The sequence below is a fragment of the Pantherophis guttatus genome, chromosome 12 (assembly GCF_059756535.1).
Source record: "Pantherophis guttatus breed Tessera chromosome 12, ASM5975653v1, whole genome shotgun sequence".
NCBI lineage: Eukaryota > Metazoa > Chordata > Lepidosauria > Squamata > Colubridae > Pantherophis > Pantherophis guttatus.
Genome location: NC_142074.1, coordinates 14,749,311 through 14,886,221, shown reverse-complemented (window position 1 = coordinate 14,886,221; position 136,911 = coordinate 14,749,311). Strand labels below are relative to the sequence as shown.

Sequence of the window (136,911 nt, the reverse complement as noted above, 5' to 3'; positions counted from 1 at the left end):
AAGTTACGCCACGCAAGAAAACTATAAACTCTATTACCAGCCAACAGCCACGCCTAACCTTAAAATGGGCCATTGAGCTGTTTTCTGGTTCTAAAAACCATTGCCTTGGTCAAAGTTACGCCAGGCAAGAAAACTATAAACTCTATTACCAGCCAACAGCCACGCCTAGCCTTAAAATGGGCCATTGAGCTGTTTTCCCGTTCTAAAAACCATTGCCTTGGCCAAAGTTACGCCACGCAAGAAAACTATAAATTCTATTACCAGCCAACAGCCACGCCTAACCTTAAAATGGGCCATTGAGCTGTTTACGGTTCTGAAAACCATCGCCTTGGCCAAAGTTAGGCCAGGCAAGAAAACTATAAACTCTATTACCAGCCAATAGCCACGCCGAACTTTAAAATGGGTCATTGAGCTGTTTTCCGGTTCTAAAAACCATCGCCTTGGCCAAAGTTACGCCAGGCAAGAAAACTATAAACTCTATTACCAGCCAATAGCCACGCCTAACCTTAAAATGGGCCATTGAGCTGTTTTCCGGTTCTAAAAACCATCGCCTTGGCCAAAGTTACGCCAGGCAAGAAAACTATAAACTCTATTACCAGCCAATAGCCACGCCTAACCTTAAAATGGGCCATTGAGCTGTTTTCCGGTTCTAAAAACCATCGCCTTGGCCAAAGTTACGCCAGGCAAGAAAACTATAAACTCTATTACCAGCCAATAGCCACGCCTAACCTTAAAATGGGCCATTGAGCTGTTTTCCGGTTCTAAAAACCATCGCCTTGGCCAAAGTTACGCCAGGCAAGAAAACTATAAACTCTGTTACCAGCCAATAGCAACGCCTAGCCTTAAAATGGGCCATTGAGCTGTTTTCCGGTTCTAAAAACCATCGCCTTGGCCAAAGTTATGCCAGGCAAGAAAACTATAAACTCTATTATCAGCCAATAGCCACGCCTAACCTTAACATGGGCCATTGAGCTGTTTTCTGGTTCTAAAAACCATCGCCTTGGCCAAAGTTACGCCAGGCAAGAAAACTATAAACTCTATTACCAGCCAATAGCCACGCCTAACCTTAAAATGGGCCATTGAGCTGTTTTCCGGTTCTAAAAACCATCGCCTTGGCCAAAGTTACGCCAGGCAAGAAAACTATAAACTCTATTACCAGCCAATAGCCACGCCTAACCTTAAAATGGGCCATTGAGCTGTTTTCCGGTTCTAAAAACCATCGCCTTGGCCAAAGTTACGCCAGGCAAGAAAACTATAAACTCTATTATCAGCCAATAGCCACGCCTAACCTTAAAATGGGCCATTGAGCTGTTTTCCGGTTCTAAAAACCATCGCCTTGGCCAAAGTTACGCCAGGCAAGAAAACTATAAACTCTATTACCAGCCAATAGCAACGCCTAGCCTAAAAATGGGCCATTGAGCTGTTTTCCGGTTCTAAAAACCATCGCCTTGGCCAAAGTTATGCCAGGCAAGAAAACTATAAACTCTATTATCAGCCAATAGCCACGCCTAACCTTAACATGGGCCATTGAGCTGTTTTCCGGTTCTAAAAACCATCGCCTTGGCCAAAGTTAGGCCAGGCAAGAAAACTATAAACTCTATTACCAGCCAATAGCCACGCCTAGCCTTAAAATGGGCCATTGAGCTGTTTTCCGGTTCTAAAAACCATTGCATTGGCCAAAGTTACGCCAGGCAAGAAAACTATAAACTCTGTTACCAGCCAATAGCCACGCCTAGCCTTAAAATGGGCCATTGAGCTGTTTTCTGGTTCTAAAAACCATTGCCTTGGCCAAAGTTACGCCAGGCAAGAAAAATATAAACTCTATTACCAGCCAATAGCCACGCCTAACCTTAAAATGGGCCATTGAGCTGTTTTCTAGTTCTAAAAACCATTGCCTTGGCCAAAGTTACGCCAGGCAAGAAAACTATAAACTCTATTACCAGCCAATAGCCACGCCGAACCTTACAACGGGCCATTGAGCTGTTTTCTAGTTCTAAAAACCATCGCCTTGGCCAAAGTTACGCCAGGCAAGAAAACTATAAACTCTATTACCAGTCAATAGCCACGCCTAGCCTTAAAATGGGCCATTGAGCTGTTTTCTAGTTCTAAAAACCATCGCCTTGGCCAAAGTTAGGCCAGGCAAGAAAACTATAAACTCTATTACCAGCCAATAGCCACGCCTAACCTTAAAATGGGCCATTGAGCTGTTTTCCGGTTCTAAAAACCATCGCCTTGGCCAAAGTTAGGCCAGGCAAGAAAACTATAAACTCTGTTACCAGCCAATAGCCACGCCGAACCTTAAAACGGGCCATTGAGCTGTTTTCTAGTTCTAAAAACCATTGCCTTGGCCAAAGTTACGCCAGGCAAGAAAATTATAAACTCTATTACCAGCCAATAGCCACGCCGAACCTTAAAACGGGCCATTGAGCTGTTTTCTAGTTCTAAAAACCATTGCCTTGGCCAAAGTTACGGCAGGCAAGAAAATTATAAACTCTATTACCAGCCAATAGCCACGCCTAACCTTAAAATGGGCCATTGAGCTGTTTTCCGGTTCTAAAAACCATCGCCTTGGCCAAAGTTAGGCCAGGCAAGAAAACTATAAACTCTATTATCAGCCAATAGCCACGCCTAACCTTAACATGGGCCATTGAGCTGTTTTCTGGTTCTAAAAACCATCGCCTTGGCCAAAGTTACGCCAGGCAGGAAAACTATAAACTCTATTACCAGCCAATAGCAACGCCTAGCCTTAAAACGGGCCATTGAGCTGTTTTCTAGTTCTAAAAACCATTGCCTTGGCCAAAGTTACGCCAGGCAAGAAAACTATAAACTCTATTACCAGCCAATAGCCACGCCTAGCCTTAAAATGGGCCATTGAGCTGTTTTCTAGTTCTAAAAACCATCGCCTTGGCCAAAGTTACGCCAGGCAAGAAAACTATAAACTCTATTACCAGCCAACAGCCACGCCTAACCTTAAAACGGGCCATTGACCTGTTTTCCGGTTCTAAAAACCATTGCCTTGGCCAAAGTTATGCCAGGCAAGAAAACTATAAACTCTATTACCAGCCAACAGCCACGCTAACCTTAAAACGGGCCATTGACCTGTTTTCCGGTTCTAAAAACCATTGCCTTGGCCAAAGTTATGCCAGGCAAGAAAACTATAAACTCTGTTACCAGCCAACAGCCACGCCTAACCTTAAAATGGGCCATTGAGCTGTTTTCCGGTTCTAAAAACCATCGCCTTGGCCAAAGTTACGCCAGGCAAGAAAACTATAAACTCTATTACCAGCCAACAGCCACGCCTAGCCTTAAAACGGGCCATTGAGCTGTTTTCTGGTTCTAAAAACCATCGCCTTGGCCAAAGTTACGCCAGGCAAGAAAACTATAAACTCTGTTACCAGCCAACAGCCACGCCTAACCTTAAAACGGGCCATTGAGCTGTTTTCCGGTTCTAAAAACCATCGCCTTGGCCAAAGTTACGCCAGGCAAGAAAACTATAAACTCTATTACCAGCCAACAGCCACGCCTAACCTTAAAACGGGCCATTGACCTGTTTTCCGGTTCTAAAAACCATTGCCTTGGCCAAAGTTATGCCAGGCAAGAAAACTATAAACTCTATTACCAGCCAACAGCCACGCTAACCTTAAAACGGGCCATTGACCTGTTTTCCGGTTCTAAAAACCATTGCCTTGGCCAAAGTTATGCCAGGCAAGAAAACTATAAACTCTGTTACCAGCCAACAGCCACGCCTAACCTTAAAATGGGCCATTGAGCTGTTTTCCGGTTCTAAAAACCATCGCCTTGGCCAAAGTTACGCCAGGCAAGAAAACTATAAACTCTATTACCAGCCAACAGCCACGCCTAACCTTAAAACGGGCCATTGAGCTGTTTTCTGGTTCTAAAAACCATCGCCTTGGCCAAAGTTACGCCAGGCAAGAAAACTATAAACTCTGTTACCAGCCAACAGCCACGCCTAACCTTAAAACGGGCCATTGAGCTGTTTTCCGGTTCTAAAAACCATTGCCTTGGCCAAAGTTACGCTAGGCAAGAAAACTACAAACTCTATTACCAGCCAATAGCCACGCCTAGCCTTAAAATGGGCCATTGAGCTGTTTTCCGGTTCTAAAAACCATTGCATTGGCCAAAGTTACGCCAGGCAAGAAAACTATAAACTCTGTTACCAGCCAATAGCCACGCCTAGCCTTAAAATGGGCCATTGAGCTGTTTTCTGGTTCTAAAAACCATTGCCTTGGCCAAAGTTACGCCAGGCAAGAAAAATATAAACTCTATTACCAGCCAATAGCCACGCCTAACCTTAAAATGGGCCATTGAGCTGTTTTCCGGTTCTAAAAACCATCGCCTTGGCCAAAGTTACGCCAGGCAAGAAAACTATAAACTCTATTACCAGCCAATAGCCACGCCTAACCTTAAAATGGGCCATTGAGCTGTTTTCCGGTTCTAAAAACCATTGCCTTGGCCAAAGTTAGGCCAGGCAAGAAAACTATAAACTCTATTACCAGCCAACAGCCACGCCTAGCCTTAAAATGGGCCATTGAGCTGTTTTCCGGATCTAAAAACCATCGCCTTGGCCAAAGTTAGGCCAGGCAAGAAAACTATAAACTCTATTACCAGCCAAAAGCCACGCCTAACCTTAAAATGGGCCATTGAGCTGTTTTCCGGTTCTAAAAACCATTGCCTTGGCCAAAGTTAGGCCAGGCAAGAAAACTATAAACTCTATTACCAGCCAATAGCCACGCCTAACCTTAAAATGGGCCATTGAGCTGTTTTCCGGTTCTAAAAACCATCGCCTTGGCCAAAGTTACGCCAGGCAAGAAAACTATAAACTCTATTACCAGCCAACAGCCACGCCTAGCCTTAAAATGGGCCATTGAGCTGTTTTCCGGTTCTAAAAACCATTGCCTTGGCCAAAGTTACGCCACGCAAGAAAACTATAAACTCTATTACCAGCCAACAGCCACGCCTAACCTTAAAATGGGCCATTGAGCTGTTTTCTGGTTCTAAAAACCATTGCCTTGGCCAAAGTTACGCCAGGCAAGAAAACTATAAACTCTATTACCAGCCAACAGCCACGCCTAGCCTTAAAATGGGCCATTGAGCTGTTTTCCCGTTCTAAAAACCATTGCCTTGGCCAAAGTTACGCCACGCAAGAAAACTATAAATTCTATTACCAGCCAACAGCCACGCCTAACCTTAAAATGGGCCATTGAGCTGTTTACGGTTCTGAAAACCATCGCCTTGGCCAAAGTTAGGCCAGGCAAGAAAACTATAAACTCTATTACCAGCCAATAGCCACGCCGAACTTTAAAATGGGTCATTGAGCTGTTTTCCGGTTCTAAAAACCATCGCCTTGGCCAAAGTTACGCCAGGCAAGAAAACTATAAACTCTATTACCAGCCAATAGCCACGCCTAACCTTAAAATGGGCCATTGAGCTGTTTTCCGGTTCTAAAAACCATCGCCTTGGCCAAAGTTACGCCAGGCAAGAAAACTATAAACTCTATTACCAGCCAATAGCCACGCCTAACCTTAAAATGGGCCATTGAGCTGTTTTCCGGTTCTAAAAACCATCGCCTTGGCCAAAGTTACGCCAGGCAAGAAAACTATAAACTCTATTATCAGCCAATAGCCACGCCTAACCTTAAAATGGGCCATTGAGCTGTTTTCCGGTTCTAAAAACCATCGCCTTGGCCAAAGTTACGCCAGGCAAGAAAACTATAAACTCTATTACCAGCCAATAGCAACGCCTAGCCTTAAAATGGGCCATTGAGCTGTTTTCCGGTTCTAAAAACCATCGCCTTGGCCAAAGTTATGCCAGGCAAGAAAACTATAAACTCTATTATCAGCCAATAGCCACGCCTAACCTTAACATGGGCCATTGAGCTGTTTTCCGGTTCTAAAAACCATCGCCTTGGCCAAAGTTAGGCCAGGCAAGAAAACTATAAACTCTATTACCAGCCAATAGCCACGCCTAACCTTAAAATGGGCCATTGAGCTGTTTTCCAGTTCTAAAAACCATCGCCTTGGCCAAAGTTAGGCCAGGCAAGAAAACTATAAACTCTGTTACCAGCCAATAGCCACGCCGAACCTTAAAACGGGCCATTGAGCTGTTTTCTAGTTCTAAAAACCATTGCCTTGGCCAAAGTTACGCCAGGCAAGAAAATTATAAACTCTATTACCAGCCAATAGCCACGCCGAACCTTAAAACGGGCCATTGAGCTGTTTTCTAGTTCTAAAAACCATTGCCTTGGCCAAAGTTACGCCAGGCAAGAAAATTATAAACTCTATTACCAGCCAATAGCCACGCCTAACCTTAAAATGGGCCATTGAGCTGTTTTCCGGTTCTAAAAACCATCGCCTTGGCCAAAGTTAGGCCAGGCAAGAAAACTATAAACTCTATTATCAGCCAATAGCCACGCCTAACCTTAACATGGGCCATTGAGCTGTTTTCTGGTTCTAAAAACCATTGCCTTGGCCAAAGTTACGCCAGGCAGGAAAACTATAAACTCTATTACCAGCCAATAGCAACGCCTAGCCTTAAAACGGGCCATTGAGCTGTTTTCTAGTTCTAAAAACCATTGCCTTGGCCAAAGTTACGCCAGGCAAGAAAACTATAAACTCTATTACCAGCCAATAGCCACGCCTAGCCTTAAAATGGGCCATTGAGCTGTTTAATAGTTCTAAAAACCATCGCCTTGGCCAAAGTTACGCCAGGCAAGAAAACTATAAACTCTGTTACCAGCCAACAGCCACGCTAACCTTAAAACGGGCCATTGACCTGTTTTCCGGTTCTAAAAACCATTGCCTTGGCCAAAGTTATGCCAGGCAAGAAAACTATAAACTCTGTTACCAGCCAATAGCAACGCCTAGCCTTAAAACGGGCCATTGAGCTGTTTTCTAGTTCTAAAAACCATTGCCTTGGCCAAAGTTACGCCAGGCAAGAAAACTATAAACTCTATTACCAGCCAATAGCCACGCCTAGCCTTAAAATGGGCCATTGAGCTGTTTTCTAGTTCTAAAAACCATCGCCTTGGCCAAAGTTACGCCAGGCAAGAAAACTATAAACTCTATTACCAGCCAACAGCCACGCCTAACCTTAAAACGGGCCATTGACCTGTTTTCCGGTTCTAAAAACCATTCCCTTGGCCAAAGTTATGCCAGGCAAGAAAACTATAAACTCTATTACCAGCCAACAGCCACGCTAACCTTAAAACGGGCCATTGACCTGTTTTCCGGTTCTAAAAACCATTGCCTTGGCCAAAGTTATGCCAGGCAAGAAAACTATAAACTCTGTTACCAGCCAACAGCCACGCCTAACCTTAAAATGGGCCATTGAGCTGTTTTCCGGTTCTAAAAACCATCGCCTTGGCCAAAGTTACGCCAGGCAAGAAAACTATAAACTCTATTACCAGCCAACAGCCACGCCTAACCTTAAAACGGGCCATTGAGCTGTTTTCTGGTTCTAAAAACCATCGCCTTGGCCAAAGTTACGCCAGGCAAGAAAACTATAAACTCTGTTACCAGCCAACAGCCACGCCTAACCTTAAAACGGGCCATTGAGCTGTTTTCCGGTTCTAAAAACCATTGCCTTGGCCAAAGTTACGCTAGGCAAGAAAACTACAAACTCTATTACCAGCCAACAGCCACGCCTAACCTTAAAATGGGCCATTGAGCTGTTTTCCGGTTCTAAAAACCATTGCATTGGCCAAAGTTACGCCAGGCAAGAAAACTATAAACTCTGTTACCAGCCAATAGCCACGCCTAGCCTTAAAATGGGCCATTGAGCTGTTTTCTGGTTCTAAAAACCATTGCCTTGGCCAAAGTTACGCCAGGCAAGAAAAATATAAACTCTATTACCAGCCAATAGCCACGCCTAACCTTAAAATGGGCCATTGAGCTGTTTTCTAGTTCTAAAAACCATTGCCTTGGCCAAAGTTACGCCAGGCAAGAAAACTATAAACTCTATTACCAGCCAATAGCCACGCCGAACCTTACAACGGGCCATTGAGCTTTTTTCTAGTTCTAAAAACCATCGCCTTGGCCAAAGTTACGCCAGGCAAGAAAACTATAAACTCTATTACCAGTCAATAGCCACGCCTAGCCTTAAAATGGGCCATTGAGCTGTTTTCTAGTTCTAAAAACCATCGCCTTGGCCAAAGTTACGCCAGGCAAGAAAACTATAAACTCTGTTACCAGCCAACAGCCACGCCTAACCTTAAAACGGGCCATTGAGCTGTTTTCCGGTTCTAAAAACCATTGCCTTGGCCAAAGTTACGCCAGGCAAGAAAACTATAAACTCTATTACCAGCCAATAGCCACGCCGAACTTTAAAATGGGCCATTGAGCTGTTTTCTGCTTCTAAAAACCATTGCCTTGGCCAAAGTTATGCCAGGCAAGAAAACTATAAACTCTGTTACCAGCCAACAGCCACGCCTAACCTTAAAATGGGCCATTGAGCTGTTTTCCGGTTCTAAAAACCATCGCCTTGGCCAAAGTTACGCCAGGCAGGAAAACTATAAACTCTGTTACCAGCCAATAGCCACGCCTAACCTTAAAATGGGCCATTGAGCTGTTTTCCGGTTCTAAAAACCATCGCCTTGGCCAAAGTTACGCCAGGCAGGAAAACTATAAACTCTATTACCAGCCAATAGCCACGCCTAACCTTGAAATGGGCCATTGAGCTGTTTTCCGGTTCTAAAAACCATTGCCTTGGCCAAAATTACGCCAGGCAAGAAAACTATAAACTCTATTACCAGCCAATAGCCACGCCTAACCTTAAAATGGGCCATTGAGCTGTTTTCCGGTTCTAAAAACCATTGCCTTGGCCAAAGTTACGCCAGGCAAGAAAACTATAAACTCTGTTACCAGCCAATAGCCACGCCTAGCCTTAAAATGGGCCATTGAGCTGTTTTCCGGTTCTAAAAACCATTGCCTTGGCCAAAGTTACGCCACGCAAGAAAACTATAAACTCTCTTACCAGCCAATAGCCACGCCTAACCTTAAAATGGGCCATTGAGCTGTTTTCCGGTTCTAAAAACCATTGCCTTGGCCAAAGTTACGCCACGCAAGAAAACTATAAACTCTCTTACCAGCCAATAGCCACGCCTAACCTTAAAATGGGCCATTGAGCTGTTTTCCGGTTCTAAAAACCTTTGCCTTGGCCAAAGTTACGCCAGGCAAGAAAACTATAAACTCTGTTACCAGCCAATAGCAACGCCTAGCCTTAAAATGGGCCATTGAGATGTTTTCCGGTTCTAAAAACCATCGCCTTGGCCAAAGTTACGCCAGGCAAGAAAACTATAAACTCTATTACCAGCCAATAGCCACGCCTAACCTTAAAATGGGCCATTGAGATGTTTTCCGGTTCTAAAAACCATTGCCTTGGCCAAAGTTACGCCAGGCAAGAAAACTATAAACTCTATTACCAGCCAATAGCAACGCCTAGCCTTAAAATGGGCCATTGAGATGTTTTCCGGTTCTAAAAACCATTGCCTTGGCCAAAGTTACGCCAGGCAAGAAAACTATAAACTCTATTACCAGCCAATAGCCACGCCTAACCTTAAAATGGGCCATTGAGCTGTTTTCCGGTTCTAAAAACCATCGCCTTGGCCAAAGTTACGCCAGGCAAGAAAACTATAAACTCTATTACCAGCCAATAGCTACGCCTAACCTTAAAATGGGCCATTGAGCTGTTTTCCGGTTCTAAAAACCATCGCCTTGGCCAAAGTTACGCCAGGCAAGAAAACTATGAACTCTATTATCAGCCAATAGCCACGCCTAACCTTAAAATGGGCCATTGAGCTGTTTTCCGGTTCTAAAAACCATCGCCTTGGCCAAAGTTACGCCAGGCAAGAAAACTATAAACTCTATTACCAGCCAATAGCAACGCCTAGCCTTAAAATGGGCCATTGAGCTGTTTTCCGGTTCTAAAAACCATCGCCTTGGCCAAAGTTATGCCAGGCAAGAAAACTATAAACTCTATTATCAGCCAATAGCCACGCCTAACCTTAACATGGGCCATTGAGCTGTTTTCCGGTTCTAAAAACCATCGCCTTGGCCAAAGTTAGGCCAGGCAAGAAAACTATAAACTCTATTACCAGCCAATAGCCACGCCTAACCTTAACATGGGCCATTGAGCTGTTCTCTGGTTCTAAAAACCATTGCCTTGGCCAAAGTTACGCCAGGCAGGAAAACTATAAACTCTGTTACCAGCCAATAGCCACGCCTAGCCTTAAAATGGGCCATTGAGCTGTTTTCCGGTTCTAAAAACCATTGCCTTGGCCAAAGTTATGCCAGGCAAGAAAACTATAAACTCTGTTACCAGCCAATAGCCACACCGAACTTTAAAATGGGCCATTGAGCTGTTTTCTGGTTCTAAAAACCATTGCCTTGGCCAAAGTTACGCCAGGCAAGAAAACTATAAACTCTGTTACCAGCCAATAGCCACGCCTAGCCTTAAAATGGGCCATTGAGCTGTTTTCCGGTTCTGAAAACCATTGCATTGGCCAAAGTTACGCCAGGCAAGAAAACTATAAACTCTATTACCAGCCAATAGCAACGCCTAGCCTTAAAATGGGCCATTGAGCTGTTTTCCGGTTCTAAAAACCATTGCCTTGGCCAAAGTTACGCCAGGCAAGAAAACTATAAACTCTATTACCAGCCAATAGCCACGCCTAACCTTAAAATGGGCCATTGAGCTGTTTTCTGGTCCTAAAAACCATTGCCTTGGCCAAAGTTACGCCAGGCAAGAAAACTATAAACTCTCTTACCAGCCAATAGCCACGCCTAACCTTAAAATGGGCCATTGAGCTGTTTTCCGGTTCTAAAAACCTTTGCCTTGGCCAAAGTTACGCCAGGCAAGAAAACTATAAACTCTGTTACCAGCCAATAGCAACGCCTAGCCTTAAAATGGGCCATTGAGATGTTTTCCGGTTCTAAAAACCATCGCCTTGGCCAAAGTTACGCCAGGCAAGAAAACTATAAACTCTGATACCAGCCAAAAGCAACGCCTAACCTTAAAATGGGCCATTGAGCTGTTTTCCGGTTCTAAAAACCATCGCCTTGGCCAAAGTTACGCCAGGCAAGAAAACTATAAACTCTATTACCAGCCAATAGCAACGCCTAGCCTTAAAATGGGCCATTGAGCTGTTTTCCGGTTCTAAAAACCATCGCCTTGGCCAAAGTTACGCCAGGCAGGAAAACTATAAACTCTATTACCAGCCAATAGCCACGCCTAGCCTTAAAATGGGCCATTGAGCTGTTTTCTGGTTCTAAAAACCATTGCCTTGGCCAAAGTTACGCCAGGCAAGAAAACTATAAACTCTGTTACCAGCCAATAGCCACGCCTAGCCTTAAAATGGGCCATTGAGCTGTTTTCTGGTTCTAAAAACCATTGCCTTGGCCAAAGTTACGCCAGGCAGGAAAACTATAAACTCTATTATCAGCCAATAGCCACGCCTAGCCTTAAAATGGGTCATTGAGCTGTTTTCCGGTTCTAAGAACCATTGCCTTGGCCAAAGTTACGCCAGGCAGGAAAACTATAAACTCTAGTATCAGCCAATAGCCACGCCTAGCCTTAAAATGGGCCATTGAGCTGTTTTCTGGTTCTAAAAACCATCGCCTTGGCCAAAGTTACGCCGGGCAGGAAAACTATAAACTCTATTACCAGCCAATAGCCACGCCTAACCTTAAAATGGGCCATTGAGCTGTTTTCCGGTTCTAAAAACCATTGCCTTGGCCAAAGTTACGCCGGGCAGGAAAACTATAAACTCTATTACCAGCCAATAGCCACGCCTAGCCTTAAAATGGGCCATTGAGCTGTTTTCCGGTTCTAAAAACCATCGCCTTGGCCAAAGTTACGCCAGGCAAGAAAACTATAAACTCTATTACCAGCCAATAGCCACGCCTAGCCTTAAAATGGGCCATTGAGCTGTTTTCCGGTTCTAAAAACCATCGCCTTGGCCAAAGTTACGCCAGGCAAGAAAACTATAAACTCTATTACCAGCCAATAGCCACGCCTAACCTTAAAATGGGCCATTGAGCTGTTTTCTAGTTCTAAAAACCATCGCCTTGGCCAAAGTTACGCCAGGCAGGAAAACTATAAACTCTATTACCAGCCAACAGCCACGCCTAGCCTTAAAATGGGCCATTGAGCTGTTTTCTGGTTCTAAAAACCATCGCCTTGGCCAAAGTTACGCCAGGCAGGAAAACTATAAACTCTATTACCAGCCAATAGCCACGCCTAACCTTAAAATGGGCCATTGAGCTGTTTTCTGGTTCTAAAAACCATCGCCTTGGCCAAAGTTACGCCAGGCAGGAAAACTATAAACTCTATTACCAGCCAACAGCCACGCCTAGCCTTAAAATGGGCCATTGAGCTGTTTTCCGGTTCTAAAAACCATCGCCTTGGCCAAAGTTACGCCAGGCAAGAAAACTATAAACTCTATTACCAGCCAATAGCCACGCCTAGCCTTAAAATGGGTCATTGAGCTGTTTTCCGGTTCTAAAAACCATTGCCTTGGCCAAAGTTACGCCAGGCAAGAAAACTATAAACTCTATTATCAGCCAATAGCCACGCCTAACCTTAACATGGGCCATTGAGCTGTTTTCCGGTTCTAAGAACCATTGCCTTGGCCAAAGTTACGCCAGGCAAGAAAACTATAAACTCTATTACCAGCCAATAGCCACGCCTAGCCTTAAAACGGCCATTGAGCTGTTTTCCGGTTATAAAAACCATCGCCTTGGCCAAAGTTACGCCAGGCAAGAAAACTATAAACTCTGATACCAGCCAAAAGCAACGCCTAGCCTTAAAATGGGCCATTGAGATGTTTTCCGGTTCTAAAAACCATCGCCTTGGCCAAAGTTACGCCAGGCAAGAAAACTATAAACTCTGATACCAGCCAAAAGCCACGCCTAACCTTAAAATGGGCCATTGAGCTGTTTTCCGGTTCTAAAAACCATCGCCTTGGCCAAAGTTACGCCAGGCAAGAAAACTATAAACTCTATTATCAGCCAATAGCCACGCCTAACCTTAACATGCGCCATTGAGCTGTTTTCTGGTTCTAAAAACCATTGCCTTGCCCAAAGTTACGCCAGGCAGGAAAACTATAAACTCTATTACCAGCCAATAGCCACGCCTAGCCTTAAAATGGGCAATTGAGCTGTTTTCTGGTTCTAAAAACCATTGCCTTGGCCAAAGTTACGCCAGGCAAGAAAACTATAAACTCTGTTACCAGCCAATAGCCACGCCTAGCCTTAAAATGGGCCATTGAGCTGTTTTCTGGTTCTAAAAACCATCGCCTTGGCCAAAGTTACGCCAGGCAGGAAAACTATAAACTCTATTATCAGCCAATAGCCACGCCTAGCCTTAAAATGGGTCATTGAGCTGTTTTCCGGTTCTAAGAACCATTGCCTTGGCCAAAGTTACGCCAGGCAGGAAAACTATAAACTCTAGTATCAGCCAATAGCCACGCCTAGCCTTAAAATGGGCCATTGAGCTGTTTTCTGGTTCTAAAAACCATCGCCTTGGCCAAAGTTACGCCGGGCAGGAAAACTATAAACTCTATTACCAGCCAATAGCCACGCCTAACCTTAAAATGGGCCATTGAGCTGTTTTCCGGTTCTAAAAACCATTGCCTTGGCCAAAGTTACGCCGGGCAGGAAAACCATAAACTCTATTACCAGCCAATAGCCACGCCTAGCCTTAAAATGGGTCATTGAGCTGTTTTCCGGTTCTAAAAACCATCGCCTTGGCCAAAGTTACGCCAGGCAAGAAAACTATAAACTCTATTACCAGCCAATAGCCACGCCTAGCCTTAAAATGGGCCATTGAGCTGTTTTCCGGTTCTAAAAACCATCGCCTTGGCCAAAGTTACGCCAGGCAGGAAAACTATAAACTCTATTACCAGCCAATAGCCACGCCTAGCCTTAAAATGGGCCATTGAGCTGTTTTCCTGTTCTAAAAACCATCGCCTTGGCCAAAGTTACGCCAGGCAAGAAAACTATAAACTCTATTACCAGCCAACAGCCACGCCTAGCCTTAAAATGGGCCATTGAGCTGTTTTCCGGTTCTAAAAACCATCGCCTTGGCCAAAGTTACGCCAGGCAAGAAAACTATAAACTCTATTACCAGCCAATAGCCACGCCTAGCCTTAAAATGGGTCATAGAGCTGTTTTCCGGTTCTAAAAACCATTGCCTTGGCCAAAGTTACGCCAGGCAAGAAAACTATAAACTCTATTATCAGCCAATAGCCACGCCTAACCTTAACATGGGCCATTGAGCTGTTTTCCGGTTCTAAAAACCATTGCCTTGGCCAAAGTTACGCCAGGCAAGAAAACTATAAATTCTATTACCAGCCAATAGCAACGCCTAGCCTTAAAATGGGCCATTGAGCTGTTTTCCAGTTCTAAAAACCATCGCCTTGGCCAAAGTTAGGCCAGGCAAGAAAACTATAAACTCTATTACCAGCCAACAGCCACGCCTAACCTTAAAACGGGCCATTGAGCTGTTTTCCGGTTCTAAAAACCATCGCCTTGGCCAAAGTTACGCCAGGCAGGAAAACTATAAACTCTATTACCAGCCAATAGCCACGCCTAGCCTTAAAATGGGTCATTGAGCTGTTTTCCGGTTCTAAAAACCATTGCCTTGGCCAAAGTTACGCCAGGCAAGAAAACTATAAACTCTATTACCAGCCAACAGCCACGCCTAACCTTAAAACGGGCCATTGAGCTGTTTTCCGGTTCTAAAAACCATCGCCTTGGCCAAAGTTACGCCAGGCAGGAAAACTATAAACTCTATTACCAGCCAACAGCCACGCCTAACCTTAAAACGGGCCATTGAGCTGTTTTCCGGTTCTAAAAACCATCGCCTTGGCCAAAGTTATGCCAGGCAAGAAAACTATAAACTCTATTACCAGCCAACAGCCACGCCTAACCTTAAAACGGGCCATTGAGCTGTTTTCCGGTTCTAAAAACCATCGCCTTGGCCAAAGTTATGCCAGGCAAGAAAACTATAAACTCTATTACCAGCCAATAGCCACGCCTAGCCTTAAAATGGGCCATTGACCTGTTTTCCGGTTCTAAAAACCATCGCCTTGGCCAAAGTTACGCCGGGCAGGAAAACCATAAAATCTATTACCAGCCAATAGCCACGCCTAGCCTTAAAATGGGCCATTGAGCTGTTTTCCGGTTCTAAAAACCATCGCCTTGGCCAAAGTTACGCCAGGCAAGAAAACTATAAACTCTATTACCAGCCAATAGCCACGCCTAGCCTTAAAATGGGCCATTGAGCTGTTTTCCGGTTCTAAAAACCATCGCCTTGGCCAAAGTTACGCCAGGCAGGAAAACTATAAACTCTATTACCAGCCAATAGCCACGCCTAGCCTTAAAATTGGCCATTGAGCTGTTTTCCGGTTCTAAAAACCATCGCCTTGGCCAAAGTTACGCCAGGCAAGAAAACTATAAACTCTATTACCAGCCAACAGCCACGCCTAGCCTTAAAATGGGCCATTGAGCTGTTTTCCGGTTCTAAAAACCATCGCCTTGGCCAAAGTTACGCCAGGCAAGAAAACTATAAACTCTATTACCAGCCAATAGCCACGCCTAGCCTTAAAATGGGTCATTGAGCTGTTTTCCGGTTCTAAAAACCATTGCCTTGGCCAAAGTTACGCCAGGCAAGAAAACTATAAACTCTATTATCAGCCAATAGCCACGCCTAACCTTAACATGGGCCATTGAGCTGTTTTCCGGTTCTAAAAACCATTGCCTTGGCCAAAGTTACGCCAGGCAAGAAAACTATAAACTCTATTACCAGCCAATATCAACGCCTAGCCTTAAAATGGGCCATTGAGCTGTTTTCCAGTTCTAAAAACCATCGCCTTGGCCAAAGTTAGGCCAGGCAAGAAAACTATAAACTCTATTACCAGCCAATAGCCACGCCTAACCTTAAAATGGGCCATTGAGCTCTTTTCCGGTTCTAAAAACCATTGCCTTGGCCAAAGTTACGCCAGGCAAGAAAACTATAAACTCTATTATCAGCCAATAGCCACGCCTAACCTTAACATGGGCCATTGAGCTGTTTTCCGGTTCTAAAAACCATCGCCTTGGCCAAAGTTATCCCAGGCAAGAAAACTATAAACTCTATTACCAGCCAACAGCCACGCCTAACCTTAAAACGGGCCATTGAGCTGTTTTCCGGTTCTAAAAACCATCGCCTTGGCCAAAGTTACGCCAGGCAGGAAAACTATAAACTCTATTACCAGCCAATAGCCACGCCTAGCCTTAAAATGGGTCATTGAGCTGTTTTCCGGTTCTAAAAACCATTGCCTTGGCCAAAGTTACGCCAGGCAAGAAAACTATAAACTCTATTACCAGCCAACAGCCACGCCTAACCTTAAAACGGGCCATTGAGCTGTTTTCCGGTTCTAAAAACCATCGCCTTGGCCAAAGTTACGCCAGGCAGGAAAACTATAAACTCTATTACCAGCCAACAGCCACGCCTAACCTTAAAACGGGCCATTGAGCTGTTTTCCGGTTCTAAAAACCATCGCCTTGGCCAAAGTTATGCCAGGCAAGAAAACTATAAACTCTATTACCAGCCAACAGCCACGCCTAACCTTAAAACGGGCCATTGAGCTGTTTTCCGGTTCTAAAAACCATCGCCTTGGCCAAAGTTACGCCAGGCAAGAAAACTATAAACTCTATTACCAGCCAATAGCAACGCCTAGCCTTAAAATGGGCCATTGAGCTGTTTTCCAGTTCTAAAAACCATCGCCTTGGCCAAAGTTAGGCCAGGCAAGAAAACTATAAACTCTGTTACCAGCCAATAGCCACGCCTAACCTTAAAATGGGCCATTGAGCTGTTTTCCGGTTCGAAAAACCATTGCCTTGGCCAAAGTTACGCCAGGCAAGAAAACTATAAACTCTATTATCAGCCAACAGCCACGCCTAACCTTAACATGGGCCATTGAGCTGTTTTCCGGTTCTAAAAACCATCGCCTTGGCCAAAGTTACGCCAGGCAAGAAAACTATAAACTCTATTACCAGCCAATATCAACGCCTAGCCTTAAAATGGGCCATTGAGCTGTTTTCCAGTTCTAAAAACCATCGCCTTGGCCAAAGTTAGGCCAGGCAAGAAAACTATAAACTCTATTACCAGCCAATAGCCACGCCTAACCTTAAAATGGGCCATTGAGCTGTTTTCCGGTTCTAAAAACCATTGCCTTGGCCAAAGTTACGCCAGGCAAGAAAACTATAAACTCTATTATCAGCCAATAGCCACGCCTAACCTTAACATGGGCCATTGAGCTGTTTTCCGGTTCTAAAAACCATCGCCTTGGCCAAAGTTATCCCAGGCAAGAAAACTATAAACTCTATTACCAGCCAACAGCCACGCCTAACCTTAAAACGGGCCATTGAGCTGTTTTCCGGTTCTAAAAACCATCGCCTTGGCCAAAGTTACGCCAGGCAGGAAAACTATAAACTCTATTACCAGCCAATAGCCACGCCTAGCCTTAAAATGGGTCATTGAGCTGTTTTCCGGTTCTAAAAACCATTGCCTTGGCCAAAGTTACGCCAGGCAAGAAAACTATAAACTCTATTACCAGCCAACAGCCACGCCTAACCTTAAAACGGGCCATTGAGCTGTTTTCCGGTTCTAAAAACCATCGCCTTGGCCAAAGTTACGCCAGGCAGGAAAACTATAAACTCTATTACCAGCCAACAGCCACGCCTAACCTTAAAACGGGCCATTGAGCTGTTTTCCGGTTCTAAAAACCATCGCCTTGGCCAAAGTTATGCCAGGCAAGAAAACTATAAACTCTATTACCAGCCAACAGCCACGCCTAACCTTAAAACGGGCCATTGAGCTGTTTTCCGGTTCTAAAAACCATCGCCTTGGCCAAAGTTACGCCAGGCAAGAAAACTATAAACTCTATTACCAGCCAATAGCAACGCCTAGCCTTAAAATGGGCCATTGAGCTGTTTTCCAGTTCTAAAAACCATCGCCTTGGCCAAAGTTAGGCCAGGCAAGAAAACTATAAACTCTGTTACCAGCCAATAGCCACGCCTAACCTTAAAATGGGCCATTGACCTGTTTTCCGGTTCGAAAAACCATTGCCTTGGCCAAAGTTACGCCAGGCAAGAAAACTATAAACTCTATTATCAGCCAACAGCCACGCCTAACCTTAACATGGGCCATTGAGCTGTTTTCCGGTTCTAAAAACCATCGCCTTGGCCAAAGTTATGCCAGGCAAGAAAACTATAAACTCTATTACCAGCCAACAGCCACGCCTAACCTTAAAACGGGCCATTGAGCTGTTTTCCGGTTCTAAAAACCATCGCCTTGGCCAAAGTTACGCCAGGCAGGAAAACTATAAACTCTATTACCAGCCAATAGCCACGCCTAGCCTTAAAATGGGCCATTGAGCTGTTTTCCGGTTCTAAAAACCATTGCCTTGGCCAAAGTTACGCCAGGCAAGAAAACTATAAACTCTGTTACCAGCCAATAGCCACGCCTAGCCTTAAAATGGGCCATTGAGCTGTTTTCCGGTTCTAAAAACCATCGCCTTGGCCAAAGTTACGCCAGGCAGGAAAACTATAAACTCTATTATCAGCCAATAGCCACGCCTAGCCTTAAAATGGGCCATTGAGCTGTTTTCCGGTTCTAAAAACCATCGCCTTGGCCAAAGTTACGCCAGGCAAGAAAACTATAAACTCTATTACCAGCCAATAGCCACGCCTAACCTTAACATGGGCCATTGAGCTGTTTTCCGGTTCTAAAAACCATCGCCTTGGCCAAAGTTACGCCAGGCAAGAAAACTACAAACTCTATTACCAGCCAATAGCCACGCCTAGCCTTAAAATGGGCCATTGAGCTGTTTTCCGGTTCTAAAAACCATCGCCTTGGCCAAAGTTACGCCAGGCAAGAAAACTATAAACTCTCTTACCAGCCAATAGCCACGCCTAACCTTAAAATGGGCCATTGAGCTGTTTTCCTGTTCTAAAAACCTTTGCCTTGGCCAAAGTTACGCCAGGCAAGAAAACTATAAACTCTATTAACAGCCAATAGCCACGCCTAGCCTTAAAATGGGCCATTGAGCTGTTTTCCGGTTCTAAAAACCATCGCCTTGGCCAAAGTTACGCCAGGCAAGAAAACTATAAACTCTATTACCAGCCAATAGCCACGCCTAGCCTTAAAATGGGCCATTGAGCTGTTTTCCGGTTCTAAAAACCATCGCCTTGGCCAAAGTTACGCCAGGCAAGAAAACTACAAACTCTATTACCAGCCAATAGCCACGCCTAGCCTTAAAATGGGCCATTGAGCTGTTTTCCGGTTCTAAAAACCATCGCCTTGGCCAAAGTTACGCCAGGCAAGAAAACTATAAACTCTCTTACCAGCCAATAGCCACGCCTAACCTTAAAATGGGCCATTGAGCTGTTTTCCTGTTCTAAAAACCTTTGCCTTGGCCAAAGTTACGCCAGGCAAGAAAACTATAAACTCTATTACCAGCCAATAGCCACGCCTAACCTTAAAATGGGCCATTGAGCTGTTTTCCTGTTCTAAAAACCTTTGCCTTGGCCAAAGTTACGCCAGGCAAGAAAACTATAAACTCTATTAACAGCAAATAGCCACGCCTAGCCTTAAAATGGGCCATTGAGCTGTTTTCCTGTTCTAAAAACCTTTGCCTTGGCCAAAGTTACGCCAGGCAAGAAAACTATAAACTCTATTAACAGCCAATAGCCACGCCTAGCCTTAAAATGGGCCATTGAGCTGTTTTCCGGTTCTAAAAACCATCGCCTTGGCCAAAGTTACGCCAGGCAAGAAAACTACAAACTCTATTACCAGCCAATAGCCACGCCTAGCCTTAAAATGGGCCATTGAGCTGTTTTCCGGTTCTAAAAACCATCGCCTTGGCCAAAGTTACGCCAGGCAAGAAAACTATAAACTCTCTTACCAGCCAATAGCCACGCCTAACCTTAAAATGGGCCATTGAGCTGTTTTCCTGTTCTAAAAACCTTTGCCTTGGCCAAAGTTACGCCAGGCAAGAAAACTATAAACTCTATTAACAGCCAATAGCCACGCCTAACCTTAACATGGGCCATTGAGCTGTTTTCCAGTTCTAAAAACCATCGCCTTGGCCAAAGTTACGCCAGGCAAGAAAACTATAAACTCTATTAACAGCAAATAGCCACGCCTAGCCTTAAAATGGGCCATTGAGCTGTTTTCCTGTTCTAAAAACCTTTGCCTTGGCCAAAGTTACGCCAGGCAAGAAAACTATAAACTCTATTAACAGCCAATAGCCACGCCTAGCCTTAAAATGGGCCATTGAGCTGTTTTCCGGTTCTAAAAACCATCGCCTTGGCCAAAGTTACGCCAGGCAAGAAAACTACAAACTCTATTACCAGCCAATAGCCACGCCTAGCCTTAAAATGGGCCATTGAGCTGTTTTCCGGTTCTAAAAACCATCGCCTTGGCCAAAGTTACGCCAGGCAAGAAAACTATAAACTCTCTTACCAGCCAATAGCCACGCCTAACCTTAAAATGGGCCATTGAGCTGTTTTCCTGTTCTAAAAACCTTTGCCTTGGCCAAAGTTACGCCAGGCAAGAAAACTATAAACTCTATTAACAGCCAATAGCCACGCCTAGCCTTAAAATGGGCCATTGAACTGTTTTCCAGTTCTAAAAACCATCGCCTTGGCCAAAGTTACGCCAGGCAAGAAAACTATAAACTCTATTACCAGCCAATAGCCACGCCTAACCTTAACATGGGCCATTGAGCTGTTTTCCGGTTCTAAAAACCATCGCCTTGGCCAAAGTTACGCCAGGCAAGAAAACTACAAACTCTATTACCAGCCAATAGCCACGCCTAGCCTTAAAATGGGCCATTGAGCTGTTTTCCGGTTCTAAAAACCATCGCCTTGGCCAAAGTTACGCCAGGCAAGAAAACTATAAACTCTCTTACCAGCCAATAGCCACGCCTAACCTTAAAATGGGCCATTGAGCTGTTTTCCTGTTCTAAAAACCTTTGCCTTGGCCAAAGTTACGCCAGGCAAGAAAACTATAAACTCTATTAACAGCCAATAGCCACGCCTAGCCTTAAAATGGGCCATTGAGCTGTTTTCCGGTTCTAAAAACCATTGCCTTGGCCAAAGTTACGCCAGGCAAGAAAACTATAAACTCTATTATCAGCCAATAGCCACGCCTAACCTTAAAATGGGCCATTGAGCTGTTTTCTGGTTCTAAAAACCATCGCCTTGGCCAAAGTTACGCCAGGCAGGAAAACTATAAACTCTATTATCAGCCAATAGCCACGCCTAGCCTTAAAATGGGCCATTGAGCTGTTTTCCGGTTCTAAAAACCATCGCCTTGGCCAAAGTTACGCCAGGCAAGAAAACTATAAACTCTATTACCAGCCAACAGCCACGCCTAGCCTTAAAATGGGCCATTGAGCTGTTTTCCGGTTCTAAAAACCATTGCCTTGGCCAAAGTTAGGCCAGGCAAGAAAACTATAAACTCTATTACCAGCCAATAGCAACGCCTAGCCTTAAAATGGGCCATTGAGCTGTTTTCCAGTTCTAAAAACCATCGCCTTGGCCAAAGTTACGCCAGGCAAGAAAACTATAAACTCTGATACCAGCCAATAGCCACGCCTAGCCTTAAAATGGGCCATTGAGCTGTTTTCCGGTTCTAAAAACCATCGCCTTGGCCAAAGTTACGCCAGGCAGGAAAACTATAAACTCTATTATCAGCCAATAGCCACGCCTAGCCTTAAAATGGGCCATTGAGCTGTTTTCCGGTTCTAAAAACCATCCCCTTGGCCAAAGTTACGCCAGGCAGGAAAACTATAAACTCTATTACCAGCCAATAGCCACGCCTAACCTTAAAATGGGCCATTGAGCTGTTTTCTGGTTCTAAAAACCATCGCCTTGGCCAAAGTTACGCCAGGCAGGAAAACTATAAACTCTATTATCAGCCAATAGCCACGCCTAACCTTAAAATGGGCCATTGAGCTGTTTTCTGGTTCTAAAAACCATCGCCTTGGCCAAAGTTACGCCAGGCAAGAAAACTATAAACTCTATTACCAGCCAATAGCCACGCCTAACCTTAAAATGGGCCATTGAGCTTTTTTCTGGTTCTAAAAACCATCGCCTTGGCCAAAGTTACGCCAGGCAGGAAAACTATAAACTCTATTACCAGCCAATAGCCACGCCTAACCTTAAAATGGGCCATTGAGCTGTTTTCTGGTTCTAAAAACCATCGCCTTGGCCAAAGTTACGCCAGGCAAGAAAACTATAAACTCTATTACCAGCCAATAGCCACGCCTAACCTTAAAATGGGCCATTGAGCTGTTTTCTGGTTCTAAAAACCATCGCCTTGGCCAAAGTTACGCCAGGCAGGAAAACTATAAACTCTATTATCAGCCAATAGCCACGCCTAGCCTTAAAATGGGCCATTGAGCTGTTTTCCGGTTCTAAAAACCATCGCCTTGGCCAAAGTTACGCCAGGGAAGAAAACTATAAACTCTATTACCAGCCAACAGCCACGCCTAGCCTTAAAATGGGCCATTGAGCTGTTTTCCGGTTCTAAAAACCATTGCCTTGGCCAAAGTTACGCCAGGCAAGAAAACTATAAACTCTATTACCAGCCAATAGCAACGCCTAGCCTTAAAATGGGCCATTGAGCTGTTTTCCAGTTCTAAAAACCATCGCCTTGGCCAAAGTTACGCCAGGCAAGAAAACTATAAACTCTATTATCAGCCAATAGCCACGCCTAACCTTAACATGGGCCATTGAGCTGTTTTCCGGTTCTAAAAACCATCGCCTTGGCCAAAGTTATGCCAGGCAAGAAAACTATAAACTCTATTACCACCCAACAGCCACGCCTAACCTTAAAACGGGCCATTGAGCTGTTTTCCGGTTCTAAAAACCATCGCCTTGGCCAAAGTTACGCCAGGCAGGAAAACTATCAACTCTATTACCAGCCAATAGCCACGCCTAGCCTTAAAATGGGCCATTGAGCTGTTTTCCGGTTCTAAAAACCATTGCCTTGGCCAAAGTTACGCCAGGCAAGAAAACTATAAACTCTATTATCAGCCAATAGCCACGCCTAACTTTAACATGGGCCATTGAGCTGTTTTCCGGTTCTAAAAACCATTGCCTTGGCCAAAGTTACGCCAGGCAAGAAAACTATAAACTCTATTATCAGCCAATAGCCACGCCTAACCTTATCATGGGCCATTGAGCTGTTTTCCGGTTCTAAAAACCATTGCCTTGGCCAAAGTTACGCCAGGAAAGAAAACTATAAACTCTATTATCAGCCAATAGCCACGCCTAACCTTAACATGGGCCATTGAGCTGTTTTCCGGTTCTAAAAACCATTGCCTTGGCCAAAGTTACGCCAGGAAAGAAAACTATAAACTCTATTATCAGCCAATAGCCACGCCTAACCTTAAAATGGGCCATTGAGCTGTTTTCCGGTTCTAAAAACCATTGCCTTGGCCAAAGTTACGCCAGGCAAGAAAACTATAAACTCTATTATCAGCCAATAGCCACGCCTAACCTTAACATGGGCCATTGAGCTGTTTTCCGGTTCTAAAAACCATCGCCTTGGCCAAAGTTACGCCAGGCAGGAAAACTATAAACTCTATTACCAGCCAATAGCCACGCCTAGCCTTAAAATGGGCCATTGAGCTGTTTTCCGGTTCTAAAAACCATTGCCTTGGCCAAAGTTACGCCAGGCAAGAAAACTATAAACTCTATTATCAGCCAATTGCCACGCCTAACCTTAACATGGGCCATTGAGCTGTTTTCCGGTTCTAAAAACCATTGCCTTGGCCAAAGTTACGCCAGGCAAGAAAACTATAAACTCTATTATCAGCCAATAGCCACGCCTAACCTTATCATGGGCCATTGAGCTGTTTTCCGGTTCTAAAAACCATCGCCTTGGCCAAAGTTATGCCAGGCAAGAAAACTATAAACTCTATTACCAGCCAATAGCCACGCCTAACCTTAAAATGGGCCATTGAGCTGTTTTCCGGTTCTAAAAACCATTGCCTTGGCCAAAGTTACGCCAGGCAAGAAAACTATAAACTCTATTATCAGCCAATAGCCACGCCTAACCTTAAAATGGGCCATTGAGCTGTTTTCCGGTTCTAAAAACCATTGCCTTGGCCAAAGTTACGCCAGGCAAGAAAACTATAAACTCTATTATCAGCCAACAGCCATTCCTAGCCTTAAAATGGGCCATTGAGCTGTTTTCTGGTTCTAAAAACCATTGCCTTGGCCAAAGTTACGCCAGGCAAGAAAACTATAAACTCTGTTACCAGCCAATAGCCACGACTAGCCTTAAAATGGGCCATTGAGCTGTTTTCCGGTTCTAAAAACCATTGCCTTGGCCAAAGTTACGCCAGGCAAGAAAACTATAAACTCTATTACCAGCCAATAGCAACGCCTAGCCTTAAAATGGGCCATTGAGCTGTTTTCCAGTTCTAAAAACCATCGCCTTGGCCAAAGTTACGCCAGGCAAGAAAACTATAAACTCTATTACCAGCCAATAGCCACGCCTAACCTTAAAATGGGCCATTGAGCTGTTTTCCGGTTCTAAAAACCATTGCCTTGGCCAAAGTTACGCCAGGCAAGAAAACTATAAACTCTATTATCAGCCAATAGCCACGCCTAACCTTAACATGGGCCATTGAGCTGTTTTCCGGTTCTAAAAACCATCGCCTTGGCCAAAGTTATGCCAGGCAAGAAAACTATAAACTCTATTACCAGCCAACAGCCACGCCTAACCTTAAAACGGGCCATTGAGCTGTTTTCCGGTTCTAAAAACCATCGCCTTGGCCAAAGTTACGCCAGGCAGGAAAACTATAAACTCTATTACCAGCCAATAGCCACGCCTAGCCTTAAAATGGGCCATTGAGCTGTTTTCCGGTTCTAAAAACCATTGCCTTGGCCAAAGTTACGCCAGGCAAGAAAACTATAAACTCTATTACCAGCCAATAGCCACGCCTAACCTTAACATGGGCCATTGAGCTGTTTTCCGGTTCTAAAAACCATTGCCTTGGCCAAAGTTAGGCCAGGCAAGAAAACTATAAACTCTATTACCAGCCAATAGCCACGCCTAGCCTTAAAATGGGCCATTGAGCTGTTTTCCGGTTCTAAAAACCATTGCATTGGCCAAAGTTACGCTAGGCAAGAAAACTATAAACTCTATTATCAGCCAATAGCCACGCCTAGCCTTAAAATGGGCCATTGAGCTGTTTTCCGGTTCTAAAAACCATCGCCTTGGCCAAAGTTACGCCAGGCAAGAAAACTATAAACTCTATTACCAGCCAATAACCACGCCTAGCCTTAAAACGGGCCATTGAACTGTTTTCTGGTTCTAAAAACCATCGCCTTGGCCAAAGTTACGCCAGGCAAGAAAACTATAAACTCTATTATCAGCCAATAGCCACGCCTAGCCTTAAAACGGGGCATTGAGCTGTTTTCCGGTTCTAAAAACCATTGCCTTAGCCAAAGTTACGCCAGGCAAGAAAACTATAAACTCTATTATCAGCCAATAGCCACGCCTAGCCTTAAAATGGGCCATTGAGCTGTTTTCTGGTTCTAAAAACCATCGCCTTGGCCAAAGTTACGCCTGGCAAGAAAACTATAAACTCTATTATCTGCCAATAGCCACGCCTAGCCTTAAATGGGCCATTGAGCTGTTTTCCGGTTCTAAAAACCATCGCCTTGGCCAAAGTTACGCCAGGCAAGAAAACTATAAACTCTATTATCAGCCAATAGCCAGGCCTAGCCTTAAAATGGGCCATTGAGCTGTTTTCCGGTTCTAAAAACCATTGCCTTGGCCAAAGTTACGCCAGGCAAGAAAACTATAAACTCTATTAGCAGCCAATAGCCACGCCTAGCCTTAAAACGGGCTATTGAGCTGTTTTCCGGTTCTAAAAACCATTGCCTTCGCCAAAGTTACGCCAGGCAATTAAACTATAAACTCTATTACCAGCCAATAGCCACGCCTAGCCTTAAAATGGGCCTTTGAGCTGTTTTCCGGTTCTAAAAACCATCGCCTTGGCCAAAGTTACGCCAGGCAAGAAAACTATAAACTCTATTACCAGCCAATAGCCACGCCTAACCTTAAAATGGGCCATTGAGCTGTTTTCCGGTTCTAAAAACCATTGCCTTGGCCAAAGTTACGCCAGGCAATTAAACTATAAACTCTATTACCAGCCAATAGCCACGCCTAGCCTTAAAATGGGCCTTTGAGCTGTTTTCCGGTTCTAAAAACCATCGCCTTGGCCAAAGTTACGCCAGGCAAGAAAACTATAAACTCTATTACCAGCCGATAGCCACGCCTAGCCTTAAAATGGGCCATTGAGCTGTTTTCCGGTTATAAAAACCATTGCCTTGGCCAAAGTTACGTCAGGCAAGAAAACTATAAACTCTATTACCAGCCAATAGCCACGCCGAACCTTAAAACGGGCCATTGAGCTGTTTTCTAGTTCTAAAAACCATCGCCTTGGCCAAAGTTACGCCGGGCAAGAAAACTATAAACTCTGTTACCAGCCAACAGCCACGCCTAACCTTAAAATGGGCCATTGAGCTGTTTTCCAGTTCTAAAAACCATCGCCTTGGCCAATGTTACGCCAGGCAAGAAAACTATAAACTCTATTACCAGCCAACAGCCACGCCTAGCCTTAAAATGGGCCATTGAGCTGTTTTCTGGTTCTAAAAACCATCGCCTTGGCCAAAGTTACGCCTGGCAAGAAAACTATAAACTCTATTACCAGCCAACAGCCACGCCTAGCCTTAAAATGGGCCATTGAGCTGTTTTCCAGTTCTAAAAACCATCGCCTTGGCCAATGTTACGCCAGGCAAGAAAACTATAAACTCTATTACCAGCCAACAGCCACGCCTACCCTTAAATGGGCCATTGAGCTGTTTTCCGGTTCTAAAAACCATCGCCTTGGCCAAAGTTACGCCAGGCAAGAAAACTATAAACTCTATTAGCAGCCAATAGCCACGCCTAGCCTTAAAACGGGCTATTGAGCTGTTTTCCGGTTCTAAAAACCATCGCCTTGGCCAAAGTTACGCCAGGCAAGAAAACTATAAACTCTATTATCAGCCAATAGCCACGCCTAACTTTAAAACGGGCCATTGAGCTGTTTTCCGGTTCTAAAAACCATCGCCTTGGCCAAAGTTACGCCAGGCAAGAAAACTATAAACTCTATTATCAGCCAATAGCCACGCAGCACATAGACATAAACCGCTTCTCCACAAGAGACAATCAACAAGCCCAAGGCAAGCAAATTGATCCTAAATTAACATGAGACCAACACACAGTAAATAATGCCCAAAGAAATAGCCAGAATGTTCAAGAATAAATCGGAGAAATGTTGGAAGTATCACCAGATGCCGGGATCATATTACCATGTGGTGGACATGCGGCGAAGCCAAAAGATATTGGACTAAGATACACAAGTGGTTGGAAAAAATGATAGACACATTGACTTTAAACCAGAAATATTTTTATTAGGGATCTTACCAGAGACATATAATAGAGATTTGCAATATTTAATTGTGAATGTTTTATCAGCGGCTAGAATTGTATTTGCAAAAACTGGAAAGGAGAGAAAATACCTACCGATGATGAAATTATTAAGAAAATAATAGAATGTGCTGAAATGAGTAAATTGACATTTGAAATAAGAGAACAGGAAGATAATCAATATTATTTATTTATTTATGCCGCCCTTCTCCGGAGACTCAGGGCGGCTTACAATGCGTTAAGCAATAGCCTTCATACTTTTGTATATACCTGCTTAGTAGGGCTTTCGCCCCCCCCCCAAGCGGTGTTCTTTTTTATACAAAGTCAGCTTATTGCCCCCACAATCCGGGTCCTCATTTTACCTACCTCGAAAGGATGGAAGGCTGAGTCAACCTTGAGCCTGGTGAGATTTGCAGGCAGCTGGCAGTTAAGTGCTACTTTTAACAGCACTTTAGTCTGCTGCGCTACCAAGGCTCCTTGGTATTTGATATGGGGTATGTTTTATTGTTGGATAGATAACAAAATATGGAGATGAAACATGATATATGAAGTGAAATTAAGATACGCTGTGTAAAAATTTGTTTTTTGATAACAGTGTTACAGATTGATGTTTTGAAGATAATGTGAGCACAAAAGGATACTAACTGACCGATACACTGTAATTGTTTGAAAGGATATTTTTATGTTATTTTTGTTTGAAAATAAAAAATAATTTGAAAAAAAAATAATGCCCAAAGTGCCAAACATGTTAACAACAAATAGCTCAACCAAAGAACCTCCAATACTACTTCCACCAACACTAAAACAAGCCGCCACTAAAACATAAGTTGAGAGCAAAATCTTTCCCTCCTAGCACTTCACTTGTTGGTAATGAAACATCTGCAAGAAAACCACCAAGCTCAGAGAGCACCAAGAACCCCTCATTTAAAAACTGAGCCACAAATCTTGTCCTGTATTGTATACAGCATCGTATTAAAATGCATTACCAGGTTTACTTCCAGTGGTAAGAAGTCTGACTGGTACTGGCATTCTTTCTAAGGGAATGAAGGTGAGATGGAGGTGATCCAAAAGGATTCCCTTCCAGTCCGAGTACTGAGGGGGTCCTCAGGGACTGGAGGCTTGCAGCTGAGCACTTTTGACTCCTCTAGGCTGATTTGCCCTCACTGCTCGCTCAGTGACTTGGAAGGGTCACCCAGTGGAACCCCAAAAAGACCATCCAGCATGAGTCTTCCAGTGTGTGTGTGATCAGGGATTGAATGAGATAGGCAGCGGCCGATTACCAGGCTCATTCAGTCTGAGTATCAGAGACTGGAAGCTCAGGGACTGACTCCCCACAAGTAGGGGAGATCAGTTAGAAATGTATATGTTTTAGATACATTTATCACATTCATGCCTACTGTTTTATACAGCAAAACTTCACTAAAGCAAGCCTTAGGGTAAGCTTTAGCAAGGCCCAAAGGTTTTTGCCATAATTAATCTCATGTTGCCAACACTACCTGTCAGGCTTCTTGGCTAAATGCAGTGCTGGATAGTTAATGAAACCAATGACTTACCTTTGATGTCTTCAGTTTTGACTGATTTTACTCAGTGAGTGCCTCTGAAATTAAAAAAAATTAAAAAAATCAACATCACCAAATGTCCACCTAATGTTCAAAGACTAGAAAACCAATTCAACAATTTCACAAATAGGCTTTTATGTGCTTTATCCTACCAGTGAAAAAAGATACAATGAATTGGAATGTTGTGCCCTTGAAAATACCTCAAACCCACAGGTTTCTACTGTTCCCAAAGATATGGCCTCCAACCCTGAAGCAATTTTAGTTAACTTTTGCCTTTAGTTCATTGAAGAAGTTAGTCTCCTGAATGTTTTGCTTTTTTTAAGGGCTTGAGCCTTAGTTAGAATTACCTCAGGTCCCAAGAATTGACTTTATTTTAGAGAGCAAGGTCAGCTCCTGGACTTGGAGTAATTTTTGGTTAACTTTTGCCTTAGCCAACGTAGCTAATCCTCTTCACATTTTGCTTTTTTTTTTTTAGTTTAGATTAGAAAATGGAAGCCATAGGTCTTATTGGCCAAGTGTGATCAGACACACACAGAATTTGTTTTAAGAACTTGAGCCTTGCCTAAAATTACCTCAGGTCCCAAGAATTCACTTTATTCCAGAGAGCAAGGTCAGCTCCTGAGGTAATCTTACCTTTAAAACTATTTTTAAATCCACCTCACCATGGTGGTTTGGTCCTTTTTAACATGGTCAAGATTTACCTCAGCCAATATTTTACTTTTAAGAACTTGACTTAAACTTGACTTATTTTACTTTAAAAACTCTAGCCTTGGCTAGAGGGTCTTATTTTCAGGAAAACATGGAGGGTCTTATTTACAGGGTCTTATTTTTGGGAAAACATGGAAGTTAACTTCTTTAGAATAGAGTACTTTATTTGGCCAAGGAATTTTAGGAACTTGAGCCTTGACTAAAAGTACCTCAGATCCCAAGCATTCATTAATTCCTGAGAGCAAGGTCAGCTCCTGAGGTAACTTTATCTTTAAAGTTACTTTTAATTCTGACTTGCCTGTGGTGGTTTGGCCCTTTCAACAGGACATGGCTGAGATTACCTCAGGTTCCAGCAGTACTCTAAAAATTTAAGTTTTGGCTAAAATTACCCTCAGTTGACTATTTCAAGAAAGTAAGGTCAATTCATGGACATGAAGTAATTTTGCCTTTAGTTACTTGAAGTAGCTAGTCCTCTCCATGCTTTGCTTCTTTTAAGAACTTGAACTTTGGCTAAAATTACCTCAGGTGCCAAGAATTAAACTTTATTCAAGAGAGGAAGGTCAATTCGAGAGATTGAAGCACAATTTTGCCTTTAAGGTGATTTTAACACTTCTTCCACCTGTGGTAGTTTAGCCCTTTTAACTGCACCTGCCTAAAATTTAGCTCAGCTTTATTCCTCCTAAGCTAATTTTAACTCTTGCTCATCTGTGGTGGTTTGGTCTTTTTTTTTTTTAACAAGGCATGGCCGAAATTACCTCAGACTCCACCAATATTTCACTCCCTAAAAACTCGAGCCTTGGCTAAAACTATTCAGGACCCAGAAGTTTGCCTCATTTCCCTGAGGGAAACCACTTCGTGGGACTGACTGAGGTAACTGACCCTAGGTGAGCTGTGGTAATTTGGAGTCCTTTAAATAAGATGCAGAGATATTACCTCAGCCATCCCTGGCACTTTACTCCTAAGAGTATTTTTACTCCTAGAGTATTTTTTTTACTCCTAGGAGTATGTTTTACTCCTAAGCATTAAAATTACCCTAGGTGCTATACCTTACTCCCAGAGAATTGACTATTCACTAGCGCCCCTCTGTATCCCACACCACCTCCAAGAGTCTCCGCTCTAGAATTACCTCAGGACGGAAGAGGCTACCGCACGGTCCATGGCACGAAGTCTTCGGCTGCGGAAGCGCAGATGGGAGAGAGGGGTTTTGTTCTCACCCCCTCTCCCGCGCCCTTGCAGCGGCGTCTCTTTCGAAGGAACAAGAGACGCAGCGTCTCTGGAGAGTCTCGGTCACCCAGGTCAGGGTTGTCCATGACCTGAAGTTTTGTTTTGTTTCCCTCTCAAAGAGGCAACCGGGACTTTCTCTGGTTTTTCTTTCGAAGACCTTTCGCTTCTCCGAGAGACGCAGCGGCGCTTGCTGCTGCTTCTGCAGCGCGCTCGCTTTATTTACCTCAGCTTGAGGAGCCCGCCGGCTTTTTAAACTGTCCCCACCCCTCGGAAGGGAGGTGGGGAAAGAGAGAGAGGGAAGCCAATCAGCCAATCCGAGGGAACGGGTTTCCAAAGCAGCCAATCAAACAGCCGAGGTGGGCGGTCCGAGAGCGCCGGGCGGGAAAAGCAAGCGCGTGAGGTACACAGGTGGGACCGCTTTCGGCTGAGCCAAAGTTGCCATGGAAACGGCGCGCGAGGCGGTTCCTCCTGGCCAGGTGGGCCTCGGCCGCCCAGGTGAGGGCGATTGGAGGCAGGCAGGCAGTTTATGTGCACGTGTATGTGAGTGTGCAAGTGCCTTCTCCTCCAGGCATCGCCCCACCTGGGGAACCCTTCGCCGACAGCCACACTTGTCTTCAATTGTATAGGTTCTTCATTTCATTTCATTTCATTTATTGGATTTATATACCGCCCTACTCCCGAAGGACTCAGGGCGATGAACAGCCACAGTATAAAACACATAAATACAAAATTTAAAATTTAAATTTAAATTTAAATTTAAAAACAGAATAAAACCGAATTAAACAATTTGGCTGATTTGCTTGAGCAGAGGGTTGGACTAGAAGACCTCCGGGGTCCCTTCCATCTCTATTCTGATTGCTTTTAACCCATTTCAGATTGATGACCTGGGCCAAAGCTGGCTGAGGAATTCTGGGAATTGAAGTCCACAAGTTTTAAGTTGCCAAGGTTGGAGACCTCTGACTTGGGCAAATGTGAAGCACTCTAGGCCACATTTCAACGAGTTGTAAGGAGGCAGATGCAGGGGTGAAATCCAGCAGGTTCTGACAGGTTCTGGAGAACCAGTAGCAGAAATTTTGAGCAGTTCAGAGAACCTGCAAATACCACCTCTGGCTGGCCCCAGAGTGGGGTGGGAATGGAGATTTTGCAATATCTTTCCCCTGCTATGCCCACCAAGCCACGCCCATAGAACCGGTAGTAAAAAAATTTGGATTTCACCACTGGGCAGATGCATGCCTTCTCCTATGAGTAAGAACATGTTTTTATTACCATGTGTCTGCTATGAGCACAGAGCACATAAGAGCCAGACACATGGACAAACATTTCAGTCCTATTTATATAGTTCTTCTACATGCCGGTCATAACATGATGCAGTTGCATAGAAACTAGAAATGTGAGTTTCTGTTGGCTGGGACTGTCACTGTTCAGCAACGGTGGTGGACCCACTCGTAATGTTGGCCATGGAGACCTACTGGAAATGACACCTCCTTAGTTATTTGAAGCTGCCTCATCCCAGTTCAAATGATTATCTGGCCAGATAGCAAATAATTCCCTAGCTAACTGTCCAGGTTTCCAGGGAGATGTTGGTCATATCACCTGCTTTTGACTCTCAAAGCAGGGGAAAAACAAAAGTCTTCCATACATAAACCCAAAGCTCCAGCATTCAGGCGTTTTGAAACTCAGTTAAGGAGCAATTATTTCTGTTTGCAAGTTTTCATACTATTTATTAAAAAGTTTAATCCCACCTTTATTACTTTATAAGTCAAGGTGGCAATCATGCATAATATTTTTTCCTGTGTTCACCACAAAACAACCCTGTGAGGGAGGCTGGGCTAACAGAGAGTGACTGATCCAAAGTCACCTAGTCTGCTTGCATGCTCAAGGTGGCACTAGAACTCACTGTCTCCTGGTGATTGGCCCAAAGTCACCCAGTTGACTTTCACACCTAATGCTGGACTAGAACTCTGTCCCTGGTTTCTAGACTAATACCCCTAATTACTACACCAAACTGACTCCTTTATTGCAGAATTTGTCGTAAATTTTCCTCTTTTCATTCCATGAATCTGATTAGCCCTTTCACTAAATCAATAATTTAGAAACTGACCACACACACACACACACACACACCTTCTGTTAGTTTAGAGATTGATGGGCTGCTTTAACACAGTCACAAGGAAAGCGGCTAATAAACAGGCTCTAAGCCAATATAATAAATATCTCCTGGACTACGAAAACAGTCAAAGCCACTAACTCAATTCTTAAAGTGAAGATGCTCCACTTAAGTTATATTCTATCGAAGGCATTCATTTTCTTAACTTCCTGTTGTCAGGAATCTATTTGCTTGGATTTATTCCACCAATAACGGAACGTTTCCCAATTCTAATCTTCAAACTACTATAAAGCTGTCAGAATCAATGTAATTTAGCTCACATAACAATTACATATTCCAAAAGGATTTATTTATTTATTTATTTATTTATTTATTTATTTATTTATTTATTTATTAGTTCGATTTATATGCTGCCCTTCTCTGTAGACTCAGGGCAGCTTACAATGCATTATAGCAATAGCCGTCATACTTTTGTATATACCTGCTTATTTAGGACTTTCGGCCCCCCCTAAGCGGTGTTGTTTTTATACAAAGTCAGCTTATTGCCCCCACAATCCGGGTCCTCAATTTACCTACCTCGGAAGGATGGAAGGCTGAGTCAACCTTGAGCCTGGTGAGATTTGAACTCACACTAATTGCAGGCAGCTGGCAGCTAAGTGCTAACATAACAGCACTTTAGTCCACTGTACCACCAAGGCTCTTTATACTTTTTATGACTATATTATGTAATTCTGTCAAGCTGCAAAAACCAAGAAAGATACTCTGAGGCTCTTCTGGACAGTATTCTTTATTATTCCTCACCCAAAGAGAGAAATCTTGCCAAAATAAAGCAAACTACACACATGGTTAAAGAGATATTCTGAGAAATCCTAAAGAGGAGCCATCTTAACTCTCTTCCACTCAACCAAACCCTCTAAACTTCGCTGTCTCTTGGTCCTCTGGAATGCAGCCCCTCCCTTCTGGGAATCTGGACTACAGGTCATCCTCAACTTACGATCACAATAGAACCCAAAATAAAGGAGAATATTTGTAGCTCAGGATTGAAATGAGTTGTCTTTGGTGCTCTCTGAGCTTGCTTGTTTTCTTGCAGACGTTTCATGACCAAACTAGGGAACATCATCAGTGCTAGCATTGATGATATTACCTAATTAGGGTAATGAAACGTTTGCAAGAAAGCAAGCAAGCTCAGAGAGCACCAAGGACCCCTCAGAACCCAAAAATTGTGTTGCTGTGAGACAGTTTTTAAGTGAGTTTTGTCCTCTTTTACCACCTTTCTTGCCACGGTTGTTAAGTGAATCGCAGTTGGTTAAGTTAGTCACACGGTTGTTCAATGAATCTGGCTTCCCTGTTGACTTTGCTTGTTAGAAGACGATCACATGACTCTGGGACGCCGCAACCATCATAAATACGAACCAGCCGCCAAATGTCCGAATTTTAATCACGTGACCATGGGAGAGGCTACAACGGTCGTCCCTTGTCCCTTGTCCCAGTGCCGTAACTTCAAACGGTCACTAAGTGAAGCGTTGTAAGTCAAGGACTACCTGTACATTCCACTCCAAAATCAAACCAAAGGACAGCAAATGTTTGAATCTTGTTAGTAGGAATTGCTTTCTAACGGCGTCCATTTACGGGTGGGCAGCCAAAACACATTATGCCAGTGTTACAATACAAAGTTGTGTACTTTTGTACACCTACAAAAGACGTACAATTTCTGTTTCAACCTCGCCTTCGCCCTCTGGCCATTTTCTGACCTCCCTGCGGGGCCTCCTGACTGCTTGAAATGAGGTTTCCTGATTTTATTAAAACATAATAAAACTTGACAAAGAACAAAAAAAATCACAGCTATGAAAGAAGCCATTATCTCAGTATGACTAGATAACAGCAGACAGCTCCTATGAAAGTTGGGGAAGGTAAAAAAGAGAACGTTTTCGCAACAAATGTCGGCTCCCGAAACAATATCGGAGATGGATTTTTCTAAAGCTGATTTCCAACAGGAGAAAGGTAGCATAAATGCCAAGCTTATACTTTCCGATAGAAATGCATTTTCTGGAGGTTCGTGGCAGTTACAAATCCCCTAACACAATTAGCCAATTGTTTTGCAAGGCAAATCTTTAATTCCCCAATAAGCATTTTTTAATTGGTGGTAATTGGCAATACTTTTTCCCATATACCCACCCATCTGCATTTAAGTAAATGATCAAGGTGTCTACAAAATTTTCTCATTTTAACCTGTTCCCACATCCCATGTGTTCCCACATTTATTTTTATTTATTTGTTTCTTTGTCAAACGTATACAAGATAACAAGTATAGGTATGAACATAAACTTAAACAATGGAGACAGTAAGACAGTGAAGGGAAACAATAATAAGGATATAATAAATAATACTAGAATATGATATACTGGTATACTAGATTCTGTAACCATTAGGTTCCTGTAATACATATATGCCTTTGTATTTGTATCACATATATTATGCCTTTATATTTGTATCTCCTGTAACAAACATACTCTGTTATTAGGCCTCTGTAATGTATCTGGTATTTGTCAAACATATGTCCCTGCCATTTGACCTGAACCCATATCAATCTTCTTCCTGTTTTTCTTGTGCCATCTAAAAGCATGGTACGTATCTCAGTTGAAACTACAGCCATCAACAAAGGGATAATTTACACCTCAGCCTAATTTATGTTTGATCTGGATAAACTCCTGTCTTCCAGAGCCAAGGGGCTAAGTGGCCAATTGAATAAAAAAAGAAATGCTTAAGATAAAACTTAATTGGGAAGTTTCTATTCCCCCTTGCAGGGCAACAAGGAATACACAAACCTAAATTAGGAGGCCAGATTTGGGTACTAAGCTGACGTCTCTGAAGGTATAAAAGGATGCCATACCTTCCCCAAGGTGTGGCTATCTCCTCGCATGCATTGTATCTGTATGTTCTGGATATAGTTCCACCCGGTATTTTGTTTTTGGCCATAAATAAAATCTGTTTTTTTTGCAAGCCTCGTCTTGAGTCTCTCTCTTTGGCATTCTGGTGACTCAAGTGTATTTTGGGACCTTACAACAGGAACGGTAGCAGAGGTGGTTTTCAGCAGTTTCTGACCAGTTCTGGAGAACCGGTAGCGGAAATTTTGAGCTGTTCGGAGAACCGGTAGCGGAAATTTTGAATAGTTCAAAGACTGGCAAATACCACCTCCGGCTGACCCCAGAGTGGGGTGGGAATGGAGATTTTGCAATATCCTTCTCCCAGGAGTGGGGAGGGAATGGGGATTTTGCAGTACTCTTCCCCGGAGTGGGGTGGGAATGGAGATTTTGCAACATTCTTCCCTGGAGTGGGGTGGGAATGGAGATTTTGAAGTATCCTTCCCCTGCCATGCCCACCAAGCCACACCACGCCCACCAAGCCACGCCCACAGAACCATTAGTAAAAAAAATTGGATTTCACCCAATGGTGGGTTGCTGCTGGTTCAGACCGGTTCTATTGAACCGGTAGTAAAACCGGCGGGAGGCTCCGCCCACCGACCCCGACGTCATCAGGAAGCTTCTGCTCGCACGCATGCGCAGCCCCATTGCAAACCAGTAGTAAAGGTAAGTAGAACCCACCCCTGATGTCACCACTGAAGGACATAAACCCTCTATTTAACCGTGTTAAGAGCAACATTACAGAGTTACTCAAGTCACTCAATTCCTCCCTTTGCAGGAATAAATAGACTGCATTGTAAAGCTATTTTAAGAACACAGCCTTGACTTTGCATGTTGTGTACATATTCTCGACCCATATGGTGCCTCTGTGTGTCGTTCAGTTTTATAGCTCACCTACCAGCTCTAAATAAACAGGATTTCCATTCAGGTGAGAGAGAACAAATTGATAGAAGAGGGAGGTGGGGAAAAAAAACCTTATAAGTACCAATAATAACTGGAAGCCTAAATTTTGTGAGCTTGTTTTCAAAATCTGCGTAGTATCTCTTGCACACACACACAAAAAAAGCAGTTCAGTCTACAACACATCCTGTGGCAAATTCTTTTTTTTCCCCCTTCCTGTTTACTACTTCTCTGTTCTATTTTCTCCCTGCTTTAGAGCGAAACAGACTGCAGGTATCGCTAGTTGGATGTGAAGTCTCGCGCATTGCACTGCTCTATCCTTTCTCCTGTATCGCTCTTTTATCCATTTTGTTCTTTCTTTAAAAAAAGTTTCCCCACCCCCCCAAAGATTATCTGAAGAGTTCTACAGTAAGACTCCCAAGCTTCGGTTTGTGCGAGCAGACGAATTTTTTCAGGACTTCGAATGTGATTTATTGGGGAAGAAGATATTTGGGACTGTATTACAGTAAACAAAAATTAAAAGCAGATCTTCACGTTGAACGAAGCACCGGGGAACAAGTCAACAAGGATCCAAGAAAGGTGATGAAGGAAACGAATTTATTTTCTCTCTATGAAATGCAATTCATTTTTCCTATCGCTTCTTTCCATTTTTATCCATCACTGCACAAGACGTTCTGGAACATTGGCTGCATCCTCCAACGTTTATTAAATCCCATGAACTTGTTTCAAGCAATCTTGGAAGACCTAGGCATTCTTATACCAAAAGCCTCTGTCATTTGCCTTGTAATCATAATCCATTCTGGTCAGAGGTGAAATCCAGCAGGTTCGAACAGGTTCTGGAGAACTGGTAGCGGAAATTTTGAGCAGTTTGGAGAACCGGCAGCGGAAATTTTAAGCAGTTCAGAGAACCAGTAGCGGAAATTTTGAGCAGTTTGGAGAACTGGCAAATACCACCTCTGGCTGGCCCCAGAGTGGGATGGGAATGGGGATTTTGCAATATCCTTCCCCTGCCATGCCCACCAAGCCACACCCACACACGCTCACAGAACCAGTAGTAAAAAGATTTGGATTTCACCACTGATTCTGCTCCATTCCAACAAAAAGAATGACTCGGGAGTAAGGCCAAGAGATGATTGGCCCCTCCCATAAGGCTTAAAAGACCAGCAACGGCTCTTGGGCTCTTTGTTGGAAAACAACGTTGATAGATTTGTTTCTTGTCTTGCTGCATTTATTTCTTGTCGGCGTCTTCTGCTTCTGAACTGTTGCCAAGAAAAGCCTTTGGCAGGTTGCCTAATTAAACCAAGGTTGGTGATGAGGCTGAAGAATTGTGTTATGAAGAATTTGTTTTGAATTAGTTTGGACTACGCTGAGAATGAGTTAATTCTCAGCTGTTCTAATACAGTCTGTTTGTTTTCGAACTGATTGCGTCTGATAATACCTACTTGGGCCTGGGTCATAACAATCCTATTGAATAAGCAGGATTTTTTTCCCCTGTAATCCAAGGTTAATCTCCAGGTGGACAAAATCGCACTCATGATCGTGAAGGGAAGGCAGAGACAGAGGTAGGTCAGGGATCAGAAATGAGGACAGACCATTTCATGCTGGTTTTCTTTTCGGCTGATTTGGGCCTGGGATGATCACACTTCAGTGGGGACAAGCTGCATCTTATCCTGCTGGATAGGGAAACAACCTACCGTATACGGCACTTGCTGTCTTGGTAGTTTTGGCTGGCATTGAAGACAAACGCAAAGCTGAGTAAAAAGCGACTTGGAGACAGTTCTCAATCGATCGAACTATTTCGGTTGTGAGTGCCTTCTTTGCTGATTTTGTATTTCACCATGTCCATTCAGCAATTCCTCAGAAAAGTGTAGAAGGTGGCAAACAATTCACAGGGGAAAATGTCACATTGGGTGACCGACAGGGATCAGACATCTTCATTCGCTAAATCCATAATTTGGCCAAGGAGGACTTGGAAACTTGGACGCTCTTCTGCTTTCTGGAAGAAAGAAGAGAAAGAGAGAGGAAATTGTTTCAGAAAGAGATAGACAAGGTGGGGGTGTTGTAGCCTAAATAAAATTCTTTCCCCTGGGAATCAAGGACATTGGTGCAGGTGTTCGAAAGATGGAGACTGAGGTCACCTAGCAACTGGACTGTATGCTGATTGGTCCATGTGACTGAAGACTCGGGGGCGGGGAGAGTGACAAAGTTTTATTTTCATTGGGTGTAAAACCAGCGGGAATTTAGAGCTGGTTTTTTCCACCAGGAACATGCCAATTTGATATGTCCCAATAAAATGTTCTTTGAGGAATTTGCCTGCCTCAGAATTCTTACTGAATGGGATGTATTCAGAAGTGGGCTTCAGCCGGTTCGCACCGGTTTGAGCAAATCGATTGTTAACTTTCAGTTAACAGTTTGGAGAACCGGCTAATTCCACCTCTGGCTGGCTTTGCCCACCCTGCCCCTCCCAGGAGTCCCCCCCCCCGCGGACCGTTTTGACTTCCAGGTTGGTGTAGGAGGCCGTCCAGGCCCAAAACAGGGCGCATGGGGGGGCCTTGTGCACCCCCCACCACACCCCGTTTTGATTGGCAGAGTGCTGCAAGAGGCTGAGTGCTGTCCCGCCCCTGGCCACGCCCACCCAGCCGGTCATTAGGGCAGAGAACCAATTGTTAAATTATTCGAATCCCACAACTGGATGTATTACTTGGAACCTTGACATTGTCTTTATCTCCTCTCCCTACAGTTCATGGCAGTCTGTCGCTGGATACCAGCGACGCCCCGCAAGCATAAAGTAACAGGCTGACAGGATTTCCTTTTGAAGCATCAGAAATCATTAATTTCCAACATTGGAGCCTTTGAAAATTGCTTCTCCCCCCCTTCAGCAAAGAGATATTTCCTCACACCTCCTCCTCATCACTGGGACGAATGAGACGGAAACTTACCTCATGCCAACAACTGTACATGATGGCGTAGACCCTGTCAGAGGCCAGCTGGGGACGGTAGAGGCGCAGCCCTTTGATGACGTGGTCGGTGGTCTCGCTGTTGGTGAACCTCTCGTAGGGCATCTTCCCCAAAGCATGGACCTCCCACATCAGAACACCTGTCCATGGTGAAAACATCACAGAACATCTGAAATGCCACTCAATTCTGCGTATAAGATTCCTAGCCTCTGGACCACAAAGTAGAATAGAATAGAATAGAATAGAATAGAATAGAATAGAATAGAATAGAATAGAATAGAATAGAATAGAATAGAATAGAATAGAAAATATGGAATGGAATGGAGTGGAGTGGAGTGGAGTGGAGTGGAGTGGAGTAGAATGGAATAGAATGGAATAGAGTAGAATGGAATAGAATAGAATAGAATAGAATAGAATAGAATAGAATAGAATAGAATAGAATAGAATAGAATAGAATAGAATAGAATAGGAAAATATGGAATGGAATGGAATAGAACAGAATAGAATAGAATATCTTCTTTATACTGTAACTGCTATTATAATAGCAAATCCTTAATAAAAGTTATTTCATTACATTCTTGATTAAATTATCTTTCCATTGATATATAATTTTATGGTACTACTCCCCCAAAAAACTGGTGTTATTAGCTAGTTTTAGAAAATACACTTTTCCCAAAAGATTTCCCAAAAGACACTTTTGGCCACTACTGTAGACATGGGTGCCAAACAATTGAATTGGAACCACCTTTTCCCCACGTCTGTTCTGGGACCTGGGAGCCGTATCAGTGGTACACTCTGTGGCCAAGAATATTTTGTCATTACATTCATCAGCCATGATGGTTTCTTCCTCTGGTACATCATCTTCTATGCCCATACTTTATAAAGTACCACTTTATACAGCCATAGTAAGACCACACCTGGAATCCTGCATCCAGTTTTGGTCACCACATTACAAAAAAAGATGTTGAGACTTTGGAAAAAGTGCAAAGAAGGGGCAACTAAGATGATTAAAGGCCTGGAGGTTAAAACACATGAAAAAATGGTTGGAGGACTTGGGTTTGGCAAGTCTAGAGAAAAGAAGGACTAAGGGGACATGATAGCAGTATTCCAGTATTTGAGAGGCTGCCACAAAGAAGAAGGGGTACAATTTATTTTCCAAAGCACCAGAGGGCAGGACAAGAAACAATGGATGGAAACTAACCAAGGAGAGAAGCAACCTGGAATTAAGGAGAAACTTCCTAACAGTGAGGACAATTAACCAGTGGAACAGCTGGCCTTCAGAAGTTGTGGGTGCTTCATCACTGGAGATTTTTAAGAGGAGACTAGATAGTCACTTGTCTGAAATAGTATAGGGTCTCTTGTTTGAGCAGGGGTCTGGATTAGAAGACCTCCAAGCTCTATTCTGATTCTGCTCACCAAAAGCCCAGACGTCTGATTTGCTGCTGAACTTCCTATAGAGAAGAACCTCTGGAGGAGACCACCGGACTGGAAATTTGGTTCCCATGGAGCTGACATAGTCATCATCCAAGACGTACCTGCAAGGAGAAGGTTGGGTTGGGTAACTTGACGCTATAATCCTCAAGCCAATAACTCAAGTGGCTCCCAGTCCATTGGGAGTCCAGTTCTCGACGTTGGCAACTTACTATCCCAAACCTGCAGACCCATTTGGTACCGAAACTCACCTGGAAAGGCCAAAATCGGAGACTTTGACCACTCCTTGTTCGTTGACCAAGCAGTTGCGAGCAGCCTGTGGCAGACAGAGGAAGCTTCATATAAATAGTGTGATATCAATATTTGTTACAGTCATGAACCAGCATAAACTTAAAATTAACGTATTCTGAGAGTCAGGATGCCCAAGCTTGTTACAAAGATTCTCTGGATAGAGAATTGACTGTAAATATTTTAAAGAAAGAAACTTCCTTTGGACAGAAGGAAGAAATTCATACAGTGCCAGAGAGAGACAAACTTCCTGAAACCATCAACTATCCTGTCCCTGCATGGTGTCAATTTTGGGGCACCCTGGTGGCACTTTCACCCCTGGTCATTATCTCAGTTTGATCAATCCTGATGGCACTTTCACCCCTGTTCTAGAACCTCCATCATTATGCCAGTTTGAACAATCCTGATGGCACTTTCACCCCTGTTCTAGAATCTGTTCTAGAACCTCCATCATCATCCCAGTTTGAGCAATCCTGATGGCACTTTCACCCACGTTGTAGAACCTCCATCATCATCTATTTGAACAATCCTGATGGCAACTTCACCCCATTCTAGAACCTCCATCATTATCCCAGTTTGACCAATCCTGATGGCAATTTCACCCCCATTCTAGAACCTCCATCATTATCAGTTTGAGCAATCCCGATGGTACTTTCACCCCATTCTAGAACCTCCATCATTATCCCAGTTTGACCAATCCTGGTGGCACTTTCACCAGTTGTAGAACCTCCAACCTCCATCATTATCCCAGTCTGAAAATCTGATAGCACTTTCACCCGAGTTCTAATATCTCCATCATTAGACCGAGGGTTCCTGATAGCATTTTCACCCGCATTGGAGGAAGAAGTTGTGGTCTTCCAGTATTGCCAGACAACTCCAGAATCCTGTACTAGTAGATACGTTGGCTAAAGTCACAGAGATGTGTCCTGCAGCAAGTCACAAGTCATCCATGCCTCATCCATGACAAGGTCACTGGTGGTAGCACAACCCAAAGACATTGACTTGAGTTTTCTCCCTTGGTGAGTTAAGCAATGCGTCACCTACCAGGTCCCTATGTAGAAACTGTTTGGATTCCAGATACTCCATGGCTTCACAGACATCCTTGCACATATCTAAAAGCTCAGAGGCCTGGAAGGACCGCCGAGTATCCCGCAGGTAGGTCAAGAGGCAGCCTTTGGACAGGTACTCTGTGATAATCAAGATTGGTCTTTCCTTCGTGCAAACCCCAAACAGCTGCACCAGGTTGGCATGGGAAAGATTCCTGAAAAGGAAAGCAAGGGCCTCATTGGTTTAGAAATTCACCTTTGTCCTTCATCCCTGTTTTTCCCCATCCAATGGCGAAAATAAGGAGCACATCAAAGCTATCATATAAATTGTTCAGCTTGGCCTTACCATGTTTCAGGAACTCAGCTGTGGCCGTTCAGATAATCAATATGTTCTGTTAAGCACCGACTGTGGTTTATTTAAGGAATAAATCCTGATTAAACCAACTTTAGTTGGCCTGGTGTGCAAACACTCTATATAAGTGGCAGGAAGGAAAAATGTCCAAGAGTAACATTCAAATCCATTGCAAAGATAAGTCTTACTTCTAGCTACAGACAGAAGAGCATTGACTTCAAGTTAATAATTGAGAAGTATCTACCCAAGTACACTTCCTTTCACGACAGGGCTCCAACAAGAGCTGAGTTGAAATACGTTTGAGTCTCCAACATGTGTGATGGACCACACTGGGCAATCTGAAAATCCAGAGATGCCTTCAGAATTGGAACAGAATCCCAGCAAGTATACCAAGAGGGGAAGGATGTGTTGTGGCCCGATGGCCACTGGCCCCTCCAGCACCCTAATCAGAGGAGGAGGAGGAGGAGGCGTGGCAGTCAGGGTCAGCATCAGGGCAACCTGAGAGCTCCGAGGGGGAAGAGGGAATGGAGCTGACAGAGAGAGAGAGAGACGGAGAAGGAGCCTGGGCCGTCCGTCAGCCCTCAGATGGAGAGTCAACTGTCTGGTTTGGTTCTACAACCCAACAGGACAGACACAGACTTCGGAGGATAATTAGAACTGCAGAAAAAACAATGGCTACCAACCTGCCTTCCATTGAGGACCTGTATACTGCACGAGTCAAAAAGAGAGCTGTGAAAATCTTTACAGACCCCTCGCATCCTGGACATAAACTGTTTCAACTCCTACCCTCAAAACGACGCTATAGAGCACTGCACACCAGGACAACTAGACACAGGAACATTTTTTTTCCAAACGCCATCGCTCTGCTAAACAAATAATTCCCTCAATACTGTTCAAACTATTCACTAAGGCTGCATTACTATTAATCTTCTCATCGTTCCTAACACCCATCTCCTGCCACTTATGACTGTATGACTGTAACTTTGTTGCTTGCATCCTTACGATTTATATTGATATTGTTTCCTGATTACTTATTAGTACCCTATGATTATCATTAAGTGTTGTACCTTATGATTCTTGATGAACGTATCTTTTCCTTTATGTACCCTGAGAGCCTATGCACCAAGACAAATTTCGTGTGTGTCCAATCACACTTGGCCAAAAAAAAAAAAAAAAAAATCTATTCTATTCTATTCTATTCAACAGCCCCCAGGGCTGGAGGTGGCTGATGAGGAAGAGGAGGAATAGCTGGGTCCAGTGTCTGACATGCAGATGCATAGAAGGCAGACGAGAGGAGAGGAGAGCAGTGGAAATCCATGGGTTTGACCCTTGGGAAGGAAGAGCCACCACTGCTAGCAACAACCCACCCTAGCTCTGAGGATAAAAGGCAGGGGGTGGAGATGAATAGATGTGGCAGACAACTACCGTATTTTTCGAAGTATAAGATGCACCGGAGTATAAGTATACCTTTTTTAGTGAGGAAAAGAAGAAAAAGAAATCTCCCTCTGCCTCTGAGCAATTTTGCCTCGTTGCAGCAAACAGACTGCTTTACTTTCACTTTCGTTTTCAGCATAGTTTGATTAGCACAAGGGGGGAAAAAATCTGCTGCAGCAATTTTCCTCCTTGCAGCAAGCAGCAGAGCCCTGCGCAAAACAGCTGAGAGCAAATCAGCTGAGAGTCGGGAGGCCGATCCAATCAACTTGTGCTAATTAGGTTGTGCTGAAGCTGAAAGGAGCTGTTTTTTCTTGCTGTTTGCTTGCAAGGAGGTAAACTGCTGGGAGGCAGAGGCCAAAAGGTGGGAGCCAGTGGGTGCGCGGGGCTACATTTGGTGTATAAGACGCACCTTTTAGGGGGGGAAAAGGTGCATCTTATACTCCGAAAAATATGGTATTCATCTTCCAGCCAGACGGACTTGTTAGCCTGCGAGAGAAACTTTTTGCCAGGGCTGCCAGCATTCCTAATAAAGGAATCCTTTGCGTTCACGTCAGAGGGTTTGTCATATTTGGGGAGCTGGCTCAGAACAGGATGTTGGGAGTAGAAGTTGAACAACATCTGGAAGGTTACAAGTTCTTTACCCTGATCTAAAGGAAAGTCTTGATAGAGAGAAGAAGAAAAGGAGAGGTTGGCTCACATCATGACTTTGGCTTCATCGATAAAGGCATCTTCTGACATGCAGCCTTCTTTGATCATCTTGATGGCCACGTTGTATTGACCTCGCCACTTGCCATGCTTCACCACTCCAAACTGGCCTGTCCCCAACTCTTTCAGAAATGTCAGTTCTTTCAGGTCAATCTCCCAGGCCCCTAAGGATGACACAAAACCCGGGGGTGGGTGAAAAATCCAGTTGGACGAGAAGAAGTCCACCACAGACCATTTCCGGCAATGTCCCAAAACATCTAATATAGCGTCACTGAAGGCCTTATAGGAAGCCTTTGAGTCAGAACCACACATCAAATATAATATATAAGCTGTGTTCACTCAACGTGCTATTGAATTAACTACTTTAATACTGGCTACTGAATTAACTGGGTTCACACAATATACCCAACATGAACTATAGAGTAGAGCAGAGTAGAGTAGAGTAGAGTAGAGTAGAATAGAAAGGAAGAAGAAGAAGGAGAAGGAGAAGGAGAAGGAGAAGGAGAAGGAGAAGGAGGAGGAGAAGAAGAAGAAGAAGAAGAAGAAGAAGAAGAAGAAGAAGAAGAAGAAGAAGAAGAAGAAGAAGAAGAAGAAGAAGAAGAAGAAGAAGAAGAAGAAGAAGAAGAAGAAGAAAAAACAGAGAGTTGGAAGGGACTTTGAAGGGCTTAGAAGTCTTCTAGTCCAACCCCCTGCTCAGGGAGGAAATCCTATACACTTCAGACAAATGGTTATCCAACCTCTTCTTAAAAACTTCCAGTGTTGGAGAATTCACAACTTCTGGAGGCAAGTTGTTCCACTGATTAATTGTTCTAACTATCAGGAAATTTCTCCTTAGTTCTAAGTTGCTTCTCTCCTTGATTAGTTTCCACCCTTTGCTTCTGAGAGTGCATAGCGCACAAAATGCCAACGAAAGGAAGGAAAGCTTAACAACTGCTAAGTTGTTTATGGATCTAGTTCAGTGAACCCAACCAAAGGCATCACACAGTTAAGGACAGCCAGGTATTACCATATCCAAGTCCTGCAGTGGAAGGAGCAGATTTTTGTTGTGTTGACACAGGATACTTCAATCGGGAGATAAGTCCTAGTGGATAAAAATAACGAGGTTATTAGAAGGTTATTCAACATAAGAAGAGCCCGTTTGGTATAGTAACTGAAGGCGCTGGGCTAGAAACCAGGAGATTGGGAGTTCTAGTTCTGCCTTGGGCAAGGAGTCAACTGGGTGACTTCGGGCCAGTCCCTCTCTCCCAGCCCTAGGAGGAAAGAGGCAAGAGGAAACTATTTCTGAAAACACTGCCAAATAATAATTAATAAAATCATAAAATCATATTAAAATAAAATAAAATAATAATAAATAATAAAAATAAAATAATAAAAATAATAAAAAATAAAGAATAGAATAAAATATAAAAAAATAAAAAAATAAAATAAAATAAAAAGAGAAGAGAAGAGTAGAGTAGAGTAGAATAGAATAGAATTATGGAATAGACTGGAGTAGAGTAGAGTGTAGTGTAGTGTAGTGTAGTGTAGTGTAGAGTAGAGTAGAGTAGAGTAGAATAGAATTATGGAATAGAGTAGAGTAGAGTAGAGTAGAGTAGAGTAGAGTAGAGTAGAATAGAATAGAATAGAATTATGGAGTAGAGTAGAGTAGAGTAGAATAGAATTATGGACACCTTTACAAAACAGCTGCTCATCCTCACCTGCGGAGTTGTGTTGGTGATAGTTGATGAGCTCCGGGATAGTGCTGAAGTGGTGCTTCTCAGCCAGGAAATATTTGTTCTGGGGTGTCGAGCACACCACATAATGGCGGATGGTGCCCTGAGGTTCCCTAAGGAAGGAATCGGGTGTTTAAAAAGGGATTCCAAGAGAAACAAAGACCGTGACGTGAGAAATTGGGACATCCGGAGGAAGGAACCACTGCAAAGTGATGCCTTGTAGTGTGCTTAATTATTCTACATGAAACAACACTCACCCAGAGGACTTAGCAAACACAGAGACGGTGTATTTGCCTGTCTTGCTGACAGAATCTCGAACGATGAAACCGCCATCTTTGCCCTGAAATATAGAAATGCCTAAATTTTTCAGTGGTGAAGATTGGAGAATGATTAATTTCTCAGTGTAAGACAAAGACTCGGGTCTCTCGATGGAAGCCTCTCTTGTGAGGTTGCTTCTAAGCCCTTGGATAAAGCCACGCTACATCCGGCTAAAATGCTGGATTACTAGCCCTAGTATAAGGTGACCAACTTTTTTACAATGAGAAGGAGGACACGTGCATGTGTGCCGTGTCGTGTTTCGGTAAGAAGTAAACAAAACGGGGCGCACTCTCTCAAAACAATTCTCCTGTACGGAGCACATGCGTCTCATCATCACATCTCGCCACACTGTACCGAGCCTTGACAAATTGTCATGTCAAATACAAATACGTCACATCACATGTAACGGATCGGATCAGCATTGACTGAATACGGAGATTTACAGATTAGTCTACAAATATCGAAAAGGAGGACATGTAGGACGACACTTTTCGAGAGAGGACAGAACTTACAAAAGAAGGACGGTCCTCCCTAAAAGAGGACAATTGGCCACCTTACCTAGTAGCAAGTAGTAGTTAGTAGTAGTAAAACTTAAGTAGGTTTGCCTGAACTCTACGCCTAAATCTACTGCACCCTTCACAAGGATTATAAGCAAAAAGAAATTCTTGGCATACAATTTAGGATCTTAGAATGAAATGATATGCTATACAAACTAGTACTCGGTCACTGATTGGATCCAGAAGCTAAGCAAAAATAAAAGGGGTACAAAACATACACGGTGTACACCAGAGGTCTTCAAACTTGGCAGCTTTAAGACTTGTGGACTTCAACTCCCTGCTGGCTGGAGAATTTTGGGAGTTGAAGTCCACAAGTCTTAAAGCTGCCAAGTTTGAGGACCCCTGTACACAGTCAAAGAGGTTTCCCCCAAATCCTTACTTCAAATTCCTTGCAGTTTCTTAAACTTGGTCAGTTGAAGATGTGTGGACTTCAACTCCCAGAATTCCTCAGCCAACAAATCTCCCCAAATAAAAAGCTGGCTGGGGAATTCTGGGAGTTGAAGAAGTCCACACAACTTTAATTTGCAAGGATTGAGAAACATAAATTCCTTGCAATGAAAGGAAGAGGAGGAAGGGCGGGCAAGACAGACACGAGACAATACCTCTTTCTTCAGCAATTCTTCTGCTTGCCTTCTGGTTATGTTTTTCAGATACCACCTAAAACACGATAAGATAGTTGTCAAGAAAGAACACCGAGGATGAAGGTCAAACATAGAGCCTCGTGGGAGGGATTTATTTGGAGTAAAGAATGAAAATGAAATTCTCCAAAATTGTTCTGACCTAGGCTTCCTTAAAAAGCACGAAGAAGAGTCTTGCTCCCGACAAAAGCCCTTTTATTTACACAACTGTGAATCCCTTTCATTCACAGTTGGCAAACAGTCTTTCAGAGGAATATTTATCAACACAGACCTTATCTCGCTTGGAAAGCTGCCAGATAACTAGTTTTCAAACACAGGGTAAGGCAAAACTTGGCACAGTCTCTTAGAGTCGCGAACAGAATTTTCCACTCTTGAAAGGACCGAATGAACAAATTGTTTCCTGCAAAAGCCCACTCCCCATTCGCTCCTCTTTTGTTTCCTATGGGAGGGGCCAATCACCTCCAAGGTGGGGCTTTACTCCCAAGTCGACCCTGCTTTCTTAGTTGTTCTTATCTTCTGGCAGCTCTGAGCATGTGCACACTGGGAACAGGCTCCAGCTGTTCCTCTGCCTCGCTGCTGTCTAGCTCCCTCTCTGCCTCCAATGCAGAGCCCTCATCTGAGCTTTCCCCAGCCTGCAGGACTGGCCCATGTTCCTCCCCAACCTCCTCACTGTCTGAATCTGCTGCCAGCTCCTCTGGCCACCAGCGGCCACAACAAAAATATTTGATTAGTGGTTTACAGTCACAGACCTTATCTGGTTTGGAGAGCGGCCAGGCCGATATCTTGGCAAGGAGCCTCTGAGAGTCACGAACCAATTAAGCAAACTAATTGTCTCCTGCAAACTCCACTCCCCTTTCGCTCCTCTTTTATTCCCTCTGGGAGGGGCCATTCATCGTCCACCTGTGGCCTTACTCCCAAGTCGACCATTATTCTTTAGCTGTTCCCTTTGTCTGACAACTCTGCACATGTGCACACTGGGAACAGGCTTTAGCTGTTCTTCTGCCCCACTGATGTCTGACTCCGAAGGCAGCTGACAACTGGCATACGGCCCTGGCCCCCTCTCTGCCTCCGACACAGAGCCCTCATCTGAGCTTTCCCCAGCCCCCAGGACTGGCCCATGTTCCTCCCCAACTCTTTCGCTGTCCGACTCTGCTGCCAGCTCCTCTGGCCACCAGCGGGCCACAACAAAAATATTTTATTAGTGGTTCATTCCCAAACCTGCCCTCCCGTTTGATGCCAATATGGGACAAGACAATGTTGAGCATCTGGTCCCACCCATCTTATTACTAGCTGATCTTCCTCGTCTGAAGTCCAGGTTGACAAGCTATAATCTCAAATGGTGGAGGAGGCATGAAACATCTGGAGGAAGAAATGACTGAACTGACAATGAGGCAGAAGATCCCAGACTTGGACTGAATAATAATACAGTCCATCACTCTTCTGCCATCTGGACTCCATTCGATGTGTTAAGAGTATATCTGTCATCTCCATGAATGGATCAAGCCCATGGCTCAGAGGACACTCACTCAAATATCTCCAGAGAATCTCTTGCTTCGGTGATGTAATTGGAGGGGATGTAACCTTGTTTCCTGGATGGAAGGAAGTAGAAGGGGCAGAGGAAGAGGAGGAAGGATGATCATAAGACCATTAGAGTTCTTGTGCAGAACATTTCAGGCTTCTTTTATTGTCTAAGATAATGGCAAATCCAAAAACTAGAATCTTGATGCTTACATATCATTACAAGTTGAATATAGGCATTGCCTTACTGAACACTGCTCAAAACTGACATTGTTTAGAATAGAATAGAATAGAATAGAATAGAATAGAATAGAATAGAATAGAATAGAATAGAATAGAATAGAATAGAATAGAATAGAATAGAATTCTTTATTGGCCAAGTGCGATTGGACACACAAGGAATTTGTTTTTGGTGCATATGCTCTCAATGTACATAAAAAGACAAGATATATTTGTCAAGAATCATAAGATACAACACTTAATGATAGTCATAGAATAGAATATAGAATAGAATAGAGTAGGAATAGAATGGAATGGAATGGAATGGAATGGAATGGAATGGAATGGAATTATTTATTGGCCAAGGGTGATTGGACACACAAGGAATTTGTCTTTGGTGCATATGCTCTCAGTGTACATAAAAAGAAAAGATACATTCGTCAAGAATCATAAGGTACAACACTTAATGATAGTCATAGGGTACAAATAAGCAATCGAATCATATTAGGAAACAGACAATATAAATCATAAGGATACCTTTTTTGCCTGTCCAGTGGGAAATTCCCATGATTAAAGGACTCAAGTCAGAAGGGATGGAACAGATATTTTAGCTGTGCATCTAAACTAAAGGCATTTGCATACACCCCCACACCCTTCAAAATAAACTCTTGGGAACTCTAGCAATAGCATTTAGACTTATATACCGCTTCACAGTGCTTTACAGCCCTCTCTAAGCAGTTTACAGAGTCAGCCTATGGCCCCCAACAATTTGGGTCCTCATTTTACCCACCTCGGAAGGATGGAAAGATGAGTCAACCTTGAGCCTGGTGAGATTCGAACTGCCAAATTGCAGGCAGCCAGCAGTCTGCAGAAACAGCCTGCAGTGCTGCACTCTTAACCACTGCGCCACCACGACTCTATCTCCTGAAATGCTAAGCCAACATCAATCTAGACCAGTATGGTTGGCTGGGGAATTCTGGGAGTTGAAGTCCACGGATCTTAAAGTGGCTAAGGTTGAGAAACACTGATCTAGACCATAAACCAAACTACAATGAAGTCCAACCCAAGACAATCCAGCCATTGCCCTTCTCCCATCTCATACCCATTCTGGTCTTGTGCTCTCCACCATGATTCACTGCTCTCCTCCAGGATGAGATATTCTTCTCCTTTCTGTAGCTGCAAATCCTGGTCATTCACGGCGGTGTAATCGTAGAGAGCGATCACCTTCCTCGTCTTAGAAGGAACGCTGGGTATTGGTTTGGGTGGCAAAGGCTTCTTCATGAACTTTGGAAGGATGGGAAAAGCAAGGAGGAAAATAGTAAGGCCTTCCAGGGATCTGGCTACAAGATTGCCCAGGCATCAGTGGTGTCGAATGTACCCGCACCAGGGGGACTGCGTTGGATCACATAGTTAAGACACTGAGTCAAAAGACCACTGAGAGATCGACAGCTCAGCACATTGAAAGTGAAGAATGAGCCAAGTCATGGAATGAGCTCCCATCAGTTTGCTCCAGCTCCTGCCCGCCTAGCAGTTCGAAAGCGTGCAAATGCAAGTAGATAAATAGGTACCACTTCGTCGGGAAAATAACAGGGGTGTGAAAAGACCCCCCTCGGGCGACCCCTGGGCAACTGTGATGTCACCAGCTAATTCTTTCAATCCGGAAGCACCTTAGAAAAGTTGCTTCCGACATGAATGTAGTAGCAGTAGTTGGGGTTAGGGTTGTAGTAGTAATAGTAGCCACACCAGCCCATAAAGTTACCTGATTCTCCTCTGGCGTCGGGGGCAATGGCTTTTCGGGCTTCTGAAGCGAACGGCCAGTTTTGAAACCTTCAAGGAAAGGACAAGTGTAATTGATTAACTGACTGACTGACTAATAGACAGACAGACAGACAGACAGACAGACATGATATTCTGCTTAGACTGGCTGACTGACTGACTGACAGACAGACAGATAGACAGACAGACGTGATTCCCTGCTTAGACTGGCTGGGTGGCTGATCAACTGTGATCTAGTTGGGATCAGAATTTCCACTGCTAATCAGTGGATAGTTGTTCAGTGAGTCCCACCCAATGTTATAACCGTTTTTGTCATTAAGTGAAACATGGGGCGTTAAGTGAATCCAGCTTCCTTGACTTTGCTTGTCAAAGCCAACTGGGATGGCGCAAATCACACGACTCCAGGATGCCGCAACCATTATAAAACCATGCCAGCGCCATGACCAAGTGCCTCATTTTTGATCACATGACTGTGGGGAAATGTCCTAAGTGCCAGGAGGACCAGTTTTTTCCAGTAACTCTGAACAGCCACTAAACAAATGGTTGTAATTCGAGAACCAACCTGCACAAATAAAGGACGAAGGAAGAAAGGATGGAGGTTGAGATCAGAGTGAAGGCACAAGGAGAAGGTGGGAGATGATTTCTTACTTTGACTCCTGCCGGCCAGAACCTTGCAACCCATGGCCATTTTTGCAGTCTGGAGGCAACAAAGATATTGTCCATCCGTCCAGAAACAAGGATGATACTTCTGCACCAGGTTGCTGTTATAGTAGGTCACTGCAGCAAAGATGGAATAAGAGAGGAGCTTTCTGAAGAGCATGCCAAGAACTAACTCGGACATTGCGGTATGATTTGTTAAAATATTCACTTAGCCATTGGTCAGTGTAATGCAGATTTAAAGCTGACCAGCTGTGGTGAAATGAGAATGAAAAAAGCAGGGTTATTGCCCCTTTAAGAAGCTGTTGTTGTGACCTAGGCTTCCTGAGTCATTAAAACACACGAGTAGTCCCAAAAACCTCTTTTATTGCAACAGCTGTGAATTACGTTCATTCACAGCTGAGTCCCAATTAGTTGCAAAAAGTCCTTCGGGAGAAGTCCTTCGGGATAATCACCAACCTTTACCTCCCTTGACAACTCTGCCAAAGACCTACTTGGCAAAGCCACACGGAGTCCAGAATCAAACAGAGATGCCGACTGGGAACAGAATTAACAACGTTGCTTTCCTGCAAAGGGCCCACGTGCCTTTGCTCCTCTTTTAAGCCTTATGGGAGGGGCCAATCATCTCCAGGCCTTACTCCCGAGTTGTCCCTTTTGTTTTAACTGTTCGTGCCTTCTGGCAGCTCTGCGCATGCGCACACTAGAACAGGCTCTTCCTTTTCCTCTGCCTCTCTGCTGTCTGACTCTGGAGGCTCCGGAGTCTGCGCATCACTCCCAAGTGGCCCTGGCCCCATCTCTGCCTCTGATGCAGAGCCCTCGTCTGGGCTTTCCCCAGACTCCAGGACTGGCCCATGGTCCTCCCCAGCCTCCTCACTGTCCAACTCCGCTACTAGCTCTGCAGGCTGCTGGCGGACCACAACAGCTGTCTATATAAGGGAGGCCATGAGAAGGCATATCTTGCTCCTCGTGTATCTCTCTCCTCGTCATGTTCTATCTGCATTGTAGTTCTCCGTGTAGAGTTGAAGATTGATTGATTGCCTGGTATGTGCCTACCACGTATATGTCTGTATATGTCTTGTACATAAACCACTGTTTGTAATTACAAAACCTCTATGTCCTGTATTTTGCTCCTGCATTGTCTCAAAATAGTAGTCACACTGTAAACACTCTGACACAATTCAACATTATGTCTATGTTCACTCCCCTTTACTTTAACCCTGTCTCAACAAAATACAAGGATTGTTTGCTGATCATGCAATGAGCCCAAACCAATCAATCTATCATATTATTACAGCTTAATCTGATGGCCTGATTCACATCTATTACCTACAAATTGTCTTTTTAGTTGAATCTTGTACAAACCCAGCCATTATACCAGTGTTATGACTAGGAAAATTGCTTGGTTGCAACCATCACTCTCATAATAAACCTCTCGTTCATTTGTCCCAAGGGTGCTTTTTCAAGAGGCAATTGGACTTTTCTGGTTTTTCTTTGAAGACGTTTCGCTTCTCATCCAAGAAGCTTCTTCAGCTCTGACTGGATGGTGGGGAATGAAAGGGTTTATATTCCTTGCAGACAGCTGGTCCTTTGCATCTTTTTAGAGAGTCGTCGAAGCACTTGGAGGTTTATCTGTGTCCTCAACGACCCTCTAAAAGGATGGAAATGACCAGCTCTCTTCACACCCACCACACCACACCACACCACGCCCCCAGAACCGGTAGTAAAAAAATTTGAATTTCACCACTGGTGACAAGACAGCCTTTCTCTGATGCCACAACAGTTACACCTGTTTTAATCACATGGATACTGACTGTTCTTCAGTTGGTGAACCCAACGGGTCCGTAGTTCCTCCATGGGAGAGAAGACATAGAGGGGTCCTTCATCATATACCACCTTGGGGACACACAAAGCAGAGATGACGAATAGTGGTTAAAATATGGATAGCCCACAACTTACAACCGCTGGTTTTACTACAAAGCTACGAGGGCACTGAAAAAAGGAGGAGTTATGCTTGCTCCTCATGCTTCCGACTGTCGCAACATGGGTTACGTGATCTCCATTTTGCAACCTTCTGACGAGCATAGTTAATTGGAGAAGCCGGCCGGGGAATTCTGGGAGTTGAAGTCCGCCAGGCTTAAAGTTGCCAAGGTTGGAGACCCCTGCTCTAGAATAGTATTTCTCAACTGTGCCAACTTTAAGATACTAATGATAATGATAATGATAATGATGATAATAATAATAATCATAATCATAATCATAATCATAATCATAATCATAATCATATTATTTTATTTCTATACCGCCCTTCTCCCGAAGGACTCAGGGCAGTGTACAGCCTATTAAAAGCATAAAGACAGACATCAATTAAAGATGCCTGGACTTCAACATTTTAGCTGGGAAATTCTGGGTATGGAAGTCCACACTTCTTAAAGGTTAAGTCTAGGGGCGAAATGCTCCCGGTTCGGACCGGATCACCCAATCCGATAGCAATGGAGGTGGGTGGTTTGGAGAACCAGTAGCAAAAATCCCTGCCCCCCCCCCATGCCCAGCTGAGCTGCACAATCATCAGAGGCTTTTTTTTTTTACTTCTAAAAGCATTTTTTCTACAACATCTTCGGCCGAAAAAAATGCTTTTAAAAGTAGCCTCTGATGATTGTGCGGTTCAGCTTGAATTGTCAGAGGCTTTTAAAAGATAAAAAGCCTCTGCAGATCAGGCAACTCAGCTGGGATCGTCAGAGCCTTTTGAAAGCATTTTTTTACAACCTCTTCGCTGAAGAGGTTGTAAAAAAAATGCTTTTAAAAGTAAAAAAAAAAAAAAATTGGCCACGCCCACCCAGTCACATTACCCACCCACCCACCCACCAAGTCACGCCCACAGAACCGGGAAGCCGATAGGAAAAAGAAACTTACTTGGAAGGGATAAGGAAACCTTTCTATAATGGAAATCTGCTCGTGGTCATTTGCATCTTCTTTTCGCTGCATGCAAAAGAGTTTGAAAATGAAATACATCCATCCATCCATACATGCATGCATGCATGCAGGGGTGGGCTTCAAAAATTTTAGCAAGGGGTTCTCTGCCTGGTTGTTTGGTGGCTGTGGCCATGTTGGGCGTGGCCTAGTCGGCCTCCTGCACCACGGCAGGGGGCCATTTTTGCCCTCCCTGGACTCCGGAGGCTTTTCTCGAGCCTCCAGGAGGGCAAAAACAGCCTCCCCAGGCTCCGGAGGCCTTCTCGAGGCTGGAAACAGGTGGTAGGTCCATTTTTTGCCCTCCTCGAGCCTCAGCGCATGCCCTGCACTTACCTGCATCCAAAACGGGCCGTGTGGGGACTCCTGGAAGGGGAGGGGAAGAGTGGGCGGGGCCAGTGGGGAGTGGGATTTCAGGGCTCTCTGAACTGCACAGAATCTTAGCTAGAGTTTCTTCTGAACCCCTGAGAACCCCCAACAGCTCACCCCTGCGTCAGAGGTGGGTTTCAGCAGGTTCTGACCAGTTCTGGAGAACCGGTAGTGGAAATTTTGAGTAGTTCGGAGAACCGGTAGTAAAAATTCTGACTGGCCACGTCCCCATCTATTCTCTGCCTCCCAAGTCCCAGCTGATTGGGAGGGAATGGGGATTTTGCAGTATCCTTCCCCTGGAGTGGGGTGGGAATGGAGATTATACAGTATCCTTCCCCTGCCACGCCCACCAAGCCATGCCACGCCCACCAAGCCACTGATAACTGATAGTAAAAATTTTTGAAACCCACCACTGCCCTTCATGCACGCATACATACATACAATGAGTACATCAAAGCTGATTCTATGCTTCCGCATCACCCTTCTGGGAAATTTGAAAAGTTGGGAGCGTTCCACCTGGCCCCCATAGGCAAAATGCAAAAGCATTTTAATTTTCATAATCTAACTGTGAAATTTCCCTCCTGCCAAAGCCAGTTAGACATCATTCCTTGTGGTTGGCTTTTCATTCCTAGCCATGGATCCTAATTTGGATACGACAGTAAAAAGCAAAACAGCAAACAAATGCTTTTTTTCATCGCTTGACTGACAGCTCCCTATAAGCAGGAGGGGCTGCAGTGAGAATGGCCCACCCACATGCCACGTATCTGGGATTAAACCAGCATTCTTAGAAGAGGCAGAAATGTCTGATTACCGATACCCGCCGTTCCGGAGGAGGGTTGTTTTCTGGAACCACAATCTCGACGCAGGTGATTTTATCAATGTCCACCGAGCCCTTCTTACTTCCTCTGCGCTGTAGGAAGACAGTGAAAATATTTGGAGGGTGGTTTTTTTTTTTTTAAGAGACCTAAAATTTCAATCTACAATTTGTGCAGCTGGAGAGATGATACAGATTAACAGAGTTGGAAGGGACCTTGTAGGTCATCTAGTCCAACCCCCCGCCCAAGCAGGAAACCCTACACCATTTCTGACAGATGGCAGTTTGGTCTCTTCTTGAAAGCTTCCAGTGATGAAGCTCCCACAACTTCTGAAGGCAACTTCTGTTCCATGGGTTGATTGCTCTCACTCTCAGGAAATTCCTCCTTATTTCCAGGTTGAATCTCTCCTTGTTCAGTTTCCATCCATTATTCCTTGTCTGGCCTTCGGGTGCTTTGGAAAATAGTTTGACCCCCTCCTCTCTGGGGCAGCCCCTCAAATATTGGAACACTGCTATCCTGTCTCCCCTGGTCCTTCTCTTCACTAGACTAGCCATGCCCAGTTCCTGCAACCGTTCATCGTATGTTTTAGCCTCCGGTCCCCTAATCATCTCGGTTGCTCTTCTCTGCACTTTTTCTAGAGTCTCAACATCTTTTTTATAGTGTGGTGACCAAAACTGGATGCAGTACTCTAGGTGTGGTCTTACTAAGGCTTTATAGAGTGGTATTAATACCTCCCTTGATCTTGATTGTATCCCTCTGTTAATGCAATTTAGGATTGCATTGGCTTTTTTGGCTGCACGCTATTGGCTCCTATTTAATTGGTTGTCCACTAAGACTTCAAGATTCCTCTCACAGTTGGGTAAAATAGTGTGCCCTAATCCAGTAGTAATCTCAGTAGACAAGATCTGCACAGCCACTATATTATGTTAGCACAAGGATGACTTCGTTCCTGAACCGCAAAATACATGCCCTTGATACTGCATTCCTCCAAAATCTACTTTTTAAGGCAATAGAACTTTCCATGCATTTCCAAATTGCAATATATTTTAAAGTTGCAAAGCAGTACCAACTGTATTTGTGAGCCATTCCTAAGGGAGGCTGCAGACGACCAATTCTGAGGAGTTTTCCATCCAGGTACGGAATTAATAAGTTTAATGAAACTGACTTATTGGCTGATGGACTTGAGTGGTAAAACTGAGCATAGCCATGTGAGCCGAATTCAGACACTTGGCAACTGGTTCATATTTATGACCGTTGCTCTGTCCCAGGGGGGTGGGAGTGTGTGTTCATGTGATCCTGTTTTGTGACCTTCTGAGAAGCAAAGTCAATGGGGAAGCCAGATCTACTTAACAACTGGGAAGTGGTGAAATCTAAACTGGTTTACTACCGGTTCGCTGGCTGCGCATGGGCGCCATGCATCAAACCAGGGGTGAAATGCTCCTGGTTCAGACCGGATCGCCCGATCCAGTAGCGATGGAGGCGGGTGGTTCGGAGAACTGGTAGCAAAAATCCCTGCCTCTCCCCCCCCTCATGCCCAGCTGAGCCGCACAATCATCAGAGGCTCTAACAATCGCGCAGCTCAGCTGTCATCATCAGAATCTTTTTTTTCTTTTAAAAGCATTTTTTTACAACCTATTCACCCGAATAGCTTGTAAAAAATTGATTTTAAAGGTAAAAAAAAAGAGGCTCTGATGATGACAGCTGAGCTGTGCGATTGTCAGAGCCTTTTCTTAATTTTTAAAAGCAAAAAAGCAAAACCTTCTGCACATGCGCAGAGGGTACAAAACACATTACCTCCTGGTTGTCGTTACTTCCAGGAAGTAACGACAACCAGGCGGGTGGGCCGAGCCTCGCACCATGATCGCTACCCAGTTCTCCGAACCACCTGCCACGATCGCTACTGGATCGGGCAATCCGGTCCAAACCGGGAGCATTTCACCCCTGCAACCGGGTTACTAACTTATCAACTGCATGTGTTTCACTTAACAAATGGGGCAAAACTCACTTGACAAATGTCTCACTTAACCACAGAAATGTTGGGCTCAATTGTGGTCATAAGTGACGACTATATGTACTAACAAACTGAGGGATGAAACAGGTGATAGAGTGAGGGGATCCGGTTGTTGGATGTTTCTGAGACTTAATCCCTTTTTCCCTTCCAATAAATCTGGTTAAAAAAGACTTTGCGCCAGTCTTGTTTTCTGTCGTTAAGGTCTCCAGGACTCACCCCACGTTCGAAGTCGTATTCATAGTAAGAGAGCTTGCTTTCTGTCAGCAGAAAGAGGCGCTTCTTGAAATTCAGCGGAGAAGTCTTTTTCTTTTGCTGGGAACGTTTCAGGAAGATGCTCTCTAGGATAACATTGGACATGGCTCCTCTCGTCCTCCTCTTCCTCCTCTTCCTCTTCCTCCTCCGTGATCAATTTGCTGAACTGCCCCTGCCAACAATCATAAAAACGCTAAGCAAAATCGAACAGCGGGATGTATTTCTGTCCAATTATATATATATATATGTGTGTGTGCCAAATTCTGTAGCCTTAAACAGTAGTATTTATTTCTATCCAATCATAGATAGATAGATAGATAGATAGATAGATAGATAGATACATAGATACATAGATAGATACATAGATCATAGATAGATAGATGATATAGATGATATAGATGATATAGATAGATGATAGTTATAGATAGATGATAGATACATAGATAGATAGAGTAGATAGATAGATGGATAGATGATGGATAAATAGATGATATAGATAGATGATATAGATAGATGATAGATATAGATAGATAGATAGATAGATAGATAGATAGATAGATAGATAGATAGATATAGATAGATAATGGATGGATAGATAGATAGATAGATGATACAGATGATAGATAGATAGATAGATCATAGATAGATGATAGAGATAGATGATAGAGATAGATAGATAGATAGATAGATAGATAGATAGATGATATAGATAGATGATACAGATGATATAGATAGATAGATAGATAGAGTAGATAGAACAGATAGATAGATACAGTAGATAGATAGATAGACAGACAGACAGACAGACAGACAGACAGATACCCTTTCCTACCCTTATCTATCCTTCCCCCCCACCCCCACCACCACTCCCTAGCCACCATCAGAACCGAAGAAACTGGATGAGAAGTTAAACGTCTTAAAGGAAAAACAAAGTCCAGTTTGTTTTGAAAAAGCACCTTTGGGACAACTATGACCTGAATGATTGAGAATCTCCACTTGAGATATTGTAGTAGAAAGAGTGCAGAGAAGAGCAACAAAGATGATTAGGGGACTGGAGGCTAAAACATATGAAAAATGGTTGCAGGAACTGGGTATGTCTAGTTTAATGAAAAGAAGGACTAGGGGAGACATGATAGCAAGTGTTCCAATATCTCAGGGGCTGCCCCAAAGAAGAGGGAGTCAAGCTATTCTCCAAAGCACCTGAGGGCAGGAGAAGACGTAATGGGTGGAAACTTATCAAGGAAAGAAGCAACTTAGAATTAAGGAGAAATTTCCTGACAGTGAGAACAATTAATCAGTAGAACAACTTGCCTCCAGAAGTTGTGAATGCTCCAACACTGGAAGTTTTTAAGAAGATGTTGGATAACTATTTGTCTGTAGTGGTGTAGGGTTTCCTGCCTAAGCAGGGGGTTGGACTAGAAGACCTCCAAGGTCCCTTCCAACTCTGTTATTCTATTCTATTCTAAAAGTCAACTAGATAGAACTTGCTTCTGAGTCAATCTAGGCCTCTACAAAATGCCCATGCAAAATAGGAAGAAAGAGTGCTCCTCTCTTGAAAAATGCACGCATCTGTTAGACAGCGCAGCTGCCTCTTCTGTGTAATTTTTTTAAAAAAATGAAGAAGCACCTTGTAATGCATGAGCTATAAGCTTTCAGTCTGCCTAGAGTGGACAGCTGCATTCTCAGAGATTTGCAGGGCTGCGTTCCCAGAAAGGTGCCACGTTAGAGGAGCATGCAACAGACAGACACATGTAAATATTATGTAAATAAAATGTTGGCACTGAATTCATTTCTTCCCCAGGCATTAACCCAATACTGATATAGAGCAATGGTTGCCATTGCTTAAAAGTTCTTTCCTTGCTAGAATGAAGAGAGAGAGAGAGAGAAAGAAAGAGAAAGAAAGAAAGAAAAGAGAGAAAAGGATAGAAGGAAGGAAAGAAAGAAAGAGAGAGAGAGGAAAGGAAGGAAAGAAGGAAGGAGAGAGAGAGAAAAGGAAGAAAGGAGAGAGAAAAGGAAGGAAGGAGAGAGAGAAAAGGAAGGGAGGGAGGAGAAAGAGAAAAAAGAAAGGGAGGAAGGAGACAGAGAGAAAAGGAAGGAAGGAAAGAGAGAAAAAGGAGGAAAAAGGGAGGGAGGGAGGGAGGAAGGAAGGAAGGAGGAAGAGATAGGTAGATAGATAGATTGATAGATTGATAGATAGATAGATAGATAGATAGAGAGAGAGAGAGAGAGAGAGAGAGAAACAGAGACAGACACACACACACACACACACACACAGAGAGATGATAGAGGAAGAGGTAGAAGTAGAAATAGAGGTAGAAGTGGAGAGATAGAGATAGAGAAACAAACTTACTTACTGGCTATTTCCTCTTTCTTTTCTTCCTCAGATTACAGGCAATCCTTTCAGCGAGGTCCCCCCAGATTCTGGCAGAGGTGACCCCCCACTGCCTGTCTGATACTTGAGCAGAGGGTGACAGCGATGGCAGTAGCCGGAGACCGATTTGAAGAGCCGCATAGAACAACATGCAGCAGCAGTCCAACTCTCATCTGAGCTAACCCCACCCTTTCAGTTCCTCTTTTCTCAGTTTCTGACCAAGCTGTCTCTTGTTTCCTCTCACCGAGAGGCCACATGGGTGCAGGACAAGATTTTTTTTTTTTTTTTTAGTTTTGGGGGGAGGGAGGGATCTCTAGTCTCTGCTCCCTACTCCAAAGGCAACGAAATCATCTCCAGGTCTGAAAAGGCAGCTGGACAACTGGATAGATGTGGAAGCCAACCATGGACACCAAAAGGGACCAACCAAAGGTTTCCACGTAAGGGTTGCATACAGTATTCTTCTTCCAACCGTTAGATTGGAAGCGTCCTGTGGCATTCAAAAGCTTGCGACTCTACCAATCGCCCTTTGGAAGAACTGATGGCACAGCAAAACACAAAAAAGACAGCCGAATAGCTATGCTTGGCATGCAGAGTTTAGCTGAAAAGGGGGAACAATCACAAGGTAGACACTAATAAAGGAGAATATTTGTAGCTCGGGGTTGAAATCCAGGGTCCTTTGTGACTCTGAGCTTGGTGGTTTCCTTGTAGACGTTTCCTGACCCAACTAGGGAACATCATCACTGCTAGCACTGATGATGTTGCCTATTTGGGTAAACACTGGATTCATTCACACACACATCAAGTCCTGGGATTGGTTGTGGTTTAGCTGTATACTGTGTAGTTCCAGTTCATACACTCCATCCATACCCTAAAATGTATGGCTCCCATAACCCAGCGAAATGAAGCTTATTCAGTAAACCAGGGATAAGCCAATAATAATAGAATAGAATAACAGAGTTGGAAGGGACCTTGGAGGTCTTCTACTCCAACCCCCCTGCTTAGGCAGGAAACCCTACACCACTTCAGACAAATGGTTATCCAACCTCTTCTTAAAAACTTCCAGTGTTCGAGCATTCACAACTTCTGGAGGCAAGTTGTTCCACTGATTAATTGTTTTCACTGTCAGGGAATTTCTCCTTAGTTCTAGGTTGCTTCTCTCCTTGATGAGTTTCCACCCATTGCTTCTTGTCCTGCCCTCAGGTGCTTTGGAGAATAGCTTGACTTCCTCTTCTTTGGGGCAGCCCCTGGGATATTGGAAGACTGCTATCATGTCACCCCTGGTCCTTCTTTTCATTAAACTAGACACACCCAGTTCCAACAACCGTTCTTTACATGTTTTATAAATGGTTTGGTGTGTGGTACGAAGTCAATCCACAGAGGACATTCCTTTTGCAGCTTGAACTGGGGGTTTAATGTTAGTTGTAAAGATCCAGTTATAAGGGTCTTGTACAATAAGTGTCTCTGACCACGTACAAATTGTATTTACTGCATCTCTTTAGCACTGATTTTAGCCACAGCCTGTCTCATCTTTTCGCAATGATCAAAATTAAAAACTGGTTTTTCCAAACTGGTCTAATTCTACAAGGTCTCTTGTTGAAATTGTTAACCTGACTCTTTACTGCAAACCGAAAAATTTTATCAGGAAGAATCGAAATGGGGGTTTCAAACCAGAGGAAATAATTCCAAGAAGAGAACAAGTTTTCAAGATACATCAACCTCAAATCAAAATTCAAAAATTTTCAAAAATAAAAGCAGGGGGAGGAGCAATGCTGAAGAAGAAAGTATTACTGAAGAAGAAGGACTGGAAAAAATATAGAAAGAAAGGAAGAATGGAAGATTAATTTCTTTTGAGGAGGATTTTAGTAATAATTACTGTTTTATTGAAGTAAAAAGGCTTAATTAGAATTGGATAGCTTTTTGAAACTTATTGAAGTATTAAAATGGTTAACTTAAAAGTTAATGGATAGTTTTTTTAAAAAAAAGTTTTGAAACTTATATTTTGAAGAATGTCTTATTGGTAAGAAGGTAGGGAAAGGATCCTAGCAACAATTGTGAAATGTGATAAGAGAAGATTAATTTCTTTTGAGGAGGATTTTAGTAATAAATCTGAAAAGTTTACTGTCTCATTGAAGTAAAAAGACTTAATTAAAATTGGATAGCTTTCTAAAACTTATTGAAGTATTAAAATGGTTAACTTAAAATTTAATGGATAGTTTTTTTAAAAAAAAAGTGTTGAAACTTGTATTTTGTAGAATGTCTTATTGATAAGAAGGTATGGAAAGGATCTTAGTAACAAATGTGAAATGTGATAAGAGAATTTATAAAAGAAAGGTTGATGAATAATCTTTAAAAGGGGAGTTAAGAGTGTGAGGGAGTTTTGAATCTAGTAGTAAGTTAGTTTATTTTAGCTTATGTTTGTTAAATGTTATACCCTGTTTTTGCTCTGGGAAGTGGGGGGGGAGTGGGAAGTGGGGTTTGAGGATAAAATTGTTGTTGAAAAAACTTTTTTACTAAAATAAAAAGATAGATAAATGTATTAATAGAAAAGTAAGAAATTTGGGGGGAATGTTACAAGAGCCTTGATAGTACAGTGGTCTAAGTACCCTGTTATTAACACAGCTGCCTGCAATTACTGCAAGTTCAAATCTCGCCAAGGCTCAAGGTTGACTCAGCCTTCCATCCTTTCAAAGGTAGGTGAAATGAGGACCCGGTTTGTGGGGGCAATAAGCTGACTTTGTATAAATATACAAAAGTATGAAGGCTATTGCTTAACGCATTGTAAGCTGCCCTGAGTCTCCGGAGAAGGGCGGCATATAAATCAAATTAAAATTAAAAAAAAAATGAAATGATAAAATTAAGATATGATAAATAGTGGCGGAATAACAAGAAGATACAAAAGATGTACTCAGATGATACACTGTATGATTGATTAAGAATTGTATGTTTTATAAAAAATAAATTGTATGTTTATAAATAATTGTATGTTTTATAAAAAATAAAAACTTTTTTAATACGAAATTGTTGACCTTACTTTGGTAGGCTGGATTCTGACATCTGGCTTGGCCCCCTTTGTTCAATCATGACTATAAGTCACATCTGATTGATTTCAAACCACAGACTAAGGCAAAAATAAACCAGCGGCCTTCTGTGCATGTGGTAAGCCTGGCCTCAACTTGGATTGAAGTCCTAAAGTTGCAAAGCCATCCAGGCTTCCTCTTTCCGCGAATTTCGCTCCAGAGAAGCAATGACCTGTTTTATTTTATTTGTTTTATTTTCTCTTCCAGAGAAAGATGTCAACCAAAAAAAGAAAAAAGATAACCTTCTGCTTTTTTGCTTCTCTGGCACTTCAACACGGTTCCTCCTCTGGTCATTTGAGTGATTTGAACCTATATCACTGACCGCGCTTTCACGAAACGACGAAAAAAAAAAAGGGAATTATTATTATTGCAGTATTTGCTCTTGTACACCGCCACTTCCTTGCCTTTTCCGGCAGGGGGCAGCCGAGGTTTCCTCATTTCTTCCAAACTGTGTGGGCTGGGTATGGCACTCTATCCTCCAAGCTTCCTTCCTTTTCTGCTCTATGGTCTTTACTTCCGCTTCCGGCGGGAGCCTCTTTCTCTGGGCGCCGCTAACGTTGGCAAGATGGTGAGTTAACCGAATCCGGTTCCATCCGCCCCCGGGAATGAGGGTTGGGACCTCGGAGTGGGGCCCAGGGAGGCGGCCAAGACCGAATAACGTAGCCGTGGGGCTCTCGTGGGACGCGGGGAAAAAGGAACGTGATTTTATATTCGGTAAAGCCGGAGCGAAATATGGAAGGAATAAAAGACATGGTTCCCTTAACCACTAACAACAGCATTGCCTTCGCTTAGGCCTAGTTCCCAGTGCAGTGGCCAATCAGATCGTTCAAAAAGACTTAAAGAACCGATCCCTGAATTTCAGTTTTCCGTCTCCCGCCCGTCCCGTTTTCCTCTCTTGTGCATCTTAGATTGTTAACAGATTTAACAGAGTGGGAAGGGACCTTGTGGTCATCTAGTCCAACCCCCCGCCCAAGCAGGAGACCCTACACCATTCCTGACTGTCCAGTCTCTTCTTGAAAGCCTCCAGTGATGAAGCTCCCACAACTAATCTGTATCTAAGGTTCTGAAGGCAACTTCTGTTCCATGGGTTGATTAAGTCTTAGCTGTTGATCCCCAAGCCTGATTATGCAATTCAATTCAATTGCATTCAAATTCAATTCAATTCAGTTCAGTTCAGTTCAATTCTTTATTGGCCAAGTGTGATTGGACACACAAGGAATTTGTCTTTGGTGCATAGGCTCTCAGCGTACATAAAAAGAAAAGATAACATTCGTCAAGAATCATAAGGTACAACACTTAATGATGGTCATAGGGTACAAATAAGAAATCAAATCCTACTAGGAAGCATTATAAATCGTAAGGGTACAAGCATTTTGAATGTTTCTTATTGGGCCAGCGTTGGCTTTTCCAACCCTGTTTCTTGTGAGTTAGGGATCGAAAGATCCTCACGGATCTCTCGTAAGGATCAGTGAATCTTGACCATCCAGATCCAATCCAGAAATGAGTCTGGATTGTGGGTCATTTTGCAGTGCAGTGAAATGGTGAGAAATGGAGCTTTGGATAAAGTACATCAGCTGTAGAAACAGATATTCTACTCTTCTGGAGGAGAAAGACTGAAATAATTCCCTTGGGTGTGCTTATTGGAATAGCTCCTTGAGAAACCAACAAACTGGGTTAGAAGTAGCTTTCTCCCTGCTGTGGTGAATATCAGACTTAATATTGTCATTGCCAGGAACTGTTATCGTCAGGAAGGGTACAATCCAGAAACGTTAAGTCTCGGCCCAGGTTTAATGGCTAATATTATTCTTACAAGGTGCTGAGATGATTAGCCTTGTTCCTAAAATGCTTCAAAATGCAAAATGTTTGCCTGTTCCTTTTGCACTGGTAGAAGAATGACGTCATGTGCAGCAAATTGGGAAGCTAATCCAGATTGACAGTTGCAATTAACAGAATAGCTAATCGTACAACTAGTACAGAGGCAGAATTTGCAACAAAGGCTAAAGTAAAAAATTGAGATTGGTAGTTTGTGGTTCTGCTTGTTGCAGGAAAGACCCTCTCTATCTTAGTAAGTTGGTGAGTCCTTTGTGGCCTTGAATTATTTATAAATTAATACAGGCGGAATAAAATAAAATAAAATAAAATAAAATAAAATAAACCTTGTTTCTTATGAGCCAAAAGCTTTTCCTAAATTTAGGGACTTCAAAATTCCAAGCAGCGGCCGTACTAGCAGGCCATACTTCTGGAGTTGAAGTTCATACCCTCAAAACGATGCTATAGAGCACTGCACACCAGAACTAGACACAAGGACAGTTTTTTCCCGAACGCCATCACTCTGCTAAACAAATAATTCCCTCAACACTGTCAAACTATTTACTAAATCTGCACTACTATTAATCTTCTCATCGTTCCTATCACCCATCTCCTCCCACTTATGACTGTATGACTGTAACCTTGTTGCTGGTATCCTTAAGATTTATATTGACTCTTTCCTAATATGATTTGATTGCTTATCTGTTCCCTATGACTATCATTAAGTGTTGCACCTTATGATTCTTGACGAATGTATCTTGTCTTTTTATGTACCCTGAGAGTCTATGCACCAAAGACAAATTCCAATCACACTTGGCCAATAAAGAATTCTATTCTATTCTATTCTATTCTATTCTATTCTATTCTATTCTATTCTATTCTATTCTATTCCAATGACTATCATTAAGTGTTGTATCTTATGATTCTTGACGAATGTACCTTGTCTTTTTATGTACGCTGAGAGCGTATGCACCAAAGACAAATTCCAATCACACTTGACCAATAAAGAATTCTATTCTATTCTATTCTATTCTATTCTATTCTATTCTATTCTATTCTATTCTATTCTATTTCTATTCTATTCTATTCTATTCTATTCATATTTGTCTGAAATATGGAGGGTTTCCTGCCTAAGCAGGGGGTTGGACTAGAAGATCTCCAAGTTTCCTTCCAATTCTATTTCTATTTCATATTGGGAAAGATAGCAGAGTTGGAGAATTCTCCCTGGAATATTTGCATGCTTTTCCCCTATATGGGGAAAGTAGAATTCTGTTAAATGGTGTAAAACTGATTCCTTGACAGGTGAACGTCCCGAAAACCCGCAGGACTTACTGCAAGAAATGTGGCAAGCATCAGCCCCACAAAGTCACCCAATACAAGAAGGGCAAAGAGTCTTTGTATGCGCAAGGTGAGTTGTTGCGTTTGGCGCAACCTTTGTCTCTATAATTAGCCCTCCATGCATTAAAACACCGGGTTCTCACTTCCTGATTTCTTTTAATTATGAAAGCAAGGGGGCCTTATTTCCTTTCCACTCTTCGATTTATTCTTAGGCACAATTGCCGTTTGCATCAGTTTCTAAATATATACGCAATATATATCTAAATATATACACTTTTTTTTTAAAGCCTTTTGTTTCTTCTCTATAAGAGGCGAAAAGGACCGCCCTCTCAATTCATTTCCATTCTAAACCAGAGATACAGAGGTCACCGTTTTCACATTGCACTACATTTTTTTTTTTTGGTAAAGAAAAATGCTTAAACCGCTTACGCATATTAAGAACAAAAAGCCTCAAAAATAGGGGCGGGGGAACCTGCGATTGGGCATTCTGAAAAGTACGGGGGCAGAAGGGAATTGAAGCACTGAAACTCCCCCATAGAACAGGGGTCTCCAACCTTGGCAACTTTAAGACTTTGCTGGCTGAGGAACTCTGGGAGTTGGAAGTCCTCAAGTCTTAAAGTTGCCAAGGTTGGAGACCCCCACCATAGAGAATAGTAGACATATACATTTCTAACTTTCAGCAGAGCCATAGGATAAAAAAAACTTAATAAATAAAGATTATTGGGTCAATGTAATCGGTCACGTTTGTTCACTCGTGAGGTTTGCAGTTGAGAAGAAACAAGACTGATTTTATCTGAGGAAACTTTTTTTTTTAGGAAAACGGAGATACGACCGTAAGCGCAGCGGCTATGGAGGTCAGACAAAACCCATCTTCCGCAAGAAGGTAAGCTTCACTTGGCGGTTTGTTAAATCTTATTTGAAGCATTCATGTTGGAAGATACAGAATTTTTTTTAAAAAAAATAGTTGTATTCATTTACAATAGGACATACAAAAGCAAATATTAGGGAAATTAGGAAAGGAGAAAAGGAAGCGGATAGTGGGGGAAAGCAAGGGGGAAAAAAAGGCATTGACTTCTGACTCCTTTGGTGCAGTAAAATAAGGGATTAAGATCACCTTTTTTACTTTTCCATAATAATAGAAGCTAGCCATTTCTATAACAACAGAAGATACAGAATTTGATCCTTTTTGTTAGGATGCTAACGGGCTGTAGAGGGATTAAGGTATGGTCTTCGAAGGACAGCAGATAGAGTTGCTATCAAGACCATCATCATCTTTTAATGACCCCATAATCCCTTGCGGGATGGAGTCTGGGCAGTTGAATGGAACTGAGTGTTTACTGGCCAGATGCCCTTCCTGTCGCCAAGGAGGAGTTTTATTCAGCAGATATATTCTCTGTGTGCCCAGAGAGAGAAATATCTCCCTCTACCTAGGATCGAACTCACAGCCTCCTGATGGTGAGGCGAGAGCTCCTCCTCTAGGCCACTGCACCACTCAGTTTTTATCAAGACAATGATTCAATAAAAGGGTCTTGAGCCCAGGACAAGAAAATAACAGGTCCCAGACAAGCTCCTCCAGTTATGAAGATAAAGTGAAGAAACACATTCAGACTTGCCAGATTCTCTTACTGTAAGGTAAAGGTTCCCCTTGCACATATGTGCTAGTTGTTCCCGACTCTAGGGGACGGTGCTCATATCCGTTTCAAAGCCTAAGAGCTGTCCGAAGACGTCTCCGTGGTGATGTGGCCGGCATGACTAAACACCAAAGGTGCACGGAACGCTGAACTGCATTTTTTATGTGCTTTCGAACTGCTAGGTTGGCAGAAGCTGGGACAAGTAACGGGAACTCACCCAGTTATACACGGCACTAGGGATTCGAACCGCTGAACTGCCGACCTTTCGATCGACAAGCTCAGTGTCTTAGCCACCATGTCCCCTTTTACTAGCCTTCAAAGTCCGAAGTTCGCAGCAGACGTGGAGAAAACGGAGAAGGGAAAAGTTTCTGAAACAATAGCTTGAGGATGTATGACACCACCTCATTCCTCCTTACAGGCAAAGACCACAAAGAAGATTGTGCTGAGACTGGAGTGTGTGGAGCCAAACTGTAGGTCGAAGAGGATGCTGGCCATTAAGAGGTGCAAGCACTTCGAGTTAGGAGGAGACAAGAAGAGAAAGGTACCCTTTGAACAATATTCTGGGTATTGGTTGGTCTGTTACTTTAGTGTTACAAAACAAGACTGGCCTGTTTGGATGAATATGTGCTTAGCAGTTCTGGAGAAAGTATTGTATTTTTCAGACTGTAAGACGCTCCGAAGTATAAGATGCACCTAGCTTTTGGGGAGGAAAAACTGCCTCTGCCTCCCAGCAATTTGCTTCCTTACAGCAAACAGTGTGGTCATCTTCAGCACAGCCTGATTTAGCACAAGCAGCTGATTGGCGGTTGGATCTGCCTCCCGGAATATTTCCTATCAGCTGTTCCAGGCTGCAGGGATTGCTGCCGGTATCAGCACTGGCACCCCCCATCAGTGCTGTCACCTATCGCTGCCTCCACGCACCCAATTTTTGGCTTCCATGCGTCCCATTTTTGGCCCGTTCCAGGTGGCGGGGATTGCCACCGCCTGGAATGGGGCGCGTGGAGGCTGAAAATGGGACGCACAGAGACAACAATAGGCAATGGCGTCAATGGGCAGGGTGATCCCTGCAGCCTGGAACAGCTGATAGGTATTCCGTGAGGCCAATCCAACCGCCAATCAGCTGCTCGTGCTAAATCAGGCTGTGCTGAAGCTGACCACACTGTTTGCTGCCAGGATGCAAATTGCTGGAAGGCAGAGGCCGAAGGGTGGGCGGGGCTTCAGCAACATTCGCTGTATAAGATGCCAGACATTTCCACCCACTTTTTTGGGGGGGAAAGTGCATCTTAAACTCTGAAAAGTATGGTAGTTTTCATTTGGAACACCAGATTAGCCATTGAATTGGGTGGAATGCAAAGAATAAATGGGAAGCATTTGAGTAAGGAATATATAGAAATGTGACAAATTGACTAGTTTTCTTTTACTAGGATAAATGTTTGAAGTTATACCTTTGATAGTTTTTTGAAATAATATCTGGATACATCTGTAGGCATTGCAGCCTATTTTTTCACATTTGGAAAAAATGGGGGAGAACCAGGTTAGAGAATGTTATCAGAGACTTTCCATGTCCCAAGATTTTGAGTTCATAAATTTGTAATCAAAGTCTAGGAATATTTTTTCAGTTTTCTAAAAGAAGGATTCTTTTCAAAATTGAAAATTCATTGAACGAAATGTGTTTTCTTTTGTCACTATAGCAGATACTTAGTCGATGTCTTGTTTTTCTTTTCACAGGGCCAGGTCATCCAGTTCTAGATATTCTTTGATATGGAACCCATTAAAATTCTGTCAGAATACAATGATTTCTTGTACTTTGCCATTCATTGTTGGGATATACCCTTAAGAGTTCATTTGATATGAAGACTGTTCTTGCCACAAAGTGCACATTGGTAACCAAACAAAGAATGTGATTAATAAACTGCCCAATTTGGGAAAATAAGTGTGGGAGGGGAGGCTTTTTCAGTTGTCTCCTGCCTTTTGGGTAAGTTTCTATAATTCCAATTTTACACATTCTACTTCTACACATTTATTGTTTAACTATTATTTGGCACATTATATTCAAAAGCATATTGTTGAAAGCATATTAAAAATTACTCAAAATATATTATGTTCAACGTCAAAGAAGAAAAACTGTTCCACAATCATCCTCTTCAAGACATTAATTGCAATTTTTAATGTACGTATTTATTAAAAGAACGTGATGGAAACTATCTTCCATTTGAAGAAACATTCACAAAACTCTGACATTCTCCTCTCCTTCCGCGAACTGGCTCAAAAGAATTGATTAGATTCCTTTGGTCTTTGTTCTCCTTCAAGCAGTAACAGCAACTGGAATAAATGTGACAGTTTTGCTGACTTGATCATAATCTGGGCCCTCAATTAGTGGCTGCCTTGGACATCAGTGCAGGCAGAAAAGATTTATTGAAACAATGGAGAGGGAAATCTTGAGAAAAGCATTTTAATGAAATGGAAAATTCAGGTTCAGATGTTAAGGGCTTGAATTCTCAAGGTCAGAGTCGAGGTAGTGCCATTCCGATGTAGGTGCAGAGCCTCCAGTCCCAATATAGAAACTTTTGCAACTTGCCAAAAGCCCAAAGTTGTTCCAAGTTATGTAGTACTTTTTAAATCCTGTCTGTTGGGTTTTAGGAGTAGCAAAGTGCACCCAAATCCTCTTTTAAAAATTTCTTTGGTTATTGCACAATTTACCCGTACAGCTATTATATCCTTACATATCTCTAATTTTCATCTAGTGATTGTTGAGAAGCAGTTGCAAGTATATACAATTGCGGTCATCTTTTTTGAGTCCCGGCAAAGCCCACAGCACAAGAAAACAGGCTACCATTGTAATACAACAGTTGTGTTTGTATAAAACCACTTGACAAACACGGTCAAGTGAGCTAATTTTGATCCCAGCTGTGCCTCCAGAAAGAAAGACAGATAATGTCATCCTTTTGAGGTTTAAAAATCTCAGAATCCCGAAAAGACCATATCAGCATCCGTCTCTTGAAGCAAAGACTCTACAGCGATTTTCCTTTGATTTCTTCGGGAGGTTCTTTAGCCTTCGATCCTCTCGAAAGAATTTGCGAGGGGAGAATGTTGTCATGTTATAAGAGATCTTTAGAGTAGCCCAATCTTCCATTGCCAATAAAAAGCAAATTTTTATTCACCACTATCTTCAGCAGAACAGTACCCGTTGGGTTCACCACCAGCTTCAAAAACGAAACCCAGTTGTGTAGCCCCAAGTCTCTCCTGGTAGGCAGAATTTGCTGGATCAAACAACTGGGATTACAAGCTAAGCCATCGCCAATGATCATGGTAGCGAGGACATACGCCTGGGGCCCACCCATCTCCTTCCGGTTTAGTACAGCTACGGCAAAAGCTCCTTCAGAGAGCGGGCGTTCCCACAGCTCAAAGGTATTGTCCTGGAGAGAATAACATCAGTCAGAAGAAGCATGAATGCACCTTTAATCAGATTACACAGAGACCAAGAATCCTCTTCTTTTAATGACCCCATAAACTCTTGCAGGGTGGAGTCTGGGCAACTGAATGGAGCAGAGAGTTTTAATGGCCAGATGCCTTTCCTGTCCCCAATGCGGAGTTTTGTTCAGCAGATATATTCTCAGTGTGCCCAGAGAGAGAAATATCTGCCTCTACCTAGGATTGAACTCACAGCCTCCTGATTGTGAGGCGAGAGCTCCACCTCTAGGCCACCATACCACTCTACCCAAGAGACCAAACATGGCTGTAATAAATAAATCAAGTCTACCTATTTGATCTTGTTACATTAATAACCTGATTGCAAAATTGATCAGCATTGAAACTTACCCCTTCTTAGTTCTAAAAGTTAACCATCACCAAGGATACACACCAGAATGCTCTTTTAAGTTACTATCAATTCCTTGTAAATAGGCGTAGTGTATTTCAAGTGTACGCTTATTACACAAAATGCAAAGTATATTAAAGCTAATGGAATGTATTTGAGGGAGGGTGGATCTACTCAATTCTAAAATATTCGTGGTGATTATCATTTGTGCAATGGAACAGGCCAATGGCGAAACGATGCAAGCAACGTAAATAGAATTTAACATACATTTAAGGGCTTTGTCTAGACTGGATGCAAGAGACTTGTATGTTTATTCAAGGACGAAAATGCTGGCTGTATTCAAAATTGGATAAATGGGAGGGAGGTACCTTAAATCACAATTATAGCGTAATGTAATTCTGTCTTCACATGCCGCTGACAAGCACTTTCTGCAGCTGAAACCTCCATGGATGGACTTACCTTGGTAATTCGGTAGCCCTGCTTGCCCAGCGGATCCTGGTTGATCGCTATCACTTCCTTGTTCTGGAGGAGACCCTTGGCCTTGGAGCTGATCTGACGCAGATCATTGGACATCATTAGCGGGGCCGCCATAATAGCCCAGAAGGCCATCTGTGTTATTTGCTGGTCCCAGCTCAGCCCAAAATTTCCAATCACTAGCTGGAATAAGAAAAGTTTACAATGGATGCCTTTCAGGCTACAAAATTCAGCTGGAGAGCAGGAACGGAAAGACTCTGGCGTCTTCCCCAGGCCCATCAAAGATCATAGAAGAGTCCCTGACTCAACCCCTGGGAAGATCGCCTTCAAAGAATCCATTTGGAGGTGATGGGAAGATCTCTTGGAAACTTTGAGTTGATACACTGTTAAGCCCAAACCCAAAGAAACCAGGTTATGGATTAGTCCATACCAGATACTGGTGTTCAGACCTAGGCATTCCCAAACCAGGCAGCAAGACTCCTTATCCCTACAAAAATCCTTTTTTATTTCTCTCGTTCACATTCAGCAAAGTCTTTCAAGGGTGAATTTACAGTCGCAGGCCTTCTCTGGCTTGGAGAGCTGCCAGGCCGATATCTTCAAAACTTGGCAAGGAGTCTCGGAGAGCCACGAACCAATTAAGTGAACTAATTGTCTCCTGCAAACTCCCTTCCCTTTTCGCTCCTCTTTTATTCCCTCTGGGAGGGACCATTCACCGTCCACCTGTGGCCTTACTCCCAAGTCGACCCTTGTTCTTTAGCTGTTCCCTTTGTCTGGCAACTCTGCGCATGCGCACACTGGGAACAGGCTCCAGCTGTTTGTCTGCCTCACTGATGTCTGACTCCGAAGGCAGCTGATAATTGACATACAGCCCTGGCCTCCTCTCAGCCTCTGACACAGAGCCCTCCCCAGACTCCAGGACTGGCCCATGTTCCTCCCAAACCTCCTCACTGTCCGAATCTGCTACAACAGCAGCATTAAAATAGCGGTGAATTGTTCTGCAGCTGCAGCTTCTACATTGGACGCAGAAGAAGGGAACAAGGCTTACAACTAGTACGCAGTAGGGACATAAGAGGGTCTGTCTACCTGCCACCAGAGGGTGGTAGAGGACAGGAAGGCCTGGAGGAACGTTGTCCATGGGATCGTGATGGGTCGGACACGACTTTGCAACTAACTACAACAAAAGTGATTTTATTTTGATTTTACCATTTCTTTGATGAATACGGAGGCCATTAACAGATGCATTTACACTGGATGGGATAAAGAGCCTCAGGGCATGTTTTCTTACCATGTCTGGGTCATTCCAGCCACCCGGCCCTGCTATGTCGATCAGAACGTCTTGGTTAGAAGAAGTCCAGTCTAAGATATCCTTGATGCTGCTCCAGGCATCAGAGATGTCAGCGTAATTCCTCCAGTAATTGCAGTATTGCTTAATTTCGGTATAGTTGACCTGCCAGGAAAGAGGCAAAGGAGAAACATTAATTTCACACCCTTTGGCCCTAAACATCGACTTGAAGAGACTCCAAAGTAAAAAAAAAAAAAAAAAAAGGAACAGAGTGGTTTCTGCTCAGGTTGCAAGTAGGAAAACCTCAGAAATAAATGCTACAATTGAACAAACTTGAGAAATTGTAGGGAAGCTGCTTTAATACAGAGTCAGATCCCTGCTTGACACAAGTACGTATGTTGTGATGGCAGCAGAGTCGGACAGCGAGGAGGTTGGGGAGGAACATGGGCCAGTCCTGGGGGCTGGGGAAAAGCTCGGACGAGGGCTCTGTGTCGGAGGCAGAGGGGGAGATAGACAGCAATTGGAACAGCTGGAGCCCGTTCCCAGTGTGCGCATGCTCAGAGCTGCCAGAAGACAAGAACAACTCAGAAAGTAGGATCGACTTGGGAGTAAAGCCCCACCTTGGAGGTGTTTGGCCCCTCCCGTAGGAAACAAAAGAGGAGCGAACAGGGAGTGGGCTTTTGCAGGAAACAATTTGTTCCGTGACTCTGAGAGACTGCCAAGTTTTGCCTTGTACTGCGGTTGGAAACAAGTTACCTGGCAGCTTGCCAAACGAGATAAGGTGTGTTGAGAAATATTCCTTTGAAAAACTGTTTGGACAAACCGTGCTGACTGTGAATGAACGTAATTCACAGTTGTGTAAATAAAAGAGGTTTTGCCAGGACCAATTCCTGCCTCCTGCTTGTTAAGGGAGCCTAGGTCAAAACAATGTATTCTTTACCAGATACGTACAACCTGGTGACCATTTTCTCTTAGAATGAGCTCAAAAGAATTCCCCCCCCCCCTTACCTTTTGAAAGGGTCTCTGGTAAAGTGGCCATTCACAGGAATATACAATACTTCTGCCAGTTTTATTCAAAGCCGAAGACATTTTCTTATAACCTGGTAGGAAAAAAGAAGCAACCCCCCGCCATTAAAATATTCCAGATTTTTCCAACATCCGCAACGAAAGATAGGCCTCCGTCAGCCAAGCTTGACTTCAGGTAGTCCCCGTTTAGTGACCACAGTTAAGATTGGCAACTCCGTCACTAAGTGAAGCAGTTGCTAAGTGAAAGAAACCGCAACTCTGGTTACAATCTTACTTCAGCTTTTCTTTGCTTAACAGACCTGCGAAGGTCAGAAATGCGGGGATTGAGTTGCAAAATTCCCTTTTCGTCGTCGTTAACTGTGAACGGTTGCTAAACCAGGCAGCTGCTAAATAAGGGCCATCTTTATTTAGAGGATTGGAAAGGAACATGGCGATCTTTTAGTCCCTCTTCCCAAGGCAGGGCTCCTCAGATCTTCCCAAACCAACGGTAATGAGTGGTAGAAGCACTCATTAAAAATGGCAGGAAGTTTAAGACGGTATTAGTGCCAGTCAGGTGGCAGGAAAGCACAAATATCAATAGCCAAAGTCTAGATCAGTGATGGCTAACCTTTTCCAGATCGAGTGCCCAAAGCGCGCGCACCTGCACCCTCAAAATGCAATGTGCGTGTGGCCCCACACATGCACTGCTCCCCACACATGCGCACGTGCCCCCCGCATGCACCCCGCTCCCCCGCATGTGCATGCACTCCCCCTGTACATCTCCCGCCCATTGTTCTGCCCCAGCTCCGGATTCCCGAGGATATTGACACACACCAACGGTCCTTATCAAATTTATTAAGTAGCAAGAATAAAACAAAGTCCGGCAAAGGTTGGCAACCAGCCGAGAAAACAAGATACGATAAGACTTTTCCAAAAATGCTCTGATGATAATTACAAGTTGTTTCCAGCAAGAAACGTACTAACGGCGTGTGACTTAAATAGGCTAAGGGAGTGGCCATTTATCCTCAAGCCTTACTGTCGAGGAGACTTCCTCCTCCTCAGTAGCCACTCCTGCCTTTTGGCAGCCCTGCGTGCTCGAGCATTGAGGAGACGCTCCTCCACTTTGCTCTCTCCACTTGAAGGAGCCTCTGGAGGTTCTGAAGGCCCTGGCTGAGTCTCTGCCTCTGGCACCACATCCTCTTCAGCCTCCTCGCTGTCCGACGCGAGCGCCGGCTGCGCAGGCTGCTGGCGCGACACCACACCAGCCTCCTTGTTGTCAGATCAGCCACGATCCACACAGGCTGCTGGCAGGCCACAACGCCCATGCATGCGCATACGTGGCAGAGACCTGAGGACCAGCTGGCCGGCAGGAGATGCGCATGCACAGCAGAGTTGAACTGGGGCAACGGCTCGTGTGCCATCAGAGAGGGGGCTGCATGCCACCTCTGGCATGCGTGCCATAGGTTCGCCATCACAGGTCTAGATGGTACTGGCATCTATTTATATTGCTTTCCATATAAACTAACAAAACAGAGGCCAACAGTGGCTTGTCAGCTATACTTGATTCACAGGGGTGCCCAATCTTGGCAACGTTAAAAGCTGTGGACTTCAACTTCCAGAATTCCCTAGCCAACAAGCTGTCAACATTGGACAACCCTGCTTTATGAGATATTGGTTGTGTGAATCCTTCCAGCCGTGGCTTATTCAAGAGATCATTGGAACACCAGAAACACGGCTTAGCATCTTGCATGAACATAAGGAACAAACCTTCAGCCATCTCCTCCAGAGTCCCAAAGTCACATCCGTCGAATTTGAGCAGATCCACCTCCCAGCTGGCAAAGGTCTCTGCATCCTGTTCGTAGTGGCCGTAGCTTCCGGGAAAGCCAGCACAGGTTCTGTTCCCAATGTCTGCATAAATGCCCAGCTTCAGACCTTTGGAGTGGACCTTTGAATCACAGGGGCCAACAGGAAAAGCAAAGGCAAGATCAGAAAATGGCAGGCAAGTTGTACTTCCTAAGGATTCCCCCCAAAATAAAACATACTCAAACTAAAGTTTCTCAGAGCCTGGCATTCTCCAGATGTGTGGGCCTACAACACTCAAAATTCCCCAGCCTAAAACATCTGGCCCATGTTTGGATAGGCTGCTTTTAAGGGGCAGAGAGAGAGAGAGAGGGAGGGAGGGAGGGAGAGAGAGAGAGAGAAAGAAAGACACCAAGAAAAAGCATGCCACCACTCAGCAGAAGGAGCAGAAATCCAGATTAGAGACGCAGATTAGTTTTATCAACACATACTAGAGGAAATACCCAAGTAAAGCCATCACCCACAGTTGCAGTCTACCTCTAAATATCAGTTACCAAAGACAGAGAACAAGGAATCAGATGTCCCATTTTCCAAGATTTGAGAAAAACAATTAATCGGAGTCAGAGATTCAAACTCCATCCCAGGTTAGATCTTTTTGATTTGACCCAGCATAATTATTCTTATCTTAGTTGGTTGATGACTCTAATGAAACTAATGATTCTTAGTTGGACCATAAGGAAGGCTGAGTGCCAAAGAATGGAGGCCTTTGAACTCTGGTGCTGGAGAAGACTCCTGTGAGTCCCTTGGACTGCAAGGCGATCCAACCGGTCAGTCCTAGAGGAGATCAACCCTGACTGCTCCTTAGAAGGCCAGATCCTGAAGATGAAACTCAAATCCTTTGGCCACCTAATGAGAAGGAAGGACTCACTGGAGAAGAGCCTAATCCTGGGAACGATTGAGGGCAAAAGAAGAAGGGGACAGCAGAGAAGGAGGGGGCTGGAGTCACTGAAGCAGTCGGCGTGAGCTTAAATGGACTCCAGAGGATGGTAGAGGACAGGAAGGCCTGGAGGAACGTTGTCCATGGGGTCGCAATAGGTCGGACACGACTTCACAAATCACAACAACAACAATGATTCTTAAGGAATTGTAGAGAGAGTGAGTTAAGAGAGTAATTTATGTTAGAAATTAATACAGAAGGTAAAGTATAAATGGTGTTGCTTAGGAAACCTCTCCCACCTTTGTTAGAGAGAAATTGGATTAACAGCACCAGCAGTTTCCATCAATCCGGCATTCCTGAATTTTCCAGCTGCCCCAAGTTGGAAGAAGCTCCCAGGAGAAAATTCCCAAGCACCCAACTCACATAGTCTGCGAGTTTCTTAATCCCGCTGGGGAAGCGTTTGGGGTCTGGCTGCAGCCGTCCCTGTTTGTCACGGGTGGGAGCCATCCAACAATCATCGATGCACAGGAAACGGTACCCGACGTCTTTCCATCCCTCCGACGCCATCCGGTCAGCCATCTGCATGAAGAGTTGTTCGCTGGGAGAAGGAGAGGGAGGGCAAAAGGCCAGAAGTGAATAAGGAAGTAGAAACTGAACAACAGAGAACAGTCATTCATTCCTTGGAAAAATTTAGATTGTATATTCCAGTGATGGCTAATCTTTTCTGGACCGAGTGCCCAAAGCGTGCGCACCTGAACCCCCAAAATGCAATGTGTGCGTGCTCCCCACACATGGCCCCTACATGCATGCACGCATGGGCTCCATGCATACATGCGCAGGGCCCCCATCACACGTCCCACCTCCACGCATGCGCGACAGAGACCCAAAGACCAGCTGGCTGGCAGGTGGCGCGCGCAGTAGAGCTGAACTGGAGCAATGGCTCACATTAGAGAGGATGCTGTGTGCCACCTTTGGCTTATTACTGTTCTTTGCTAAAAAGGGACTGGAGCATTTTCTCTCTAGAAACAATCATATTCTATGCCGTTTGAGGAAATGATTTTCTGTTCTGTAATTGGCCTTATGTATTGACATCCCAATATAAAAACATATCATGAGACACTCGTCTCAAGTCATTGAAAGTTTAGGAAATGAGTCACAGATCTTCCTAGATTATGAATTGTTTACTGGCAGGTTCTGCAAACTTCAGAGGCAAAACTTGATAATTGCCACCAAAGGAACATGCTGGTTCTTGTTGGTTGCTGTAAATTTGTTTTTATTCCGTTTTCTTGTACTGTATGTAATAATTGTTTTGTTTGCTAAGAATTTTTTTTTCTTCTTGCTAACAGCCCAACTGCAATTGCAAGAAAGGATAATGACCAAGTTTGCTTATTTGGATCTTAGTTTTATGTACAAATCAGTCTTTGCAATTTCTAAACCGTGTTTCATGATTTAGCATTTTTTGTGAACCCATCATTTCAGATAAATCCCCATACACTGCATTAAAATGTGGTTTGTTTAATAATAGTTTTATGAAACTATGATTTAAAATTTAATGGATAGTTTTTTTAAAAAAAAAGTTTTGAAATTTATATTTTGAAGAATGTCTTGTTGATAAGAAGGTATGGAAAGGATCTTAGCAACAAATGTGAAATGTGATAACAGAATTTATAAAAGGAAGGTTGATGAATAATTTTTAAAAGGGGAGTTAAAGAGTGTGAGGGAGTTTTGAATCTTGTAATAAGTTAGTTTATTTTAGCTCATGTTTGTTAAATGTTATACCCTGTTTTTGCTCTGGGAAGTCGGAGGGGTGTGTGTGGGGGGATGGGGGGGTTGAAGGATGGTTGGGGATAAAATTGTTGAAAAAAAATTTTTTTTTATTAAAATAAAAAGATAGATAAATGTATTAATAGAAAAGTAAGAAATTTGGGGGGAATGTCACAATAAATGAAATGATAAAATTAAGATATGATAAATACTGGAGGAATAACAAGAAGGTACAAAAGATGTACTCAGATGATACACTGTATGATTGATTTAAGAATTGTATGTTTGTTTGTTTATAAAATAAAAAATGTATGTTAAAAAAACAAAAAAAAACAAATGAATCAACATGCTGAAACGAATAAATGTGCTAAACAATAAATAAAGGTGCTAAATCAGTAAAAAAAATGTGGTTTGTTTAATAATAGTTTTATGAAACTATGATGTCATACTTGGCTGACTGTTCACACAAAACCAAAGGCTACGCCCAAACGAGCCCCTTATATCTTAGCACAATGTTACTTCAACTAGTGCTTTATTCTGGTGTAAAATAACTAGGAGATAGTAAAATAACTATGCTTCACTCTTATTAATGCTGAGGCTTGAAAACCTGTCCTTTTCAGCCAATGGGAAAAGGGTGCGTAAAAAAATCTGAAATGGGGATTGGTCTGCTTCTGGACTTCAGGGCCAATTAAATGGTCGCGCTTAGGACCAATAAAACGGTTGAGTCCGAAACTGGACTACCAATCAGACGGGAGCTAGAATGGAGGGAAAAGAGAATAAAAGGGGTTCACCCCTGACAGAGTGGGTCAGACTGCCTGGAGAAGAGAGGAGAGAAGAGAGAAGGTGCTGGAGACAAGATAAGGCTGGCGATGGACCAACTGAAGCACAAGAGCTATGAGAAAAAGAGCTGAAGCACTGAAGTTCCCAAGAAAGGAACATACATTGGAGCCTATGGAGAATCACTTTGCAAACCAGCTGGACTGGTGTCCTGAAGAAGATCTGAAGCAGCCAAGATGCCTCAACCCCTCCTGGCAGGAGCACAGACTGATGTCACAAATTTCTATTGTACTTGAAATACAGTTTGGTCTTGACTCTTTCTTATGGGGCTCCTCCTTGGCTGGATTAAGCACACAGCCTAGTTAAGATGTGTGTTTTGTGAGTCAGGAGTGTGAGTGTGTGAGAGAGAGGGGTCCCAATGTATGTCTGAGGGGGAAAGACTTAGCACAGTCAAGCTTGGACAATTCACACTTTAGAAAGGAGGCAGTTAAAGCGAGACCTGCCTTGGAAGCTCCATGCTGCTTTTCATTAGCAGTTAGCTCATTCCTAGATTTAACCTTTTCAAGGGGAGCCGAATTGACGCATTTAATCCTACATCCAGCAGTGCAGGATACTGCTTATAAGCTCTATGTGCTTAAGAGCTCATAGCATTGTTACCGATTCCCCCCCACACCCACTTCACAGTTTGTTTCGGTTGCTCCCCTCTGGAAGGAGGTTTCGAAGTATACTGCCCAAAAAAATAAAGGGAACACAAGCAGAAGACATCCAAGAACTGAATGAATGAAATAGCCTTATTAAATACTTTGTTCTTTACATACAGTAGTTTATACACTGCTCAAACAACTAAAGGGAACACAAAACTACTGTATGTAACGAACAAAGTATTTAATAAGGCTATTTCATTCATTCAGACCTCGGATGTCTTCTGCTTGTGTTCCCTTTATTTTTTTGAGCAGTGTATTTCTAACAGGACTACCTGATTCTCTTTAACAGTTTTGTTCCCTAGGCCATCCATCTGGTAAATTCACAAGATTTGTTTCTCTTGCCATGCACATGTATACATCTGGATTAGACCGTTGTTTCTCCATGTCATATACAGTAGTGGCCAAAATTGTGGAAACCTTTTGGGAAAAGTGTATTTTGGAGGTTTCATGGCTAATAACACCACTTTTTTTTTTGAGAAAAAAAAAAGATAATCTTTTTCAAGATAATCCTATTCCACTGCTGGAATGGCCTGGGAGTATCCCAGACCTTAACCCAATTGAAAATCTATGGTGCTGACTAAAGAAACTTGTTAGTCAGAAGTGACCCAGCAATAAAATCCAGTTAATAGAAGCCATCCTTCAATTTTGGTTTCACATTAGAACAGCTGCAGAACTTAAAGACTTTTATACACTCCATGGGAAGACGTAAGGCTGTCATTCATGCTAAAGGTTACCCAACGAAGTATTAGCTGACATGGTGATAATTTTTGTATATCTCGTTTTTTCTGTTTCACTTTTCTTCTATACTGTAACTGCTATTCTAATAGCAAATCCTTCATAAAAGTGATTGCATTACATTCTTGATTAAATTATCTTTTCATTGATAGATAATTTTATGGTACTACTAAAAAAAAATGATGTTATTAGCTAGTTTTAGAAAATACATTTTCCCCAAAAGGTTTTCACAATTTTGGCCACTACTGTAACATAGATGTGGGTAGATGCATAATTTTTACATTTATTTATTTAGTCATGTTTATGTGGTATATATTGGAGGTGGTGACCTTTTGGGAGTTGTATGCAATGAAATTTCATTTTTAATGTATGCCGATCAGTGTACATTCAAAGTGACAATAACTATCCCATCCCATCCCAACTCTACATTCTATATTCTATTCTGTTCTGTTCTGTTCTATCTCTACTCTACATTCTAATTCTAATTCTATTCTACCCCTACTCTACATTCTATTCTATTCTATTCTATTCTATTCTATTCTATTCTATTCTATTCTTCTATTCTATTCTATTCTATTCTATTCTATCCCTACTCTACATTCTATTTATTCTATTCTATTCTATTCTGTTCTGTTCTATTCTATCCCTACTTTACATTCTATTCTATTCTATTCTATTCTATTCTTTCCCTGCGCTACATTCTATTCTATTCTATTCTATTCTATTCTATTCTATTCTATTCTATTCTATTCTATTCTATTATTATTCTATTCTATTATTATTACCCCACCCCACCCCACCCTACCCTATTCTATTCTATTCTATTCTGAGGAGTGCTTTGGGGCTTCTCTGCCAGGGTTTGGTAAGGCAGAGGGGAGGAGGGAAATCAAGCCAAATGTCTGCCATGAATGTCAAGGCGACCTCCAGTGGGAGCACAGTCCAAGGTGACTCTCCAAAGAGGAAGAAGCCACCAAATTCCAGCCCTGGAGGAGGGGGAGCCCCAGCACTTTCTGGACTACAAGTCCCATATTCCTTCCCCCTGGGGGTGGGGAGGGGGAAATAAGGCAGGCTTGTCCCAACCCAGTGGTGGGAAAGCTTCCAAGAAGAGACCCAAAATGCCACCTGTCAGAAATGGTGTAGGGTCTCCTGCTTGGGCAAAGGGGGGGGTTGGACTAGATGACCTTATAAGGTCCCTTCCGAACTCTTATTAACCTGAACCCCAAGGGACCGCATCCAGCATCCCCTCCGCCTACCTGATGCAGTCGCGGGGCTCCCGCTCGCAGTCCGTCTGGCAGAGGAAGCGCTCCCAGTGGAGCCAGCCCATGGGCGGCGTCCGAGCCAGCCCGTTGTCCAGCGCGGCGGTCAAGCCCAGGACCGCCAGCAGCGCCGCCGCCGCCGCCACCTCCGCCGCTCCGGCCATACCGGTTTGTTTCCTTCCTTCCTTCCTCCCTCACGATTCACAGCCGGACTATCCGAACGATCCGCTTCGGCCAATCGCAGCTCTCCGTTCCCTCCTTGGCAAGCCAATCGCAGCCTCCTGCTCTCGCCCCTTCGGCCAATCGGAAGGCTCCTCGGACTCAGCCAATCGTCTCCCGCAGGAGGAAAAGTAGTTTAAAAAAAAAAACTTGCGGACTTTTCCCCTCTTGTGATGGAAGCTGGGTCACGTGATTGAGGGCAGGGGTTAACCCTTTCCAAGCCTGCAGGCCGGTTTCACCTTTAATCCCAAAGGTGGGGGGGGGAGTTTGGTTTTTTTCCCCCCTCAGAGGGAATTGGACTTTCTGGGGTTTTTTTTTCTTTTTTTGCCCCCCAATTTTTTTTAATTTTTTTTAAACAAAAAACATAAAATACATCGTTTTAGAGCAAATGTCCGGCATAAAATGAGTACAATTATTCACATTCCCTCAATCAATTTTTTTCCAAATTTTATCCATTTACATCTTAAAAAAAAAAAAGAAAAAAGACAAAAATCTTATTCTAAACATTTATCATTCTACTATTACACCCAAAATTCTAAACAATAAACACTATTCTAAATCTTTATCTTTTAACAATCAATATTTCATATATATTCCTCAATTCTAAAACTCATTACCTCAAAGCTATATTTTACTTCTCTTAAATGACATCTAATATCCATAATCTTGACAAAAAGTATTTTCCTCCTCTCTTAAAAGTCATTTCATAAACAATCAACATTTCCTTCTATAGTTTGTTACTTCCACAATACTTTATTTTATTTATTTCAAGTTTATTCTCATATTTTATTGAATCTAATTTTTAACTGGTACATAATTTTTTTTGTAAATATTATTTATTTATTTTTTTATTTTTTAACTGGTTCATAATTTAAATATCTATTTCCCAGCTGTATTTTCCAATACTCGTGTCTGTATTTATTTAAACTGGTTCACAGTTTAGCTACTATTCTCCAGGAAAACCTCTTCCACTTCCTCCTAAATTTATTTTGTAGCTGGTTCGCGTCTTAATCAGCTGCTTTCCAGCAATGCTTTCCTCCACTCACCTTTAATCCGAAAGGTGGTGTTTTTTGGGGTTTTTTTCCCCCCTAAGAGGGAACTGGACTTTCTGTTTTTTTTTTCTTTGAAGATGTTTTGCTTCTCATCCAAGCAGCTTCTTCAGCTCTGACAGGATAGTGGGGAATGGAAGGATTGATAGGCTTTGCAGACAGTTGGTCATTTGCAATGAAATTTCATTTTTTTTAAAAGGATTTTTTATTTTAAAACAAAAACAAAACATAAAACCATCATCATTCCAAACAATTACAGACAGATTGGTTAGCATTATTTGTGCTTAATCCCATCTCCAGAATACCAATTTATAACAAAAGCTTATTTCTCATAAGAAAGAACTTCACATATTTTATCTTTACATCAACCTCATATTTCATATTTCATCTCCATGTTTTATTATCTATCCATTGATAAAACAAATCCCATATCAAATAATATTGTTTATCTTCCTGTTCTCTAATTTCAAATGTCAATTTACTCATTTCTGCACAATCCATCATTTTCTTAATTAACCTCATCATCAGTAGGTAATTTCTCTCCTTTCCAATTTTTAGCAAATACGATTCTAGCCGCTGTTAAAACATTCACAATTAAATATTGCAATTCTCTATTGTATGTTTCTGGTAAAATCCCTAAAAAAATATCTCTGGTTTAAAAATTTCGTTTTTTAATATATGCCAATTAGTGTACATTCAAAGTGGCAAACTTATTCTATTCTATTTGCAACCTTTTAGAGAGTCGTTGAGGCCACTTGGGAGATTTATCTGTGTCCTCAGGAGAGAGAAAAATCCACCTGCCTCTTGAAAAAGCACCTTTGGAACAATCATGACCTGGATGACTGAGAATCTACAGACTTTTAGCTATATAATTTGGGATGGACGCCTTTCGAATGGTGTGGGAGGAGGAATGGATTTCCAGAGGGAAAAAAATGCAGACTATAGGAACCAGGAGCACCACTCAGGTGACCCTGAGGACACAGATAAACCTCCAAGTGCTTCAATGACCCTCTGAAAAAAGGATGCAGATCACATGTCTTCAAGGAGTATCAATCCTTCCATTCCCCACTGTCCTGTCAGAGCTGAAGAAGCTTCTTGGATGAGAAGCGAAATGTCTTCAAACGAAAAAACAAGAATGTCCAGTTGCCTCCTGAAAAAGCACCTTCGGGACAACCATGACCTGGATGACTGAGAATCTCTATAGATTCACCTTTAGCATAATATAAACTTCATTTTTGACCTATACAACGGACTTCATTATTATCATTGCTCTGACAAAAATAATCCCCAAACAGGACTATGCAACAAGGAAAATGCAGGATAAATTCATACATGAGGAGTCCTTGGTGCTCTCTGAGCTTGCCGAGGTTTCATGACTCAAACTATCTGATGATGTTACCTAGTTTGGGTCATTTATTTATTTATTGGTTCGATTTATATGCCGCCCTTCTCCGGAAACTCAGGGCAGCTTACAATGCGTTAAGCAATAGCCTTCATACTTTTGTATATACCTGCTTAGTAGGGCTTTCGGCCCCTCCTAAGCGGTGTTCTTTTTTATACAAAGTCAGCTTATTGCCCCCACAATCCACCTCCTCATTTTACCTACCTCGAAAGGATGGAAGGCTGAGTCAACCTTGAGCCTGGTGAGATTCGAACTTGCAGTAATTGCAGGCAGCTGATGCTACTTAAAAGCACTTTAGTCTGCTGCGCCACCAAGGCTTGCAATGTCTGCAAGAAAACAAGCAAGATCAGGGAGCACCAAGAACTCCTCATGTCAAGCCTGAGCTACAAATATTCTCCTTTATTAAATTCAAACATACGTAAGTACATAAATGCGTGGGCACATTTGAGCTTTTGCTTTGTTTGGATAGCCGAAGTAGATCGCCACTCAATATTCATTTTGTGTCACAAGCAGGTAACAAAATACTTCGCTATTTCTGTATAAACTGACCTCCCAAAAGAACCAGGACAAACTGGGAGATCTACATACTGTATTTTTCGGAGTATAAGACGTACCTTTTGCCCCCCTAAAAGGGGGTGAAAATTTGGGTGCGTTTTATACATTGAATGTAGCCCCACCCACCCAGTGGGTCCCACCCTATGGCCTCTGCCTCCCAGCAATTTACCTCCTTGCAGCAAACAGCAAGAAGAAACAGCCCATTTCGGCTTCAGCACAGCCTAATTAGCACAAGTTGATTGTCCCTTGGATCGGCCTCCCAACTCTCAGCTGTTTCAGGTTGCAGGGATTTGCCATTGCCTATTGCTGCACGGGGCTCTGCTGCTTGCTGCAAGGAGGTAAATTGCTGGGAGCAGATTTTTTTTTTCTTGTGCTAATCAAGCTATGCTGAAAACAAAAATGAAAGTAAAGCAGGCTATTTGCTGTTTGCTGCAAGGAGGCAAAATTGCTGGGAAGCAGAAGCAGAGGCAGATTTCTTTTTCTTGTTTTCCTCACCAAAAAAGGTAGGTGCGTCTTATAGTCCGGAGCGACTTATACTCCGAAAAATACGGTAATGTGGAATAATGTCATATATATTGGAGCCAGTAACACACACTGAAAGAAAAGCCAAGTCTTTCTTTTTTCACAATGCTTGACAAGCAGAGAGAAAATCAAAGAGTCAAAAACTCCTGGCGTAGGGTTTAACGTTTATTATTTTCGCCCTTCCACCATGATTATGTGATATCCAAACTTGGTTTTAACAGGGGGATCTGTGTACACTGGTTTGTCCATGCTGCTGACGGGCAAGGCAAACGCTGCCTCCTGGAAGGGCCCCACCATGGAGCCTCTGCTCATCCAGCCCAGATCTCCCTGGAAAACAAGCACAAGAGAATGATGCAAAGGGTGGTGAAAATGACCTATTCCACCCTATATAAATTCATTTGCTAGAATATTCTATATATATATGCATTGATTTTGCCTTTCAGTTCTTATAGTTAAGGAACTTTAGAAACCAAATTTGGGGCAAAAACAAGAGAAAAGGTAAAGTGATAAGTCATGCAACTGGAGAAAACATTTTATTCATCTTAAGAAATGATTCTGTAAATGTTGCTCTACTTTGGAGAAGAAAAAAAGAACTTACCCCTTGTCTGGCTTTGTCCTCACTATACTGTGCAGCGACCTCACTGAAACGCACCCCAGCTTTGACTTTCTCCAAGGCTTCTAGAGCTCTGCTGTGTTTCTCACACAGAATATGCCTCACCTAAAAATAAAAAAATCCAACCCAAAACAGAAATAATAGATACATAGAGAGAGGTCCTTCCACATTTAGCTTAAGAGTACTGGAGAAGATGACAGACTGGGTTTGAGACCTGAGTTCTGCGCAATGGGGTGAGCTTCTGTTTCTTGCTTCAGCTCCTTCTCACCTAGCAGTTCGACAGCATGCAAATGCAAGTAGATTAATAGGTACCACATCGGTGGGAAGGTAACAGAGTTCCGTGTGCCTTTGCCATATAGCCATGCTGGCCAATGACCAGACTCTAGCACTGTTCCCTAGAGTCAGACATGACTGATAGGGAAATTTTACCTTTACCTTTATTCTTAGAGTTACCTTCCTCAGTACTTGGTAAACTAAGCCACAGTACCATTCACCTCTTGCTGGCTAATTCTTGATATAGTTTCTAGTGCAGTTTCCCAATTTATGGCTAGTTGACAAAGGATGGTGAGAGGCTAAGAAGCAAGCCATTTTAATCAGGGTAATTGGTTTCTAATTGTCAAAGAATGCCTTTGCATAGAATTAAAATTAGAATTAGAATTAGAATTAGAATTAGAATTAGAATTAGAATAGAATAGAATAGAATAGAATAGAATAGAATAGAATAGAATAGAATAGAATAGAATAGAATAGAACAGAACAGAATTCTTTATTGGCCAAGTGTGATTGGACACACAAGGAATTTGTCTTGGTGCATATGCTCTCAGTGTACATAAAAGAAAAGATACGTTCATCAAGAATCATAAGGTACAACACTTAATGATAGTCATAGAGCATAAATAAGCAATCAGGAAACAAGGCAGATAGTCTTAAGATTCACACTTTCATATTTTTCAGATAAAGAGATTGAGTAGCAAACAACCAGAGATTTGCATTAGCAGAGCTTTATTTGACAATAGCATTTAATTTAATGATTAAACCACTTCTGAAAAAGTGCTGCCCAGAAAACTTGCAGGGAGTTGTCCATATCACCGCCAGGAGTCAAAACTGATTTGAAGATACTGATTTCTAATCTCTAATGTTACTTACTGAAAATAAACATATTAATACCTTTAGGATATTGAGCATTTGGGGAGGCAAATCCAGGTCTCCGCCAGTTTCTTTCTGAATTTTTCCCCACTCTGAAATATTTTTGGCTTGGAGAGAACGACACCTCATTCTACTCTCACAACCTGTTCGTGACTGGAATGGCATCCTTGGATGCTACCTCAAACTGACCAGAAGACCTACCTTCACGGAACTGCCTCCTCCTTTTGGCCCCTGAGCTTTCTTGTCGGCTGCGTCACTGCCAGAAGATGCTCCTCCTTTAAAGACACAAGAACACAAAGCAACAGTGAATCGGGGTGGAGAGTTCACCTGATTTGCGCCTCCATTTGCTGAATCAGATGGGCAGGGCTGGACTGAATGTTTTGGGTGCATCTGAGCTCCAGGCTATCATGGCTCACCTGGTGGAATCAGACAGCAAACAGGAAAATGTTGTTAGTTTGAGCTTCGAGCTTGGTTGCAAACCAAGTCTTCAAGGAGACATCACCATGGCGGGCTCTATAGGCCAAAGGGGAAATGCAAAACCTAGGTATCTGTCTGAGCTAATTTTTTCAACCTTTTGTTTCTTGTTACCTGAATTTCTGTCTTGATCCAGTCTTTCTGAATGGATTACCAAATCGGCATTTCTAAAAGCTGGTTTCTACCTCCCTTAAGAGCATATTTCTTCCTTTGGGGAAATATAATATTCTGTTTCTTTTTAAAGGTAAAAAGGTAATGGTTCCCCTCACACATATGTGCTAGTCGTTCCTGACTCTAGGGGGCGGTGCTCATCTCCGTTTCAAAGCCGAAGAGCCAGTGCTGTCTGAAGACGTGTCCGTGGTCATGTGGCTGGCATGACTCAACGCCAAAGGCGCATGGAACGCTGTTACCTTCTCACCAAAGGTGGTGCCTATTTTTCTACTTGCATTTTTTTTATGTGCTTTCGAACTGCTAGGTTGGCAGAAGCTGGGACGAGTAACGGGAGCTCACCCTGTTACGCGGCACTTGGGATTCAAACTGTTGAACTGACGACCTTTTGATCGACAAGCTCAACGTCTTAGCCACTGGGCCACCGCATCCATTTCTTTTTAATACTTCCCCATATATTTCATTCTTCAGGGGGGTTGTTGGGTTTGGGGGGGGCTTTCCACAATACACATGCTTGTTGTCATCCTTTGGGGCTTCCACCCCAACACACCGTGCCCATAAGGGCCATTTCACTTAGCATCCAGCCAAAAAGGGAAAGTTTTGACAGAGGAGAAAAGCTATTTTGTGAATTTTTTCCCCTATTTTGTGAATTTTTTTCCCTATTTTGTGAATTCCCCCCCCCATTTTGTGATTTTTTCCCCTATTTTGTGAATTCCCCCCCCATTTTGTGATTTCCCCCGCATTTTGTGATTTTTTTCCCTATTTTGTGAATTTCCCCCCCTATTTTGTGACCCCCCCCATTTTGTGATTTTTTCCCCCTATTTTTGTGAATTTTTGGCTGCCCTGATGGCAACGAATGGAAGCCCTGCGCATCCCAGCTACCTGCTTATGCCTCCCATTCTATGCTACCAAAAAGCGATGCATTTGTCCCAGCTAAACAGGGCGAGCCCCTTTTCCAGGCCTCTGCAAGAACTACAACTCCCACAATTCCTTGCCTGGCCACCACCTTAAGGCGAGACCGCTTCATGCTGGCCGAGCAGAACTGGCCGGCTCCTCCTCTCCCAGTAGGAGTGGGAAGCAGAAACTGGGAAAGAGAAGAAGTCGGAGGCTCCGGTCTCCCATCTCTCACCTTTTGCCGCTTTGCCGCCGCCTTTCCCTTTCGGAGGCATCTTTTTACGGGTTTCTTCCTGCCTTTCTACAGCACGGAGAGGCGCTTTCCTGTGACGTCACCGCGCGCGACTGAGACAAGGAAGCCTCCCCCCCCCGTGCAACTGCCCTGGGAAATGCCTGCAGGCAGACTTTTAAGTAAACAATCCCAGCACCTAAGATGGCAAAAACTGCTTCTTGTGCCCATTGATTCAGAAGAGATGTGTGTGTATATATATAATATATATATAATATATATATATACACACACACACACACATTATATTATCCCTCTGGAATGAATTGCCTACTGAGCTCCGGACGGCTCCTGATCTCCGCTCCTTCCGTCAGGACTTGAAGACTTGGCTTTTCAAACAAATAGGCTGAGACTGATTCCGGGCTTTATTATTTACTACTAATTAATTATTTGGATTAAATTATGATTTTATTGTACTTGTTTCTTAACTTGTGTTCATCGCCCTGAGTCCTTTGGGAGAATGGCGGCATATAAATACATTTAATAAATAAATAAATAAATATACCATTATATATTAATATACCATTAATATATAATGGTAGTTTAATACTCTGACAATGTTAGCAGATGGCTGACGAAAGCTTAGTAAAATAAAATTTTAATTCTTTTAAAATTTTAAAATCTTAAGTTCTGGAGTTCGCAGTATGTCTGCCTCTTTTTTTACCAATATATCTGGAACTCGTATTTTTAGAATAATTTGTAATATGTATATGTATATGTATATGTATATATGTAAACACACACACATATACACACACACACACATATATATATATATACATATATACATACATATACATATATATCTTAATATTCCAATGGACCAGTGGTGAAATTCAAATTTTTTTACTACCAGTCCTGTGGGCGTGGCTTGGTGGGCATGGCAGAAGGATACTGCAAAATCCCCATTCCCTCCCGACTCCTGGGGGAAGGATATGGCAAAATCCCCATTCCCTCACCACTCCAGGTGAAGGATACTGCAAAATCTCCATTCCCTCCCCCCCCACTCCTGGGGGAAGGATATTGCAAAATCTTCATTCTCACCCCACTCTGGGGCCAGCCAGAGGTGGCAATTGCCGGTTCTCTGAACTACTAAAAACTTCTGCTACCAGTTCTCCAGAACCTGTCAGAACCTGCTGGATTTCACCCCTGCAATGGACGATCCCTCATTACAGGGCTCTTTTTCGTTTCTTCTCCTACCAGGGCATTTCTTTTATTTTCCCTAAAGGAGAAACATGTTTCTAAAGACAGAAACTCGGAGCCTCAGCTCTCTACCCCATGTTAGTAGAATCTAAGGCAGAGGTCACCAAACGGTGGTATGTGGACCACTGGTGGTCTGCGAGAAAATTTTGGTGGTCCGCAGAAAAATTATTTGCATTTTTTATATTTGAATCCCTAGCATTGCATAACGGAGTGAGCTCCCGTTACTTGCCCCAGCTTCTGCCAACCTAGCAGTTCGAAAGCATGTAAAAATGCAAGTAGAAAAATAGGGATCACCTCGGTGGGAAGGTAATAACATTCCGTGTGCCTTTGGCATTTAGTCATGCTGGCCACATGACGACGGAATCGTCATCAGACAGCACTGGCTCTTCGGCTTAGAAATGGAGATGAGCACCGCCCTCTAGAGTCGGGAACGACTAGCACGTATTGCGAGAGGAACCCTAACCCTAACCTTTATATTACACTAAATACTATTTATCTTTTTAAAAAATCCATATTAGTGGTCCGCGGGATTTAAAATTATGAATTTAATGGTCCCTGAGGTCCTAAAGATTGGGTGACCCCTCATCTAAGGGACCAACTTTTAGAAATGCAGATTTGGTAATCCATTCAAGACAGGATTAAAACCCCAAGGAAGCCAGCATCTAGGATTAATTACATTTGTTAAACAAGATTTTAAAACCCCAACTCATTGCTTTCCTGAGACAAACTAATTAAAATCAAATAACAAAATACACATAACAAGCCTCTAAATTACAAAATGCTGTAGAACAAACTGTATAAAAATCCATGTATTGACCAAATCAATTGGTCAGCTGCCAGGACCTCAAACCCATGTGGTTCTGTTCATCAATAAACCATTTTTCCAATCAGCCTCCGTGTTTCCAGTGTCTTTTTCCCCACTTGGAATTGAACCAGATGGATATTTCTTCCAACAACACCGATTCCGCACGACACATTCTTGTTGCAATGTTGCATCATTTTCTGCTTCTAAATATTGAGCATCTCTATATTATGAAACGATGTGAGAGGCCAGAAAAGAAATGTCTCCAATGCCATTGAATATTTTATTTTATTGTATTGATTTTCTTTTAGCTGCTCTCAATGGTAAAAACATTAAACAGAGGCCTGAGTGTGTCATGTTCAAATAAACTATTAAAATGTTTTTAGCCAATGGGAGTTGTAAAAAGTATCAAAGATCCAAAAGACAGGGTCGGTATCAACCCAAAATTGTGCATGATAGTCCTTTGAAAAAAGGCTCGTTAGCGTAATGAACAAAACAAACAAAACAAGAACCACAACTTTACAGTCCTTAAAAACTGGCCCCCAATTTTCTTGATGCAGTTCAAGGACTGGCTTTCCCAAAAGGAAACTCGTATCTATGCATACTGCAAATATTGCACATTCTGTTAAGAGTTCAAAGGATTCCTGGCTTCAGGTTCAGGTGATAGTCTTCAATCCTTCAAAACCACAAAATTTCCATCTCTTCTCTAGACTGGCTCCAACCCCATTCATCTCTTGTTTGAAAGTATGCTGGAGTCGTGTCATGAGGTTTTCCACTTCAGTGGCGCAAATCTACAAAAAAAAAAAAAGCGGCATGTCACTAAAACGAATGAACAGGGATAACCCCTCAACGTTTGGGTTGGTAAAACTGCCATCAAAAGCATCTGGTTAAGTTGATTGCCATGTTAAGACAATAAATTACTTTTCCTTTTGCCTTTTGAAGATTTTAACCAATTTCATTGTATACATGATGCTTTCATTTAATTTGGAATACGCTGAGAATGAGTTAATTCTCAGCTGTTTTAATAAAATCTGTTTTTTGGAACTGTTTGCATTTAATATCAACTACGTGGGCCTGGGTCATAACACTTAACAACCGTGCTACCAACTTAACCGCTGCAGTGATTCCCTTAACAACTGTGGCAAGAAAGGTTGTAAAATGGGGCAACACTCACTTAACAACTGTCTCGCTTAGCGACATAAATTTTGGGCTCCATGGTGGTCGTTAAGTCGAGGACTACCTGTACTCGGCTCAAGATGAACCACTCAAAGGAAAAGAGGCAGTCTAAAAGCAGAAAAGGCTGTTTGGGTAGCAAAAGCTTGAGATGCATTTAAAGTTGGCCAAGATCACCTATACGTTTACATTTTAATATACCTACCTTACTATCTAGGCGCTGGAGGTAGGAACAGATGTATTCGATGCTGGCCCCAAAAGGATGAACGTGCAGAAATGTTGAGATGATCCCTAAAAAAAAAAAAAATCGGGGAGGGTGTTACTCCCAAGAGATGGGGATGCCAGCACAGAACACACCTTAATTTCTTATAAGAGCCGCTCCGTATTTTGGAATGCAAAGTAGGAAAGGTTGTGGTCATAAGCCATTCTGTACACAGAATAGCTGTTTTAAGATGATCGGGGCCAGGACTGAAACATGAGCAACCTGTCTTGTTCTATAGCTGGAACAAAATGGGGTTCAGATTAACAGAGTTGGAAGGGACCTTGTAGGTCATCTAGTCCAACCCACTGCCCACGCAGGAGACCCTACACCATCCTGACAAATGGCAGTCCAGTCTCTTCTTGAAAGCCTCCAGTGATGAAGCTCCCACAACTTCTGAAAGCGAGCTGTTCTATTGGTTGATTGTTCTCACTGTCAGAAAATTTCTCCTTATTTTTCAAGTTGAATCTCTCCTTGTTCAGTTTCCATCCATTATTCCTTGTCTGGCCTTCGGGTGCTTTGGAAAACAGCTTGACCCCCTCCTCTCTGTGACAGCCCCTCAAATACTGGAAGACTGCTATCCTGTCTCCCCTGGTCCTTCTCTTCACTAGACTAACCATGCCCAGTTCCTGCAACCGTTCATCGTATGTTTTAGCCTCCAGTCCCCTCATCATCTCGGTTGCTCTTCTCTGCACTCTTTCTAGAGTCTCAACAACTTTTTTATAGTGTGGTGACCAAAACTGGATACAGTACTCTAGGTGTGGTTCCACAGGCTTTGCTTTCAGGATATGTTTGATCAGATTCAGGCCCAAAGAGAAATAGCCCAGCTCCACAGGAAACCTGGGAGGATCTCTTAGTGTGTGGACCTCTCGGAGTTAACTAAATGGTGCCTTATGCAAGGCAGCTTCCGATGGTCCTAATTTAAATCTAAACCTCAAGGATCCTGCAGCTCAGAAATCCTTACCCACTAGTAAAGCTTCCCTTTCCAATCTTAAAGGGTTGCAGTGAAGTCCTTTCTCAAGCAGTCTTTCCTTCTCTGGACTCTTTGAGCAAATGCTTGACAAGTCACTGTCCTAAAAGGAATTAAGGGGATCAACAAAAGAGTTTCTGTCAACAGTCAATATCCAGATAAACAGGGATTAACACCAGACAAACAAGCAAATAGAAAACCGAAAACAGTATCCCAATGAAGGACCTACTAAGCAGAAAACCACACCCCCAGCAATACAAAAAGGGCAAACTATTGTATATAAACAGGGAGCAAACTCCATTCTCAGTAGCACTGATGATGTTACCAAGTCAGGTAACTTGGTAACATCATCAGTGCTGATAATGTCTGCAAGCAAACGATCAAGCTCAGAGAGTAATCAATATATTGCCCAAGATTTGTCTCTTAACAACACATTGATTTTTTTAACTGTGCTCTGCAGACATTGGAATAACTATACTGCCACAGTCAATTAACTTAAATGACATTACTTAAAAAGTAGGCTGGGGGATCATACTTCACTCCCAGTTGAAATTCTCATTTTGTGTCACATGGAATAACAAATAAATATATCAGGTGCAATGGAGTCGCAATGCAAAGAGCAAGTACTATCATGGATAATGTTCAGGAGACAACTTACGACTTGATCTTTAGCTTCCGTTGAGTCTTTCTCTCTGTCAGATCCAGCTGCCAGTTCTTGCTGCATTCAGTTGGAAAAAGGAAAAGTTATAACCTCCGGAGTGTATAATTCTTCATGCAAGATCCTTCTGCCTTCCCGATGGTTCAAATAGCCTTAGCTTTGCTGCCAAGTTTAATCAGGAATTTACCAGTACGTTAACTTGGCAATTCAAGGAAACAAAGCTAGCAGAGCAGCTAATCTTTTTCAAAGTACATGTATGCAGCGACCCGCTTCCTAATTGCACTAGTAGTGACTTGGTTGCTTTGGATTTTCATTTTTGTAATGTTTGTTAATTGTTTCCATTTTATTTGAATTCTGTTTGCCGCCCAGAGTTCCTTTCGTTGAGATAGGCTGCTGAGAAGCATTGTATAAAAAGGCAAGCTGCCATAAAAAGCAACGTTGCTCTAAGTCTAAGACAAAACCAAGATTTATTTCTTTATATGAAGAACATCCAAATTCTCCAGTGGAAATACAAAACGTCAAACAAAATATTGTAACGGACAGGCACCTAAGGGTTGCTGTACTCAAATAATCAGACATATGAAATGTCTGCATTTATCCAAACTGAAAATTTTCTTGGCATAGAATCTAGACCTGAAGGTTTTTTTTTTCCTTTCTCTTTCTTTCTTTCTTTCTTTCTTTCTTTCTTTCTTTTTCTTTCTTTTTTCTTTCTTTCTTTCTTTCTTTCTTTCTTTCTTTCTCTTTCTTTCTTTCTTTCTTTCTCTTTTCTTCCTTCCTTCTTTCTTTCTTTTCCTTTCTTTCCTTCTATTCTTTCCTTTTCTCCCTTCCTTCCTCTTTCCTTCCTCCCTCCCTTTCTCTTTCCTTCCTTCCCTTCCTTTTTTCCTTCCCTTCCTTCCTTCCGTCCATCCTTTTTTCTTTTCTTTCTTTCTCTTTCCTTCCTTCCATTCTTTCCTTTCCTCTCTTCCCTTCCTCTTTCCTTCCTTCCTTTCTCTCTTTCCTTCCTTCCTTCCCTTTTCTTTCTTTCTTTTTTCTTTTCTTTCTCTTTCTGTTTCTTTCTTTCTTTCTTTCTGTTTCTTTTTCTTTCTCTCTTTTTCTCTCTCTTTTTTCTTTCTCTCTTTCTTTTTTCTTCTTTCTTCTTTCTTTCTTTCTTTCTTTCTTTCTTTTTCTTTCTTTCTTTCCTTTCTTTCCCCTACTTCTCAGAATACATTGCCAAGTTCCACATGTTTGATTTCTGAGCTGTTACTGCTCATATATTTAAAATCATATTCTTTGAAATCTCAGGGGAATAGAAGTGAACATTGCAAAATTATTTGTTTTCAGCAAAAATTGCATAACAGACTATTTTAAAGCTCCATCAGCAGACACTACTACCGATCTATGACAGCCTCCTATCCTGAAAAAATCAGAGAAACCCACTGTCCAAAACTTGATATGGAAAATGTAGCCTGTAAGATTATAACGGTTAGCTGGGGAATTCTGGCAGTTGAAGTCCGCTTATTTAAAAAATTGCCACGGTCGAGAAACAGCGCCGTGAGATCATCATTAAGCCAAGAACAACTTCTACCTTTTCCTTCAGTCTCTCAAGCAATTTGTCAAGCTGTAATTTTTCTTCTTTCGCTTTTTCCAATTCAGCCTCTCTTCTCTCACAGTCCTCCTGCAGTTTCTGAAGATGCTGGAAGGGAGAAAGGAAATGCGGTATAGCAATGTCCTACTTATGGTACTACTAGGCCATGTAGTAATTTAAGACAATCCCAACCCAGACAATGCAAAAGTTATGTAATGCATGAATAAACAGAACAAAGGCCATGCTTAGCTCTAGAGATGATTACCGTGTTTCCTTGAAAATAAGATCCTGTCTTATATTTTTTTGAACCCCCGAAATAAGCGCTTGGCCTTATTTTCGGGAAGGTCTTATTATTTTGAGGCGTGTGGAGCAAGACGGGGTTCCTCTTGCCGTCTTATCTGATTTCCAGCTCTGTCTCCTTAACCCTAACCAGAGGAAATGGCAGGGACCGGCTGCACATGTGTTTAAATATTTTCGGGGAGGGCTTATTTTCGGGGGAAGGTTTATTTCCAGAGGAGGGCTCATTTTCGGGAAAACACGGTACATCTAGTACAGCCCCATCTTGGGAAGACTCAACCTTCTTTTCCTCGTTCCCATGTTTGATTTTATTTTAAATTATGTTCTTTTTTTTTAAAATGAAGAATTGGGGAGAACTCAAGTGTCTGCCTACTGCAGTGTGTCATCTGAGTTGGTCCTTAAAAAAAAGGCAGAGCCCAGCTGTACCTTTTATTTGGGAAAGAAGGTTTCCGATAAATTACAGGAAATCCTTGACTTATGATCACAATTGACCCCCAAATTTTTGTGACTAAGCAAGACAGTTGTTAAATGAATTTTGCCCCATTTTATGACCTTCCTTGCTACAATTGTTCAGTGAATCACTGCAGTTGATAAAGTTAGTAATACAAATGTCGCAAAGATGCTTTTTTCAAGAGACAACTGGTGTCAACTCGCAATGCATCCCTGGCCTACTCTCAAGTTGCCATAGGCAAGGGGGATGGGAAACCGACGAAGCAGCACGGCAGCCAAAAACAGAAGTACATTCCAGACATCTCTCTCTCAAGGCTGTCTCCCAGGGTTACCTACAGCGGCCGGAGGGGAGTGATCTCTACAGTCCGTGAAATTGCTCCATTGGCAAATGGGATTGATGACACACCCTAGCGGGACGGGGGGAAACAGGGTCATGATTGGGGCGTAAATTACGTGGGGTCAGAGTTGGCTTCACTTGGAATGTGCTGACATGAAGCTCCTAATAAATAACTGGATTTCTTTTGAAGCTTGGCTCGAGGCTCATGATTTAATTAGGGCATCCGCCGGAACCCTGACAGCTGGACTGTCTGGTTTTTCTTTAAAGACGTTTTGCTTCTCATCCAAGAAGCTTCTTCAGCTCATCAGCTTAGTAATACACATGTTCAGTGAATCTAGTTTCCCCCATTGCTTGTTGAAAGGTCGCAAAATGGGATCACATGACCCCCGGGACACTGCAACCGTCATAAATAGGAGTCAGTTGCCAAGGGCCTGAATTTTCATCATATAGCTGTAGGGTTGTGGCAATAGCCGTAATGTGAAAAACAGTCCTGTCACTTTTTTTAAAAAAAATGTTGTTGTAACTTCGAACGGTCACTAAATGAACTGTTATAAGTCGAGGATTACCTGGACACCTCTCCCAAGGAGATAAGCTTGTGCTCCAAGGACAGGACAAAGAGGAACCATTTGAGCATGACAAGAGAAGAGAGCTCTGTCAGTATATTCATGAACTGGAATAGGGCATAGCAACAGGTCAGCCAATGGGGGCTGTTTGGATAGACATGGTAACAGGTCAGCCAATGAGGGCTGTTTGGTAACTGAAACATTGTATTTGTTGCATGGGATCATAAGAGACAGTTTGGAGCCTGGGCGTGGCTTAACTGTTCTGTGTATAAGCTTGCGGGCACTAGCTTCTCTCTCTCCTCCATTTTGCCTTCTCCATTTTGTGCTTCCATTTTGTGCTGTGTTTGTACTCGCTATTTCTCTTCTCTACAACGTGGAAAAACCTGCTTTTTGGCTATCGTATACTAACTTCGTGTGTCATATTATATATAAAGAGAAAAGTTAATGAATCCTGCTTAATTGTCTGATTGTGTGTGCTGCAACAAACTCTGACAAGCTCCGCCTCCCCACTCCCCTTCCCCACCTGCTGCATTCCTTGTAAAGTCTGCTGGAGGATTTTCAGCTGCTGCTGATCCTGGCTGAGGTCATCTTCTCGTCCCGCTCTGCCCTGCTCCTGCTTCAAGAGCTCGACTTCATTTCGGTAGGCGTCCAGCTGGCACCGTAAGCTGTTGTTTTCTTCCTTCAGCGCTTCTGTTTGTGAAACTAAAACTGGGACGGAGGAAGACAGAAAAACCGAGATGAGCTAGTTTTCCTTATCACAAATTTCAGCTTATAAAATTCCATCCTGTGCAAATATCCTTTAGGTAGTCTTCTTCTAAGTCGCGGTGGCACAGTGGTTAGAGTGCGGTACTGCAGGCTACTTCGGCTGACTGCCGGCTGACTGCAATTTGGCAGTTCGAATCTCACCAGGCTCAAGGTTGACTTAGCCTTCCATCCTTCTGAGATGGGTAAAACGTGGACCCAGATTGTTGGGGGCCATAAGCTGACTCTGTAAACCGCTTAGAGAGGGCTGTAAAAAACAGCCAAAAATGGAAGTTCCCCCCTCCTTCTCCCTCCCATTTCACTAAGGCTGTTCCTTCCTTCCTTCCCTCTCTAGCTGATTTGTTGGGCCCTAACTGTCCCAGGTGTCGAAAAACCTAGGATGAAAACTCCTTCTGTGTATGTGGTGAAGCGCCTGGGAGGGAGTAGCTATGGCCATTGTGCCGGGGCGAAAGACTGGCGGAAGGCCAGCTGAGGAGAAAAGTTTGTGGCTAATAACCCAGAGGTGAAAACCTCAGGGCAAAACAGGCAAGGCGAAGAGACCGAGCCGAAAAGTCCTAGACCCCTCTGTGGGCAGGGCATGCTGTCGTCAACTGCTCTTCTGGTTTCAGGCCAGCTGGTCTTCACGGGCACCAGAGAGCCAGAAAACGGCCTGAAAACAGCCCCAAAAATGGCCCAAAATCAGGCTGTTTTCAGGCCGTTTTTCAGGCCCAAAACAGCCCAAAAAACGTCCTGAAAATGGCCCGAAAAGCAGGCATGCACGCGCTGGCCAGCTGGTCTTTGGATTTCCGTTACTCCGGCCTGCACATGCACACATGTTCCAGTTTGGGCACTCGGTGCCGAAAAGGTTCGCCATCACTGAACTAGGCCATATTTTGTTTTTATATTGTAAGCGTTCCATAGATACCTGACTCTTCCGTTTCTTTGATCTCAGGTGACTCCGTTTCATCATCAGACATGTCCATGGCCTCCTCTCTGCGAATGTCCATCAGTTCATCGTTCTGAAGGTTACGGAGTTCCTAGAATTTAAAAAAAAAAAATGCTTGTTACGAGCCACTTTGGGCATAGTCCATCATGAAAAAGAGCATATACACCAACCCAGTTTGACTCAGCCGATCCGCCACTGTCGCTGATTCGGCCCTTCCAGCCTATGTTCCATGGTGCTTTTTATTTTTATTTTATTTTTAATGGCATTAAAATGTCCATTCGGGGGGGAAGGAGAATTGGTTGTTTCGCTTGTTTGAAAGGACAACAGTAAGACCCAAATATTTTTTGGGGGGGGGAAAAAAGATATGAAAACGTTGCAGGTATTAGAATATTAATTCCCTTCTAGGCAGGATCCATATTTCACTTTGTTTCAATTCCCAACGAACCTTTAACCGAAATAAAGAGAGTGAATTCTTACAGGATAAAGCCTCACCCTGAGAGACAGGTTTCCTGTCAGACAACTTACCTGAACATTCTTGCTGACTGCAATCAACGTCTTCGTTCTGTATGTGATTATCTGAGTGGTTTGGAAGACTGGGAGATGTTTACCCCTCCCAGCAACCAGCTCTACAGTTTACTGATCCTTCTGAGGCTGGGTGAAAAGGCCTTTTGGTTGACAGCTGTCATTGCGACTTGGCCTCGTCAGAGGTGCTACTTTTGGCAAAACTGACTGAACAAGAGCTTGCACGACACACTTAACCAGGTCGCTTACAACCCTAGTGGCTGCACGCAGAGGACGGCATGTCCAGCTCGGCATCTGTCTGTTCAATGGTATAGCTTGATGCTTGTACCCCGGCCGTATTGATTAGCTTATGGAATCGTGTAAAATCCCCAACTATAGGGGAAGGAATGGCAGAGCTTGGCAATACCCTGACTCTGGAAACCGCTTAGAGCAGGGGTCCTCAAACTTTTTAAACAGGGGGCCAATTCACAGTCCCTCAGACTGTTGGTGGGGGGGCTGGACCAGTTGGTGGGGGGGGTAGGTCAGGAGTCAGCAACCTGCGGCTTTGGAGCCGCATGTGGCTCTTCCATCCCTCTGCTGTGGCTCCGTTATTCAGAATATGTGTCACAACCGCCAATTCGCGACACCCACCGGCATGTGATTTATTGAGCTTTTCAACCCCTGGTAGGCTAACCATGGATAAATCCAAGAAAAGAAAAGTTTCAGAAGAAAACAGAACGTTTAATTCAACTACATATGCTAATTTTTTGGCCTCTTAAGAAATAGTCAGGCATGGGAAGGGTTTTGTGGTTCCCGATGTTTTCTTTTCTGTCCCGTTTTTGGCCTCCTGAGGCCTCCACGCGTCCCGTTTTTGGCCTCAGCCTCCAGAAGGCGGGTGGGGGCCGGCAGGTAGGTGAAGCGATGTGGGTGGGGCATCCTCATGGTCCCCCATGGGCCAGATTAATGGCTTCGGCGGGCCGTATCCTGCCCGCGGGCCATAGTTTGAGGACCCCTGGCTTAGAGAGGGCTGTAAAGCACTACAAAGCGGTATATAAGTCTAAAGTGCTATTGGGGTATGTGCGCGCTGCCACTTACCTTGCAGGCCTAGGGTTGAATAAGTCCATCCTTTTGTCAGCCAACCTAGAGGTGCTACTAGAGCTAGGAGAAACGTCCTGGAAGGTACCCACCTCAGCTTGCTTGCACCACACGCTGATGTTCTTACGCTGCGCTTTCGTGAAATGGTCCCAGGCCTTTTGTTTGCAGGCAGAATGGTACACGGCCACGATCTGCTCGACTGCAGGTTCAAATATCAGCAGGCAAAACCGGGCCACAATATCATCCAAAGGTGTGGGGGGTGGGGTGGAAGGGGCAAGAAAAAGGAGTAAAGGAGTAAGAAAGCGCAATTTTTTTTTTAAAAAAAAATGATGTTGTTAGAGAAGGCCGAGCTCTGCAGGAGGAAAAAAAAAAATCCGGCGTTGCAGAGGTAGTGTTGCCAGCAGCGGCAGAAGCAGCAGCAGCACGGAGCACCTGTAGGGGTTTGATTTGAGCGGGTTCAGTCCAATCGAGGAGATGCCAAAAAGGGCTTACGGAGGAGGAATGGCAGAGGAGGAGGAAGCAGAGGAGGAGGAGGAGGAGGAGGAAGAGAAGAGGGGAGGAGGGGGAGGAAGAAGAGAAGGAATGGAAGAAGAGAAGGGGAGGAGGAAGAAAAGGAGGAGGAATGGAAAAGGAGGAGGAAAGGAGAAGGAGGAAGAGGGGGAGGAGGAGGAAGAAGAGAAGGAATGGAAGAAGAAAAGTAGGAGGAAGAGGAAGAGAAGGAGAAGGAATGGGAGAGAATGAGGAGGAGGGGGAGAAGGAGGAAGAAGAGGGGGGAGTGGGAGGAAGGGGAAGAAGAGAAGGAATGGAAAAAGAGAAGGGGAGGAGGAAGGAAGAGGAGGAAGAGGAGGAGAAGGAATGGAAGAGGAGGATGAGGACGAGGAGGAATGGAAGAAGAGGAGGAAGAGGAGGACGAGGAGGAGTGGGAGGACGAGGAGGAAGAGGAGGACGAGGAGGAGTGGGAGGACGAGAAGGAAGAGAAGAGGGGGAGGAAGAGAAGGAGAAGGAATGGAAGAGAAGGAGGGGGAGGAAGAGGAGGATGGCAGCAAAAGGTAGGGAAAGTAATGTAAGGGAAAAGGAGACAGGATGTCTCTGAAAACTGGAAGGAAGGAAGAAATTTGGAAAAAAAGCATTGCTTAGCCAGAAAGAAGCTCTCTTTTGCAAAGATGAAAGTAAAGGTTTCCCTGCCAATCCTGTCCGACTCTAGGGCAAGGTGCTCATCTCTGTTTCTTAGCCAAGGAATCCAATGTTGTCCAAAGACATTTTCCTGGTCATGGGGCCAGCACAGGTCACACATCCAAGACGCACGGAACGCTGTTACCGTCCCACCGAAATGATGCCTATTTATCTACTCGCACTTGCATGCTTTAGAACTGCTAGGTGGGCAGCTGGACCGGGAGCTCACCCCCTTGCATGGAGCTCGGGGTCTCAAACCCGGGCTCTCCAGCTGACCAGCTCAGCGTCTTTTAACCCGCTGAGCCATCGCATCATTTGCAAAGAGAAGGTCGCAATTAGCGCTGGGGCTGTTGCAGAACGCTGGGATTGCAAACGCAAAGCCCTGCTCCATGACTATTCCATTTCCACGCCAATCCTTTTGCCTGTAAGGCTACAAGAGGGGGCCGAAAGCAGATCCACATTTTGGAAACCAAAAACACAAGAGTGTAATTTCTAGCAGGGAGTTGAAGTCCGCCCTTCCTAAAGCTGCTAAGGTTAAGGAACACTGGCTTACATCTACCAGCTCATCTGAAGCTCTGCCAGTCAGCCAGCCTGAGGCTCACCTTGTAAAGGTGAGCCTCACGTTTCCCTTTTCTCCAATGGTTTCTTCCTCAATTTCTGGTTAGGAGGAGCCCACTGCAGCCTGGAGTAGGGGAAGGCTCTCCATCCTAGGGGACCTCAGCGGAGCAGTGAGGGTATCTGGACTTGGGCACATCCTCCTTTGCTCCTTGGAAACTTTAAGACTTGTGGACTTCAATTCCCAGAATTTCTCAACGGCTGGTTGAGGAACTCTGGGAGTTGAAGTCCACAAGTCTTAAAGAATTGCCCAGGTTAGTCTCTCCTGAATTAGTACAGACCAAATGATATTCATCATCAGATCATGGAAAGTTGGAAGCAACTGTAGAACTTCTAAGAAGATCAGTCTTCAAGAAACATTGGGAGCAGATCTCATATCTGGAATGGTAGGGACATTACCAACCAACATCCCTTTATCAAATTTTGGGACCTTCCTGCCGCTATGACCTTTAATTTTACCCTCTCCCCCAACAACTGTATAAAAGAGGGACTAGCCCCTTTGTTTTCTTCTTGTGCCATATCCGTCATCGGACGTTGGCGATCATGTTGGCAATCCTGTTTTTGTCAACAGCCGCATGAAAAAGTGCTGCTGAATTTTGTCCAAACCGGTCCCTTAGATTTTGAAGCCATGATGTTCTTCTGCTTGGACCTTGTTTGCCTTCAACCTTTCCCTGGAGGATGAAGTGAAAGATGCCGTATTTTTCTGGGTGTCGCACCACATGCCCGGAATATTCTAACTTTTGCTATTTAATGGCTTTGTATTATTTATTTATTTATTTTATTTTTTAAATTTTTATACCGCCCCCTCTCCCGAAGGACTCGGGGCGGTGAACAGCCAAAATTAAAAACGCACAATGCAAACATTAAAATACTATAAAAACGAAATTAAATTTAACTTTGGCTTCCCCAATTTAAAACCCCTTACCCATAAAATTCCCCAATTAAAAGATTTTTAACCCAGCCCGGCTTGCTGAAATAAAAAAGTCTTCAGGGCCCAGTGGAAGGTCCGGAGGTCCGGGATCAGTCGTATCCCTGGGGGTAGCTCATTCCAGAGGGCGGGTGCCCCCCCAGAGAAGGCTCTTCCCCGGGGGGTCGCCAGCCGACATTGCCTGACCGACGGCACCCTGAGGAGGCCCTCTCTGTGGGAGCGTATTGGCCGGTGGGAGGTTATCGGTGGCAGAAGGTGGTCTCGTAAATAACCGGGCCCTAAGCCATGGAGCGCTTTAAAGATGAGAACCAATACCTTGAAGCGCACCCGGAAGACCACTGGAAGCCAATGCAGGTCGCGCAGGAGAGGTGTCATGTGGGAGCACCATGTCGCTCCCATCATCACCTTGATGATTTCCCTTAGGTTTCCCAGGCGGCTTCTCACCTCCTCATTTGTGATTTTGTTACCCTGGCTTATACGTAACGGCTGTCTGTAAATCCACATTTCAAATGCTTCTAGTTTCTTCAAGTGGTTTTCTGTCAGAGATCAACTCTGGGACTAGCCCAGGAGTATCAAACTTGGTTTCATTGAGAGCCGCATCAGGGTTGTGTGAGCTCGGGGGGTGGGGGCTGGGAGGGGAGGTACGGCCAGTTTGACGTCACTCGTGTCGGGGGCACCTGTGGTGGAATCCTCCCGCAGCCCTCTGCAGGCGGCCTTCCCGAGCTCCGTTTTTGCTGGCAGAAGGCTGCAGGAGACTGTTGGGGCTGAAAACGGAGCCTGGGAGAGCTGCATGCGGCTCTCCCGAGCTCCATTTTCGCTGGCAGAGGCACCGTGGGCTGGTCCTTCACTATTTCTAGGGTGGCCCCACAGGCCAGATCTAAGCACCCTGCAGGCCGCATCCGGCCCCTAAGCCTTGAGTTTGACAGGCCTGGACTAGCCTATAATGTTATCCAAGGAACTATCTCGTCAGGGGAGGGCCTTGAGCTTTGAATGGAGGGCTGTAGCCATTTCTCTGTAGATCTTGGGAATGGATTCTGAGGAGAAACAGGGGAGTGAAAATCTCACAGCATCGCCAAGGGTGGAGAAAGCATCAAAGGACCAGAATAGGATTTCGGAACATGGAAAAGGAGTGGGGGGGAGGAATACAGCAGAATTACATTACCTGGAAGTCTCAAACCTGTCAATTAGAAAAATGACCTGCAGATCTTCAAGTGAAAGGAATAGTGGATGGGGAGGAGGACTGGGCTAGCCACCTACCTTGATTACCTAAGCTCCTTTCCAATCAGCAAAATGTTAGGGAGGATTGTAGGAAGCCCCATCAGTAAGGCAGAAAACAGAGCTGAGACAGATTGGGGGTAGGGGGTGGGGAGAGGCATAATTCACCTTAAGCCTCTTCCCTCGAATTACCCAGAAATTCGTCTGGCAAAAAACGGAGCTGCCTTCCAGAAGTGGCATGACCTGCCTGCTGCAGAAAACAGCACAGAGAGTCCTCAACTTACAACCGTTCGCAGTTACAACGGTACCGAGAAAAGTGACTCGTGACCGGTTTTTCACACTTAACAACCGCTGCAGCAATCCCCACAGTCACGTGATTGAAATTCAGGACCACTGACCACCGACTTGTATTTACGACGGTCGCAGGGTTCCCTCGGGGATGGGAGTGGTGGGGTCAGGTGAAACCCCCTTTGGCGGCCTTCTGACAAGCCAAGTCAACGGGAAAGCCGGCTTCACTTAACAACCGTGTGACTAACTTGACAACCGTAGCGATTCGCTTAACGACGGTGGGCAAGAAAGGTCGTACGACGGGGCGAGATTCACTTAAGAAATGTCTCGCTTAGCATAGAAAATGTTGGGCTCAGTTACGGTCGTACGTCGAGGACCCTTTGTAGCTGGCCTTCCGATGGAATGAATCATGGCTTGGAAGTCCATCTGACCTTTGTTGACCCTTGGTACCTGCCTTCGAAAGCCAATAATTGCCTGCAGAACATGGCCTTCACGTACCTTAGTTCTGGAATCAGCCGTCGCTTCCGGCCTCAGTGGCAAAGGAGTGAGGTCACCTCATCATCACCAGAAGGAAGGAAGGGCCCAGATTCTGCAACCTACATATTCCTTACTCCGAATGGTGGAGAATTTGGACTTGGAGGTGTTTTTTTTCCTTACCCATCAAAAATTGGGGAGGTGAAGGAGAGAGAAAGACTGGGCTCAGGAACATACTCCATGTATCTACCCTGTTTCCCTAACCCTAACCCCCAAAATAAGACCCAACTGGAAAATAAGTCCTAGCATTTTTCAGGATGCTCGTAATATAAGCCCTACATTAAGCCCCAATAAGCCCCAGTTAAGACAGTCAGCCAGATGGATGCATTTAGTACCGTATTTTCCCCAAAATAAGACCTAACCCAAAAATAAGGCCTAATGAGTCTTTTGGAGCAAAAATTAATATAAGACCCAATCTTATTTTCAGGGAAACACGGTATCTCTTTCTTAGAATGGTGGGATCTCTTAAGACATGCACAACAGGTGGATCTAAACGCCTTCCCTAAGCAGGTAAACGCATATTTTAAGATCTCCTCTGGTTCTGTCTCCCCTTCAGTGGGAAATGTAAACAGGGAAATGCCCACGTTTTGCAGGCTGAGCAAAGCCCCCGGCGTTGCAAAGAGTCCCCTGGCACTTACACTGAGCAAGGATCCCAGAAAGAGCCAGTTTGAATTTCTCCTTAGCTTCCTCCATTTCCTTATCGTGGGCCGCTTTTTCATTCATCAGCCGGCGAATGTGGCTGTTGACCGATTGGACCATGGTGTAGAAGCTGTTGGCCGTCCGCCGATTCACTTCCCCCCTCTCCAACCAAGCCAGCAAAGTCTGAACGGCTTCCAAAAACTTGGCATCCACTGAAGGGAGAGGGGAAAAAAACAATCCCAGTTGGGTTACAAGAGCTCCCCTTGTCGGCTGGGCACGTGGATTAAAGCCATCCATCCCTTTGCGAGGAGATATTTTAAAAAGCACAACCAAGGAAGAGATTTCTCATGGGGGGCAGAATGAGGTGGAACCGTCCACTCCAAGCAAAACACAAAGTTGGATGAGGAGGTGCACCCCATCAGTGAAAATATCTACAGACCCCTCGCATCCTGGACATAAACTGTTTCAACTCCTACCCTCAAAAGGACGCTATAGAGCACTGCACACCAGAACAACTAGACACGAGGACAGTTTTTTCCCGAATGCCATCACTCTGCTAAACAAATAATTCCCTCAACACTGTCAAACTAGTTACTAAGTCTGCATTACTATTAGTCTTCTCATTGTTCCTATCACCCATCTCCTCCCACTTATGACTGTATGACTGTAATCTTGTTGCTTGTATCCTTACGATTTATATTGTTTCCTAGCACGATTTGATTGCTTATTTGTACCCTATGACTATCATTAAGTGTTGTACCTTATGATTCTTAACGAATGTTATCTTTTCTTTTTATGTACACTGAGAGCATATGCACCAAAGACAAATTCCTTGTGTGTCCAATCACACTTGGCCAATAAAGAATTTTATTCTTTTTATCTATCTATCTATCTATCTATCTATCTATCTATCTATCTATCTATCTGCTATATCTATCTATCTTTATGTTTGTTGTTTGTTATGTGTGTTGGACCTGGTCTTTGGGTATTAAGTGAATTTCGTTGTATGGGTATACTGTGTATACACGTACAATGACAATAAAGTTGTTGTTGTTGTTGTTGTTATTATTATTATCTCATCTATCTCTCTTCTCTCTCTCTCTCTCCCTTCTATCTCATCTCTCTATCTCTCTATTTCTCTATCTATCTATCATCTACTCTCTCTCTCTCTCTCTCTCTCTCTCTCTCTATCTATCTATCTATGTAGCTGATAACTGGCATACGGCCCTGGCCTCCTCTCTGCCTCCGATGCAGAGCCCTCATGAGAACCTTCCCCAGACTCCAGGACTGGCCCATGATCCTCCCCAACCTCCTCACTGTCCGAATCTACTACCAGTTCCGCTGGCTGCTGGTGGGCCACAACAACTATTCATGCCTTGGAATGTATAAATAATATAAAATAAAAAAACTTGAAAGAAAGAAGTCAAGAGCTATCTATAATAGGTTGTGTGAACCAGTCAACGGAAGTTCACTGAAGATTTACGATATGTCAATCACCCTTTGCTACATGGACAGTGTTTATGCTTTCATGATCACTTTCCCAATGAAAAGTATTCCCAAATACCTTTTAGCTTCTCAACCACCAGGCTGCACTCATAATCTGAATAGTTCACCACGGGAGGTGGGGAGGGCGGGAGGAACCGCTCTTCCGTCTTCCTCTTGCGATGGCGCTCTTCTCTGGCCAGCATCCGCTGCTTGCATTCCCACTCGTACAGATCGTCCCGGGCTTCAGCAAAATCCACATGGAGGCGTCCCTTATCCTTTTTGTCGGTGCTGGAACCCAGCCGGATGCGATAACCTGGTGGGGACAAATTCATGAAGCCTCTGGCGGGGCCAGGCAGCAGATCGATTCTTCTTGGCTTCTCAATGCTTACAATGGGTGTCAGCAACCAGTGGCTCTGGAGCCGCATGCGGCTCTTTCGTCTCTCTGCTGAACCCACTACTGGCTGGCCCCACCCATCGCTCTCCCCTTCCAGTCACTCCTCACCTGGCCTGAGAGAGAGGAGAGAGGTTTTCGCCCTCCCCAGGCTCTAGAGACTTTCTTGGAGCCTGGGGAGGGCGAAAACGGCCTCCCCCACCCACTTGGAGGCCTTCCGGACCCGTTTCCCAACTTCCGGTGGGCCCGGAAGGCCCGTTTTTCACCCTCTCCAGGCTCCAGACACTTTCTTGGAGCCTGGGGAGGGCAAAAACGGCCTCCCCCACCCCCCTCCCCGGAGGCCAGAAATGTCCCGTTTCCTGACTTCCGGTGGGCCTGGAAGCCCAAAAATCAGCTGGCCAGTGCGTGCATGCGTGCTGGAGCTGAGCTAGGGCAATGCTTGCATGCCCACAGATATGGCTCCGCATCATAGCCACATGAAATACTGTCTGACCTCACTTCATTTTGTGTTTATATGTATGTTAAGTTTCATCCCAATCTGAGTTTCACAATCATCTATATAACATACTTTTGGCCAGACGCTTCCCAAGAGCTGTCTGTTGTCCAGCTGCACAATTATTCACAGACTTTACCTACAGTTTTTGTAGGTTTACTGTGGTTTTTCTAGAAACGTTGTCTCTTTCCCTCCAAAAGATACTAAGGCAGGAAAGATGGAAAAGCTGCATGAACATCCCGATTTAGAAAAGAACGTTACTATGAAACTACTTCTTATTTATACAGTTGGGATCAGAAAAAATATACCGTATTTTTTGGAGTATAAGACGCACCTTAGTTTTTGGGGAGGAAAATAAGAAAAAAGCTGATTGGTGGGTGGATCGGCCTCTTGGAATACCCCAAATCAGCTGTTCCCAGAGGTGAATTTTAGCAACAGGTTCGTTGGTTGTGAGCTCTGTGCCTTGCTCTTTTTTCAGTCTCTGAAACTTCTGAAACTCTGTTTCGGAAAACTTTTTTTTTCTGCCTCTGAAAGCCTCCGAAACAGAGCTTCAGAAAAAAGCCCCTGAAACTTTCAGAGGCTTTTTTTCTGAAGCTCTGTTTCGGAGGCTTTTTTTCAGCCTCTGAAACCTCTGTTTGAGAAGCTGGGAAGGGCTACATTCAGAGTATAAGATGCACCCAGATTTTCATCCTCTTTTTTGGGGGAAAAAGGTGCGTCTTATACTCCGAAAAATACAGTAAGTGCGCAGTTGGGAAATGCCAGCTAGCTGACATGGCAGCTTCTGGCCAATGCAATTCTAAATACCTAAATTATAAATTAAGTTTGTTCCTTCTCTGAACAACCTAAAGAGCAGACAATAAATAACCACCTGACAGATAAACTGCTTTATCCACCATATATTCCTCAGCAAAACGGATATGGCAGAAGTGTTTTTTACTCTTCCGAAGAGCTATGATCTCTCCGCACTTCTCAAAAATCTCCACGATGGTCTCTTCCGTCGCATTTTCTGGCAGCCCTCCAACAAACACCGTCTTGCACCCAGGAGGCCTCTCCCTTGTCGTGGGAGGAGGAAGATCTAGAAATACAAGAGGAAAACTTTCCATGAGCAAAAGGTGATCAAGGCAGTCATTTACAAACAGATAACAACTGTCAGGGGGAAAAAAACACCTAATTATTGAGGATAAAAGGTAAAGGTTCCCTTTGCACATATGTGCTAGTCGTTCCCGACTCTAGGGGGTGGTGCTCATCTCTGTTTCAAAGCCGAAGAGCCAGCACTGTCCAACAATGTCTCCGTGGTCATGTGGCCGGCATGACTAAATGCCAAAGGCGCATGGAACACTGTTACCTTCCCACCAAAGGTGGTCCCTATTTTTCTACTTGCTTTTTTTATGTGCTTTCAAACTGCTAGGTTGGCAGAAGCTGGGACAAATAACAGGAGCTCATCCCGTTACACGGCACTAGGGATTCAAACTGCTGAACTGCCGACCTTCTGATTGACAAGCTCAGTGTCTTAGCCACTGAGCCCCGCGTCCTTCAATTATTGAGCATAGCTGCACTTAATAACAATTGAACAGACAGAGAACCATAAAGCATCTCACTTAGGATCCAGAGGTGTATTAGAATTTAAAGCATAGCAAACAACGCCTTTCCTGTAGGCACTTACATCACGTTGCAATGAGGGTCAATTGGACAAGCAGTCTAAAGGGACGGCTTGAGGCCGATTGGCCACCTCCCATTATTCAACATTTCATTATATACCTTAAAACCACAAAAACAATGTCATCACTGAGTCTGTCATCTGCACCTCCATAACTGACTGGTTTGGCTCTGCAACCCAACAAGACAGACACAGACTTCAGAGGGTAATTAGAACTGCAGAAAAAAACAATGTCTACCAACCTGCCTTCCATTGAGGACCTGTATACTGTGCCAATCAAAAAAAGGGCTGTGAAAATATTTACAGACCCCTCGCATCCTGGACATAAATTGTTTCAACTCCTACCCTCAAAACGACGCTATAGGGCACTGCACACCAGAACAACTAGACACAAGGACAGTTTTTTCCCGGATGTCATCACTCTGCTAAACAAATAATTCCCTCAAGACTGTCAAACTATTCACTAAGGCTGCATTACTATTAATCTTCTCATCGTTCCTATCACCCATCTCCTCCCACTTATGACTGTATGACTGTAACTTGTTGCTGGCATCGTTACGATTTATATTGACTGTTTCCTAATATGTTTTGATTGCTTATTTGTTCCCCATGACTATCATTAAGTGTAGTACCTTGTGATTCTCGGCGAATGTATCTTTTATGTACACTGAGAGCATATGCACCAAGACAAATTCTTTGTGTGTCCAATCACACTTGGCCAATAAAGAATTCTATTCTATTCTATTCTATTCTATTCTATTCTATTCTATTCTATTCTATTCTATTCTATTCTATTCTATTCTATTCTATTCTATTCTAACAAGACTTTCAAGATTCTGCCATTGAGCATAGCAGCAGAGCCAGTGGTCCATTCCTCCAACCTAAATGTTACAACATGGCTATTTTTTTTACACGTACTTTTAAGTTCCTCTTTGTCCACAACATTTTGCAAGCTAAGCAACTGTCAGTGTGGCAAAGCATCATTTTGACATACTTAAAGGTCACAATTGCAGCACCCAGATTAACACTGGTTTTATTTCAAGCCCTTCAGCCCTTAATATACAGGACAGGGCAGGTAAACAGGCTTTTATTAAAAAAAACAAAGGCGTACATTAAAAAAAATTTCCCTTATGCAACATGTCTGCAGCTGGTCAACTTGATTCTATCACCTCCCACCTCCTTCAAAGATCTCTGAAACCAGATCTCTGCAACACTGCAAGCCTCCCCTTGATCTACCGTTAGACCCAGGCAACAGCAGTGGGTGATTTCCTAATTCCAAGGATTTCCCACAGCCCTCCAGGGCGGTCACAAGCATTCAGGCAAGGCTCACTAGGGTTAGGTGGAAAGAGCGTGCAGCTTTTGCAGTGAACAATCTCCTTGGCCATCGGCATATCGGACAGTATGGGCGGTGGCACGATTCCCAAGCCAGGCATCAGTGGATTAATCGGCGGGATGCCCGTCATCATTCCAAGGGCCGGGTCGAAGTCTGAAAGACATAAAGATATCAGACATTAAGCGCACAAGAATCCCAATAAAGATTCCAAACGGATTTACGCACCCGTTACGAATCAAGAGGCCCAAGATTGTGAGAGATTCCTAAGGCGACGCGCTTAGAAAAGTCGAGCTTGTTTGTCAGCATGGAATCCATCTCACGAAACGGGCTCTTTTGGTTTGGAAAGAGTAGGAGATCTGGAAGAGGAAGCATCCACAGCTTGCCTCGTCACTTCTCAAGTTGCCCTCCATCCTTTCTTCCTGCTGTGTGGCTAAAATTCAAGGTGTTAGTTATCACCTTTAAAGCGCTCCATGGCTTAGGTACCTACGAGACCGTCTTTTGCCACCAATAGCCTCCCACCGACCAGTTCGTTCTCACAGGGAGGGACTACTCAGGGTACCGTCAGTCAAATTATGCCAACTGGCGATTCCCAGGGGGAGGGCCTTCTCTGTGGGGGCTCCAACCCTTTGGAATGAACTGCCCCCGGAGATACGAAATATCCCTGATCTCTGTGCTTTCCGCCGTGCCCTCAAGACCCTGATGTTCCAACAGGCAGGGCTAAACATATGAACATGTGAATGATTTTTTAAAATGTTATCTAATTCTGGGTTTTATTTAATTGGCTAAACTAAGTAATAATTTTAATTAGCAATTTTATGATGTTTGTGTGTCTATATTTTTCTTGGCTGTACACCGTCCTACGGGAGAAAGGCGGTATAGAAAATAAATAAATAAATAAATAAATAAATTGAAAGCTGAAGGATGCCAACATGCTGAACGCCAGAACGGGACAACTCGCTGCAACCAACTCGCCCCGGGACAATTCAACAATTCAATTTAATTCATCATCATCATCATCATCATCATCATCATCATCATCATCATCATCTTCTTCTTCTTCTTCTTTTAACAGCCCCATAATCCCTTGCAGGGCGGAGTCTGGGCAACTGAATGGAGCTAGCAGAGTGTTTACTGGCCGGATGCCCTTCCTGTCGCCAATGCAGAGTTTTGTTCAGCAGATATATTTTCAGTATTTCCCAGAGAGGTGAGAGCTCCACCTCTAGGCCACCGCACCACTCCCAACAATTCAATTTACTTTTTGTCATTCACATTTCATTTTGTCCCTCCTTCGGCATCCTTTAATGATTCTATACCCGTGATGACGAACCTATAACACACGTGCCACAGGTGGCACACGGAGCACGCGAGCGTTGCCCTAGCTCAGCTCCAGCACGAATGAGTGCACCGGCCAACTGATTTTTTAGCCTTCCGGGCTCAAGGGGAGCCAGGAAACAGGCCGTTTCCAGCCTCCGGAGGGCCTCCGGGGTGTGGGGGAGGCGGTTTTTGCCCTCCCCAGGCTCCAAGAAAGCATCTGGAGCCTGGGGAGGGTGAAAAACGGGCCTTCCGGGCCCACCGGAAGTTGGGAAATGGGCCACTTTGGGCCTCTGGAGGGCCTCCAGGCGGGTGGGGGAGGTTGTTTTCGCCCTCCCCAAGCTCCAAGAAAGCCTCTGAAGCCTGTGGAGGGCGAAAAATGGGCCTACTGGGCCCACTGGTGACCTCTGCCATTGCGTGCTAAAAGCGGGGAGAGCGGGGGGGTCACAAGCACATGTGTGTGTGGGTCACATGCGCATGCACGGGGGGGGGCATTGAATTATGGGTATGGGCACACGCACATGCGCTCCCCCTGCTTTTGGCAAACGACGGCAAAAAGGTTAGCCATCACTGTTCTATACCAACATTTCTTCGATATTAGTATAACTCTTCTCCTGTAGCGAGCTGGCCGTGGCGAGTTGTCCTAAGATCAGCTGTACACTTGCTTAGTTACTCTCCCATCTTCTTTTTCACTTTCTCATGGGTTGCTCTTTTTGCTATTTCAAAAACAAAGCCTTTGGAAAGGTGACTTCCAGGCACCAAGAACCCCAGTCCACTTGAAAGAAGAGAAGAAAGCAAACTTGAGCTCAAGCTGGGTGGAGTACAATAGCCTTTTGCACATCAAAATACGGTACTCCGCAAATCACCATTTTCAATACCCTCCAATTAGAATCTGTATTACAAAAATTGATTACGATAAGAATCCCTGGGATTCTTGATAGTTGATAGTTCTGCCACCAAGAAACCAGGCACAAAAAACTGCTTGTGCATATAAATAGCCCCTGTCATAACTTAAGCCACTGAGCCAAGTCACGGGTTGCAGTGAAACTAAGTAGGAAAAAAAACAGAGAACAATTTGTATGTATCTAAATAACTTAGTTTTTACTTGTTTTCCTTATTAATATGAGATTGGGAGTAGGAGATGGGTAGTATCACCAGTGCATCTGCAGCATGTCAGCACAAAGGTATTTATTTTCATTTTTACTTAATTTTATTTATACATTTTTCTTTAACATACATAAGTGCTTAGTAAACAATGTATTGTCTGGGTCAATCTACTTATACATAATAATAGTAATAATAATAATATTATTCACTTATATCTAGCAATAATCTTCCAACTTCTAATTTCTACCTCCATTGATAAAACAAATCCCATGTTAAAAAAATATTCTGTGTCTTCTTTGTCCTTAATCTTTAATGTTAACCTATCCATTTCTGTACATTCTAGTATTTTTCTATTTTCATCTGTAGGAGTGTCCTCATTCTTCCAGTGTTGTGCGAATACAATTCTTGCTGCTGTCAAGACATGTAGTATCAAATATATATTCCCCTTGATATATTTTTTGGGGGTATTATAAAAAGATATTTATTTTTCATGGAGAAGGGAAGGTTACATCTTTCAGGGCAGAATTCTCATTTGGGGTGTATTCAATTCTCTAAAAACGATGTTACTTGACCAGGGGTGGGCTTCAAAAATTTTAGCAAAGGGTTCTCTGCCCCGTTGCTGGGTGGGCGTGGCCTAGTCAGCCACCATGCAGGGGAGCTTTTTGCCCTCCCCAGGCTCCAGAGGCTTTCCTTGAGCCTCTGAGAGGGTGAAAACGGCCTCCCCAGGCTCCAGAGGCCCTCTGGATGCCAGAAACAAACCCGTTCCCGGCCTTCCCGAACTTCCAGTAGGCCCGTTTTCTGCCCTCCCCGAGGCCTCACGCACGCCCTGAACTTACCTGCATCCAAAACGGGCCGCGTGGGGCCGCGTGGGGACTCCTGGGAGGGGCAGGGTGGCTGGGGCCAGCCAGGAGTGGGATTTGGGGGTTCTCTAAACTGCACAGAATCTTAGCTAGAGGTTCTCCCGAACCCTTGCGAAACCCCCAGCAGCCCATCCCTGTATTTCACCCATTTGCACTCTTCTGGATCAGGGGTGTACTTACTAGGTAAAGGGGGATCTGCTGTCATTCCCATTGGAGCCATCCCTAAATTATTCATTGCGGTGGTCCAGGCTGTTGGGTCAGACATGCCCAAGTCCATCGGAGAAGAGTCAAGATTCAGAGTTTGGATGTTGTCTGCAGAGAAGGTCAACAATTAGCAAAAGGTTCCAACGTGCTTTTGAACCTACTGAAGATGAAGGAAGATTTTTTTTTTTTAACTGGTATCTTTCTTTGGGGGAGGATATGCGATGGGAGCCAGAGAAAAAAACATTATTTGGATAAAGAGTAGGAGCGAATTCCAATTACAGAACAGGATGTAACAAGAAATTTGAAGTCCTTTACGCCCTGAGATCTCAATGGAAAATATACGCCCCCACCTGCCTCGAATAAGGACGTGGTCTTCGCAACGCCAGAACTCAAGGTGTCAAGGTTTCGAGCTCAAAATAGATGTTTACAAAATAAACAGAAGTGCGGGCACCTCATTGCTTCTAATGATCCCCTGACTGGCAGGCGCACAACCCCCTAAAACGCAGGCCATGGTCCAGAGTGGTGTGGTGCCATGTGTTATTTGCACCCAGGAAGCCATTTGGCAAAATTCCCTTAAAGAAGGGTTCTTGCTTGCCAAATTCCTGATCGGAAAAACAGACCCAGATTAAGAACAGAGTAAGAACATCTCCGTCCCACGGTAACATAAATTCAAACTCATCAAGGGACGGAAAGGGAGACAAGTTGCTGTGGCGTCATTCAACCACAAGACAACAGTACAAATTTCTTGCCTTCGTCAGGAAAATGTTTTTCTGTTTCTTCCCCTTATTCTTAGCATGGTTCTCGTCTTGTTTAACAGTGAAGAGAAAACATTGAGGACTTGAAACTTTGCTCAGGGCTACATCAGGTCAGGGTTTGCCCTCCAGATCTCTTGTGTTCTGACCTAGGCTTCCTGATATAGTAAAAAGCACACAATTAATCCCAAACCCCTTTTTTAATTTTAACGGCTGTGAATTCCTTTCATTCACAGCACGTGCTGAATCACCAAGAGTTTATAAAGAGTCCAACAGAAGTCTGCCACAGTCCTTCGGGATAAGGCTGGTAAACACCCACCTTTATCTTCTTTGACACGCTGCCGAAGACTTAATTGGCAATTATCTTGGCAAGGCCACACAGAAACACAGAGTCAAAAACGGAGCTTCAAAGTACAAACCAACACCATCCACAATGTTGCTTCCTGCAAAGGCCCACGTGCCTTTGCTCTTCCTTTATGTTTTATGGGAGGGGCCAATCATCTCCAAGCCTTACTCCTGAGTCGTCCCTTTTGTTTTAACTGTTCTTGCCTTCTGGCAGCTCTGCGCATGCATGCACTAGGAACAGGCTCCCCCTGTTCCTCTGCCTCTCTGATGTCCGACTCTGGAGGCTGCGGAGTCCGCACATAACTCCCAGATGGCCCTGGCCCCATCTCTGCCTCCGACGCAGAGCCCTCGTCTGAGCCTTCCCCAGACTCCAGGACTGGCCCATGTTCCTCCCCAGCCTCCTCACTGTCTGAATCTGCTGCCAGCTGCGCAGGCTGCTGGTGGACCACAACGCTCTGGCCCATACGTTTTACATCCTAAAGGGCTACTACACAAAGGAAACTCCAGTGATCTTCGGATTATTTTTGGACTCCTGCTTCCATCTGGCCATAAGAACACATCTCCTTGGAGAACTGCACAAACCCATTCTTCTTCTTTTTTTTAATGTTTTATTTGTTTTATTTATATAAGATTCAATTTCCATCAAACAGCGTGCGGCCTGGGTACAGTTATGTTTAAACAGTCGTAATACACATATTTGCTGTGGTATTCATCACCAAAGTATTGATAGTATAATAATATAATAACATTAATACTTAACACTTAACATCGTCTTCTTTAACAACTCTCCACTTTAGCATTTCCTCTTTTTATATCGCCTTCTTTCTAACTTCTGTTTCTGTTGTCTAGCCATTGATAAAATATGTCCCATACCAAAAAAATATTCAGTTTCTTCTTTATCCTTAATAGTAAGCGTTAGTCTATCCATTTCTGCGCATTCTAATATTTTCTTATTTACATTCCCCTCAGACAGAATCTCATCATTTTTCCATTGTTGCGCAAATACAATTCTAGTTGCGGTTAATATATGCAAGATCAGATATGTAGCACAAACCTATTCTGAACCACCAAGGAACTGTCTTCTCCAATCAACTCTTCTGTAGCAGCCAACTTGATATCAGCTTAGGATACTTTAGAATAGAACAGAGCCGGAAGGGACCTTGGAAGGTCTTCTAGTCCAGCCTATACCATCTCAGACAAGTGACTGTCTAGTTGCTTCTTAAAAACCTCCAGTAATGGAGCGCCCAAGATTTCTGGAGGCAATTTATTAGACAATTACAGTTTCTTCTATTTCTCCTTTCCTACTTTCTCCTTTCCTACTTCATGGCACCAACAGTAGCTGCTCTCTGTAGCACTTTGAGGGTCTTTCCACAGGAGGGGAAGGATCACAAATCCTTCGATTTTACTCAGCTGATCAAACTGACTAATCCAAATAAACCCAGGTATACAGACTCAAGCATGGACAAAGTTTTACCTTGTTGACTTCTACCTAACGGACGAGCAGCAACAGAAATCTCAGAATTCAGGCAGCAAATGAGCTAGAAATACCAAGATTTCCCCCTGCTCCCAATTCTGAGAAGGGTGTTGGTTGTGTTCCTTAGATCTCCCCACTTCGCTATCAAATCCCTCCAAGGAACAAGCTCAGTTCATTTTCTATATTCCCCCAAACGGGCAGCCCAATTTACCAGCTTACCTGGCAGCAGATTAATTCTCTTCTGCTTCTGGCTTCTCTTCTCTCCATTTTCAGCAAATCCTGCCCTGCTGTTGGGTGGCAGGGGGTAACTGCTACCAAGGTCAGAGGGCAGCTGGTTTAGCCCTAAGAGAGATGGAAAAAATAGGCTTAGCAATATTTTTTATTTATTTATTTTTATTTTTATTTATTTTTATATGCCGCCCTTCTCCTAAATTGCATTAACAGAGGGATACAATCAAGATCAAGGGAGGTATTAATACCACTCTATAAAGCCTTAGTAAGACCACACCTAGAATACTGCATCCAGTTTTGGTCACCACCCTATAAAAAAGATGTTGAGACTCTAGAAAGGGTGCAGAGAAGAGTGACCAAGATGATTAGGGGACTGGAGGCTAAAATATACAAACGGTTGCAGGAACTGGGCATGGCTAGTCTAGTGAAGAGAAGGACCAGGGGAGACAGGATAGCAGTCTTCCAATATTTGAGGGGCTGCCACAGAGAGGAAGGGGTCAAGCTATTTTCCAAGGCATCCGAAGGCCAGACAAGGAATAATGGATGGAAACTAAACAAGGAGAGATTCAACCTGGAAATAAGGAGATTTTTTCTGACAGTGAGAACTATCAACCGATGAAACAGAAGTTGCCTTTGGAAGTTGTGGGAGCTTCATCACTGGAAGCTTTCAAGAACAGACTGAACTGCCATCTGTCAGAAATGGTGTAGGGTCTCCTGCTTGGGCGGAGGGGGGGTTGGACTAGATGACCTACAAGGTCCCTTCCAACTCATTTGTTAATCTGTTATTCTCTTTGTTTAGTTCCTGTTGAATGTTTTAAGAACTCACTCATGAATGGGCAAAAAAGTCCACTTTTGTCTTGCAGCCTTTTGCACGAGTCCCCTGAAATGGAACTCTGGAACTTTTATCGCACTTGAACTTGGGGTATCTCCAGGGGTGGGTTTCACTTACCTTTGCTACCGGTTCGCTCGCGCGTGCACCATTTCTACGCATGCACAGAAGCTTCTGCGCAGGCACAGATCATATTTGATGACGTCCGGGCAGGTGGTGGAGCCTCCCGCCACTGCTGCTACCAGTTCGCCGCGAACCGGGGGAAACCGGTAGCAACCCACCACTGGATATCTCCAACAACACCTCTAACTTAGCCAATGTACGACGTTAAGGGCCACAGCCTGGTCAATCCTACAAAGCTTTGAAAGCTACAAGAACGCTTCCTTAATGAAGCTTGTACCTCAGAGACCACCAATGCCAGAGGAGGTGTCTGGATAAATGGGCATTCTCGATCAGTTCCTGGGATCTACTGAAATGATGTCCTGTGGAGAGGTCCCTGCTGTCAAGTCCCATCTCGAAACAAACCTGCCTCTTGCTGACAGAATTCTTACAGGACGGTGTCAGGTCACACCATACTAATCCCGAAGCCCTCGAGAGAGAGTAGCAGTAACGAACCTCACCCATGCCTGGAATGGTTGGAAAGATTTAGGCACTTCAGAATGATAAACATTTACTGTAATAATGGAGCCTTTGCTTCCCGTATTGTATCGGAACGGAGGAAGCCACTGTCGCTTTTCTCGCAAAGAACAGAGAGGGGTTAGAATGAATGACCCAACTTGTAACCAACTGTTCTGCACCAGCTACGGACCCCAAAGAACGCAGCACACACGAAGTCTGTACAAACCTTAGTTTACTAAATTAAATCAGTCTTTTTCAAACAAAGGCTGTTAATTAACTTTCTTAACAGCCTACAAGAATCCAAAGAATAAATAATCGTAATCTTACTATGGTTGGCAGAAAGCCCAGAAGCAATTTGCAGGAAACTGATAAGAGAACTAAGATCCAGACGCGAAGGAGAGTGAACGAAGTTGTTCCCTGCAAATTGTCTCAGTCATCATCCCTCCTTAAATAGGCTAAGGGAGTGGCCAATTAGCCCCAAGCCTTACTCTCGAGGAGACCCCCCTCCTGAATAGCCACTCCTGCCTTTTGGCAGCTCTGCGTGCCCGTGCATCGAGAAGAGGCTCCTCCTCTTCTTCCTCTTCACTTAAGGGAGCTTCTGGAGGTTCTGAAGGCCCTGGCTCAATCCCCGCCTCTGGCACCAACTCTTCTCCAGCCTCCTCGAGTGCCAACTGCACAGGCTGCTGGCACAGCACCACACCAGCCTCCTCGCTGTCAGAATCAGCTACTAGCTGCACAGGCCGCTGATGGGCCACAACAGCAACGTTGCCCACAACGTTGTCCTTACTCTGGAATGATGCATTCATTGCATCATTTCCTGACTTCCGGTGGGCCCAGAAGGCCGAAAATCAGGTGGTCGGCTTGTGCATGCGTGCTGGAGGCTGGAGCTAAGCCAGGGCAATGCTCGCATGCCCACAGATATGGCTCTGCGTGCCACCTGTGGCACGCGTGCCATAGGTTTGCCATCACGGAGCTAGAATATTTAGAAATTGGGAGAGGTAGAAGGATGAATTTCCCTTAAGGGTTTTTTTTCCCCTCAGTAAAAGCCAACTAGAAAAGAAATTTTTCTTGGATCAGTTGGTGGTTGTACTGTCCAGGCATCTGAGAATTGTATTCTTAGCACAAATCAGCAGGCAAGAGCTGTACCTTAAATCACAGCATGGTAGTGCGACACGGCATCTGCCTCTAATTCAGCAATTTTTTTGACAGCTAAATTTGATATTCCCTGAGGCAAAAATATAAATCAGTGATAAATGACAAGTCGGAATAACTGGTGCTTCTAAAAATATTTTCAGCAAGGAACATTTGTCATATCACCTTCGTAGCTTTCTTACATTCTTTCCTTGGCCAAGAGCTAAAACTGATATCACGTACTTGCGATAAGTGGGAGTAAAACCCAGTAAATTTAGGGAGATTTGTATTTTACTGGAGAGAACCTTCTGAAGTGGAACGTTACTTATTGCAATTTCCCTTGAAAAGCCTTACTCTTTTAGTATTTATCAAAATCTTTCAGACATTGTGTGCATCAGAACAAGACTTAAGAAAAAATATACATTTATGCTCAGGCTGCTCTTTGGATTTCTATTACCACTTTGCTGCTCTCTACGTTTTTCAGCCAGAAGATCTTATAATGAACAAGAATAGTCTACAGACTAAGGTGGAGTTGACACGGCATTCCGCTTTTGGGGTTTAAATATAGTTTGTTGAACAAACTATGGTAGTTAGATGCAACCCATAATTAAGCCAGAAGTCATGATTTACCAACCACAGCGACTGGTATCACATATCATGCTAATTCTAAATTAATCGAAGTACATAGAGTATTGACTTAGATTGAATCTGTAGAAGCTAGCTAACCCCCCTCCCCACCCTTAGGAGATTTTAACTACATACTTTAGAATCCGTAAATCTACAGGGTTTATCGCCTGCCATCAAAACACTCAGCGGAAGATTTTCACAGAGAAAAAAAATCCTACCATATTCATGCAGCAAGTTTGTGAAGAATGGAATCAGCCTTCAAATTACGGATCCCTGTAAAATAACTATATATCTTCTACAGAGATATATCTTATAGAAGATATACCTTGTAGAAGACAAGATATATGTCTTGTCATAGAGCATTTCCATGGCCTACTGCATAAAATACAGAGCTTAGTTTTCAATAGGAGTGATTTAAGGAAAGCCGAGCTTTTTACGGTATTTATTTCTCAATCGTTGAAAACTGAAAGTTTAAAATCCCCCAATTACCTACTTCCTTCAGTTCCCTGCGCTTCAAGCCACAATCTTGAAATATCTTCCACCCAACATCAATCAGTGCCGAGAAACAGGTAAAAGGGATTTTAAATCCCTTCCTGACACACATCTCCCAGGCACAAAGAATCAGGAAATGTAAAAGGCGATGACCAAAAATAAAATAAAAACGAAGTTAAGAATGTTCTTTTGAAGATAAAAACCCTCTCTGTAAATCCAGGACTGATTTAGAAAGTTAAAAGAGGAGAACTCTGCCTTCGGGACGGCGTAATTAACCAATTTAATCGAGTGCAGATTTAATTTAACAATGTCACCTTTTAAGTGGCATCCTTGCAAAATGCATGTAATCTGAGAATAAAAGATCAGGGATCAAAGACTAAGCATTACCCTCGAGGGCCTACGTGGAATGCTGATTTTTTTACGTGGCTTTAACATCGCCAGCCCTTGATAAGTATTGCTGAAAAACCAACCTTTCAGCGAGAAAGACTTCCTGAGTTGTCGATCTCACCGTCTTCCAGAATTCACACCCTTACCTGTGAACTGCACCACAAACATGGGGCCAAGCGAACCCTTCAGTCCCAGCGAAGATTTTGCAATATATTCAACAGACACACAAAACATCACCCAAGAAGTCCCACACGGCAAACCCTCGGATCCCACAACAAGTCTCTCTAAAGAAAAAAACCCAAGTGCCAGGAATAAGAGTAACAAGAGGAGAGCTTAACGTCAATAAAGCCACAACGATAGCAGCCAACTGGGAACACCGGGATGCTAAAGAGCAGGAGGCCGGAGACTTTTTTTTTTTTTAAACTGACCAGCTGCCCAGTTCTGCACCTGTCCTTGTCATTTACCAATCCGTGATACTTTGCAGACTTGAGTCCTGGTCTATTGCGGAGAAGACACTCAAGAAAGCAGGTGGCGATGCAATTAACAGCATGCTCATCTGTGAATCTGCAAAGGATTTGGTTTCGGGCCTCAAAATTGTTGAAAGATAGAACCGCAGCTGGCCAGCCCCGATCTCGCTCGGTCATCTGGGAAGCAGTCGTTTTAACAGACAAGTTAAACCCTGGCTTGACAGCCCGAAGAACCCACGCCTTCTCAGGGTGAAATTCAATATTCAGTTCACCGAATTTAAAATGTGCAAATTCAGCATTCAAAACTGGGATTCTGCACACCGCCGCCCCCCAAAAGGACACCCCTGGAGTGGAAAACGGGCACGAGAAATCCAGCTCTACGGATCAACAGATGCGCAAAGTTTAGCATAAATTAGAAAACGGGATTTGGGTGGTTGCAGGAAATACCCGTTGCACAGCTGTTTATTTTAATTTTTTTCTTTGCTACCAGCATTCACAATGTAAAGTTCAAAAAAATGTCCTTATCCTGCGGCTATCATGTATTGGAATTTGGGGTGGCTTATTAAAAGCACAGGAAGCATTTACTACACTGTGTTGAACAGCATCAATACAGGAAGGAAGGAAGGAAGGAAGGAAGGAAGGAGAGAGAGAGAGAGAAAAGGGAGGGAGGGAGGAAGGAAGGAAGGAGAGAAAGAAAAGGAAAGAAGGAAAGAAGGAAGGAAGGAGAGAAAAGGAAGGAAGGGAAAGAGGAAAAAGGGAGGGAAGGAGGGAAGGAGGGAGGGAGGAAGGAAGGGAAAGAAAAGGAAGGAAGGAAGGAAGGAGAGTAAAGGAAGGGAGGGAAAGAGAAAAAAGGAAGGGAGGGAGGAAGGAATGGAAAGAGAGAGAGAGAGAAAAGGGAGGATCAGAAACTCTCCTCAACTGTCCATTGTTTTAACTAAGTTCCAGACTCATTTATTTGTAAAATGTATTTATTTTATTTTATTTATTTATTTTATTGAATTTATATACCGCCCTACTCCCGAAGGACTCAGGGCGGTGATCAGCCATAGAATAAAACATATAAATACAAAATTTAAAATAAAATAAAACGAATTAAATAATTTGGCTGAACAAATTTAAAATCCCAATAATTTAATTTTTGGGTAACTCTGGTCTTACATAGAAATGTTTGTATAGCCTAATACTGATAATGAGTTCAAAGATTAAGGGTAGCACATTTAATATTAAAGTCTTTCCCATCCTCGGAGTCTGATTTCAGAGAAATGCCATGCACTCTTCACAGATTAAAATAGGAACAGGTTTAACTATCCAATTCTCATGCCAAGAATACCAAAGTTTCAGCGTTCACACTATATACTGTTTAGAGTTTTATCCTGCATTGTTAAACCTCATCAAAAAAGGGTCAGGATATCAAACTTGACATTCCAATCAGATTATATCTACATAAAATTACTACAACATGCTCCATATGAAAGTTTTTGGAAACCGTACTTGCTCAGAATGTATACAGTCGTATACAGCATACAGTCGTGGCCAAAATTGTGGAAACCTTTCCACAATTTTGGCCACTACTCAGTGGTGGGTTGCTACTGGTTCTCCCCGGTTCTTGCGAACTGGTAGTGGAAATTTTGAGTAGTTTGGAGAACCGGTAAATACTATCTCTGCCTGGCCCTGCCCCCAATCTATTCGCTGCCTCCCCAGTCCCAGTTGATCGGCTAGAAGGAAATCAGGGCTCACTTGACAAAGAAGAGAAGAAAAAAAAAACAAGACACCTTGGCTTTAAATTGAGAAGCCAAGAAGCCTCCCAACCAATTGGCTAGAACCGATCCGCTCCTTGTAAACCGCTCGGTGGTGGAAGATTGGCAATTGAGGCCAAGCTGCCTGAAAGCTGTTTCCGATGCTCTCGGTGGTGGCAGAGCGGCAAAAAACTGTTTAAACTCTTGCCGTGGCGCTTCAAACATCCCCATCAGTCAATTGCAAAAAGGCAGCTTTACATGAAACAGCTTGCATCCTGCAACAATACCTTTAACATCATCAAACAACACCTGTCCCAAAGGCGCTTTTTTAAGAGGCAACTGGACTTTCTGGTTTTTTCTTTGAAGACATTTTGCTTCTCATCCAAGCAGCTTCTTCAGCTCAGAAGCTTCTTGGATGAGAAGCAAAATGTCTTCAAAGAAAAAACCCGAAAGTCCACTTGCCTCTTGAAAAGAGCCCCTTTGACCTGAATGACTGAGAATCTCCATAGACATCAAACAACAGGAACTGGGCATGGCTAGCCTAGTGAAGAGAAGGACCAGGGGAGACAGGATAGCAGTCTTCCAATATTTGAGGGGCTGCCACAGAGAGGAGGGGGGGGGTCAAGCTATTCTCCAAAGCCACCCGAAGGCCAGACAAGGAACAATGGATGGAAACTGATCAAAGGAGAAATTCAATCTAAAAATCAGGAGAAATTTTCTGACAGTGAGAACAGTCAAACAATGGAACAGAAGTTGCCTTCAGAAGTTGTGGGAGCTTCATCACTGGAGGCTTTCAAGAAGAGACTGGATAAGACGCTTGTCAGAAATGGTATAGGGCCATGATGGCGAATCTATGGCACGCATGCCAGAGGTGGCACATGAGCCATTGCCCCAGTTCAGCTCTGCTGCGCAGGCATGCGTGCCTCCCGCCGGCAAGCTGGTCTTTTGGGTCTCTGCCGCGCATGCACGGAGGCTGGGAGTGTGGGGGGGGGGGTGCACCAGGAAAGGGCCTGGTGGCTCAGCAGACTGATAGCATTGTGATTAAGACCAGCTGCCTGCAATTACTGTAAATTCGAATCTCGCCAGGCTCAAGGTTGACTCAGCCTTCCATCCTTTCTAAGGTGGGTAAATTGAGGACTCAGTTTGTGGGGGCAATAAGCTGACTTTGTATAAATATACAAAAGGATGAAGGCTATTGCTTAACTCATTGTAAGCTGCCCTGAGTCTCCGGAGAAGGGCGGCATATAAATCAAAATTAAAAAAAAAAATATTGTGGTGATATAATAGGTAAATGTTTAGATTAAGATATTATAATTGTGGGGAAAAAATTTGTTTTGGTTTTTATTTTGAAAGATGCAATGGTGGAGATTTGGGAATGAGCTCAATAAAGAGGAGAAAGCGATTGTACTTATTCTTGACCGGATCAATGCTTCGTTCTTAAAAGATTGTATTTTATGTTTATGTTTTTAAATAAAAAAATTTAAAAAAATTAAAAAAGAAAAAGAAGAGACTGGACTGCCATCTGTCAGAAATGGTGTAGGGTCTCCTGCTTGGGTGGGGGGTTGGACTAGATGACCTATAAAGGTCCCTTTGATCTGTTAACGCTCTAAATCTCTGCTGGGATGCTGAATTGCAACTTTCTCTTAAACATCCCAGGTCTTTGGGAAGGCTTCCATAGGTGGACAGGAATGCCAAATCCCGTCTGAACATCTGGCTTGACTATGCAACCAACCGTAATCATCGTAATAATACATTAAAACCTCCTAGGCCACCCAATTCCCAGCATTTTAGGAAACAGGCTAGCTAGTCTAACAGAGAACATAAATCTTGGGTTCGAGTCCCAGGATCTGAATTCAGATCTCTCCATCCCATTCTTTTTTTTTTTTTTTTTTGGTGCCAAAATTGCAGCATTCCCCCTCCACCCCACCCCACCCCAATGCACTGGAAGTTAACCATGCAGACCCGGTTGAAGCAGGTAAAGGCTGCAATCAATGCAGTAAAAAGACACACCTGGACACGCCTCCGGATGCACCGGGACTACAAAGCCCATGCTTCCCAGCCAACAGAGGGATGCAATGCAATTGAGGACGGCTGGCATCTCCCCCCCGGGGGAAAGCAAGTCCTTTCATTCCCAGCCTGCAAGGCTCTCGCACGCCTTTCCTCCCGATCTGGCTGGGGACCATGGGGATTGTAATCCCCCGGGGCGCCTGAGGTGGGGGGGAGGTGGCTGCTTCGAGCCATTGGAGCGGCCTTCCCTTCCCTTCCCCCTCACCTTGCCTTCCCACGCGTCCGCCGACCAGCCCCACCGGCTTCCGTCCGCAGCTCCTCCCCAGAGACATCGGGGTCTTCGCCCGCAAGCTCCTCCGCAGCTCCCGCCCCGCTGGCCGGGGCCTCTCCCGCTTCCCTCAGCCCCGCCTCCAAGCAGCCTCCGCGCGCCCCTATTGGTGGGCCGGTCTCTAGGGGCGTGGCCAAGAGGATGGAAGCGTCAGAAGGTTCTGCTCCGCGCTCGCTGATTGGCCAAGTCGAGTGGCCACCTTGACGCTTTTGTCTGGGGAATTCTGGACAATGTAGTTTTTAAGAGAAGATGGTGGTGTTTTGTTTTGTTTTTTGGTAGGGAGGGATAAATGTCACATTAGAAGAAAATAAAGCTGGAAGGGACTTTGGAGGTCTTCTAGTCCAGCCCCCTGGTCAAGCAGGAGAAACTGTCCTGTAACATTTCAGATAAGTGACTGTCTAGTCTCTGGTAATGCAGGATAAAGGTGCTTTCTTCACTTTTTGGGCAGTTTTGATAGAATAGAATAGAATAGAATAGAATAGAATAGAATAGAATAGAATAGAATAGAATAGAATAGAATAGAATAGAATAGAATAGAGAGGGGGCCAGGGCTGTATGCCAGTTATCAGCTACATAGATAGATAGATAGATAGATAGATAGATAGATAGATAGATAGATAGATAGATAGAAAGAAGAGAGAGAGAGAGAGAGATGAGGTAATAATAACAACAACAACAACAACAACAACAACTTTATTGTCATTGTACATGTATACACAGTATACCCATACAACGAAATTCACTTAACACCCAAAGACCAGGTCCAACACACATAACAAACAACAAACATAAAGATAGATAGATATAGGAGATAGATAGATAGATAGATAGATAGATAGATAGATAGATAGAAAGAAAGAAAGAAAGAAAGAAAGAAAGAAAGAAAGAAAGAAAGAAAGAAAGAAAGAATAGAATTCTTTATTGGCCAAGTGTGATTGGACATACAAGGAATTTGTCTTTGGTGCATATGCTCTCAGTGTACATAAAGGAAAAGATACGTTCATCAAGAATCATAAGGTACAACATTTAATGATAGCCATAGGGTACAAATAAGCAATCAGGAAACAATATCAATATAAATTGTAAGGATACAAGCAACAAAATTACAGTCATACAGTCATAAGTGGAAGGAGACGGGTGGTGGGAACGATGAGAAGATTAATAGTAGTGCAGACTTAGTAAATAGTTTGACAGTGTTGAGGGAATTATTTGTTTAGCAGAGTGATGGTGTTCGGGAATTAGAGGTGGAAAAATATCATTGGATCTGTTCCTCCTCCTTTTTTTTTCCCCTGCAGAATTTGTATCTATTTATTTATTAAATTTATATGCCGACCCTCGCGCTGCGAAACGACTCTGAGTGGCTGATGATGATGGGAATTGTCGCATACACCAGGTGGCCGAGGAAGGATGGATTACAGCTATTATCAAAGACTTGGAACACATTTTAAAGAGAAACTAGACAAGTTTAAAAGTAAAGGGACGTGGTGACTCAGAGGCTAAGATGCTGAGCTTGTTAAAGGTCGGCAGTTTGGCTGTTTGAATCCCTTGCGCCGTGTAACGGGGTGAGCTCCCGTTACTTGTCCCAGCATCTGCAGTTTGAAAGCACGAAAAAAAATGCAAATAGAAAAATAGGGACTCCCTTTGATGGAAAGGTAACAGCGTTCCGTGCGCCTTTGGCGCTTCGTCATGCTGGCCACATGAGCACAGAGACGTCTTCGGACAGCGCTGGCTCAAGCAGGAGATCCTATGCCATTTCAGACAAATGACTGTCCCGTCATCTTAATGAACACACTGTCACAGGGGGTAAGAAACTACTCTCTCCATTTCCAAAATGTATTTCTGTATGTATTCTGTATTCTGTATTTATACCAGTGGTGGGTTTCAAAATTTTATACTACCAGTTCTGTGGGTGTGGCTTGGTGGGTGTGGCATGGCTTGGTGGGCGTGGCTTGGGCATGGCAGGAGAAGGATACTGTAAAATCTCCATTCCCTCCCCACTCCAGGGGAAGGATACTGCAAAATCCCTATTCCCTCCCCACTCCAGGGGAAGGATACTGTAAAATCTCCATTCCCTCCCCACTCCAGGGGAAGGATACTGCAAAATCCCAATTCCCTCCCCACTCCAGGGGAAGGATACTGTAAAATTTCCATTCCCTCCCCAATCCAGGGGAAGGTTACTGCAAAATCCCCATTTCCTTCCAATCAGCTGAGAATTGGGAGGCAGAGAATAGATGGGTGCAAGGCCAGTAAGAACTTTTACTACCGGTTCTCCGAACTACTCAAAATTTCCGCTACCGGTTCTCCAGAACTGGTCCGAACCTGCTGAAACACACCTCTGCTAGTGCTCCCAAAAAAGAAGGGGGACGGATTCTTATACGGAGGTGCCGTCTTTTTATCTGGGTGCCTTTGTGTTGATCCCACAGAATTCATTTAATGGGTTGGGAACATAATGAAATCATTTATGAGTTCAGACACACGCACACACACGTACTGTGAGGTCATCTGCAGAGGCCAAAGACCATTTTGCAAATATTCTTGAAGAGCCAAATGCAGGCTTCAGCAGCTTCGTTTCACGTTGTCTGGAAACCAGGGGTGGGACAATAGGCAGAGCAATAGCGATATTGTGCTCAGCCGAAGGCTGCAGAAGGGAGATTGCTTAGGTTGGCTAAGGATGCACCCAGCCTTCCACTTTCTTGAGTTCTGAGCTTTTACCAGCTGGCTACTTGACCTGGAGAACCTCTTTGAAAGACGCTTCAAGAAGGGTCTGCGTTTAGATTTATTTTTAAGGGACTCTACGCCCACCTTGCTCCAGGAAAGGAATCCTCAGTATGGGAAACGTTACCTTTGGCGTCATCCTTGCTTTGCTGGCTTCACTGATTATGCTAGTCAATTGCGTTGTGGTTATTGCGCTGGTGAGGCTGGTGTGGAAGAATCACTGCCCTGGCCTGTGCTTTGTTTTAAACCTCGCTATCTCCGACTACTTGGTGGGCTTCACCATCACGGGCCTGGTGAACGAAGAACTGTCTGGCCCCGAGTACCAGACCCCTCAGCTGTACTGCGTCTTGCAGATGGCTTCCATCACCTGTCCCTCGGCTGCCTCCATCTTCACGGTGATTTTGGTCACCTTTGACCGGTACTTGGCTATTACGCATCCTTTCCGCTACTTGAAAATCATGTGTGGCCCGGTGGTCGGGATTTGCATTGGAGGTCCTTGGCTGCTGGCTTGTTTGATCGGCTTCCTCCCCGTGATGGCCCACAGCTTCCAAGAGAAGGACTACCAAGGTCTGTGCACCTTCTTCGGCGTGTTTCAGCCCACGTACACCCTGGTGGTCTTCTGCGTCAGCTTCTTCCCGGTTTTCTTCATCTTCCTCTATTTCCACTGCCGCTTGCTCAAGATTGCTTCTCTGCACATCCAGCACATCCGAGAACTGGAGCCCGCGGGCCTGCCGGCTGTCTGCCCAACCTCTCAGCCTTCCAACGATACCAAAGCCTTGCGTACTGTGGCCATCTTGGTTGGGTGTTTTGCCTTCTCCTGGTCCCCTTTCTTTGTGGTGAGCATCGTCCAGATTGCCTGCCGACGCTGTTACCTCCATCGCCTGCTGGAACACTACCTCTGGGTGTTGGGGGTGTGCAACTCTCTAGCGAATCCCCTCGTCTATGGATATTGGCAGAAGGAAGTCCGCCTGGAGATCTGTCAGATGTGTCTGTGCCTGAAGAACAAAATCTTTCCTCTTTTGCACTTGGACAGTCAGCCTGATGCTGCTCCCACCCAGCCTGGGGGACCACTCTTTATCTAATCTCACTAGCCCAGCTGAAGGACTGATGTAGATTACTAAAACAAATGCCACTCTGGGCACGTCTCCTGGTAAGGTTCTTCTCTTATATGTGTCACCAAGTCTTCTGTCCAGAAACAATGTTATCCCATGGTAAATCGGTGCAGAAATGAAGTTTCCTGATTTCCCGCTCCGGTAAGATGATCAGGGTCACTTTGAATGCTGTATTGTATCTCCAACTTACAAAGCCATTTATTTCTTCATAACTGTACATCAGAGGGACACGGTGGCTCAGTGGTTAAAACGCTGAGCTTGTCGATCGAAAGGTCAGCAGTTCAGCGGTTCGAATCCCTAGTGCCGCGTAGCTGGGTGAGCTCTCGTGACTTGTCCCAGCTTCTGCCAACCTAGCAGTTTGAAAGCACGTAAAAAATGCAAGTAGAAAAATGGGGACCACCTTTGGTGGGAAGGTAACAGCGTTCTGTGCGCCTTTGGCGTTGAGTCATGCCGGCCACATGACCATGGAGACGTCTTCGGACAGCCCTGGCTCTTTGGCTTTGAAACGGAGATGAGCACCGCCCCCTAGAGTCGGGAACAACTAGCATATATGTGTGAGGGGAACCTTTACCTTTACCTGTACATCGGGGGTGTCAAACTCGATTTCATTGAGGGCCGCATCAGGGTTCTGTTTGATCTCTGGGTGCCTGGGGGGGGCATGGCCAGGGGTGTGTGGCCAGCTCGACATCACTTTTTTCAGGGGCACCTGTGGTGGTGGGGATCCTCCTGCAGCCCTCTGCCAGGCCTCCCGAGCTCCATTTTTACTGGCAGAGGCACCGCAGGCTGGTTGTGCACTGTTTCCAAGGCGGCCCCGCGGTCCAGCTCATGAGTTGTGACAAAAGGGTAATGACAGCTGAGTCATAACATACAGTTGATTTTCTATAGAGGGTTAATTGATGCTTTTTACAAGGACAGGGTCAACTAAGGGTGCATCCCTGCAGTCAGTTGAGGTCAACAGTCTTGAGGTTTTTACTCTTTGGCTCCCATAAACATAGCACAATAAAAAAAAATGGAGGAAATACAGTACTGTGAAGTTGTTCATTTCTGACGAAAAAAAGGAACACATTTTATTTTTACAATGCAGCCAACCCAGCGTGGAGTTCCACTCCATTAAGTTTATAAAATTACTTATATTTTCCACTGTTCGCGAAGAGCTCGCATCCTAACGACTTCCTGTCCGATTAGATGGGCAGATGGACCATATTTACTCCCCAACCCATTAATCGCTTGGATCCTGATAAATGAGCCATGGAAAAGCAGGAAGTGGAACCTGGAGGTTTCAAAAGCTTCTAGTTATATAACGCTTGCGTATCTTCTCTATGGAAACGGAAGGCAGGTATCACACCTTGATGAATACAAACTGGATTAGCTTTGTTTGTGCATTATTAGTGACAACATAGGCCACGTGATACAGCAGGACCAAGGAAGCCGGAGTCATAAAAGGCCGAATTGGGAAATGTTTAAACTGATATCTGGTGCAGTGTGAGATTAAGATGGGGATGTTCAAAGGCCACATTTACCATTGGAAGGACGTCGAGAGGAGATTTTTCCTTCCCTCTGGCAGCATCCAACTGTTGCTCATGTCTTTCAAGCTGATATTCCTATATAAGGATTGCATGATAATTTTAATGCATTTGCACCACAACATGGCAGCAAACTGTCAGTGAAGACTCCAAGACCCCAGCCAAAGTAGTTGAGTGCTAAAGTTTGCTCCTGCTAGATTACAGCCAGAAGTTCCTAGTTTATGCTTTTTGTCTTGGCCAATCCTGAGCAGAAGGCCTTAACCCAGGGCTGAAATCCAGCAGGTTCTGACAGGTTCTGGAGAACCGGTAGCAGAAATTTTGAGTAGTTCGGAAAACAGGCAAATACCACCTCTGGCTGGCCCCAGAGGGGGGTGGGAATGGAGATTTTGCAATATCCTTCCCCCAGGAGTGGGGCGCGAATGGGGATTTTGCAGTATCCTTCCCCTGGAGTGGGGTGGGAATGGAGATTTTGCAGTACCCTTCCCCTGGAATGGGGCGGGAATGGAGATTTTACAGTATCCTTCCCCTGCCACGTCCACCAAGCCATGCCACACTCACCAAGCCATGCCTCTTGAAAAAGCACTTTTGGATCAACCTAATCTACTTCACAATGTTGCTGTGATGGAGAAAGCAATGAGGTCCATTATCATTCTAACTCCCGAGAAGAAAACCGGAAGAAAATTAAGCATGCAAACGGAGGACGGGACACAAGCTGATGTCAATGTCCTCCAGATTTTACAATCCCATGAATTAGGGATGCTTTATTCTACCCTGCAGATTGCAGCCTAGAAGGCAACAATGCTTTACAGCAGGTCTCCAAATCTTGGCAACTTTAAGACTTGTGGACTTCAACTCCCAGAACTCTGCTGGGTGGGGAATTCTGGGAATTGAAGTCCACGTGTTTTAAAGTTTGCCAAGATTGGAGGCTTCTGCTTTACAGGCTTTTCTGGCAGTATTATCATTTGGTTATCCCTGTAAACAATTCTCAGTTCTAGGCAATCATAGAGGGGACGCAGTGGCTCAGTGGCCAAGACGCTGAGCTCATTGTTCAGAAAGGTCACCAGTTCAGCGGTTCGAATCCCAAGCACTGCGTAACGGGGTGAGCTTCCGTTACTTGCCCCAGCTTCTGCCAACCTAGCAGTTCAAAAACACGTAAAAAAAAAAGTAGAAAAATAGGGACCACCTTTGGTGGGAAGGGAACAGCGTTCCGTGTGCCTTTGGCGCTGAATCATGCCAGCCATATGACTATGGGGACGTCTTTGGACAGCGCTGGCTGTTCGGCTTTGAAACAGAGGTGAGCACCACCCAGAGTCGGGAATGACTAGCGCATATGTGTAAGGGGAACCTTTACCTTTACGTGATCATAATATTGGGGGAAGACAGAGCAGAGGAGGAAATTAATGGCTTACGTTTTTCAATTCCTTCCAGGTGGTAAACAACCATTCTCTGCAAGCAAGCCATTGGCTAATGAAAAATCTTGTGGGATATCGCTGCTAAGGAAGGAGAGCATTTATCCAAACTTTAATAACTCTCGGTGCTTAATTGCGCCAATGATGCCAAGAAAACCTGGAGTATGCAAACATAAGCTCCGAGCAATTACCCCTTGAGTCCATTTTTATTGTCCCTTGATTGTGTTTGCCCTTACAAAAACAAACATGGAGGAGGGAACGATGGCTGAAGAAATCCCGAATGGGAGGAATATTAGCAAATGTGCTGGAGCCCATTAGGGGGTAAATCGAGCTGAAATGCCATCTGTGAGAGCTGCCGGCCGGGTCTCTCGTCGACAGTGGTTGGAGTGTTGTCCCCAAGAAGTTGTAACAAAGAAGATATCGGGTCCATCTGACCAGTGTGGGTGAAGGACTGTTGTGACTGGGAAAACTTCCAATGTCAATTCCACAAACCACTTCAGATGGACCTGTTGTGGCCCGCCAGCGGTCGGTGGAGCTGGCGGCAGATTCGGACAGTGAGGAGATTGGGGAGGAACATGGGCCAGTCCTGGAGTCTGGGGAAGGCTCTGATGAGGGCTCTGCATCGGAGGCAGAGAGGGGCCCAGGGCCGTATGCCCATTATCAGCTGCCTTCGGAGTCGGACATCAGTGAGGCAGACGAATAGCTGGAGCCTGTTCCCAGTGTGTGCATGCACAGAGTTGCCAGACGAAAGGAACAAATAAAGAACAAGGGTTGACTCGGGAGTAAGGCCACAGATAGACGATGAAGGGCCCCTCCCAGAGGGAATAAAAGAGGAGCGAAAGGGGAAGGGAGTTTGCAGGAGATAGTTAAGTTCGCTTGATTGGTTCGTGATTCCTTGCCAACTTTTGAAGATATCGGCCTGGCCGCTCTCCAAGCCAGATAAGGTCTGTGACTGTAAATTCTCCCTTGAAAGACTTTGCTGGATGTGAAAGAGAAGAATTCACAGTAACTTAATAAAAAGAGATTTTGTCAGGACAAGGGGTCTGCTTCATGCGCTTGGGAAGCCTAGCTCAGAACAGGACCAAGGAAGTGAGGATCATCCAATTCTATACATTTGCTAGGCTGTGACCGATATTGTGGAGATCCTGGCTATGCACGGAACTGTCACGCGTGTTTCTGCTTGCTTAAGGGCTGAAGAATCCATGAGGGGTGAAACTCTGTTCTATTTTCTTTCATAATTGTAATACCCCTCTCCCCAGGCACTTGCTGCATGGCTATTTTTATTGCCCACTGTGTTGTCATGCACCTGTTGTAGATGAATCGCGTAGTCAGGATTCATTGCTTTTTGCTAATGACATCTCTATCCATATCATGTCTTGGATAGCCACGATTCTGAAAAGCTGTTTTTATCTGCTCAATGTAAACGGTGATGGGAAATGTAAGGTTCTTCGTAGGAGAGAAGCTATGTTGATTGATTGTAAGTAAAAAAAATCAGGCTTCGAGTCCAGGAGAATCAACTAACTGATTTTATTAAAAGACATGAGCTTTTAGGAGCTGCTAAAAATCAGGCTCTTTCTGATTTTTCGTTCTTCTCAGGCGAGTTATCTGGCAGTCAACCAGAAGCTACAATTCACTGGATGAATTGTGAGGATTACTCAGGTGAGCCTTTCTCTAGATCTCAATATGTTTGCAAAAATACCAGATCAGGATTCAGGGGACATTAAGCCTGGCAGGTGCATAAATCGTGTAACTGGACAGGCAATTCTTATTTCCTCCTTTTAAAAAGAGACCTGTTTAAGCAGGCAGGCGCTGCCTGTCCTAATTTAAGAAAA

At 43.9% G+C, this 136,911-nt stretch overlaps 6 protein-coding genes and 2 long non-coding RNA genes across 13 annotated transcripts; 3 read left to right on the top strand and 5 right to left on the bottom strand.

Moving 5' to 3' along the window:
* Positions 1-27,521: 27,521 nt before the first annotated feature.
* LOC148112226 (uncharacterized) lies at positions 27,522-31,455 on the bottom strand. Its single transcript, XR_015729698.1, has 2 exons — positions 30,952-31,455; positions 27,522-29,155 (listed from the first exon to the last, which is right to left on the bottom strand). It is a non-coding gene; the product is annotated as an uncharacterized LOC148112226 (long non-coding RNA).
* Positions 31,456-37,423: 5,968 nt separating this feature from the next.
* BTK (Bruton tyrosine kinase) lies at positions 37,424-64,831 on the bottom strand. Of its 4 annotated transcripts, none has more exons than XM_087877460.1 (19): positions 64,399-64,831; positions 58,961-59,168; positions 56,730-56,828; positions 55,496-55,561; positions 54,397-54,478; positions 52,577-52,705; positions 51,912-51,979; positions 51,255-51,436; positions 49,942-50,004; positions 48,380-48,434; positions 47,160-47,242; positions 46,888-47,015; positions 46,197-46,271; positions 45,183-45,354; positions 42,698-42,914; positions 41,617-41,681; positions 41,351-41,469; positions 39,917-40,074; positions 37,424-38,973 (listed from the first exon to the last, which is right to left on the bottom strand). In XM_087877460.1, the coding sequence occupies exons 2-19, from the start codon at positions 59,099-59,101 to the stop codon at positions 38,902-38,904; spliced, it is 1,974 nt and encodes a 657-aa protein (XP_087733586.1). In that variant the 5' UTR covers positions 59,102-59,168; positions 64,399-64,831; the 3' UTR covers positions 37,424-38,901. The 4 variants fall into 4 exon arrangements, with proteins under 4 accessions (XP_087733586.1, XP_060548108.1, XP_087733587.1 ...); XM_060692125.2 differs by lacking the exon at positions 64,399-64,831 and adding an exon at positions 61,351-63,168; XM_087877461.1 differs by lacking the exons at positions 56,730-56,828; positions 58,961-59,168; positions 64,399-64,831 and adding an exon at positions 56,356-56,406.
* Positions 42,410-50,136, top strand: LOC132711972 (uncharacterized). Its single transcript, XR_009622676.2, has 2 exons — positions 42,410-42,808; positions 48,428-50,136. It is a non-coding gene; the product is annotated as an uncharacterized LOC132711972 (long non-coding RNA).
* Positions 64,832-64,892: 61 nt separating the features above from the next.
* RPL36A (ribosomal protein L36a) lies at positions 64,893-71,018 on the top strand. The gene is made up of 5 exons (XM_034424090.2): positions 64,893-65,012; positions 67,556-67,661; positions 68,407-68,474; positions 69,641-69,763; positions 70,951-71,018. Exons 1-5 carry the CDS (start codon positions 64,908-64,910, stop codon positions 70,969-70,971), a joined length of 423 nt encoding a protein of 140 aa, XP_034279981.1. The 5' UTR covers positions 64,893-64,907; the 3' UTR covers positions 70,972-71,018.
* Positions 71,019-71,217: 199 nt separating this feature from the next.
* Positions 71,218-86,769, bottom strand: GLA (galactosidase alpha). Its single transcript, XM_034424089.3, has 8 exons — positions 86,648-86,769; positions 83,771-84,454; positions 78,961-79,135; positions 77,568-77,745; positions 75,804-75,895; positions 74,799-74,960; positions 73,499-73,696; positions 71,218-72,638 (listed from the first exon to the last, which is right to left on the bottom strand). The coding sequence occupies exons 2-8, from the start codon at positions 83,935-83,937 to the stop codon at positions 72,321-72,323; spliced, it is 1,290 nt and encodes a 429-aa protein (XP_034279980.2). The 5' UTR covers positions 83,938-84,454; positions 86,648-86,769; the 3' UTR covers positions 71,218-72,320.
* A 903-nt stretch (positions 86,770-87,672) lies between these two features.
* On the bottom strand, positions 87,673-91,160 carry PIN4 (peptidylprolyl cis/trans isomerase, NIMA-interacting 4). Its single transcript, XM_034424088.3, has 4 exons — positions 91,051-91,160; positions 89,481-89,554; positions 88,119-88,238; positions 87,673-87,847 (listed from the first exon to the last, which is right to left on the bottom strand). Exons 1-4 carry the CDS (start codon positions 91,088-91,090, stop codon positions 87,689-87,691), a joined length of 393 nt encoding a protein of 130 aa, XP_034279979.1. The 5' UTR covers positions 91,091-91,160; the 3' UTR covers positions 87,673-87,688.
* Positions 91,161-93,378: 2,218 nt separating this feature from the next.
* Positions 93,379-128,427, bottom strand: ENOX2 (ecto-NOX disulfide-thiol exchanger 2). Of its 3 annotated transcripts, none has more exons than XM_060692123.2 (15): positions 128,258-128,427; positions 119,687-119,809; positions 116,873-117,004; positions 113,412-113,567; positions 111,293-111,499; positions 109,620-109,853; positions 108,055-108,267; positions 102,756-102,862; positions 101,047-101,158; positions 99,904-100,088; positions 97,734-97,841; positions 96,170-96,229; positions 95,506-95,614; positions 94,488-94,573; positions 93,379-93,900 (listed from the first exon to the last, which is right to left on the bottom strand). In XM_060692123.2, the coding sequence occupies exons 1-15, from the start codon at positions 128,322-128,324 to the stop codon at positions 93,766-93,768; spliced, it is 2,034 nt and encodes a 677-aa protein (XP_060548106.1). In that variant the 5' UTR covers positions 128,325-128,427; the 3' UTR covers positions 93,379-93,765. The 3 variants fall into 3 exon arrangements, with proteins under 3 accessions (XP_060548106.1, XP_087733584.1, XP_060548105.1); XM_087877458.1 differs by lacking the exon at positions 128,258-128,427 and adding an exon at positions 127,996-128,148; XM_060692122.2 differs by lacking the exon at positions 128,258-128,427 and adding an exon at positions 123,929-124,151.
* Positions 128,428-131,148: 2,721 nt separating this feature from the next.
* On the top strand, positions 131,149-132,143 carry GPR119 (G protein-coupled receptor 119). The gene is given in 2 exon segments (XM_034424020.2): positions 131,149-132,105; positions 132,108-132,143. Coding segments are annotated over 2 exon segments (993 nt in total).
* The last annotated feature ends 4,768 nt before the right edge of the window (positions 132,144-136,911 follow it).

Excerpts from the sequence above, each read along its gene's own strand:
- BTK (XM_087877460.1), bottom strand. The coding sequence starts at position 59,101 with ATGTCCAATGTTATCCTAGAGAGCATCTTCCTGAAACGTTCCCAGCAA. Across the intron at positions 56,829-58,960 it reads AATACGACTTCGAACGTGGG|CGCAGAGGAAGTAAGAAGGG; the intron begins GTGAGTCCTGGA and ends GTCTTCCTACAG. Across the intron at positions 40,075-41,350 it reads ATCAGACGTCTGGGCTTTTG|GTGTTCTGATGTGGGAGGTC; the intron begins GTGAGCAGAATC and ends CACCATGGACAG.
- RPL36A (XM_034424090.2), top strand. The coding sequence starts at position 64,908 with ATGGCACTCTATCCTCCAAGCTTCCTTCCTTTTCTGCTCTATGGTCTT. Across the intron at positions 65,013-67,555 it reads CCGCTAACGTTGGCAAGATG|GTGAACGTCCCGAAAACCCG; the intron begins GTGAGTTAACCG and ends ATTCCTTGACAG. Across the intron at positions 67,662-68,406 it reads AGAGTCTTTGTATGCGCAAG|GAAAACGGAGATACGACCGT; the intron begins GTGAGTTGTTGC and ends TTTTTTTTTTAG.
- GLA (XM_034424089.3), bottom strand. The coding sequence starts at position 83,937 with ATGGCCGGAGCGGCGGAGGTGGCGGCGGCGGCGGCGCTGCTGGCGGTC. Across the intron at positions 73,697-74,798 it reads GCTGGAATGACCCAGACATG|CTAGTGATTGGAAATTTTGG; the intron begins GTAAGAAAACAT and ends TTCTTATTCCAG. Across the intron at positions 72,639-73,498 it reads AGGGCTACCGAATTACCAAG|GACAATACCTTTGAGCTGTG; the intron begins GTAAGTCCATCC and ends TATTCTCTCCAG.
- PIN4 (XM_034424088.3), bottom strand. The coding sequence starts at position 91,090 with ATGCCTCCGAAAGGGAAAGGCGGCGGCAAAGCGGCAAAAG. Across the intron at positions 89,555-91,050 it reads CGGCGGCAAAGCGGCAAAAG|GAGGAGCATCTTCTGGCAGT; the intron begins GTGAGAGATGGG and ends GTGTCTTTAAAG. Across the intron at positions 87,848-88,118 it reads AGGACAAAGCCAGACAAGGG|GGAGATCTGGGCTGGATGAG; the intron begins GTAAGTTCTTTT and ends CTTGTTTTCCAG.
- ENOX2 (XM_087877458.1), bottom strand. The coding sequence starts at position 128,083 with ATGCCAGCCGTCCTCAATTGCATTGCATCCCTCTGTTGGCTGGGAAGC. Across the intron at positions 119,810-127,995 it reads GCATCCGGAGGCGTGTCCAG|GGCTAAACCAGCTGCCCTCT; the intron begins GTGTGTCTTTTT and ends CATCTCTCTTAG. Across the intron at positions 102,863-108,054 it reads TTCTGGGATCCTTGCTCAGT|TCGAGCAGATCGTGGCCGTG; the intron begins GTAAGTGCCAGG and ends TTGAACCTGCAG.